The 141,876-nt window shown below is 45.6% G+C and overlaps 10 protein-coding genes and 1 pseudogene across 19 annotated transcripts; 3 read left to right on the forward strand and 8 right to left on the reverse strand.

Annotated features, from left to right (window-relative positions):
• Positions 1-10,520: 10,520 nt before the first annotated feature.
• LOC117861728 (probable methyltransferase At1g29790) lies at positions 10,521-12,510 on the forward strand. The gene has a single exon (XM_034745275.2). The coding sequence runs from the start codon at positions 11,022-11,024 to the stop codon at positions 12,381-12,383; it is 1,362 nt and encodes a 453-aa protein (XP_034601166.1). The 5' UTR covers positions 10,521-11,021; the 3' UTR covers positions 12,384-12,510.
• Positions 12,511-13,983: 1,473 nt separating this feature from the next.
• LOC117859799 (ent-kaurenoic acid oxidase) lies at positions 13,984-18,081 on the reverse strand. The gene is made up of 7 exons (XM_034742979.2): positions 17,666-18,081; positions 15,186-15,942; positions 14,990-15,079; positions 14,765-14,843; positions 14,586-14,692; positions 14,341-14,462; positions 13,984-14,205 (listed from the first exon to the last, which is right to left on the reverse strand). Exons 1-7 carry the CDS (start codon positions 17,941-17,943, stop codon positions 14,103-14,105), a joined length of 1,536 nt encoding a protein of 511 aa, XP_034598870.1. The 5' UTR covers positions 17,944-18,081; the 3' UTR covers positions 13,984-14,102.
• A 7,825-nt stretch (positions 18,082-25,906) lies between these two features.
• On the reverse strand, positions 25,907-33,578 carry LOC117860882 (probable methyltransferase At1g29790). 8 transcript variants are annotated; one of them, XM_034744301.2, is made up of 5 exons: positions 29,782-33,578; positions 29,529-29,696; positions 29,266-29,387; positions 29,049-29,151; positions 25,907-27,774 (listed from the first exon to the last, which is right to left on the reverse strand). In XM_034744301.2, exon 1 carries the CDS (start codon positions 32,275-32,277, stop codon positions 30,808-30,810), a length of 1,470 nt encoding a protein of 489 aa, XP_034600192.1. In that variant the 5' UTR covers positions 32,278-33,578; the 3' UTR covers positions 25,907-27,774; positions 29,049-29,151; positions 29,266-29,387; positions 29,529-29,696; positions 29,782-30,807. The 8 variants fall into 8 exon arrangements, with proteins under 8 accessions (XP_034600192.1, XP_034600193.1, XP_034600190.1 ...); XM_034744302.2 differs by lacking the exon at positions 29,049-29,151 and having other exon boundaries at positions 25,907-27,281; positions 27,725-27,774; positions 29,205-29,387; XM_034744299.2 differs by having other exon boundaries at positions 25,907-27,281; positions 27,725-27,774; positions 29,049-29,387.
• Positions 33,579-33,731: 153 nt separating this feature from the next.
• LOC117859736 (E3 ubiquitin-protein ligase CHIP) lies at positions 33,732-38,440 on the reverse strand. Of its 2 annotated transcripts, none has more exons than XM_034742920.2 (8): positions 38,177-38,440; positions 36,890-36,957; positions 36,722-36,785; positions 35,248-35,319; positions 34,568-34,701; positions 34,354-34,483; positions 34,170-34,280; positions 33,732-34,088 (listed from the first exon to the last, which is right to left on the reverse strand). In XM_034742920.2, exons 1-8 carry the CDS (start codon positions 38,297-38,299, stop codon positions 33,963-33,965), a joined length of 828 nt encoding a protein of 275 aa, XP_034598811.1. In that variant the 5' UTR covers positions 38,300-38,440; the 3' UTR covers positions 33,732-33,962. The 2 variants fall into 2 exon arrangements, with proteins under 2 accessions (XP_034598811.1, XP_034598810.1); XM_034742919.2 differs by having other exon boundaries at positions 36,886-36,957; positions 38,177-38,313.
• Positions 38,441-39,360: 920 nt separating this feature from the next.
• On the forward strand, positions 39,361-47,119 carry LOC117860428 (uncharacterized). The gene is made up of 16 exons (XM_034743716.2): positions 39,361-39,714; positions 40,099-40,232; positions 40,392-40,449; positions 40,547-41,035; positions 41,829-41,963; positions 42,052-42,177; positions 42,733-42,777; positions 42,931-43,020; positions 43,096-43,235; positions 43,322-43,445; positions 43,687-43,761; positions 44,292-44,669; positions 44,747-44,839; positions 45,593-45,749; positions 46,228-46,467; positions 46,769-47,119. The coding sequence occupies exons 1-15, from the start codon at positions 39,481-39,483 to the stop codon at positions 46,452-46,454; spliced, it is 2,505 nt and encodes an 834-aa protein (XP_034599607.1). The 5' UTR covers positions 39,361-39,480; the 3' UTR covers positions 46,455-46,467; positions 46,769-47,119.
• Positions 47,120-47,741: 622 nt separating this feature from the next.
• Positions 47,742-50,725, reverse strand: LOC117860429 (fructokinase-2). The gene is made up of 4 exons (XM_034743717.2): positions 50,410-50,725; positions 48,435-48,980; positions 48,215-48,331; positions 47,742-48,109 (listed from the first exon to the last, which is right to left on the reverse strand). The coding sequence occupies exons 1-4, from the start codon at positions 50,620-50,622 to the stop codon at positions 47,978-47,980; spliced, it is 1,008 nt and encodes a 335-aa protein (XP_034599608.1). The 5' UTR covers positions 50,623-50,725; the 3' UTR covers positions 47,742-47,977.
• A 13,747-nt stretch (positions 50,726-64,472) lies between these two features.
• LOC117860185 (peroxidase 47) lies at positions 64,473-65,923 on the reverse strand. The gene is made up of 2 exons (XM_034743438.2): positions 65,619-65,923; positions 64,473-65,533 (listed from the first exon to the last, which is right to left on the reverse strand). The coding sequence occupies exons 1-2, from the start codon at positions 65,838-65,840 to the stop codon at positions 64,796-64,798; spliced, it is 960 nt and encodes a 319-aa protein (XP_034599329.1). The 5' UTR covers positions 65,841-65,923; the 3' UTR covers positions 64,473-64,795.
• Positions 65,924-70,182: 4,259 nt separating this feature from the next.
• Positions 70,183-75,048, reverse strand: LOC117860391 (GDSL esterase/lipase At1g71691). Its single transcript, XM_034743666.2, has 5 exons — positions 74,622-75,048; positions 71,298-71,422; positions 70,975-71,214; positions 70,593-70,842; positions 70,183-70,496 (listed from the first exon to the last, which is right to left on the reverse strand). The coding sequence occupies exons 1-5, from the start codon at positions 74,890-74,892 to the stop codon at positions 70,276-70,278; spliced, it is 1,107 nt and encodes a 368-aa protein (XP_034599557.2). The 5' UTR covers positions 74,893-75,048; the 3' UTR covers positions 70,183-70,275.
• Positions 75,049-75,940: 892 nt separating this feature from the next.
• Positions 75,941-79,476, reverse strand: LOC117861729 (uncharacterized; annotated as a pseudogene).
• On the reverse strand, positions 79,104-81,017 carry LOC117859575 (agmatine coumaroyltransferase-2). The gene has a single exon (XM_034742705.2). It carries the CDS (start codon positions 80,864-80,866, stop codon positions 79,481-79,483), a length of 1,386 nt encoding a protein of 461 aa, XP_034598596.1. The 5' UTR covers positions 80,867-81,017; the 3' UTR covers positions 79,104-79,480.
• A 4,328-nt stretch (positions 81,018-85,345) lies between these two features.
• LOC117859906 (uncharacterized) lies at positions 85,346-89,919 on the forward strand. Of its 2 annotated transcripts, none has more exons than XM_034743099.2 (5): positions 85,346-85,575; positions 87,357-88,086; positions 88,528-88,599; positions 88,726-88,872; positions 89,491-89,919. In XM_034743099.2, the coding sequence occupies exons 2-5, from the start codon at positions 87,370-87,372 to the stop codon at positions 89,626-89,628; spliced, it is 1,074 nt and encodes a 357-aa protein (XP_034598990.1). In that variant the 5' UTR covers positions 85,346-85,575; positions 87,357-87,369; the 3' UTR covers positions 89,629-89,919. The 2 variants fall into 2 exon arrangements, with proteins under 2 accessions (XP_034598990.1, XP_034598992.1); XM_034743101.2 differs by lacking the exon at positions 85,346-85,575 and adding an exon at positions 86,666-87,068.
• The last annotated feature ends 51,957 nt before the right edge of the window (positions 89,920-141,876 follow it).

Genomic DNA, 141,876 nt, shown 5'->3' on the forward strand with positions numbered 1-141,876 from the left:
AAAAATGTTTCTACTGTTTGAGCGTGTAGCTAGAAGGAAGCCAGCTAGCTCAATCGACTGCACATCGGCGGAGTGGGACAGTGGCTGTGTTGCATGTGTGAGATAGATTCTCGTAGCAATTTTCCTGCTCATGAGTAGCATCATACAGAAGCACCAAATTCACATATTTATCTTGAAAAATCTCTCATAAAGGAAACATATTTTCAGTCCCAAAAAGATCATCTTCTTCACTGTTCATCTTTAAAAGGCCCTCCATATGCATTTCACAAGTTATTACAGGTGAAAATTCAAACCGTTTCACTCAAATGTTGTGTCTTTGTATCTTGTGGTACCGAAAAAAATTCAATAAATGTCAAAGAAATCTGACAAATATATACAAATACGATAGGTGCAGCAAAATTAAATAACTAATCGAGAGTAAATAGCAAAGTTTTGTATATTAAAAAAATTCTATGCCAATAAAGAGGTGCACTCGACCGGTGCAAGTTGTCCTCTTGTATATTCACGCGTGCATGTAAGCTATATTGGAATTTGGTCTGCAGGTAAGTACGTGTCTTGGCCTCGTGCTAGCTCCTCCTTTTATGCTTCAGCCGGCCGGCCGGCGTCCGACGACTCAAATCATCTCATGCTGGCCCAATTAATCCTTCAGCTGTTCCTGTCTACCTCAATAGATTTACACTTCTTGAAAAAACTAAACCTAGATGTGCACTAATAAGCAGTCCTTCTGATTTGATTGATCGCCCCCAGCTATGATCTTCTCCATGAATTATGTATGGGTGCGTACGTGATATATACGAGAGATTTTACGGTGCTTAGAAATCTTAAGAGCTGTCTATCTCCAGATCGGATGGTTAAAAAGTAGAAGGAACCTATTACCTAGCATTGGTGGGTCAGGAACTATTTGTAAAAAATAGAGCAAAGGGTACATCTGTATTTTCATGACTCCCAGCGCCGTCGCATCACCCCCGGCGGACACGCTTACGCGTTCACGCTGCCCAGCCGACGCATCCCACCGGCCCACTCCGCATGCGATTCGCTCCTCCTCCTCCTCCTCCTCCAACCCTAGGATCTTGCGGAGCGTGAGCAGGTCTCGGATGCAGCGCGCGAACGACGTCGAGGCGGAGCCGCCGCCGTCGGAGGAGGCCTCGGCGGCGGCGTCGAGGCCGGCGTTGCCAAGGACAGCGTACATGGTGCCTCGAGAGTCGGCGAGGAGGCTGCAGTCATTATAATTCTAATTCTACCAAATAACCAGACATTGACTTGTATAATCAGCAGTCTCTTAGATCGATTAAAAAAAAAGCAGTCTCTTAGATACTCTACAAGGGATGTATAAGTGAAAATGGTTTAATTTAACTGGATATGCGTACAATCATTCCGAACAATTTTTAATAATGAGTGGCCAACAGTTTTGATGCTTCCCACTATTTTTCCTTGAATGACCGACAGTTTTTCTAGTGTAATTTGCTTCTTTCCTAACAGTTTTATCAAATCACCCACAATGTAATCCCCCACAAACTCATTTTTCACGGTTATGGTATCTAGTTATTCAAATGTACTAAAAACCGTTGGCCATTTGTAAAGACACTGTTGGAAAAAGTAGTATTCTTGTAGTGCTCGCAAGAGTTTTTATTTTTGTAGGAGGGCAATTAAGAGTTGTAAGGGATGTAATCCCCATCTATCCCCTCTAATCCTCTCCGATTTCCACCAAACTAACAAATGTCCTTGAAGGGAAGAAATTCTTCGCTCTGGGAAGAAATTCTTTTTGCAAGCAAACATGAGAGTATTGTTCCAATAACAATATTAAGCACATACAGAAAATAATCTTTACTCCTGGAACAGCATCAAGACCCGCACCATTTCAAATACTAGGTGAAATTAATTGAGGAGCTAGCATTTGACCATATTTTTGAAAATTTCAACACTTCACATTTTTGCCCGATATGTACACCCTTATATATCTACACACACACACATGCAGTAGTTAGGGTTTGGGTATGCATAATTTTGCCTGTTTATGGACACAAGTCGGCATTTATACCTAGGATGTCCTTGTGGGGAAGTCTTGCCATGCATGCCGGTAATTTAAGGCATGTGCCGCTGTTTGCTCCAGCTAGTGCACCGTAGCACAATTAACAAGAGTACAACACCTGTCAGTGTGTAGTAGCAGTGTCCTTGCGAGGGTTTTGGGGGAGGTTAGAACATCTCCATAATCTCTGTTGTACGAGCATGCATCACTGTGATCAGTCAAGGGATACCCGTGACTTGTACTCATGCGCATCTGTTTGTCGGTCTGTGCGGCTGCATCCGTTGTGCATCGGCAAGGGAAGAATTTCAGTAGCATATGTGCAACTGTGTGCAAAAAAATGCTGTCTAGCTAGAGAGATGAATATCAACTTACTATATCATGAGTCGGACGTATACTTTTCGAATAGATAGAGATTGCAAAAGCCTATTGCTACACAAAGTTTGGTACAACCCCACCCCAGGGGCTTTTTGATAATGCTCATCAGCCATGAGCTGATACAGTGCGTCCATCCATATCGATTTTCCATTCGCGCACTCTCACAATGCAAATGCGATCTTACAATTCGATCGATATAAAGTTCCTTAGGTAGCTAAAGGATCATCCCTTGATGTCGGAATAAGGAATTGTCGTTATTCATGCAATCCTGGATGGGTAGTTTTCAAAGCACATGCATCTTAACATGATCATGAGATCGATGAATAGTTCCGTCGTCACTAGTTGGATCTTTTTTTTCAACCCCCTCACTTTTTTCTCAATTGTCGTATCAATATATAATTCCCCACACTAAGAGGTGTAAAGGAGTAGTAAAAATAATGGAAGGTAAACGGAGTGCGCCTAGATTAGGAATGTATGTTGACATCCTATATATGTTGACTATTGCAGTCCAATCAGATGTCTAGAAACGTATGTAAATGACAACTGGACAAGAAAAAGGAAGAAGAACAGGAAGCCCCTCATTCTAATTAAATAGATGCATGAATGATCATCTCTTGAACTATATATTCATGTACAATTCTACGGTCTTCCAATTATTGATAGGGACTACATTCTTGTTTAGTTTTACGCCAAACATGGGTCTAAATGAAAGACAGTTCTTCTATAAACTTTTGGAGGATTCCCTACCTTACATCAGGCTTCCTGAAAGAACCAATAATCATGAACATCTTTTCATTATAAGAGCTTCCCTTTAACCTACCAGCTATAGGCTCTTTATTTGTCTCTCTTTGTCAAGCTAACATTTTCTTTTGACTTATTAATACCTTGTGCTAGCACATAGATTATGTCATCTAAGATTAATAAAACCATGAGACAAAAATGTTTCCTTCCCAACAGTCAGACCGTTTCCAAAATATGTTGGCATCAAAGCTAAAGTCAAGTAATGTAGTATAATATGTTCGATCTCAACAACGATACTATCATAGGGTATATATGTAGCTGTGGTATCTTTCATACTACTTATGTATTCACCTTAAAGTTGTTCTTTGTTACAGCTATATGAAGGCTAGATGCATGCATTCTTTTTTTTAAGTAATAGGTCTTCATAACTGTACTTTCTTAAAACAGGGGGAATATATATAGCTGATTTGCAAGCATATAAAGTTGCAAAATTAAAAAAAAATCAGTTCACCACAGGAAAATAGCACATAACCCGCATTGTTGATCGAGCAAGTTGCATACGAATCACAAGCTAGATCGAAAGCATTAATGGATGATAAATTCTTGTTCCTTCTTCCACATGATGCACCTTTCAAATTGAATTCGTCAAGCGGACTCCATACGGCAAGAACAGTCGCCACTCGGTTATGATATGCTAGGAAACACGTATGCGAAAAAAATAAATGGGTGGCGTAGATTTACTAGATCTCTATAGATTGTTTAGCAAATATCTAGAAAAAAATTTGATCCTTGGAAATTTAATTGATTTGTTTGACAAACCATAAATGTGTATGAAAAGTTCAATGAATGTGCCAATACTTTGACTGATTGAATAAGATGGCATAGTTATCTTCATTTACCTGAGATTGATCGACATTAGTTACCTAGCAATTGCACCGTAAAATCGATCTGTGGATAACTGTTAGCCTTACTTGGTTATCTTCTCTCTCTTTTTTTTACAAAATTGTGGGGATCAATTCAAGAAAATAACCAGAAATGATATGATCATGACAAAAATATATAGGAGGTAGCATGTATGGACCAGATTTAGCAATTCTTTATCTGCAGATAATTTTATATGTACTTGTCATCAGAAATATGTTGTCATCTTTGATGTTTCGTAATTCATAATTGTATGTGTGTAAAAAGAAGCAATTAGCTAAGAAAAGTGTACTACTCCTACAACACTTGATAATTGCAGCTTAATTGTACGCAAGGAAAGTGTGCAGTCATGCATGAGCAGTTTCTCCATTTGATGTGTACAAGTATCAAACTACGTTCGCGCCTAACTTTGTTTTCTGCACATCTTCCAGCTTCCACCACTGCACCGCACCATGATTCCAGCTCTTACTAGCTTGGAAAAGCATCATCTGCAATACCTGCAGAAAATTAAAGAGACGTGGCATTGTGTTGCGTTCTTCTTTTTACATGCCAGATTGCAGCATGAAATGAAGAAGCCATGCACCAGAGGTCGCCGACGATGGAATACACAGGAGCAGCGGCTGGCCGGCCGATCAGTCGGTGGGGGCAATTTAGTGAGTTCGGTGACCGGGTCCCACATGCAAAGCAAGCATAGGAGGGAGACGCCTGCTTGCTTTTAATGCGGCACCGCATGGCGCATGGAAGAACCAAGCAGGGATGCCCTAGCGATCAGGAAGGCTGTTCCTATTGGTCCCCCATTGATGGATCGTCCCCAGTCTCATCGCGCATCCATCTCTCACTGTCACCTCTTCTTCTTCCTTTTTTTCTCAGTTCTTCTCCCATCCGCTGGAGGTTGATCCAGTCTAAGCGTGGTCTTAGCAGCTTGTTAGGACCTGGCCAGCCAATTGACCTTGTACTGTATTACCTTGTGAATAAATTTCACCTTTTGTAAGTTCCAGATGTTACGAGTCGTAGGAGCCAAATAAAAGAGAGCAACCGTACCGTAGTCAACAGAGAGATTTGAAGAAAACAGCTAGCCTCCACCCGTACCCAGCAGTAGTAGAAGCTAGCTAGCAATGAGCTAGAATATGAGAACGATCCACTAGAGAACAGGTACAGTGCTGCTTCAGTTGTGCATGGCACATGGTTAGTTTAGCGTGCATGTAAAGATCAAATGAAATGGTGCACTGAATTTGTGCGTCCCATGCATGAGGAAGAGACTCTGACATATATTCCGTAGCTTCGTATAGAAGAAAATCGAGGAAGAGCACTCTCATTTGGTGGTACAGTTGCTCAGTAGATGGAAGAGACGGCAACATATTTAAAAAAAAGCATCTTGATGCTAAATAACTGTGGTAACTCCTAGTCCAAATTATGGCACAATCGATTTAGAGTAAAACACGACATATAAGAATGGACATATATCAATTCTAGTAAGCCAACTACATTATTGTCTGAAACTATTAAGTACTATAACCATTCTAGTGCGTTGGATGGGCTGGCCACAGAATAAGCTATTCTATGGCCGACCATAGAGTATACTCCACACACACACATATTCAGGAGGAGACTTGGATTATATTCAGGGTTCTGTTAGGCTGTTGGGATAACCACACTACGACAGCTTGTCACTGATAGTGGAAGGACATTAATTTCAACAAGCACCAAAATCAGCCTAAGATTGTCGCAACATAATCAAAGAAGGAAACATATGCATCATAGAGATAATCACAACAACAACACATGCATTGACCATAAGACACCAATTTCAACGTAGAAACCCCAAAATCGCGGTAAAACCCACAGGACCAAGCAGCCACCCAAATATCCAGATAGCACTACAAGGTCATATACATCAATACTTTACCATCTTAGACAACAACATAAATATTTGGGGGCAAACAATCGATTAAAGGCAACAGTATTGCGGATCTGAAGCCTCACGCGACCCTGAGAACGGATCTTTCTAACTTTCTTCCAAGATCTTATCCCCAATCACCTTCTTCTCCCTATCTTCTCCCTCCTTCTCTCCATTTCAAGGGGATTTTTCCTTCTCTTGAACCCAATTACAACGTATGTCAAAGTTGTTGTGGGGATGCTCATTAGAAACTCAATACGTAAGATTTCTTAATATGGGCTGCAACTCACTTGCAAATCTGGGGGGCAGGGGGGCTAGAGGGAGGCTGGGGTGGTGCTCGGTGAGTGGGTGTGGCGTGGGGCCAAAAAAAAGAGGTAAAGAAAAAATACTATCTGATGGATTCGATGGTTGGGGATCATATTGACTGTATCCGATTATTTTTCTCAACCAAGGAAGATATGTGCTTCACTAAAAAGTTAACACATTGTGAGTTGGACTATTGGAGTAGGTTTTTCGATGAGGCTGTGTAGAGCCCACTCGAGTAGTATTTTTTGCCTAATTCACACTCGAATTTATAGCCATCCATACATTCGATCCAATGGTGCAGATTTATCCCCTTCCTCAACACTATCCTCTCCAAGGCACACGTGTGTAGCTCGCCTACCGCCACCGAGCAACTTCCCTACACCTTCCTCGACACCGGAGACGACTCTGGTGGTGAGCCCCAGCCCCCCTCCATTGATCGTGGTATCACATTTTCCGGCTTTAGTAAGCTTCTAAGTTCGTTCCCCATTGAAAACCCTAACCTCTGAGCTCACCAAACCTCTTTAGAGATAAATAAGATGAGTTGAGTAGCATGAAGAGAAAATTCGGATGTCAGGGACACCAAAATGCTCGGCCGGGTATGAGATTTAGCTTTTCACCTTTTCGTTCGATCCTCCGGTCACCACCGACGACCTTGATCACGAACGAACTGGCCGCGGTCGCGACGCGCTTGACGGGCCGACCGGCCGGTCAAGCTGGTGATCGCTGGAGAGTCCATCAAGTGTGGCGGTCCAGTTGGTGCACGCGCCGCCGCTGCCACGCGTGCCTAGCTAGCTCGCCTCGTTTACTAGCTCCGTCATTTTCTTTTTTACTCTGCATGCGCGGCCTGCAGCAGCTGCCGCCGTCCGCTTAGAGCAGGCCCACATACGCCAAGCACGTCAGCACTGCTGCTGACATGGTAGAGAGAGGGTCGGAGAGTGAAGGGGGCGCTACATCCGTCGATCAGCGCAACGAGTTCCGATGCAGGTCATGGGTCCCGTGCGTGTGCATGCAAGGATGGTTGTGAGAGAGATGACCGGTGGGTGGGATTGGTGGTGGGCCAGGGAAAGATTAAAAAATTTAATGCGATGTACCAAGAAACAAGTTGTTGTATACATGCTTGTCTAAATGTGTCAATTCTTAGAGATAAGTGCTTGTCTCTTTTATTGGTCTTGCTCTTATTTGCATTGCGTGCTGTCAACCTACGTGTACGACCTTGCTAGCAAATAGCAATGCTTTGAATAGTATATACTACTGTTATACGATCCCCATATGAACAATGCGCGTGTGTCGACTGCAGGGAATCCAACACTAAAGGAGATGTTTGGTTCGTGAAGATGTAACGTAATCAATTTACAGGCGTTAAGCGATACCGTTACGTATGTTTGTTTCAACCTCCTCTGTAATTTAATTACCCGTAATCAGATATCGGCCCAATTACAGTCCCATTACGTCCCTCCCTACCCGGTATCGCATTGCGATACCGCTCCCCGATGCCGCCCCTTTCTTTTCCCATTATATTGTCCCTCTCTTTTCCCCAGATGCTGCTCCTCCGCCCGTGCGTTGCCCTTGCTACTCCTCCGCACGAGCAGCTTCGTTGGCGACCACACGCACCATGGTGAGCCCTTGCTCCTTCCCCCTCTCACTCCCTCTCTTCCTCGTCCACATACCCAGAGAAGTTTCTCTCATAACCCTAACCCTAGCCTCGGTTCTTTTTCAAAGGCTGTAGAAAGATCCGAGGGAAAGGAAGCACAGGGACGGGAGGAGGAGCTCATCCGCCATCCGTTTTACTGACAGGAAGATCAACGTGCACCACAAATACTCCTCCCTTGGTGAGTTTTGCCTATCTTCCTCCTCAAGTAAGATATCCTCCTCTTTCTTCGATGACTCTGAATTCCCCTTATTTGATCTAGTTTTGTGTCGATCGATTTCTTGAATCAATGTATTGTTGATGATGTGGTTGATAACTCGAGATGGATCTATGGATTGTATGTTCTTTACAATTAATTCTGATTTTTTTGCTTCTGTTCATGAATACAGTGTGCAGTTAATCACTTCTTGTCCTTGACTTGAATCAGATTCCTAATTTTGCATCACTGCTCCAATTATAGATGTTAATTTGCAATCTAGTACAACTGAACTCGTATACTTGTGTGTCAAGATACTTCATAATAGAGGAATAGATCTTTGTTGGTAAATTAGATGTTAGGTTGTTCTTTTTTCTTTTTTCTCGTCGGAGCAGATATGACAAAAGCTGAGCTGGCGGTGGACGTCAAGTCAACGGAAGGTGCCGAGTCGAAAGAGGCAGCGGGATTGAAATCTGTCGGCATGGTCCCGAAGCGAAGCTGGATCGGGTTGGCGAGGTAGTCCTTCATGCTCTCATGGAAGACAACGTCGGGGCGGGATGCCATCGAGCCCACTAGGGAGGATCCCACAATCACCCCTACATGGCGCGCCAACTGTCAGACTTATAAGCCCGGCAGTCCACCAGGGGGTTACCCAAGTGGTTGATTTGTAGGTGGAGGTGATTGTGAAACCAAGAACTCGAAGGTGATCGCGAGAATACAAGGGACACAAGGGTTTTAAACAAGTTCGGACCTTCGGAGAGTAATACCCTACGTCCTGTATGCTTGGTGGCTTGTATTGCTTGAGAATTTCTATGTCCTCGGGAGGCGCCCCCGGCCGCCTTATATAGGCTGACAACCTAGGGTTACATGTCGGTTTGAATCTAATCTACTTGGTTGTTACATGGAAGGCAATTTGAGTCAGATTACAATACTACAATATTTGGGCTGATTTGAATCGCCCGGACGAGCCTACTTGTCAGATCTGGCCAGTATCCTGGTCGGTGGGGACCCATAGGGTACCCATATCCCTCATGATTAAACTAAACATGCTTGATATGGTCAGCTGAGAGCCACTGGTAGTACCATAGTATGCTTTGTTTTCGTATTGTGAGTGAAATCGGGATAACGGTAGCTCCCCATTGGTTAATGTAAGGATAGCTCATGCATCTTTGTTTGACCGAATTAAAGCAAGTTACATTCTCTCTCAGCACTCGGCACTTCAATAAAAATAGATAACATTGCAGACACATGTTTCCTATAGTATTACTCGTAATAGTTTCTCCTAGCCCTGGCTAAATAGGCACGAGATATGATTAGTGATGTCAGCAAAACAGTTTGCCATGGTGAGATTCTGTTTAACTTATTGAAGGTCAATGGTGTTACTCGGTTCGGCACAAAGATAATCGCTATTTTCCAAAAAAAACAATCCTTAAGCCTAGACAAATATTCAGTGCATGCTTTGCATTCAAGAGCTGATCCTACAGCAATGTCATTCACAATTCTTTAGCTGATGCTTCTCAGAGAAGTAGTAAAGAACTATGATATCTGTTCCCATGACCAGTTGCTTAGTGATATGTTTAGTGATATGTGTCACTTTGCTATCTTGTTTCGGATGTTTATTTACTACCATAATTCAGATGCTTGTTCTTTCACAAGAATTCAGTCAAGATTACAGTTATATCATTCCAATATATTCTAATATATGTAGTTGTATGTTTGCAATTTAAGGATGCTAATCTTGGGCAGAAATATTCAATCAACTAATGATAATGGAAGTACATCTTGTTGAACATTGTTGATGAATCGATATACCATTATTTTCAGAAAAAAATAACACCTCGTACCTTAACTTGTCACCATTTTTGTAGATGAGAGAAGAAGATAGAAGGTGGAACTAGATCGGTAATCAAGCGACAACGAATCTAAAGTTCAAAAGGGTGCTGATTATACTTGCTGTCTTCCGTTTGAAGTGTCTCATTTTACCTATGTCTCCTTGGTTAGCTGATCATGCTTGCTGTCTTCCGTTTGAAGTGTCTCATTTTACCTGTCTCCTTGGTTAGCTTTCAGTCTATGTTGAATACCTTTTTACATCATGAGGCTGCAAATTTGCATTAGTTAAACCTCCTTGTATTATATGCTACAGCATATAGAGATATGCTAGTTGCTATGTCTGGTCTCATGAATAGTTGTTAAATTTGAAAATTATCTTCCAATACATGAGTTGCAAACCAAATAGTTGTAACGGTATCTAATACCATTACATTGTCCAAACAAACAAATCCTGTAAACAGCGATCCCACCTCAAATGCTCCCGTGATTCATTTACAGTCGCGTTACGTTACCAGTGCGGCAACTAAACACCTGGCAAAACTTCTATAAAAAAAACAACTTCTCCTCGACGAGGCCTACCGGCCTGCGGGGCGCTGGGTTTTTTCTACCCGGAAATCCACACTTGTGTACGAAAGGCCCACTCCACTACTGTCCGGCCGACGAGCCCATCATTGACTTCGCGGGGCGCCGGGCTGCCGCGCGCTGCGTAGGTAGAGTAGCAGCAGTTGCCGCAAGACCACCATCCCTAGCCTCCCACATGTTGGGCTGGGCCGTCCGTGCGCTGCTCGGCCTCGCCACGTCCAGCAGCGCCGCCGATCACTCCATCACTGACTGCTGAGGTCGTCGTGCACTTTGCGTGCAAGCACTCGCATCTCGGAGCCCAAGGCAGCACAGACCTCCAAAGCCGGAGTGCAATCTACTCCAGCTATCCCTTTTCCGCGTCGTAAGCTAGCCGCCGTAGCTTCCTACGATCCGGACGAAGAAGCCACACACGGCTTCACGCCGCCTCCATTCTAGCTGCATTGTCTGGTGATCTCTGGTCCAGAGCAGCAGCGCGTCGGCGAGCGAAAGGGATCGTACCATGGAGGCCGCCGACCTCCTCGACGGGAACGGGAAGAACAAGCCGCCGCCGCAGCCCAGGCGGCGGCGGTGGTACTGCAGCACGACGGCGGTCACGCTGCTCATGTTCCTGCTCACCAACACCGTCTCCATCGTCGTCTCCTCGGGCGCCGGCCCCTCCCTCCTCCGCCGCTACAAGCCCTCCACCATCCGCCTCTGGGACGGCTCTGCCGCGCTCCTCGCCGACCTCAACGCCACGCAGGCCGACCTCGCCGCCAGCCGCGCCGAGCTCGCGGGACTCTACGCCCGCGTCGGCACCGCCAACGAGCTCCTCCGCACCCTGCTCGACGCCATGGCCGCGCGGGACGCCGCGGACATCGTCGCCATCGCCGGCGGATGGAAGCGAGAGCCCTCCGGCGAGCTGAAGCTGGCCGTCGGACCACATAACACGTCCATGACCGCCGGACACGGCCGGAACGCCACCGGCGAGGCGGCGACGGCGGTGTTCCCGGCTCTGGGCCACGGGTGCGTCCGCGTCCAGGACGACCTCGAGCGATACATGAACTACACTCCCGGTGGGGAGTGCCCGTCCGACGAGGCGCTGGCGCACCGGCTGATGCGCAGCGGTTGCGAGCCCCTAACGCGGCGCCGGTGCCGCGCGCCGTCGCCCAAGGGGTACCGGCAACCGTCGCCGCTGCCGACGAGCCTCTGGGTCACGCCACCGGACACCAGCGTGCTCTGGGACGCGTACTACCCGTGCAAGAACTACTCGTGCCTGGCGAGCTCCCGCGGCGTCGACCTCCGCCGCGTCGGCCGGGAGAAGGCCCGGTGGGCGCGCGACGACGGCGCGCTGTCCTACTCCATCGCCACCGTGCTCGCGACCCGCCCCAACGGCACGGTGCGCGTCGGCCTCGACCTCGCCGGCGGCAGGTCCTCCTACTCCCCCGGCACGTTCGCGGCGCGGATGCTGGATCACGGGGTCACCGTGGTGACCGCGGCCGTGAGCGCCGCCGCGCCGCTCAACAGCTTCGTCGCGTCGCGGGGGCTCGTCTCCGTGCACGTCACCGCCGCGCACCGGCTGCCCTTCTTCGACCGCACGCTCGACATCGTGCACGCGGCGGCGGGTGGCCTCGGCGACGGCGGCGGATCGAGGGTCCCCGCCGACGTGATGCTGGAGTTCGCGCTGTTCGACGTGTACAGGGTGCTGAGGCCCGGGGGCCTGTTCTGGCTCGACCACTTCCCCTGCCCCGGGGCGCAGCTCAACGCGACGGTGGCGCCAATGCTTGGTCGCGTCGGGTTCAAGAAGCTCCGGTGGAACACCGGCCGGGGGAAGGAGAAGGACCAGTGGTACGTCTCGGCGCTGTTGGAGAAGCCCATGGCATAAGAAAATTGTGGGTTTTTTTCTCATAGGAAACTAGTGGTTGTAATAATCCTGTAATGTTCTTCTTGCTTGATTCCTGCTTGTCTCTCTGGCATTTTGCACGATATCATATTGTTCTGCTTTCACTTCACATTTTTAATTTTTTTTTTCATTTTCTCTCCCAATAGTTTGGTGATCTTATCAAGGAAGATAGCAATTTTTTAGAGCATTTCTCCTTCTCCCAAAGGCTATCGGCCCAAGGCCTTAAAGGAAAATCGCAAACGGTTCAAGCCCATTAATAATTTTCCCGTTGCTAGTTTGGCCCACAAACTAACTGAAGGAACGGCCCATCAAAAGGCCCAAACAGCTCGGCGCACTCCGTTGTTCGTCTCCGCTCCGATTCACGACCGCCGCAGCCTCCGCCGCCGCACGCCACCATCAGACACCGCAGCCACCACCGGCGGCCGCACCATTTGACACCCAGCTCGCGAAGGCGAACCATAAGCCCTAGCCGTCCCCCTCCCGCCCGGATGACCCCGAGCCGCGGCGGCGCGGAATGGAGGTGCCCCGGAGAAGCTCGACGCCCTCGCGGGCTGGTTCGCGCAGTCCCTCTCCCTCGACGCCGCCACTCGCCGCGCCGCTGAGCAGATCCTCTGCTCCGCGGAGTCCTCCCCGGGCTTAGCGCTCGCGCTCCTCGGCCTCGCCGCCTCCCTGCGGCACGACCTCCAGGCCCGTATTTTTATAATGGGTGCTCGGAAGTGATTGCTGTGGCTGAGCTGCAGCTGAGGCTGCGGCAGAAAGCCTGAAGCGACTACAGTGCTGCTGCAAGCCTGCAGCTGCTTGTAGCAGCAGCTACAGCTGCTAAGCTGCATCCAATTTTTTGACATGGAGTATCAGCTGATCAACTGGCTGTGAAGCAACTGGTGCTTGAGCTACAGCCGAGCAGCTGGACTGTGCAGCTGCAGCTGCAGCTGCTGGTGAAACAGTCTCATTTCCTCGCAAAGGAACACCCCACGGATCTAAACTAAAAACCTCTCGCTGGACCCTCCTCTTGACCGGCAAGGTTGCAAAGCCTCAACTTTGAAGAACTGATGTGCTGCTTGCAAAGAAGGGCTGCCCCCATCAAAAATTCCCTTTGTTGCTAGTAAGTAAAATCCTTTTCTTTGGGCTTTCCTTACTTTTTTTATATGATTTATTCACCAATCAGCGAAGCTCTTTTCATTCCTTATTGGAACTATGCTAGCGTTGGTAAGAATGTGCTGCACCGTTTCTTCCTCTTGATCCATTGATATATTGTTGGGGAAATTAGAAAACTGTCAAAACTCCTCTCATGTCCCTTGTCTAGTATCATTGATTCATTGTAGCATTTGTTAGATGCCAATTGATTCTGATCTCTCTCAAGTGAGGGTAGGGTCCCACGTGTCATTGGGACAATCATAGTATTTTCACAAAGCATAGTTCCTTTTCCTCTTGAAAATTTGGTCCTAACCTTTGATTTTGCATTTTGGCTCCTGCATCCTACGTAGTTTCTTTTAAAATAAAATTTCAGGTGGGGATGGTGATTAAGAAGAGCAGCGAAACAGCTAGCCGAGCAACAACATACAGGGGCAGAGAGGCACATTGCTGAAGCACAGAACATGTCATGTAACACTTCATTTCTTGCTTGTTTTATTTTTTGCACAGATCGCCGACAATAGTTTGGCCCTTTTTCGACCCCAGCAACTAGCTATGCTTCATCAGAATTCAGTACTCGTCTGAAACTCTGGTGATCTTGGCCAAGCAGTTGTCCACCGGCCTGGGGTGGGGCAGGTACCTCACCCGGCAGCTGGGGTTCGTCCTCGTCAGCCTGCCAAAGCAAAGCCCAACAAATCATTTAAGAGAAACATGCATTATTCAGATAAGGTGTCATATGAACAAAGCCAAAAAAAAAACACCTGTAGTTTCTTCATCTAAACGGTAAACCCTGAATGAAAGAAGTTACCTGTAACCGAGGAGGAAATGGTGGAGGAAGACGGAGATCTCCAGCTTGGCGAGATCGTTGCCGGGGCAGAGCCTTGCGCCGAGGCCGAAGGGGAGGAATGTGCCGGCTCTCGGCGAGTGGCCCTGAAAGGAAACAAGAGTATGAAGATTGTTTGAGCTTCATCAGGCCATGATCTGATTGGTGATGCTTCTAGGATCGATTTATTCAGAATGGCAACAGTGTCTCTGTTGCTGCTGGTACAGTACCTCCCATCTTGAAGGGTTGAACTTCTTGGGGTCAGGGTACACTTGAGGGTCCATGTGCACGCTCCGGTACCACAGCTGAACCTTCCAGCCCTTGGGGATCAGGTACCCTGTTAGAAAAATGCACACGGTGTTTCAGTGGATTCCAGATACAAAAATGTGAGGCTAATTCTGAAACTCACCGTTCACAAAGACATCTTTGGTCGCCTGACGGAAGGACACGAACGAGATGTTGACGAACCGCAGCGTCTCGTCGATCACCTTCAGATACATAGGAGTTCATCAGTACAGTATAATGTTGCTGGTTGGTTGCATTGTACTGTCAAAGAATGGAATCTGGTGCGCTCAAAGTCACTGCTGCGTGAGCTGAATATAATGCATTTAATTTGCTACAAAGAAAACGTTACCTGTGAGAGGTACCCCATCTTCCTGAAGTCCCTCAGCGTCAGCCCCTGCTGCGTCGGTGGAATGCTCCTCATGATCGCCTCCTGCTCTGCCTGGAAGAAAAGAAGCCGCATCAACCAAACTGATCTCCAAATAATGTCGTCTGAGCTGAAAAGATTCAACCTTTTTCAGCACGATTATAAATCCAGTACGGCATACCTTGGCCTTTGCAAAGATGTCGGGATTCTCCTGCAGGAACACGGTGGCCCACATGGTGATGTGGCCGGAGGACTCGTGGCCGGCGTTGAGGTACATGATGAGGATGTCGATGATCTCGTCGTCGTCCAGCCTCCGCCCGTGCTCGTCCTCCACCTCGATCAGCCGGTCCATCATGTCCACGCTGCTGGACCGCGTGAACCCCTTGGCCGTCGCCGCCCGCCTCTCGTCCAGCACGCCCTGCAGCACGGAGACCAGCCTCCGGCGAGCCCCCAGCGCCCGCCGGTACGCGAACCCGGGCAGGTTGATGGCCATGGCGCGCATCCCGTAGTTGAGGTCCGTGTAGCTCCGCTCCAGCGCGTGCATGGTGGCGTCGTCGGCGCCGCCCAGGAAGATCTGCACGATGATCTTGAACGTCATCCGGCGGAGCTCCGTCAGGAACTCGACCTCACCGCCGTCGGCGCACTCGCCGGACCACGCGCGCAGGGACGACGTCACGGTGCGGTCGATGAAGGGAAGGTACGCGGTGAGCGCGTCGAAGCCGTTGATGGGCGCGGCGGTGAGCTTGCGCAGGCGGCGGTGCTCGTCGTAGGGCATGGCCACGAACGACTTGGGCCCGATGAGCGCCACCGTGGCCTTGGGCCACCCGGTGACGAAGCCGTCGTCGTCCATGAGCACCTGCTTGCACGCCTCCGGCGTCGTCACCAGGATCGTCGGGCTGCTGAACATGAAAGCTCGGTACACGCCAGTGCGGCCAAACCTGCATGCCAAATTGCCAAAAATCAGGAGTCAGGGCAACTGATGAGCTCTCGTCAGAGTACTGATCAAAGATCAACACCAGACTCCAGAATGATCGAACTTGCGAACATGCATTCTGAAACAGGTCATGTCCTAGATGCAAACATTTTGCACAGAAAATCATACTTGGATGCTCACCATTCATTAGCATTGCACAAAACATGAGGTTATGAGTGAATTGCAAGAGCTAGCAGAGCCAGGAACTCGTTTTCTTTGTTACAGGAATTTCTCAAAAATTGGTTGAATTCAAATTTTTGTACTGGAAATTTCAATCCCTGGGGAAAAGGGGGGGGGGGGGGGGGGGGGGGCGCACACACCCCCTGGTGATTTGTAAATCAGCAGGCAGAATATATTAAGTCTTGTCGAGATGCATTCCACATAATGCCTTCATTTCTGTAGTGTTTCAGCCTTTCAGGGCAAAAGACAACATACAGATTGCGGCAAAGCTCTGAAGAAGAATATTTGCATTTTTAACACAGATACTACCCAAAGAGAGCCGCAGCACATATTCGCGCATGAATTAAATAGTGCTCAGCAAATCACCATCAGTTGAAACTCAACAGATCACCTGAGTATTCATATCATTTATGAAATCACTTTGGACGGACCGACGCCCGTCGACGACAATGAAGAATCGACAGAGACAAATTTGGATGGCACCAAACCAAACACCTGTCTTACTAGCAAAGACGATTCCTACACTACAGCATATGGATCAAACAACAGATTAAAACTTTTCTTTTACAGGGAAAAGGATAGATAGGATAAGCAAAGCAGCTGCCTTTTTGACAGCATATGGATGGGGAATCAGGGACGCGATGGGGTAGGTGCCAAGCAGGGCATATCAATCACCCGGTGTTTTGTTATCAGCAGAGCAGAGGGCATTAGCATTTATCGACGAAGGTTTTGGCCATTGCCAAAGATGGAATCTGCTCTGAATGCAGGCATGGGAGAGTGGTGGAGGTGTTGGAAATGGAAATCAATCAGTCAGACATCTCCTTTTGGGCAGTGGGGGCAGCGCCAGCAAGCATTCCCTAGCTCCTCCTCCATGCATCTGATCAGATCAGATCAGACGAGCCATCACTGACTGACTGGATGACTGTGCATGTTTCTGAACTTACGGCAGCAGCCTGACAGAATCGTTGAAAGTGATTCACTGACTGCTGGAGGTGATATGCAGGCGTGCGTAGCAGTAGGATATCGTGGCGTCATCAGGGCGCACAGAGAACTGAAGACAGAAACAGGTTGGAGAAAATAAAAAGGAGAGAGATGATGATCTTGAAGCCACACTTTGTGTGTACGTGTGCCTGTTTGAGGTCCAGGGGACAGGTTGAAGAGTCATCCCTCCTGTTGTTTGTGCTTGCAGGTGATGGATGTCTTTTGGTGCATACCTAAAAGCATCCATTTGATTGCACTACTACAGTAGACTTGTAGAGAGAGGGAGAGAGACAGATATTGCAAGGACAAGAACATTTCGTTCATGCCCCAACACCAACAGGAATTGATGTACAATGTTGTTCTTGGCGGCCAAACCAAACCGCAACAATCTCGCAGTAATTCGTCAGGAGTAGAGTGTGGATAGCAACTCCTGTCTGAAGAGGAATAGAGGATGGCTTTGGCATTGGCGAGAGAGAGAAAGAGAGGGAGGGAGGGAGAGGGCGGTTACTGGAATGGAGGAAACTGACCGTCGGATGAAGGAGGCGACGAAGGCGTCGGGCTTGCCGGACTTGAAGGCGCGGAGGAAGGCCCACATGGCGCCGACGACGGGCCAGCCCATCTCCCCCGGCGGCAGCCGCGCCCGCCTCGCCGCGCCCAGCGCCGCCTCCCTGTACCACCCGTGGAGCCTCCGCGCCCCGGCGTCGAGGAGGAAGAAGAGGAGCAACGCGCCGACGACGGCCGCCACCACCGGCGCCCACCACATCGCCGGTGGGCTCGCCACGCCATCGCCCACACCCACGGCCATCTCCGGCACGGTTCCCGTGCGGCGCCGCTCGCGCAAGCAACGCAAACTCTGGGAGCGCACACCGTCGAGGCGGAAGCGACGAGAGAACTCACAAGGATGGCGAAGAGGCCGGAGTGAAACCGTCGCTGGGTCCGCGTGCCGCTCGCTCTCTATAAACCCATGAACCGTAGTAGTAGGGGCTGTGCGGGCCCACAGGTACACGTCGGCGCACGGTGGACCAGGCACACGCATGGCTTGTGTACACAAGCTCTCGCTCGGAGCACAACAATATCTTATCATTAAATCCTCAAAAATAAGAGAAAATATTAGACTTTTTCTTAGAAGAAAAGGTTACATTTTGTTAGAGAAGTTAAATTCTGTTGAGCAATGTGATCCAAATCTAGAGTACAAATACAGCTCTTGGTACATTGTTCTTGGAGTTTCATGAGGTGCATACACCGTGCTGTTTAATTTTTATCACAAAAAATGTTTGTACTTTGTATTGGCCGGCCGGATTGCTTGTAGTGTAATGAGGCCGGTTTTGGTTTCTTCTCTCAACAAATAGGGCTGCATTACACGCCAGGTGTTGCCAAACACACGCACGCGCGTGCTTCCTTGTTGGTTTTCTAGTCGTCATGCTTTAAAATTTCTCACACGCGGCGGTGCCTTCTGGCACGTGTGCAGTGTGCCACCGTCGTGCATGGACAAATGTTGGCAGGCAGTTACTCAAAAACTTTGTAGGGAGATAAGAGGGGCTCTTCAGTGAAGCAGCAAAGAACCTTTCGGGAGTGATCATCTTCAAGCATGTAAAGAGAGATCAAAACCCGGTAGCACACGTGTACATGTAGCTCATAACAGAAGCATAAGTTGGTAGACTAGTCTTACTATTTTATTACTAATTATAAATCCATTTTGGAACCTCCATGCTAATCCTCGATGTGCAAGGAAAAAAACAGAAAATCTCCAAAATTCTTAAAAAAAAGTAAAATATCTGACCACCGAGACTCCTTCATAGTTGATAATAATCCATTAGATATACTTTCCTCAAAATCACTCAGCTTTACCTAATGGATAGTAACTAAAGTAACACATGTATATAAATTATCAATAATAACACAACTTAAATCTACATTTAAATGACCTTATCTATCATTATTAAAAATAAGCTAAAGTAATCTCGCAAATATGCATCTAAATTAGTCGTAAGAAATTGTAAACACCGCATGCTTTTAAGTTATACACTCTTGTAATTATTAATATGCAAAAGACCGACTCAAACATGCATGATTGTGTCACCACGAACCACATAATTAAAAATACATATTTAATTATATAGTATATGCGTGGTTGAAATTAAATTGGGAAGCCAAATATAGCTCATGGTAAGGTTTCAACAAAACACATATCCAAAACACACATGGCTACACTTAGGTGTGGCAAAAAGTGAAAAATCTTACTATTACTAATTGGAGGCTCCTTTTAAAGCCTCCAGGTGAAGCCACCTAGAATTCCTAGGTGGACACTCTAGAAAAAGAGAGAAATCCTAGAAATTCTCACAAAAAAGCAAAACATCTGATCATTAATCGATAGATTCAAATCATCATAGCCATTAAATCTATTATGTTTTCTAAAAAATTACCCACCTATGCCATTATGAAAATAGCCTAAAGCAACCCCCCTAAATCTATATATAAATTACCCACCTCTGCTATTATATAAAATAAACTAAAGTAACCCCCTAATCTTCATCAAAATTACCCACTTACGCCATTATAAACAATATTTAAAATAACCCCCTAATTTGCAACCAAATTGCCCACCGCTATTACTTAAAAATTTAAAGTAACCTGTTAAATTTGCATCTATATTACCCACACATGCCATTATTAAAAATAACATGATAACCCTACATTTGAATCAAATAACCTTAATTAAAATATACAGCAATATATGATTCTAAATCGTCTATATCTTGCACTATTGGTATATGATATTATAATTAAGTTCTATACACATGATGTGTTACCATTTATAAAGATATAGAGGAAGTGATGAGAATATAGATTTTTATATTAAAATTGTATCACAAACTTAGGGTTCATTAAACAAATTCAAGGTATGAAATTCAAGCACATACCTGTGATGCAAAGTGAAAAGTTAAAGATTATAAATGTGAATGAAAATATTATAGAGTAATTACTAACTAAAATCTATCACAATTGGATGAAGATAATAAGTATATATCTATTATGTTTGAATATTTAACAAACGAGAGGTAGCTTATGGTAATAATTTTTTAGCAATGTAGTCCTATTTTTTTTCCATTGGAGACTCCGCATTAGTTCCATGAGACAAGCTAGAAAAAAAAGAGACAAATTCTCATAAAAATCAAAAATATCAAACACCAATCATGTAAACTCTAATAATCATAGCCATTGATCTATTATATTTTCTAAAAAGTTACCCACCACTATCATTGTGAAAATATTCAAAAATGAGCTCTAAACCTATATCTAAATTACCGAGCTCAGCTATTATAAAAAATAATCTAAATTAATCCCATAATCTTCATCCAATTTACTAATACATAATAAAGCATAACTTAAAATATCATTCTAAAATTTTATCTATATTACCCATGTAAGTTGTTATTAAAAATAACCTAAATTAAACATCTAAATCTTAATATAATTATCTTCACGTGCATCATACATAAATGTCAAAAATAAACTAATATATGATTCTAAATTACCTATTTATATCATTATTAATATAAAAATACTAAGTTCAAGTATATACACATGATGAGTGTCACCATTTAGACCATTTATACATGTACGTGAGGAATCGATGAAAAATATTGATTTGTATGCTAAACATAATGTATGGAGGATTGGAGGTGCGATACAAAATGGAAAAAGTATGAATATGGATGAAAAAGTGCATAGAGTAATTATTAATTAAAAATCAATCACAATTGGACAAAGGTAGGTACATATCTATATAAGTATTATGTTGATGTATTGAAAAAAAATAAGAGAGTAGTAGGCAATAAATTTTGATTATTATCTAGGAGTTTAATTTCTAAATAATTTTCAAATACAATAGCTTCTAAAAATATTAGCCCGTGCGGGAGCACGGTTGATGGACTAGTACTATTAACGAGAATTAAAGTCTATCACAAAAGTAAAGACGAGCATTGTGATAGAAAATAAATAAATGAGGTAGAGTGAAAAATAAGTAAATTTGATTAATTGTGGGATCAAAATTTATGAAAAGGATTACAGTACTTTTGGACGTATGGAACCGAGATCGATCGGTTCTAAGGAAGGAATCGTAAAAAAAACAAATAAGAACCCAGCTAGGTTTTATTTTTTTGAGCGAAGTCAGGGAAGTCCTACCTATTTTTTATAATTTTTTTATTTCAAACTCGTTTAATTCGTTCTCACGGGGAGTCAAATCTGGACCTGCTAGATGCTACTCAAGTGCTCAACCACTGGACCAGAGATTTTATACATTTGGTGAATGTCACCAAGAAAATAACCATGTAGAAAATGCTTTGCTAAATTGACTAGCTTGGCGACGAGGACAGGGGAGGAATCGTAGTACGAAGATACAGGTGATGATGGATCCGTGGTGAAAAAGTAGCTTGTTGGTTTTCGACCTTTTGAGAAACATCAAGGTACATATATTGTATCGATCAGTGAGTAGCTAGCTAGGAATGACACGGGCGGATCGATGAGATAACTTTTAGGGTACAACAGTGATGCGATGCGACGACGATCGTATCGAGCTCGGGGTACATGACCATAGCCTCGATATGGTACGTGTGTGTCGCCACACACATGTACACTTCGTGATCATATTCATACGTGTTCAAGTAACGAGAGTGACATGCCTTTATCTTACACGTCGGTGGCGGCCACTGATGATAAAGTCTGTGAGCAGCGGTACGTGCATCATGTGCATGGCTTCAGCTGGGATTCGATGAAATGTACTTGATTTAGGATAAAACATTTCCTTTTTCTCTGAAAGGTAGAGCATATATATAAAAGAATAAAAGATTTAGAATTAGGAGCGTACGTTAGTTTTTTCTAGATTTTTACTATTCTTCTCAAAACCACTTTTTGATTACTAGCTAGCTAGTATCTTGTACGAATTTGTAGTGTTTATGGATTTTGCAATTGTAAATTTTTCATATGTTGCCACTGAATGCTACCGCAATGTTCTTCTAATGTCCAGCTAGCCTATAAATTAAATAATCCTGGGTTTGCCACAGCTCGTCTTCACATAAGTAGATTATGCTAGCAGAATGGCAGACGAGCATTTGCATTCAGCCACGTACTTGCCGCTGAAAAGTCTGGTTCTTTAGACTTGATTGAAATGAAATGGCTGCAAAAGGGGGAAAAAAGGTCCTGCAGCGTGTCGACTGAGTTTATTCAGTCACATCTTGCAGTGCAGATGCCGTGCATGCAGCCACCCTAAGCATTTTTAATCTTTGGCGCTAGTACGGTGGGAATCTGATCACCGCTTGCTTGCATTTGTCTCTCCGTTTCTAAACCGTACGGCAGATTTTAAGCTAAAAGTATGTATGGTAACAATGAATTTAATTAGATTCGTTGTAGTTTACTTTACTAGACGTTAATCTCTTTTTTATTAGATGTTAATCTCTTTTTTATTAGATGTTAATCTCTTCTCTATAAATTTGGTTACCGAACAATTTTAACTTAGCAGGATATACATTGAAAATCATTTATATTCCAAGACAAATGTAGTACATCATTATGGCCGTCGTCCATGCCTCTGCGATGTGCATGAATGTGCCCCAGCACAAAGGGATCCATGATGCTGAGAGGCTGATCGAGAACAAGCTTTATTAAGAGTTTGTAGAAATAAAGATGTGAATGATGGCGACTGTGAACCGGGTCAGAAGATGTATCTTTCGAGAGATATGGGAGAGGCTAAGCTAGCTTCTCTCCACTCCTTTGGGTGTGCTTGCATTGGGGCCGGATTGCCATGCCTCGACCCCTACCCTGTCCCCCTCCATCTCATCCCAGCCCAAATGGGGAGTGGCACCATCCTCGAATGTGACAGGAAGCATCCATCACAACCCTACCAGCAAACTGACCACCGACTCGTTGACAACCAAAACAAATAGCACTAGCACAATGCTAGCATCTCCTTACATTCATGAGTCATGACATTGCATTCTGGGCTTGTGGCTGTATTTAACCAAGGATAAATCCAAACATGTCTTCAATTCTTGGAATTAATGTCCTAGGAAAGAATACCCATTATTTGCAAGAAACAAATTTTAAAGGGAGAAGAATCCAACAATTTTAGAGAGTGCTAGTGGCCTAGGGACCGAGCAGCAGCATGCTGCTTTTTGGATAGAATAACAGGCAGCAGCAGCCACGCATGCCGGCATGGGGCCTGATCAACTGATAATGCCCTATTGATCAAGAAAGAATAAGCTAGCTGCAAGCTGATGGACTCTCGATCCCTAAGGGTTTGTTTGGTTGCATGCACCATATACCATATGATGTATGTATGAATGATATTGAATGGTGAGGTTCAACTAATGTGCTTGTACCATATGGCTCACTCTTATTAGTAGAATAATGTATTAGGTGGGATGACTTCATCCTAGATGGGATGGTATAATTAAAAAAAAGAATCATTATTATTTTGCACCATTCCATACATAAACCATACAGCCAAACAAACATACTTAGTGTCGCAGTAGGTCCATGGCCCCGATGGCTATAGGGACGGCTCGAGCAAGAGTCGTGATCAGCCCAAGACAAAATCGCGCAGCAAATCTCTAGCCAAGGCCACACGCTTCACACTGCCTTTTTCTGGTAACGTCGTCATTAGGCATTAGCTTTTGTTGCTGCGCACCCCGATCCCATCGAGAGGCTGGTTCTGTGTGCACGTTCCTAGCTCCTAGGCAACAAAAGAAGCTTAGTGTGATGCAAGGGGACGACGGAGAGGATGATAGCTTCGCTGCTGGACCCCACCACCGCCACGGCGGTTGAGCCGTCACGAGCTCACGACGTACGACGCCGCCTGGTGCTGACTTCCAGTTGCTCGGAAATTCTCAGCTCTGGGCCGCCGCCGACCGCCGTCGTGGTTGGCCGGCCGGCAGGAAGAAAGCAGACCGGCCGGCAGAGCTATCACCAACACCTTGGCACCTTGTCGAAATGGGAGGTCGTACCAAAGGCAATGGCGATGGAGAAGGGAGATGTTACCTGTCTCTAAAAGTGAGTTCGGCTCATTTAGCGCTCTGCTCATTAGTTTCTATCTAGGGGCCGGCAGATGGTATCTCTCTCTCCCCCTCTCTAGAAAAAGAAAGTCTCTAGGAAAAGAAAAGTGGAGAAGATACGCTACAAAAAGATAAAATCCTAGAAGTAAACTCTAGGTGTAAACATCAACCGCCATTCTAGGTGTAAACATCAACCGCCATTGTGGATATAAGGACCCTATTTATTTGAGATTATAATCCATTAGATTATTAGATTATGTGTAAAGGGTAGTATAATAAAAGATCATATTGGGACCACATTGGGATTGCAAATAATCTGAAATAAGCTAGTGGTCTGGCTTATATACTCCCTCCGTCCCACAAAGACTGTTCGTTTAGAAAATTTTAGACAAGATAGTAGCAATGTTAAAAGTCCAAAGTACCCCTAATAACTCTTCTTAATCGGATGGATTAACGAGTAGAATTAATTATACATATACGCTTGCAATAATTGTCGGACCTATTAGCCTTCCTTGTTTAGCGAGTTTGGCTCGAGCATCGATAGTGGGAGTAAATGATCGATTCGTTTATTGAACCAGAAGGTATTATGAGGACCTTTGTTGGATGGTCTGAAAGTTATATAAACACTCTTTGTGGAACAAGTTTTGGAAGCTAAACGAACAGTGTCTTTCGGGATGGAGGGAGTAATCTAGAAGGCAAACAAATAGGCCCTTTCTAAATTAACCACCTTTATTTTCCGTTATAAAAATATAACCCTCGAAATATGGATCTAGAATGCCTATCTCTCTACCGCTAATGAATGGTAATCTCAAGCAACCCCCAACACTTTGCCATTGTGAAAGTCTCAAACGCATCCGTCTCCAAAGCTAACTTCAGATTCACCCAGATTCAGACTGATTCAGCATGAAGAGCCCCTTGACAGTACTGCAACTTCCCGGCTACTGCTATCATCACATCACCCTGCGAATCTCTGATGGCATGGCCCAAAGCTCCCTCACCAGTCACCGCTACTCTTCTTGTGAAAAGCTCCATCAGTATTGGTTTTCAGGACATCTACCGGTGGGCGCCTCCAACAATATCCTTTTGTCTCTGCGATCTGACAGACATTTGTTGGCCTTCTCCTATTTTTCAGAAATTCGTCAGTGTACTTCCACCATGCATTGCCACATACTACTGCTGTATGCAGGAGAAGGAGCAGAGGATTGGTGGCGACTCCAATCCCTTTCCTTCTAGATCAATTTCCTCCCAGATCTTCAGTACCCATTTACGTCTTGTTTGGATCCGTCCAACTAGCTAAACTTCAGAAACTTTTTAAAATTTAGCTAGGGGTATTTGGATCTACCAACTAAATGATAGTTAAAGAGCTATTTGTCTATTCTAGCCCCTCCCAATTTAGAAACTTTTCCCAAGGAAGGTGGGGTAATTTGGTTTTAACAGTTTAGCTAAGTTTAACCGGCTAAACTTTAGCTGAGTCCTGTTTAGATCCATAGCAGCTAAATGTAGCCAGCTAAAATTTAGCTGGTGGATCCAAATAGAGCCTTACACTTGAAAAAAATGACATTGTTATTTAACGCATGTTTTATTTTTAAAAAAATTACCGTGCGTTGCTACGGGCAGTAAAATATTTCAGTGCAATATGAAGAGCATAGGAAATATGGTGTTGATCTACTTAACGTGTTGTTTAAGGCTCATTGAAATCCACAAGCATCAACATTGGCGTAATAGTGATAAACCAAGCATAAACATAGTATACAAAAATAGTTAATTCAAGTAAAATTATAATCCAACACCATGTCTCAGTTCAAGTTTAACACAACACTTGAAACTGAATATACATTTGCTCTTTGCCTTATGTCCAACTATAGTAACGATTCAAGCTCACTGAACCAAACGGCCTGAACAGACCCTAGATAAACAACCAGTCCTGAAAATACCAGGACAGTACCTTCCCCAAAGCCCAGTCAGCAGAATCAAAGTAAGCTCTTTCATGGTCCTCATATGAAACTTTAAACATAGGTAAGAGGACATGGACATTAGAGACAAAAATAAATTAACTTCTCTTGTTATGGTGAATGCATACCATCTCTTTCATTGTGATCAAAAGCTTCTACTTTCTCATCAGATGTAACAGAAATCTGACATAAATCTACTTTCTCAGGACAAATACGGAATTCAGACATAAATCTTGATATGATGAACAATATCAGTGTATAGGATACATACAGATCACTACATCCAAATAATAGACTATTTATGACTTAGATAGGACCAAAGTTATAATTCTGATATGAATAGCTTAAACTCCTCACTAAATATTTGACTACTCTTCCACCTGGAGCTTAACAGTAAAGACCGCGGTAATAGTGAAAATGGTGCAAAGTATGAGGCTTATGAAATATGGTGCTCCTTCCAACCTACATGAGTCATTCTAATTCTAAATTCACCCCATAGTTAAAGTTGAGTGACATATATTACCCAAAACATGCATACCAACGGACCTGCTTTGCTCCAAAAAAAAGAAGGAAAAACAGATGTCAAAGAAAAGGAAAAAAAGAAAAAAAATGACCATATTTGGATGAGAGCGGGTGTCAGTGTCCAAAAGTCATAAGCATATGAAGGGAACATGAAGTGGTGGAAATAGTCAATTCATAAAGAAAAAGATTTGGCATACCACTGAATTAGTATAAGTAAGAAATTATAGCAGCTGTTCCTGTAAGCACCATTCAGCTAGACACATGTTTCTGTATCAGAAAAAACTTAATACTTTTAACAGCTTTTTTATCACCATTGTGATCACTCACACATTTGGCAAGCCATTCATTTAGCGATTTCACTATCCTGCCTATCAAGAACAGGTGTATTTACAAAAAAGTAACTGCTGTGTCAAACAGATTCGGGATGTTCTACACCACCAGTTACTGCATACAAACAGTCAATACTGCAATTCAAAATTCCCATATATAACAACTAAATTCTATGCTACAACTCTATAGAGTTCACAATTCAGTTCTGTAATGAGGAGAAGCCAGATTAGTCTGACCCTGTCAAATTCTGAAAGATCCAAAACCCACCAATGCTAAGCATGCTGATCACCCTACAAAATGGCCACACATGTCAAACACTAAAATAAGATATATAGCTTTGGTTATCACTGACCACATCTTGACCATTCCATAGGCACAATGAAATGGAAATAGTAAGATCAATTGAGAAAGTTTGCATTCTACTATGTACAACCTAACTAAAAAGCCAACACGGCAAACAAAGAATCACCCATGCAAACGGCACCCGAGCTAATACAGTTGTTTGCTGTACTTTCAGTTTATGAGCTGAAAACTAATCTAATGGACTACCACAATTTGGCAAGCTTTCAGTCTATGAGCAGCAAGAAATATATATAGCTCAATTGAAAGAACAATCGCTAAGCCAACAATCAGCAAAGAGCTCACAATCATATCTTAGCACTCTTGTCGTGCCATTCGGCCATATGCATTTTAATACATGTGGAAGCCAATTTCACAAACAAGTAGTAAGTACCTCTGAAAAACAATATGCTCATACTTTGCATTGTAGCTTATGTCATCACACTGCATGAAGTAATCAGATAAAGCCATCAGTTTATCATACATTCATACAAGGGATCAATATTGCAACACAAGATGAAAACAAAATATTCATGACAATGTAGCACAGCTGGTTTGGAATATGTGCCCACCACGTTTTGTAAAAAAGACATCTAGAATTAAATATAGGCTCATAAGGAAATTTAACCCTTGTTCCCTAAAATCATCAGGGCGATTTCCCCTCCCTGCGCCTGAGTTATCAGCCGGCCCTTTATCCCTAAAATCTCTGAAGTCCCCTTCTTAATTACGGAGATAATGGAAAAGGGATAAAGGATAATATATTTGCCTTTGTATTGATGAGATAATGGGAAAGGGATCAAAGCATTGTCATCTCATACGTTCCCTGTTTTTTTGGGAACTTACAGCATTTGCAATATGAAGCTGTAATACACTAGGATAGTAGGATAAAATGTGATGCTTCACCATATAATTCAGAAGATAGTAAAATATTGTCCAATGATAAAGTAGGCCTCATGTAGTGTACGATAAAACATCAGGGTATTTTTATCAAGCTAATATTCCCTACCAGAATACAACCCACCTTCTCAGCTCCATGCCGATTGAATTGGACAGAGATCTAATCAGGCTTCTAAGATCTTATGACAATCGGGACCAATAAATTTCTTATCAACTAAAAATTATATTAGAAACCAAATCAAAAGGCTTAGAATACAAATGCTTGCCACTTGCAGGAAGATCAGAAGAATCATTTTGTTTTTCCATTCTAACAAACTTTACTTCATTGTGTATATGTAACCTAATGCTATTGAAGAGAGTAGCAGCATCTTACTGCGGCAAGTAACTCATGACCGATTAGGGAAAATAGGTTAACAACATAAAGTGTGGTTCATATGATGGGACATTATTAATCTGATTAGTACAGTTGAAGTGAGAAGGAAATACTGATATAAGCTGCAATAAGCAAGCTTACCTTGCTTTTGTGTGACAGAACGTTAACCTAATAATCTCTCACTTAAAATAAATTAAAATGCCAAATAGTACACAAATAATAGAATGGGTTTTACAATTCCAAAGCACAAACTAATCTTACAATTATTCAGGAAAAGGATCAATAAGAAACAGCCTAGTGCAGGAAGCAAGAGATAAATTGGTCTTGCAATAAAGAGGAAAGAAACCAACACACCCATGTGGTGAACATAATAATATAAAATATAAAAAGAAAATGCAGTATAGTTAAGAGGATGTAGAAATGCCTAGAAGAATTTGTTTGAACTTACCATTGTCCATGAAATGAGGCAGTATGTGCAGTCCACTATTCATGTAAAAAAGTTTATGCGCTGAACAACCCTTCAGGTCAAAGGCGAACCAGATTTTGTGCCCCTAATTCGAGTAAGCAAAATGATAAAACAAGAAGGAAAGCATCAAATTTTCACCTGGAGCAGTGGAGCACGTAGTCTCCAACCATTCTTTAAAACTCTCCTCCATTCTGCTCACCTCCTTAAAATCTATAAATTGAGGGATGAGTTCCTTGGCCTCCGATCCATATTCTTCAGGAGCATGCAAATCCCACTCTCTTCCTCACGGCTTTTTAATAGAGCGGAATGCAGTTTGGCCACCTACATGAAGGGGATTTAGACCAGCGGCTGCTCAGTTCCAAATCGTGCGAAGAACAAGATCTAAAATCCATGTGGAGTAACTGTAGCAGTGGTGGGACGGCTTCGCGATGGTTGCATCAGTGGTGGCGCGGCGGCCCTTACCAGCGCGGCGACGTTTCACGCAAGGTGATGACCAAGGCACCAGATGTCGTCGGCGCTCTCCTGGCCCTCCCCTTGCAGGATGGTACCTTGGCCTGCACGAGCGTAGGCAAGCGCAGGTGCGGCGGTCGCCCTCACGCCCGTCCTCCGTGCCGGACTGGAGGAAATCGGCTGCAGACGAATGCGGGGGAGGTGCGGCGGATCAGTTAAGCATCATGTGAATTTCAAGACAGGAATTTTGATGGGTGAGGAGCACCTCGATGGGGATGGATGGGCGACTAGATTGGGGCGCCACCCCTCCCACTGTACAGGATCCGCCGCCGGGATGGATCGGGGGGCACCGCCTCTCGCTGTCGAAGCGCCGCCACTCTTGACGGCGGCGGCGGCGCAGGTGTTGCGGCGGCGGTCGGTGTGGCAAAATCCTGAACGACGGCATCGGTGTTGCGGCGGCAGTGGTGTCGGTGTTGCGGCGACGGCGGCGGCGGTGCTAGAGGATCTCACGGCGGCGGCGGCGGCGGTGTTTTGCAATGGAGGCCGATGGAGATGCAGGACGGGGAACCCTGGACGGCGGCGGCGGCGTTGCTGCGATGGGGAGGGAAACTGGACCAGGGAGTTGGAGGCGGAGAGAGTTGGCGGAGGGAGGGCGATTGATCGTAGGGCCAGTGCTGCGTCGGGGTCTCGTCGGGCCGAGGGACGGCTCGAAGCCAACCCCGAGGATCGACGGCGGAACGCGGCGGGCGCGGACGCGGGCGCGTTTGCAGGCAACGGAGGGCCGCTAATCGATCGAGGCGGACCGAATTTTTACTCGGTTTTGTTTTTTTAGCTGTAGAGATTTAACACATGTTTGTCAACAACACAAGCAGGCAAGCAGCATATCTCTCGCACTCGCTCACTGTCACAGTGGACCCACACACACACACACACACACACACCCTTACAGATGGGCCACGGCCAGCAGCCCAGCACATCACACGCGCTCATGTCTTGGTTTATGGGCTGAAACTTAATTAGTAGGAGATGTCGTCGTGGGCTGCAACTTTACGGGCTCGTCCAACTTCCTAGGCCCACAATAGCCAACCACGAATCCACGATCCACTTGAAGGTAAATTGTTCCTCTCAAAAAACAAAAAACTTGAAGGTAAATTGTTTAGTTGTGACACATGGAAATCAAGCTGCAGCTTATAATTAATTACTCCGTAACTGCGAGTTGTGAAATCCTTCCATGGCCGTTGTTCTTGGTGGTGATCTGAGCCTGAGCTCCGTCCGGCGGCCGTCAAGCACGTCACCTCCTGGGCTTCCGGAGCAGCGCGGAGATGTACCACTCGTCCATCTCGACGCCCCGGTCGAGCTTCCGCCCGGCGTTCCACCGGAGCTTCTCGAACCCGATCCGCTCAAACATGGGCACGTACGTGGCGTCCAGCTGCGCCCCCAGGCCGAAGAAGTGGTCGAGCCAGAACACGCCGCCGGGCCGGAGCACCCGGAACACGTCGAAGAGCGCGAGCTCCAGCACCGCGTCGGGGATCCAGCCGCTGAGCACGTGCATCGAGTGCACCAGGTCCAGCGCCCCGTCCGGGAACGGCAGCCGCGCCGCCACGCTCAGGTGCATCGCCACCAGCCCCCGCGACGCGATGAAGCCGCAGAACGGCCCGTCGAAGTTCATCGACGTCGTCACCACCGTCACGCCGCGCTCACGCATCCGCGCCGCGAAGGTGCCCGTCCCGCCGCCGATGTCCAGCCCGATCCGCGCCGTGCCTTTTGGAAACGTGGCGAGCACGCCGTCGATGGTGTAGTCGAGCGAGTTCTTCTCCCGGTCGTCGTCGTCGTCGTTGTTGCCGGCGCGGCGCATCCAGCGGTCCTTCTCCCGGCCGCGGAGGTCGAAGCAGTCCTTGCAGTCGTAGCTGCCGCCCTTGGCCTTCCCGCGGTTCACGAGGCAGGAGTAGTTCTTGCAGGTGTACGCGTCCCAGACGACGCTGGTGTCGGGCGGGATCGCCCACAGGCTCGCCGGCAGCGGCGCCGGCTCCACGTACCCGGCGGGGGTGCGCGGCCGGCACCGGCGGCGCGGCAGCGGCTCGCACCCCTTGAGCATCAGCCGCTGCGCGAACGCCTCGTCGGAGGGGCACTCCCCGCCGGCGGTGTAGTTCATGTACCGCTCCAGGTCGCCGCGGTGCCGGTGGCACGCCTGCCCCACCGCCGGGAACATCACCTCACCGCCGGCGCCGGGCCGCCTGTGCGGGCCGACCGCCCACCGAAGCTCACCACCGGCGGGGAGGTCCCGCTCCCGCCGCCACAGCCCGCCGTTGGCCGCCGCCGCCTGCCGCTGCTCCTCCCGGGCGGCCTCCATGTCGCGCTTGGCGGCCGAGCCGCCGCCCAGGATGGCCTCGAGCTGCTTGTTGGCCGCGGTCAGGCGGTTCGACAGGTCCACCACCTCGGCGTGGCTGGCCGCGAGCGCCAGGCCGGTGACGTTGAGCTCGCGGAGCAGCTTGGACGAGCCCCACGCGTGGACGGCCGCCGGGTAGCGCCTGCCGACGTGGGCGTGGAGCGCCGCGCCGGCGCCGGAGAAGACGAGGATGGACGCCGCGTTCGTCAGGAACAGGAGCACCACCACGGCCCTCGACCTCCTCTGCTGCTGCTGCTGATGATGCTGGTCTGGTCTGGGCTTCTTGCCAATGTCGTAGTCCATGCTCCCCATGATGCAACAGCAGCAATGTATGAACCCTTTTTTTGCTGGATACGGCGACAAGTTTGATGCCATGGCGCGTGGTGTTTATAGATGTGTGGATTTGGCAAGTGTAGGTGACGACCAAGGGAGGAACAATTGGAGGAGAGGTTTCCAGACTTGCGGCCTGTTCGGCTGGACTTATAAGCCAGCTGAAAAGTTGAAACGTCTAATTTATTGTGAGAGAAAAATATTGTTTGGATGCTTGAGGAGTGAACAAAGCAGAGATGGTGCCTGCGGCCCTGTGGGTGTGTATTCATTTGCAACATGGAGTGGTGGTCAACACGTACACCTTGCCATCTCGGCACGCCTCGCAGCACTCTGTTGTGATGTGTGAGGGTAGGACTGAAGATGACAGGCCACGGTGGTGCCACGATGGTTTGCTTCGCCATGAAAATGAAGAGCCTGTGTGCATCATACACACCAAGCTAGTCAAACTCTTGGAAGAGCTCGAAGCAATTGCAGAGCCCTCCTTTGTCCCCTGCCTGCTTTCGAGCGAGGGAAGGCACGGGCCACCGGGGGGCCAGCTGCAGGTATATTCCCAACCCAATTTAGCACTCGTTACAAAAAAAAAAAAAAGGTCTACAAGAACTGAAGATGCAGTCAGCAACTCGGAACCATATGCATTTGTTATCAACATTGTGCATCAGAGGAATCTTGACCTGGCAAAGCTAGCCAGCCATATCACAAGCCTAAGCTCATGCCTATCAGCTCACCCTAAAACCTCTGATAATAAAAAGCAGAAAGAGCAAGACAAAACAATACAACAATTCCCTCCTTGTTTACTTCCCTCCAAACTCCCAACTTTGACACTATGTAAAAAGAAGATTCCCCATCACATTAAACTTGCGGTACATGCATGGAATACTAAATGTAGACGAAATCAAAAACTAATTGCACAATTTTGTGTACTTTGCGAGGCGAATCTTTTGAGCCTAATTAGTCAATATTTGGACAATAATTCACAAATACAAACGAAACGTTATAGTGTCGCATTTATGGCAAAATGCCAATTTTGCAACTCCCAACTTGGGAAGTAAACAAGGCCTCCGTAGGTTTAATCCAACGACATTATAGCAACAGGATCATTTTGATGTAAGACTGCAAAAAGTGCCCATGAGGCCTGCAATCTAAGGTACAGCCTACAGCGACTGCTGCATGTCCCTGTTGCAGTAACCTGTGGACTGTCGCACTCAGTCTAAACACACTTGCAGAGCTATGTATGATTCACTATGACATTGACAAATGAAAATCAAAGTCATGCATTCGCTTGCGACGGGGATTGCTTGGGAACCCCCCTACTGCAAGCAGCACCTTTTAGCAAATGGCTCACAACCTTCAACTATCATGATTCCTACCTAAGAAAGTAATCCACCTATCATGCCTATAGATCAATAAACCAATATAGTTCCAATCACAATTTCCCCCCTCCCTCTAGGCTCTTCGCAGGCAAGCCATTCTAAATCTGGTAAGAGCACAGCAGTGAGGAATTCAGATAGCCAGCTTCACTGGCATTGTCTATTGTTGAAAATTCATATTATAACAACCATCTCATATGTACAGACAGATCGACTGGAGAAGGGGAATCTGTACACATCCATCCCAGGTTAAAACTTCTCCCCCAACAGTAAAAAGAATTTCCACCAACTGTCAAAGACGAAAATAGCCAAAACCCCTATTGCTAATATTACCTCCAACCTTGTATGTAAACAGTAAAGCAATCATCTTATCTTGTAAGCCCAACCATGCTCGCTCAAAAATGCATGTACAGCTTCCTTGATGGCAAGATTCGGAACTAGCTGGTGTGGTTCAAGCGCCTCACGGGTCAAAGGGTCAAACTTCCCCACCTACAAATTAGGAGAGTTCATAATTTTGACACATAAAACACTAGTGTACTGTGAGAAATTGTTGATGTTCGTGTCAGTTACCGTTTGAAGATGGTCAAGAAGTACAGCCCTCTCATAAGTAACTCCACTTGGGGTGATCACTGGGTCTCTGAAGGTATCAAGTGTAATTTTGCAGCAGAGATGATCAGGAACCTGAAAATAAATAAATTGAATGATTAGACCAGTCAAGGCAACCAAGTAAACGTCATCTCAGGCAGGTTAGTACTTCTGCTGGAGTATCAGCCTTTGCAGCTTTCTTGAAAACTTCCTCTAGCTCATTTAGCTGTTCTTCAGGTTCATCTGCAGCTGGATTACCAAGGCTATTGTAATTCCTAAGAGCTTGTTTGCATTCTACCCTGTAAAACGATGAACAGATACATTAGGGTACTAGAGTACACCCCTGTGATACTAATTGAACAACACAGAAAATCTTCACTTACTTCAGCTTCTGCAATTGAAAGGCTCGCTCTCTTGATAAGCCTTCCCATTCGATGTATTTTGCTTTAGAAAGCTCTTGCCAAATCTCTTCAACCATGTAGCTTGCAGGATGTGCACCCCTTCCTAGCTCCAAGGACTAGTTTTGAAAATGTTTGGTTCATCAGTAAAAACAGAATAAAGAGAATTTGAATTCTAACTGAAATAACATAATCATCTGAAGAAAACTGGATTAAATGAGACATTCATAATTATGGTTTTCCTGTTCCTGTAGTTGTTGCACTAATTCTTGATTCTGGTTAAGATCAGAGTTTTCATCTTTATCAGATCAAGAGAACTAGGACAGGGCATCTTGATATTAATATTTTGTTAAGAATGGTTTGCCAATCCTGTGCTTATACGACTTATATTGTACATGACAGGATGGAACAGGAACAAAAGCCAGCACGTTCCCCACAAAAAAAAGAAGGAATAAAGGCCAGCTTAAGGCGAAGTTGGACCATGACCCCACAAGTAGAACAATATTTTATTTATACGTAGTTGAGGTAACTGAGGGAGGTCATCAACTTAGTAAAGGAATAGAAGTGGTCAGCTTAAGATTAATGATTGGTAAAAATGGATTGTGCTAGTAAATGAGCAAAATAATACAAGCACACCCTAGGGCAGGAGGGAGTGAGAGAGATACCTTCTCCAGTGCTTTTATTCCTTCAGACAATCTTTGGCTGTTGACAAGTGCTAGGCCCAGCATGTAATGTCCCTGCCAACAAAGTAAATAAGTTATCATCTAAAGAAAAGAGACTAGGAGATGAGTATAAATATGATGTTTTCCTCATCCATTAAAAAAAACAACTACAGTGAGTGCTTAATGTGAGTGTGTTCCCCTGACTTTAGTTACCCCCACAGTGCCACCGCAACGTCAACAGTGAATTAAAGACCAATGTCAAAATGGTTACACACAGTGAGTTCAGTACTCAGATTGACCGAAGTTAACAGACAAGTAACAAACATATTCTATAGTGTTTGACTTCGCTTCTGTTCCTTCTCTTAACTCCAGAATAGTGGATCCCAAGACTTAGGGGGTGTTTGGATACCCCATACTAAAGTTTAGCACCCGTCACATCGGATGTTTGGATGCTAATTAGAAGTATTAAATATAGGCTAATTACAAAACTAATTGCACAAATGGAGTCTAATTCACGAGACGAATCTATTAAGCCTAATTAGTCCATGATTTGACAATGGGGTGCTACACTAACCATTTGCTAATGATGGATTAATTAGGCTTAATAGATTCGTCTCGCGAATTAGCATAGGGTTTTGCAATTAATTTTATAATTAGCTCATGTTTAGTCCTTCTAATTAGCATCCGAATATCTGATGTGACACTGCTAAAGTTTAGCACCTAGTATCCAAACACCCCCTTAATTACAAACATATCTTACATGCTCTATTGCAAATCAAAGTGTATATGTTTGAAGCATATCTTACTGACTCATAGAGCAAGTCAGGATCATTCTGCTAAAGTCAGAATTCTAGCCCCCATTTTTTGCAACAACTTCAAAAAATAACAAAGGACTTTCTACCTATTGGAAAATCAGACTTATGGAAAATTCAATTCAAGTGGAACGAGGCAAACAGAAACAAGCTCAGCAACTGGATTAATCTAGTACACCCTGTTTGCAAGCGGACCTTCCATCTGAGAGACAACAACAGGTGCCTCAGCTTGTTCATGTGGAATCAAGTCCAGTTTCACGTTGTGCTAAGCCACATAATCCAGCTGGCAAGTACAATCTTCCCAATTCTATTAAAGTAATTTCATTGGCTCTGAAGTAGAGACATTTAGATATCTTTAGGCATAGAGTGTGTCAAGAAGTGGAAGTAAACAGATCCTTTTTAAAAAGCAGCTCATCTCCACAGTACCAAATGAAGCCTAACTCAACTAGCATGTTGATGTGTGCAGAAGGTGAAATACTAACATGAATACTAAATCTGTTACATATTTGGTCAAGAAAAAAAAGTGATGGGGAATGAAATGTGTTTCCAAATGAGAAAACGATGTCCTTATAATGCACAGTACATTTCTCAATAATCAGCATGCCCACATAGTCAGCACTGAACAAAACACACAAAAAATAGTTAAAGACAGATCAAGTCATCACCTTAACAGATTGGCTGTCAAGCTGGATAGCCGTTCTACAGTCTTCCTCAACCTTGGCCCACTCACTGGCAAATTCAATAGGAACACAGTATGGTGTAAACACTTTGATTGCACATTAAAATTGATAAGTAAAATGCAACAACCAAAAAGGACTAGCAATTTTACAGACTTCCGCTTCTTATAGCAAAGTGCCCGGTTGGTCCAATATACTGCAACATTTGGGCAGAGAGTGATGGCCTGTCAACCAAAATAGACAATGAAGTTAGCAAAGGACGTGCAAGATATAAAGAGATTTAACTAGAACTGCCATCATTTTTACTAACATATAGTTTATCATAGATTCATACACGCTTTCACTACAACTGCCATCATTTTAAAAAGGCCAAACAAGTGGGACTATCAAGGTGGACAGGTAAGCTTTAGTCTTGGGTCCCGTTTGACACAGCTCTAGCTCTTAGCTCCAAGTCAGATTTAGAGTTTATAAACTAAAATAAAGTAGTATACAAATCTATTTCTGTCGGAATTGAATCAAAAGGATTCACATAAACAGTCCCAATGTAGCCCCAGCTCCAGTTCCATGAGAACTTGGACATAGGAATACCCAGCTCCAAGCTGGAGCTGTGCCAAACAGTCCTTTACTTGAATGGCTAAAACCAAATCATTCAATGTTCCGTTCATTAATATAAAATTAATATTTAATAATCCTGTGATTCACAAGCATAACAATTCTAGAGGCTTCTGATGTTTGTACAACCTGGTATATGATTGGAACATTTTCCTGCCCACTCTCCATCAATTCTTTCACTCCCCAACCAATTTCCATGACTAGCACTAGATGTCTAGCAAATTACAAATACAAGCAACAGCCCATTAGCATTGTATAGCCCCACAAGGCCACAATACCTTGAAAGGTAAAATGCTTTTCAACTTGCATTGTGCTGCAGAGACTCTTGACTAGATAGCAGACATCTAGTATGTTTTAAATAAATGGACTACTCCAGATAGCAAGAAGCAATACGTGTAATCAGTAATCAAACCGCTCAACTGCCCAGTGCAAACAAGCTTACAACAATTGGTTAACTCGAAACTAGTACCACAAGATATCACGTTAACCATCCTGACCAGCAATGTCAACACCACAAATCAACTTATCTAGCCATGGTTACTAGTAGTACTGGAAGCAATTTCAGAGAATTTAGTAAAAAATCAGACAATTCAGCAAACATCCAGAGAATTTATCAGCGTCACGTTACAAACGCACAGCAGGCCTTCGCGGAATGCACTAGCATCACTGTCTCACTGATACATCGCTGCACAGCGCATCGATTGAACAGGAGAAAACAAAAACCGACGCCTAACAAATGGAAACGGCAAGCGTAACCGGCGAATCAGGCGGCACAATCCGGCGCCGGAAAGCTCGCCCCGGCGGTAGCGGGTCGCGGCGGGCCACGCTTACCCCTGTGTAGGCGTCGATGGCGGCGCTGAGGCGTTCCTTCCTGAATAAGGCGTTGCCCTCCTGCTTGAGCCGGTCCGCCTGCCGCTGCGACTCCGCCCCGCTGTCCGCCGGCGCCGGCGCCATCTCCGGCGGCCCGCACTCGCCTCGCGCTCGTGAGAGGAAGGGGGTGGGCGGGGAGGAGGCGCGATTTGCTCGTGTGGGATCGTGGCGTGCGCCTGGCGGCTTCGTTTTTTGGTGGGGAGTGGTGGAATGGAAGGGAAGAACAATTGCAAGGGACCCGAGGCGAGGGAGGCGAGGGCCGGGTGGGTGGGGGGACGCGGGGATGGGTGATTTTTTGCGATGGGGTCCCTGGATTTGACTATGTGAGGGCTTAATAGCGAAAAGTAAATAAGAGACGTGTACGTGCTGAGAGTCTGAGACGTATGGTAAGTGGTTGAAGGGCTTGATCACAAAAACCATCCATAGCATGCAATTCAATTTGACTACTATCTAGAAATATACAAGTTTCTACATGGAATTCACAGCTTATAGATGATGAAACCAACAAGAAAGACAAGTGAGATGACATAAAAGGATTTTGATGTGAAGTGTACAGGTAGCTTGTAAGCTTGTATCATGTATTGATGCGTGCAATTATCTTTTACTTATTTGTCAAAAGTTTAACCCCAATATACTAAAATTGCATACTCGTTGTTCGCAATTTGAAATAGTCATATTTCATAGAGTCATCATGTGTGGAAGTCTATTAGATTGATATTTTACCACTGTTGCTTTGCTATATTTATTGATCATATTTCTTTAATTATAATAAACATCACATCACTTGTTATCTTGCATCATTTGCTTAGTTGCTTTGATCAGAGGATCCAATTGTTTGCTCTATTATTTTTATCCATCCTCAATTCCTTATTGTACAGGTTACAAAGGGATTGTCACTACAATTCAAATGATGCATTCACCTCATTCATGTTAAAATAGCCTACCAGTTTAGTTAATTTTGACAAAGAAGATGTAAAGATATATGTATCCTTTCAAGAACATTTAAATTAAACCACCCTTTATGTAACTATATTTTTGTAACAGTAACTACAGTTTTGATACCGACATGCTGTAATTCAAATCGCAATTCCAAATAAACCAGCCATATCAAATTCCACGAAGCACAAGGTGCTTTCGGGACAAAACACAATCTGTGAATCGCCAATTCGCCATTGCCCGCAAGGCCGCAACGCATAGGGGAGAACGGAATCGACCCCTCTCCAGTCTCCACCCGAGCTTGCACAGCAGCGCACGCGGGGAGAGACATGGCGACGGAAGAGGAGGTGCCGGAGGCGGAGGCGGCGGCGGCGGTGGCGCCCGCGCCAGCTGGTGGAGGCGGGGACGACGCGGAGATGCCCGACGCCGCCGCGCCCTCGGGCTCCGACTCGGACTCGTCGGACTCCGACGACGAGGGGGCGGGCGGCGTCGACGAGCTCCGCATCCAGGCCCTAGAGCGGACACTCCAGGAGCAGCCTCTCGACTACGAGACCCACGTGCAGGTACCCTTCGCGCTCCCCATTCCCCCGCTGCCACGGCTCGCTAGGGTTTTGAGTGGGTTTAGTCGTGGTGTTGGTTCGCGCATTTGATGGAAGCTAGTACACTACTAGGGTTGGAATTAGTGCGTGCCTTTACGCATTTGATCCCTTTTGTTAGGCTAGATATGCTCATTAGGCTGTCAATTTTGGTGCGTGTCAGCTGCAATGCAGAAATGGATTGTTATTTTTTTCAACAGGTTTATTACTTCGGTCCTAGAGTAATTGGGGTTGCTTCCTCATGTAGATAGTAGTCATTCTTATGCTGCCTTAGATGGGTGGTCACTGTTATTTGACAGACTTCCCATACTATTTGGTATTAGCCTGAATGTTTTGCGTCTGTTGTTGCAGTATATCCAGTGTTTGAGGAAGTCAGGCAACATTGAGAAGCTTCGCGCGGCAAGGGAAGAGATGAACAAGTACTTCCCTCTTACCCCGAAGATGTGGCAGGAGTGGGCGAAGGATGAAATCTCACTGAGCATGAGGTTTGTGATTGTTTTCTCCTTCTTATGCCTTCCTGAATTTATTCGTGTCATGTGCTGCCTTCCTGAAGTATTCACGTCGTGCAGTCTGCACTTCAGATTCATGGAAAACTGAGTTTCATTCTGTGGTTTTGTTTGTCTGTCTTGGTTGTTTTGTCACAGTGAGGAATCTTTCGCTGATATTGAAAAGCTATATGAGCGTGGGGTGCAAGAATACCTGGTATGTTGAATTGTTCTTATGATATTGTATTTAAACTATTGAGCTTGAGCATCTGGTTGTGGAGTGCTAACTTACTGTGGTGATCATTACACTGCAGTCCATTAAGTTATGGCGGGATTACCTTGACTATGTCGAAGAGCATGATCCATCAGTGTCTCAATGTACAACGTCTGGCCTCTCCAAGATGAGAGATTTGTTCGAGCGAGCCATCACTGCAGGGGGGCTGCATGTTACTGAGGGCAGCAAACTGTGGGCAGCTTATAGAGAATACGAGATGGCAATTTTGATCACCATCAGTGATGACAATGATGAGGAAAGGGCAAAGCAAGTTCAGCGTATACGCATGCTATTCCACCGCCAGTTATCTGTTCCTTTGGCTGAGATGGAATCTACACTTTCTGAGTATAAGATCTGGGAAGCCGAGCAAGGGAATGAAAATGATCCAGGTTCCAATTTTGATGGTGTCCCCTCAAATGTCGTATCTGCTTACAAAAAGGCCAATGATATGTACAATGAAAGGAAGCAATATGAGGATCAACTAAGCAATGCAGGCGCATCTGAAGCTGACAAACTGCAGGAGTTTCTGGTATGCTTAACATAATTTATGACCTTACAATGCTGAACTTAAATCTTGTTTAAATTCATCCTTCTAGGGCTAGGCTTGTACTATTTACTTGAGAATTGAGATGCACTCCTATTATTGTGTCAACGTTTAGGATATTTTTCATATTAGGCCTATCTGTGACTCTGAGCTGCTCTCCTGCTTCAAGTTTGTGGTGAAAATTTACATCTTTGTTGAAAAGCTCTTTGTTTGATTTCTCTCTTTTTTTACACAATTTCTCTCCTTTTGGTTGGTTTAACTGAAAGTTATAGAATTACAGTTCCATTTGATGACCTTGCCAGAAAAAAAACATTTTGTTCGTCAGTTCTGTCCTTTGAATTCCTGTTTCTGTATTCCAGCATTTTTATCTGTGGCTCTGCTCAGTTAGTACTCCGTAACTTTTAAAGGAAAATCTTACTCCCTCTGTTTGAAAATGTAGGTCGTTTTGGCTTTTCTTGATACATAGATATTGCTATGCACCTAAATATAGTGTTATGTCTAGATACATAGCAGAAAAGCCAAAATGACCTACATTTTGGAACAGAGGGAGTATTTGGAAACCAAAACAGAATCTATATGTTCCCGTTATATTCTGTATATCACAATGTGAGTTCATAGGTTGTTTGCCACCTTTCAGTCTTCCCAAGCTTATGTTTCATGTGATGCTTATTCTTTCTTTTCCAACAAAAGGGGTGCCATCTCACCATATCCATTACCTTTTACTGACAATATTCTTGTTCTTTGCTAACTCAATGTCACTTATTTGTATATGAAACAGAAATATCTCAAATTTGAAGAATCGTCTGGTGACCCTGCTCGTGTTCAAGTTCTGTACGAACGAGCTGTTTCAGAGCTGCCTGTTTCAACCGATGTATGGATAGGATACACGAGCTACCTGGATAGAACCTTGAAGGTCCTTTTAGAAACTTGTTTGGCAATACATGTCGATTCAATCGTGATATTCTCTCTTTAATATCAAGAGATGCCTTTTTTCTCTGCAGGTGCCTTCTGTACTAAGAAGTGTTTATCACAGAGCCACAAGAAACTGTACATGGGTTGGTGAGCTATGGGTCCATTATCTCTTGTCTTTGGAGCGGGTTCGTGCTTCTGAAGAAGAACTACGCAATGTAAGTTTCTTACTTCTCTCTTTTGACATGTAGTTGGAGATTTTGCATATTAGATTCTGTAGATCTTCTATGTATGCGAAGTAGATGGCAATGTTAGGTCTGGCACCATGGTTCCTTAAGATAAGCTGATTATAATCCTGTATAGTTTCTGTTCACCTTCTTAGCAGCTAACTGCACGGCATGGTGGCACATGCAACAGTATGAATTGTATGTAGTTAAATATTTGCATGTTTATTAGCTAGCTGTAGATGTGTGTTACTGTTATGTATTGGAAGTCCTGTTATACGTTGACGGAGAGCATAATGTCATTGATATAATTCTCTTCTCATTCGACTATCTACTATCTGTTTCAAAATATCCTAAAGCATCCTGGTAAGCAGCCAACTGAGCACATTCTGATAAAACTGAATATCATGAGTGTCTAATGTGTCCACTGCATTTCTTTTTGCCATTTGCCTTACTTTTTTGGTAGTTTTGGAAGATTGTTATTAAGCTTCGCCTGTTTCTTTTATGTATATTGGGAGCTAAAGATATATATGTGCTTGTACATTTCAGGTATTTGAACGGGCAGTACAGTGTTCTTTTCCAACCATACAAGAGGTTAGAATGAATCATGTTGTTTTAGTTTGGTTACTTTCTGGGTAAAAACCAGAGCATCCATTTTAAGAATTTTTTCTGGTCAATTCTTGTTAACTGTTCTGGTGGGATGCAGATTCTCATTTAGTTTTTATTTGGATGGCTGAACTGCTGCAGTATCTCAATATTTATCTCACTCGAGTTCATAGTCTAAGACGGAGGATTTCAGATGGGTTGGATTTCCAGCTGATCAGGCAGACATTCAAGGTACATCTTCTCTATCACCTCACCATTTACGTGCATTTTCTTAATTTTACTATAATTAATGGGATATAATATCAGAATGCTGCAGAATTTCTCTCACCTCAACTGGGAACCAAGGAGTTACTGCACTTGAATGCTTATTGGGCCAAATTAGAGCGCAGTCTTGGCAAAGATCTTTCTGCAGCTCGTGTCGTTTGGGAAAACGCTATCAAAAAAAGGTTTAGTTTTTTGCTTTATGCAAATTCATAAATGTTTCTTTTTACTGGCTACGTGCGGACCCTTAAATCTGTCACTATTTTTCCAGTGGCTCTGTTTTGGAAGTTTGGCAGCAGTACATTTCAATGGAGGTAGAAATGGGACATATACATGAGGCGAGATCGCTTTATAAGCGCTGTTATAGCAAAAGATTTGCTGGGTCTGGATCAGAGGTAAGCTCTTCTCAAACAAGCATCCGAACATCTCTTTCTTCCTGCTATCATGACCTGCAAAGTTGCAAACTTGCTGATGTACTCTTGTTGCTGCCTGTGAGCCAGAGTCTTAAATACTAGCTTAATCAGTTAATTGCCTCAGTTTATTTTTGTGAATACCATCATTGTTAGTATTTTGATATGATAAATCTCATGAATACTGATGATTTAATTTTCAACGTTATGATCTTAAACTTACTAGGACATATGTCATGCATGGATAAGATTTGAAGAGGAGCATGGCACCTTGGATGATTATGACCTTGCTGTAAAAAAGGTATGCTGCTGGCTGCTAGATGTTTTTCTATTTCACCTGTTCATTAGGCTTTCTGCTGAGTGTGAATTGGAATTATTTTTTCTGGGGAACAAAAAAATTGGTTTGACGTCCACTTCTTGCTCCTTCAGCATTATCTTTGTGTATGTGAGTGAATGCTCCTTCAGTTGGTCATACTCCATAAAAAAGAGCAACTGATAATATCTGCCAAACCAATCTATTCATTAATAACCAAGAGTATACCATAAGTTTCTGAAGATTCCTGGTTACTTCTACATAAAGTTGATAACTCATGAAAGCTTTTGACATTGTTCGTATTTTAATGTGATTAAATCCTCTGTGCAATCATCAGATGTTGACGCCTTGCGTGTTATTTAATATTTCAGGGGTTAAAGTGTTAGACATGCTGAGTTGATATCTATTCAACTGTATACGGTGTTTCTATCTGAACTGTATGAGCTAGGTGATAGCATGGGTTCCCGATTTATCATATTAACTACAGTTTTGAACTTGTTCTCCTCCCATTTGACCAGGTCACCCCTCGGCTAAAGGAGCTTATGGTGTTCAAGTCTCAAGAGGAGGCTAAAGTCGAGGCTTACTCTATGCTCAATGATAATTCTAATGCAGATGACTCTTCTCAGAAAAGAAAAGCAAGTAAAATGACCAATAAACAGCAGCCCCCTGCTAAGAAAAGGAAAGAGAATCCACCAAAAAGTGTCAAGTCATCAGACGACCAAGAAAAGACCCAAAGTGGACATAGTGGTGCTGTTACTGCTGTAGAGGTTGGAGAGGCATCCACAGAAATGAAAGTGGACAGCAACTGCCGAACAGGGAATACAGGTTCAAATGAACCAAAACCATCCTTCTACAATGACAAGTGCACAGTATTTGTCTCAAATATAGACTTGAAGGTATGTCATTTTTCATTTTTTTTGATGCATGTAGCTCCTGAAATTTAATTAACCAACTCGTTACCCTCTCTCTGTAGGCAACTGAGGATGACCTTCGCCGGTTCTTCTCTGACATTGGTGGTGCCACAGCAATAAGATTGCTGAAGGACAAATTCACCAAAAAGTCAAGGGTATGTGTTACACTTATTCTTATAATAATGTTTTTGTCTCTTGGGTTCCATAGTGTAAATAATAGCTTGTTTGTTGAATTCTGTACATAGCATCATTACACTATAAAATAAGGCATTAGTAGATTATGCTTGCTCCTGGATTAGTTCACTAGATGTTCTTGTAGTTTTTATTTCTTAGGCTGAAACTACAATGTTAGGTTGAAGAGGCACGCATGACATCTCAAAGTGCATATTTGAATGCACGTGACGCCACACTCTGCCCAAAAACTACTCCTATGACCTATCCTTCTCCAGCTTCATGATTCCCCACTACTACAATGTCCAGCCTCCTGACGAGCCACCCAGGCAGAGCCCCTTTCCTGCCAATGATGAGTAAGGCATGGGGCTGTGCTCACTAAGAAATACACTAGATGCTCCAGTAGTTCCTTGATACAAAGTGCAAACTGAGTTTGCCACTAAGTATACGTGTATTCATGGAAATTAGTGACTCTAGTGGACTTTTATGTTTTCGCTATTTTGGCACTGTATTTCCCAAACGTTTGATACTATTGGAGTGTTAGGAAGAAATGTTTTTCTTCAAATAGTCGTCGGGCTCAGAACATATGCAAACTAAAGTGCCATCATCCTGTTGCTTTTGGCATTATGCAAATTGGTATTATGTTCAGAGAATATTTGTCTCTGTGTTTTAAGATAATTACTACAGAATTTGGATTTCATTTTTCATTGATTTGTTTTTCCTTAATATTTTTGCAGGGGTTGGCCTATGTGGACTTTTCAGACAACAAGCATCTTGAGGCAGCCCTTCAGAAAAACAAGCATAGGTTGCTTGGAAAGAAAGTGAGTATCGCTCGATCAGATCCAAGCAGGAGTAAGAAGAGCCGTGAGGCAGGTCCTTCCTCCAAAGGCTACGGTATGTTCTTTGACCAGTTGACGACATTTTCTTTTTGACTGTTGTCCTATTTGAAAATTGCATCAACAGATCAACCTAAAGCTATACCGATAAGGGCAAGAATTTTAGAACCCCATATTGCACTTGGATAGTGGAGACTGGCACTCGCTTATTATCACATTCAACACCTGGTCTTTTCTGTTTTGGACCAAAACTAGTTTATAAGATTTTGGGTGGAAACCACGAGTCAAGTGGAATCTTGGAAGCTACACTGTAAAGTATATGCTGAAGTTTTGAAAAAAAAACTCAAAAAACAAAAGTCAACCACACAGTTTCAGATTAAACTGCACACATGCTTTTTTTTAGTAGATCTTCTGTACATGTGCATAAGACTAGAACTAGAGATCTGCATCACTTTTGCATGTTAATCGTGACTGATGTTATGGGGTACATCTACATAGCACCTATCTGATTTTTGCAAATTATCTTCTTTCTGCAGATAACTTGCCTCAGAGTGGTGATGATGGTGCAAAAGCACCTGGATCCAGTAGACCAGAAAAAGAAGTACCCAAAGGTGATGTGAAAATCACAGGGAAGAACACTGCTTTTGCACCACGATCTGTGGTTAAACCTCTTGGGTGGACTACCAAGGATGAGAAGCCAGATGGTGGTGCAGGAGAGTTGAAATCAAACGAGGAGTTCAGAAATCTGTTGCTTAAGAAGTGATGTTAGTAGGCAGGTTAGTACTTTATCATCTTTACAGTAGATGTCCAAGCTAGTGTCTGTACAACCACCACCCCACGCACATATTTCTGGGCCCGCGATGTATGTTTCAGCGCTTAGCTCTTGTTGCCTGCTTTAGGCTTTGAAGAAACTTTATACAGGATCCTGCAATTCTGTTTGTTTCCTCAGCTGCAAATTTTAAGTACCTGGCACATGACAATATTTTAGTACTATGTTTCAAACATCCGCAACCCGCCACTGTATATCACTGATTTTTGTTGGATGAGTCAACTCATAGCTGCTTGCAATGTGTGCAGGCGCGTGGATCTCCATGCCCCATCCAGCTTGATCTGTTTAGATTTCCAGTGGTTTCATGATTATGTTAGACCGACTTCTACCACTTCAACTAGGAAATCGAGGACAATGAGCACCTTGGAAATTCAGAATCATTGGCCAGGAGCAATGGATATGAAATCGAGGACAATTAGCATCTTGGAATTGAGAATCATGGCCATGAGCCATGGATATTTCTGTTAATCGAGGGAGGTTATATGCCATGTAGAAACTAGTCCTTTGCAGGGAATTATGTGCGGTTGCGTCCGAGCAGAAAAACCCCGACCATGTAAAGCAAAAACAGCGATCTTAAGATATTACGTTTGTTTTTAGTATTTTTGGTAGAATGTTCAAACTTACTGTCTCTCTGGCTGCTAAAAATGTTTAAACTCGTATTCCCTTCGTTTTAAAATGTAGGTCGTTTTGACTTTTCTAAGTGCATAGATTATGCTAGGTACCTAAGTAAAATCTATTTATCTAGAAAACTCAAAACGACATACATTTTGGAATGAAGTGAGTAACTATTTATTTAGTGTTAGGCATTATCTTTTCAGCTCAGCAGTCCAACAGAGCTTTGCCTGCATCTTGATAGAACTGAAACTGATTGCCGAAGAGTAAGGGAACTTATTGGCTAAAATAGTCAAAGGTGGCCGGTGAAAGTTACATTTTGTTGTTGATTTTGGCAAAAAAAAATTAACATAAATAAGGCTTTTTAGAACAGGCGTGCTCTAAAGTAAAACCATGCGCGTTTTGAGATCCTGAAAAAAGCTGCTTGCTGGTACGAAGAGTTTGTAAAGAAATCAGATTGAGATATTTGCACACTGATGTTGGTGAATATAAGACATTAACACAATTATTTCCATCTGAAGACGTTCCTTGAAACTCAGATAAATTTCAACGAAAGCCATCACATCACAGCAGCCTTCCCAATCACATGACACCATTGAGATCAAATGATTATACGCTAAAAAATTATCCACCACGCATGCCAACTTTTATTAATGCCCCGGGCGAAAACCATGTTCTTCTCTCACACCGCACACACCACACTGAGCTAAATTAACCCACACGAGAACACCAGCCATCTAAGAATTAAGAAGAGCAGCTAACAATCTCCTAATGATATCGAATTCAAATGATGACGTCGAGGGGCGACGAAGGCGGCGCGGTGGAGGCCGCGGCGGCGCTGGCGTCTAGTTGCCCTTGGCGATGAGCTCATGGGCGGCCGCGACGGTGGGCAGCGCCGGGATGGCGCCCTTCTGGGTGGTGCAGATGGCGCCGCAGGCGTTGGAGAACTTGAGCGCCTCGCGGAGCTTCTCCTCGTTCTGAAAGGAAGGATTAACACCAACGACATGATTAGTAAAGACACTTGATTAAACAGAGAGATGCTACTAATCTTGTTACGCAGATCAATCGATGAGGAATCATACGTGGAAGATGGAGTCGTCCTTGGCGACGTTGACGAGGAGAGAGCCGACGAAGGCATCACCGGCGCCGGTGGTGTCAATGGTGTTCACCTTGTAGCCGGGAACGCTGCCCTTGAAGTCCTGCAATGAGACACAGCGACCATGTTAATTTCTTGCAAGAATTAACCTTCGTACCAAATTGGACGACAGTGCAAGTTAAAAACACACACAAAAAAAATCGAACCTTGGTGAAGTATCTGCACCCCTTGTCGCCGTCGGTGACGATGAGGAGCTTGAGGCCATCGAACCAGAGCGAGAGCACGTTCTTCTCGTCGTTGGCATCACCCTGTGTGAGGAAGGCGACCTCATCATCGCTGACCTTGATGAAATCAGCCTCCTTCCAGATGCTGAGGATGCCGGCTCTTGCGGCCTCCTCGGACGGCCAGAGCGGGAGGCGGACGTTGGGGTCGTAGGAGCAGAGGATGCCGGCGGCCTTGGCGGCGCGCATGGCGGCCATGTGCGCGGAGCGGCACGGCTCGGAGATGAGCGAGATGGAGCCGTAGTGGAAGATCTTGGCGCGGCGGATGAGGTCCAGGTTGAGCTCGGCCTCGGTGAGCAGCATGTCGGCGCTGGGGTTGCGGTAGAACATGAACTCGCGCTCGCCGTTCTTCTTGAGGGTAACGAAGGCCAGCGCCGTGCGCGCGTGCTGGTCGAACAGGCAGCCCTCCGAGTTGACGCCGTTCTGCTTCAGGATGTTCACCAGCATGTGCCCGAACTCGTCGTCGCCGAACTGCAGCCATGGAACAGAGCAGGGGATCAGCAAATGCAGCTTCAGGTTGAGTTCAAATGATTTTTTTTTGTTAAACTGGGATACTAATTAGTTGCCTTTCTTAATTGCAGACGGCATGTCCATATCGGAGCAGTTGTATACACAGTAGTAATGCTTAATCTTAAAGCAATTAACAAATGAAACGAATGAGAAGATGGTTTTGCAGTGCTTAAACAATTGCAGATTGAGTAAGAAAAAGCATCATGTGACGGTGAGGGCTAACTAATGGAACGTTGTTGCTATATGGCAGGCTGGGTGTTCTTGGATGATCCAGACGGCAAGGCGACCCCAACCGCCACTAACCGACGGGTCGGTGTCAGATCCGAGTCAGCCGGGCCCCGCGGGGCACTGAAACACATCGTAACCCCAGAGGTCAATAACGTAACAAGATTTGTACAATAAAAATAACGTAACCGGGCGTGACCCCAAAGGCCAGAGCACAGGTTGCGACCCCTACGCCACACAGGTAGCTGAGGTGAGCTCAGTGAGGCCCAAAACCACTTTCAACGGCGCGCAGCAAACACGTGATGGGCCCCACGTGCCGCTACAGAAAATCTTACCACTAGATTACCTTTTTGCAAATTGTTAGCATATAATTCCAACATATAAAAATGCCACTAGCACCAACCAAATTGATGGACGCTACAATTCAATTGCTAGCACTACTATTTTTTCTTGTTTTCCTTAAAAAGGAGGACAAAACAAAACACATGGTATAATACGTCAAAAATTTGAATAATGTACAGCAGTAAAGTAAAGCGAGCCGGCGGAAGTAAGCGGCGGAAAATAGCAAAAGGGCGTGAGGTCACGCGGCGACAAGAACAAACAAGTCGCTTGTCGCGCGCCACCCGCTCCATGGAAAGCAAAACAAAACACAGACCCCTCCAAGACCCCAGCTGCAGCTGCACTATAGTGGCGTCCGTCAAATGATGCGCAGGCAGCTGCAAAGATTTTCCTAACCACAAATAGGATGGACAAGAATAATCATGCGCTTCAAAGTGGCATCACATCGTGTCATCCATCACCAGAAGGAAAAAAAAAACGTACTACAACGATCGTGACGCATCTGCAAGCAATTGCCAGTCAACGCCCGCCCCGCCCCGGCACACGGCGATCAGTCCAGGACGCACTGCCGCGGCGGTCGCCGGATCTCGCGGATCCAGATCCCGCTCCCCGCGCGGATCGTGAGATCACCCACCCACCCACCAGATCAGCCGCATCTGAGCAAGCTGCTGACCAACCAAACCGAAACCCCGGGCCGCCGGATCCAGGCGCGAGCACGAGGCCGGCCGGCCGGCCGGCGGATCCGTACGGACAATCCGGTGGAAGTAATGCGAACGAATTGGCAACAGCAGATGATACGGATGACGGGAATGAGTAGTATTGTTACCTTGCCAAGGAAAGCGGATGCGCCGCCGAGCTTGGAGACGGCGCAAGCGACGTTGGCGGGTGCGCCGCCGGGAGCCTTGACGAACCCTCCCGACTCGGCGAGCGAGAGCCCCGCGACGTCGGGGACGAAGTCGATGAGCATCTCGCCGAAGGACACCACGAGGTTCGCCGACGACGCGGCGGCGGCGGCGGCTCCATCTCCCAGCGGGGCCATTGATGGCTGCACGAACGGAACGAACGAAGGCGACGAAACGAGCTGGACGGAGAGAAAGCGAGAGGCTTGCTGTTTGCTTGTTGTGGAGGACGGAGGAGGGGAGGCCCTTGGCTGAGTTTATAAAGGGGAGGAGGAGCCTGTTGGCTTGGGAGAGGGATTAGGATTAGGATTAGTGGTTATTAACAGCGATTATTATCCGATCCGGTTATTCGAGCCCGCCTGGTTCTGCTCTGCTTACACGTCGGACAACAAACTGCACTCGGAGCTGGATCGCACAAAGAGCCAGACGTGTGGGGCCGTGGTTGGCCGCGGACCCACCGCGCCGGGGCGGGCGCGGTCGGTACGTTTGAATCTGCTGGGTCGGTGGGCCCGCGTGCCGGTGCGGGCGAGTTGGATTTGGATCAGGCTACAGCAGCAGCCAGCACCCAGCAGGCCTTCGCAGCAGTCTCGCGGAGGCCGGACGCTTGATTTCTCTCGTCGTCCGGTGCAGTAGCGTGGGGCCACCTGTCGGTGGGCGCGACCGATCTGCCTGATCGGGTCTCGACTACGCTCCCAAACCGCACGGCCGCGAGTTTGCGATCCTCCCTCCTTCCCCTCACCCTAATCCTATCCTATCTGCACGCGGTAATTATCTCCGGCTCCAAGTAGGGTAGTAGCTATCTACCCGCGCGTTAGGATTTACATTTACCTACCCGGCTATTATTCTTGCGGTGTAAGGTCATTCTCAGTGGGAATTTCAGTGCGTAGTACGGGTTGTTTTGTTGTTCACAGCTAGTAGCTAGCTAGCTATTCGTATGCTGTTGCTGCTGCTGCTGCTGCATCGAGATCTGGGCTGAGCTGGCGCTGGCGGTGCCGTCGTCTTTGTTTGAGTCCGCAGCAAGCAAAGTGCCTCTGGCCTCTGCTCTGCAATCTGGTGTGGTGGTTTGGACCAAACCATCAATCAATACCGTCGGCTCCTGCTGTTAGTTGCACTGGTAGTGTTTGTTTAAGGGGTGTGTGGATACACCCTAGTACCCATCACATCGGATGTTTGATAATAATTAGGAGTATTAAATATAGTCTAATTATAAAACTAATTGCATATATGAAGTTTAATTCGCGAGACGAATCTATTAAGCCTAATTAGTTCATGATTTGACAATGTAGTGCTACAGTAACCATTTGCTAATGATGGATTAATTAGACTTAATAGATTCGTCTCGCGAATTAGTATAAAGGTTCTGCAGTTAGTTTTATAATTAGCTCATGTTTAGTCCTCCTAATTAGCGTTCGAACATCCGATACGATCCTTCTAAAATTTAACACATTATATCCAAACACCACCTTATTCATTCCCAAACCAAATCAGATTCAGATCTCATCCGATCGCACCGGCAACAACGAACGACATGATGGGCCAACGTACCAGCGCGAGCTGCACCGCCTCTATCTCTGCATTGCAATCCATCTGCCCACAAACTTATTATCCAAGAAAAACGTGCAGATAAAGACTTTTCCTCTCTCTCTTTTTTGGCAACGAAAGATATACCGTAATCTATTAATAATTAATAAATGTGAACTGAATAGCCTTCTTTTTTTGGGTGCGTAAATAAATAAATAAATCTCCACGTTAATTAACATATCGTGAGGAAGTGAGGTTTTGCGCAGACAATATTCGATCTCCACGTACGAGTAACGTGCACGAGCGTGCGTTCCTGGATTCCCGAATGGGGTTCCATACTTCCATTTCGATCGAGTTGGGTGTCAGCGAGGTGCGCGATAACAGTTTTCTTTTTTTTAAAAAAAGGAGTTGGTGCTTGTCAATTCCATCACGAGGAGGCGTAATGTTTGTGTGCGCCTTTTCCCCATCATGCATCCATAAGTCCATAACACCCGGAGCCTAAAGCACCCGCACAATAGGCGATCAAAATTACACGAGGGTCACATATTTTTGGCGACTTTGGGCATAAAAAAAGCACTACGCAGGTGCGGCAGCGGATGTGGCACGCACGCCACAAACTGGGCTGATGTTCGGCGCCGAGCGCTAGACCTTGAGCGTGTGGGTCAACCAAACACGGGGGAAAATTTTTTATTTTTATATTTTTTTAATAATTTTGCAAAAATAAATAGTCGAACCAAAAATTTGCAAAAATGAACCTATGCCGCCGGACCAAACGACGGTAGGGTTCCTTTCGCCGGACCAAATGGCGGTAGGGTTCCTTTCGCCGGTTAAAACGACGGAAGGGTGCCGGCTAGCACGTGCAGGCGTGTTTCGCCGGCTGAAACAGCGGTATGGGCCTTTCCGCTGTTTCCTACGGCGGTAGGCGGCCTACCACCATTTCAGGTGGGGGTAAGTGCTTACAGCCGGTTGGGGATGTTATAGCCGATTGAAATGGCTACAAGTACCTTTAGCTATTTCAACCGGCTATAACTCCATTTTAATTATTTTTCCTTCATTTGTTATGACATTTATGAATCTAAATTATATACTTCCATTGCAATATGTAACTTCATAATTTGAGGCTATACCTCCATTTCAAATATTGTTCCTTTAATTTTTTATGATATTTTTGGAAGTAAAATATGTAAATTCGTAATTTGAGAGAGGTAGAGTGATTGAACGAAATAATTGAAAATGATTTAACTCCCGGCCTAGATAAAGTAGTCTGCGGATGACCACACATCGTACGCTATACAATCGTACATATGAAAGCGTGCATCGACGTAAAAAAATAAAAGAGGTCCTACACACTAAATACGTCCTCACTTGAAACGAGGCTCACCGCGACCACGACCACGCCTCGTTGCCCGCTACGCAGCTCTGGTCTAGAACTGGTCGTACGTCAAGGGCTCCCGTGGGGCAACGTCATGAGGCGGACGTCCTGCTACAGCCGCAGGTGGTGTCGCGAAGTCCTGGGTCGCGCCCTATGTAGGAGCCTCCGGGGCGTCACACAACTGCGAAGCATCGATCACGTCAGGCTCGGGTCTCAACATTTCGTCCACCAAGTATGGACACTGGACCTCTGTCCCTCCTCCTTGAGGGAGTCCTCTGAAACCCTCCACGATCTACAAACCCTGTCATGCAACCAAGGAAATGGTATTGTTAGTTTCGTTGCGTATTTAAAATAGAATAGAATATATGTATTCATCACGTAACATAGTGGCGTAGCTCTGTACCTGGTGCAGCAGAAGAGGGCCCTGCTCCACTATAAGCTTCGTACATATGCGGGGGTGTGTTAAGAAATTATTAGTTAGTAAGGTTAATGTAGCGCCCGCAGAAATCACCAACTAAAACCGCCCGTTAAAAACGGCCTTTAAAATCTTTTTACCGCTGAGCTCCCGGAAATCAGAAACCTCCCCGGCGATTTCGCCGTCCCAGTACCCTTGCCAACCCCCACCTATCTTTTTCCGTGCCCGTAAATCTCGCCGCGTGCCGTTGTCAGACGCCGTGCGCGTGCCCCGACCGCGTGCCGCGAACGCCGCCGGTCTCTCCCTTTTCCTTCTCTTTTTCCCCTTTTCTTTTCTCCTTTTTTCTTTCTCCTTCTTCTTTCTTTCTCTCTTTCTTCTTTCTTCTTCCTTCCTCCTTCTCTCTCCTCCCCTTTCTTCCTCCTGGCACCCGGCACCACCATTCCCTGGCGCCACACCTCCTGGCCGGCCAACACCATTTACTCCGGCGCCCCATCCCCTTGCGCCATACCGCCCCGTCGCCCGGACCCGCGCCGCCCGCCTGGGGTCCCGCCGGACACCTCCCGCCGGTCACCTCCGCCGGTCACCTCGGCCCCGGCCCTGCCGGCGCGCCTGGCGCCACTCCGCCTGGCCGCCTTGGCCCGCGCCCGGGGGCACGTGCCGCCGCCCGGCGCTAGCTCCCCGGCCGGCCTCCCCGGCCCCTACCCCGCCGTACGCCGCCGCCACTCCGCCCGGCGCCTGGCGCCACGCCGCGCTCCGACCCCGCACGTCGCCGCCGGCGCCCTCCTCGCCGCCTATAAAAAGCCGCCCGGCCTCCCCACTCTCCACCCACCAGCACCACCACTCCCCATCTTCCCTGCCTCCGCCACCCGAGTCGCCGCCGCCGCCGTCGAAACCCACCACCGGCCGCACCCCCCTCCCTACCCAAATCCCCGAGGTGAGTAGCAAAATGGGGCCTCCCCGGACCCCTCCACCATCTTCCGCCGCCTCCCCTCGCCGCCGGCGACCCTAGGCCGCCGCCCCTAGGCCCGGCCGTGACCCCCCCCCCCCTCTCCCCTTCTCTGTGTACTGTGCGCACCAGAGGAAGAAGAAAACCAATTTCCGATCTAACCCCCTGAAATCCACTATTCGCAAATAAGTCCTCCCACCACTCTCATAAAGCTATTCGCGGATAAGCCCCTCCACCTCCAAAATTATTTACAAATAGGTCCCTGGTTTAGTACAAATCAGTCCTAAGCCTCCGTTTAAGCCCCTAATTCACGTTTAACCCGTCATTTCATGCGCCAAACTTCCTCCAATTAATCCCGAATTTCACCACGTCATCCTCTGGAATACTTTCGCCGATCTATATCCAAATTTCCCAGAAATAATCCTTCTACCTATTTTCCGTTCGCATTTCCTGTTCGGAGCTCACGGTTAAAAACCGTTTTCTCTTTTATTTATTTGTGTGTCTGTTTGCGTGTGCCGTAGATCGCGAATTGCCCGAGGAGGAGCCCGAGGAGGAGTTTGACCGCGAGCCCGAGCCCGAGGACCAGTACCGCGAGCCGGAACTCCCGGAAGGCTTTGAAGACGGCAAGTCCAATCTCACCCTTTGATGCATACTTAATACCTAGTTTTTCAAACACAACCTATTGGCCTGTTTTACAAAATGCATATTATTTTATTGCAAGACATGGTTGGATAGCCACCCCTTGATTGTTATGAACATTCCTTGTTGTCCTATGCTTGTCTCTAAATATGACTCGCTCTGTTTAGATGATAACCACTGCTAGAACGCTTAGGAAATTGTTACTCAACTGCAATCATTATTACAATGGCGTATTCGGAAAATAAATGTGTGTGTCCAAGTAAGAGAAATGGCTTTTGGGTTCGGGAAAAGGGATGTGTAGACGGGATGGATGGGTGTTCCTTGTGTAGGATGCCCGGTTGTTGTGCTCGTACCTTGGTGGTTGAGCAATGTCGGGAGATATCCATCTTGTCATGATTAAGGACCGAGTTGATGTGTCATCTTGCCTAATTCCACTATCGTGCAACCACTCGACCGTTGTATGGGCAACGGCTTAGCATAAATCCCGCTAGTTGAACTGTTAGTCCTCAGGGGTGCTGGTGAGCAACGGGAACCAATGGAAAGGGAATAAGATCTTGGTGACTTAGGTCCTGGTTACGGTCTCATGGACGAGTCGTGAACCCCTTGGGTGTCTCCGTGAGGGCTAGCCAGCCTCAGCTAAGGTGGGTAATGGCTTTGTTAGGATCCGTACCGTCACTAAGGTGGTCGTGCTACGGTACCCTACTTGTGGGAAAAGTGCACACCCTCTGCAGAGTTAAAACCTATCCGGGTAGCCGTGTCCACGGCATTGGACGAGTTATGGCTTGGTCACATAACTAGCAATTGGGCAAGACTGTCAGGTGTGTGTGTGTGTGGGGGGGGATTTTGGAAGAGTCCGGCAGTTGTGCCGTGCGCTATGACGGACGGGGAGTCCGATAGCGATAAAAACTTGGATCCTTTGTGTAGGATCAACCCCACTCAATGTTTCGGTTAGTAAAGGAAAACTTTACAAAAACCCTTTTTAAAAACGATCCCCTGCATGTGTTAAAACTTAGCTTTTCCGCAAACAAACTCTAGCCTATCCTTGTTGTACTTGTGCATAAACTTGCTTGTATCCCCTCCGTGGATGGGGTTGGACTTGTTGAGTACGTTAGTACTCACCCTTGCTTCATTACTACAGAGGAAGACCCCGATTTCGTCGCAAAGGACCTCGAGTAGAGGTTGTGTCCGCACCCGACGCTGCCTGTGGTGTTGTCCTGCCCAAGATGCTGCTGCTGCCGTGTAGTCCCGAGTGCTGTCTTTTGGCAGTCGCTTGGTTAGCCGCCGTTATTTATTTACTGTTTATCGCTGCGTGGCTTTCACGCCCACTCCCTCGGGAGTTGTACGGTAACTGAATTATCTGTCGAATAAATGTGTTATCAGCCTCCTGGGACTGATATTTGTATCACATTTAGTCTCTACTTATGTGGGGACGCTTTAGTTAATTGGACAACATTTTGTCAATGGTGTATGACAAAATAACGTTCACTTACCTGTCGGGGTCAGGTACCGCGGAACAATGGACGGGCTGGAGGGGACATACCAAAACGGCGGTGGTACCGGTGTGGCCTAGGACCGCCCGGCCGCTGGTGCATGTGCCTGTGGTGCGGTACAGGGGTCGGGGAACGACGGACGAACGGATGGCTGAGAGGACGTACCGGCCTGGTGGGTAGGAGGTGGAGAGGACGAATGAGGGTAGGCAGCCCGTGGTAGAAGCACGATGTCCCTGCGATCGCCACAGCAGCTGACGGTCCTCAGGAACCTATTGTGGGCGCCTAAGGCCCTCTTGTACGGTGTCTCGTGCTGATGATTAGTCAGCTGCTGAAAGTGCTCGATGCCGTACATCAGCTCAGTGGCTACCTCTGCAATAACGTCGTACTTTTGGGAAGAGGACAGGGTTGAAGTTAGCCACACCACATGATGCAAGTTGAGTAACAAAAATGATGAAGAAGCTTACCGCGATATCGAAGTTGACATCCCTCGAGCGTGGGTATGTCTGCATGATAGGTGCGGTCTCCATCGATGGCTGACTCGGAACGTACGTGACCCGCGTCCTGGTCCTTGGCAAGAACCACCGAAGGTATGCTGCGAATGCATCGTCGTCGTGCGCACGGTCCTCCTGCACCACCTCATCTAAAGCGGTCGTCGACATCTTGACCCACTGAACCATCCTCGGAGCCCACTAGACCCTCAGCCCACCACCACCACCACCACCCTGACGGGTAGCCCTAACATAACCATCGTGCAGCGGGTTAGATAAATGAAAAATCTTTATTGCAAGGAGAATGAAAGGGTGGGATATACCTGTGAACGGCGGTCGGGACTGCTGATGTAACAGGAAGTCAGGACTGCTGGTATATGCCCCTCCAAGTTCTCTCTTGCTCTTGGTAAATACTTGCAGAAATATGAAAATCCACTCAAATCTACCTCTTCTAGACCATATCTAACCTCCCCCAGACCATAGAAGACTTGGAAATATAAACTATCCGACATGCCTGCCAACATACACGAAACGAGCAGTCCAAGTTACTCTCAATAACTTAAATCAGTTAACTATACGACACCTTCATTTCAATAAACGGTGAAATCATTTAATTCTATCATCCACACTAACAACTATTTAAGAGTAAACCAACCTTACGAACTAAATTTATCATAGGCATCTACCCGGGACAATATACGCGACAAGCACAAAGGTTCTTACTAAATCTAATAATTCTAACTACCCCTATAATAACTACATTGTCAATACCTAACCAAAATATAACCGTAGCAATGCAAATAATATTCATCTAAATTTAATATACATAAATCAACAAACTAAATTTAATGTAAACTAAATACCTAAGCTAAATCCACTATACTAACTAAGCTATATTTTTTTATGTCTAAAATCCGCTAGATTTTTTCTAAGTTTCAGATCTACTACACTAACTACTAGATCTATATACTACTACATCTATCAACTACACTATCTACATTAACTAACCTACGAGATTTTAAAAAATACTTGAAATGAAGCGACGACCGAAACTTCAATCTTCCCCTTCCCCTCCCTCCTCCTCCTCCTCCTCCTCCTCCCTCCCTCCCTCCTTCTCCTCTCCTCTCTTCTCCCTCAGTCTCTCGCTAGCTTCCTCGCTCGGTTTGGCTCCCTCGCTCGGTCTGGCGCTGGTGCATGGCGCGCGGGCGCGCGCCCTATTTATAACAGGAGGTCCCGCTGGCTCATTTGGCGGCAAGGGATGCCTCCCACCGTTTGAACTAGCGGGGCGCCCTTACCGCCAGATGAAACGGCGAAACTTCCTCAAAGAAAAACCTTGGAATTCAAGAACGATTCAAATCTGTGGGTGGCCCGCTGGATAGGGGGCAGTAAGGACTTACCGCCATTTCACCCGGCGCTAAGACCCCTTACCGCCGTTTCACCCGGCGCTAAGACCCCTTACCGCTGTTTCAACCAGCGTTAAGTAGTTACCGCCATTTGGTCCGGCGGTATAGGTCCATTTTTACAAAATTTTGATTCAACTATTTATTTCTACAAAATCATATAAAAATAAAAATAAAAAAAATACAACACTAGGGATCCTATCTAGCTTCCGCTAGATAGATAAGAGTAGTAAGGCTCATTAGGCTCATAACAGAAGATTAACTCAACAATTTATTAACAGATTAGATTCAATATTTTTTTAAAACTTAAATCAACATCTACAAAGATTAGATTCAACATTTTATAAAACATTGATCAACATTTTGAAGAAAAATATCATGTTCAACATTTCTTGCAACCTAGTTCAACATATTGAAAAACTGCTGCTTCTTCATCAGCAGTGGGAGCATCGGCGGTGGCGTGCGGGGAGGGGCGGTGGGGGCGCAGCCGCTTGGGCGGGATGGGCAGCAGCGACGGCGACCGCTAGTAGACGCTAGGCAACGGGGGCACGCGGAGGTCACGCCAAGCGGCAGCGCACGTGGGGGTGACGTGCAGCTAGTGAAGGCGGCAGCGGCGGGGCATGCAGAGAGCAAGGTGATGGCGACGGACGCACGTGGCAGGGTGTGCGGAGAAGGAGCGTCAGCGACGGCAGTGCGTGGCACGTGTGGCGAGCAGGCATGGTATGAGCGGGTCGGTGATGGCAGCTTGACCGGGAAAGAGATTTAGGGGGCGTTTAGATATCAGGGGCTAAACTTTATCCTTGTCACATCGGATGTTTGGATGCTAATTAGGAGAACTAAACATGAGCTAATTACAAAACTAATAGTAGAACCCCTATGCTAAATCACGAGACGAATCTATTAAGCATAATTAATCTATCATTAGCAAATGGTTACTGTAGCACCACATTGTCAAATCATAGACTAATTAGGCTTAATAGATTCATCTCGCGATTTAACCTAGGATTATGCAATTAGTTTTGTAATTAGCCTATGTTTAATACTTCTAATTAGTATCAAACATCCGATGTGACACAGATTAAAGATTAGCCCTTGTCTCCCAAACACCTCGGAAGAGGTAGGCGCATCCGACGAATGAGAGTGGAAATACGAATGGGCTTCCGGAAACTGTATAAGATCCCTAACCAAACACACCTACGATGTCCTCGATTTCGATACTATCTTTTGCTTAATTTTGTGGTCCACGTAGCAATAACTCACTAGGCCCAGCCCAATTTGGAACCTCTTGGACCTTTTGTCATCGGGCCGGGCACCTTCCTGACACGCCCCTAGGTCAAGTCAGTCATTTACTTCGCACACTCTGCAAGCCCATATCTCTCAAAGGAAAATTCCTGGGCCCACGTCACCTTTGCTACCTTCGTTGACCAATAGCTACCTAGTTTCTCCGAGATTTCACGAATTTGGACCTTGAACGTACTCCATTCTTATTTAAAGACGTATACCACATATCAAGATTTAAACCTTACAATCTTTAATTGATAATTTAACTATCGATTTTTAGATTTATAATAAGGTTGAATTCGTACTCAAATATATTCGACAATGGCTATAAGTTTATAACCATAGTGCTATAGTGATGGTAGACTATTGGGATAACATGTTTATCAACAATGAAGCTCTAAAATAGTTTATAAGTCTACTTGTATATGCATGCATGCAAGGGGATATGTGTTGAGCCCATATATGTTCGACTTTGTGCATGCTTTTAGTATTAAAAAATTCTTCCAGGTTTCACCTAAAACAGTACACATTTTAGTTCATAACAAGATTTTTTTCTAGCGGAAATCCTTGATTCTTCAGTTATTATTTGTTACAATACATAATATACTACACCATCCTATTATTTACTTTCAGATTAGTTTTTTACCGTGATGCATGGCCACCTCTATATCATATCCAGTGCCATGCATCCTTGTTTTACTTTCACACACGCTAATAAGCTATGCATATACCTTGATGCATGGTCCGACCAATTTCAGTGGGTTTTATTCAAAGGTAGTCCCAAGCTCTTCCACCTATGATGCGGTAAAGTGGTGGTAGACTAGTAGGATAACATGTTCGTTGACAGTGAAGCACTTGGATAGCTTATAGGTTTAGTATGCGCATGCAAATGGAGTATTTGTTGCGACGAGCCTATAAGTGCCGTGTGAGTCTTTCTAAAACTGCAGATAACCCTCCCTATTATTTGGATATTCTCAATCCGGTCCAAACCCTTCACTTTTGCACTTGTAACCCTGAACCTTGTCTTTTCTCGAAGACTATTTCCTGTGTCTTGAGAACTTGTCTACCTACCTCTTCACATATATGATCAATTACATATGAACCTTGAATCAATCGGCTTGCATTGTTTTTATTTCAATGTGATGCAAATTTATTCATATCCGGGAATAAATGATGCGGCTCAAATCATGTTATCATCGGAATATTATGTTATGTTTATTGGATAAGGCGAGTGTGAGGATTTTTTCCATTTGGACACGATTTGAACCTCGACGGTGGCGCCTTCCATTTCTGGTTGGTGCTTTCAAGCACTGGATGTGAATGGCTGCCTCTGGTAGTTGTGTGCAAAGTGGGGCTGATGGAATGGAATTTATAAGCAATGCAAGTGTCGTAGTCCTTACAAAGAGAACAAGTACTACAGCCTCCAGGAGCGCAATAAAATGCATCAATATTTAATTTTATGTACTGCACGTAAACTGGTAAAAAGATTTACGAATCTCAGGAAGGATGGAACCAACTTTAGCAAAGCAGTCGAAATGGAGTAGATTAGACCTGAGCAAATGAATCCCAGTCCAGTCCGGCCCGGGCCGAGCCCACCAGGCTAAGCTCAGCCCGATCTCCATAGGGCTGGGCGTGGTGCTGATTTTTTGCCAAATAATGGACGGCCTCAGTCTAGCATGATTATTTATTTCAATTATTATTACACGTAAAAATAGTGGGCGGCTTGACTAGAGCCCAAGCCGAAAATTGTGGCCCGATGCCTCTCGTGGGCGGGCATGTGCGTGATTTTTCAGTCTGAAACAAACTGGATTTGGATTTTGTCTCAGTTAAAATTAGCACATATGGCCAAACCGGGCTGAGCGGGTTGATTAAACAGATTAGACTGGTTTGGGTAAATTTTGTAAAAAAAAAATACAAATTGGACTTCGGCATTGCATAGATTCCGTCGAGATAATCAAAATGCATTTTGTAGAATGTCGAACAATTTGGAGTGAGGGAGTTATGACTTTGCAAAGATCTTCTATCCGAAATTGCGAAGCATTTAATTGATAAAGAGGATATGTAGATCCGGTTCCTATTATTTGAAAGTCGGCTATTAAAAATTCAGCTAATATTAATGTTGGTGATGAATTAATAACTGATCCTTGTACAAATACGGCAACAATGGTATTATTTGTTAAGATCCAATTATATTCAGCTATCTCAAACGGAGAATGTTTTGATACAAAATCCTCAAGTATGAGTATTGAAGCAGTATCTAGTTATTCCATGCTCGGGGCCAACCTGCCTTTGGGAGACAGAGCCATCTTTTTTATTTTTTATCCTTTTTTGAAAGATTCTCACAAATACGCCCCTGGCGGAACCATTTCAAAATTTGGACCCTTAGTTTGGCGCCATCCACGCTGGCGCCAAGCTTACACGTCTCGGCGCTAGCCATCCTAGCGCCAAGGTCCATACGCAGCTGCTGACGCGGATGCCGATGTGGCGGGGGCTTGGCGCCGTACATCTTGGCGCCGAGCAATTTACCCATACCTCTTCCCATTTCGAACGAAACCAAGTATAATTATTCCAAGGAGTGTGCAACAAACTATGCTGCGGTTCAACTGGTTAGGACATGGGCTTCTTATCTCAGAGACATCCGCGTCAACAGCTGCGCATGGACCTTGGCGCTAGGATGGCTGGTGCCGAGACGTGTAAGCTTGGCACTAGCGTGGATGGCGCCAAGCTAAGGGTCCAGATTTTCAAATGGTTCCGCCAGAAGCGTATTTGTGAGAATCTTTCAAAAAAAGGTAAAAAAAAAAGAGACAGAGGGCCAGAGGGGATGGATGTCCTTGATTTCGATACAGTGTCTTTTGCTTAATTTTGTGGCCCACATAGCAATAGGCCCACTCACCAAGCCCAGCCCAATTTGGAACCTCTTGGACCTGTCCTCTGGCGGTCGGGCCAGGCGCCTTCCCCCCTGCTGGAAAGAAGACGACCTTGTTGCGTCTTGAAGGTCTAGGCAAGGATGATGCATATATAATCACTAGGCTTTATAGCTTAAGTTTTGCATAAAAGTAGAAATAATATTACTAACAAGAACGTTATTTTACGAATTCCGAATGATTGAAAAATTGAACACAATTTCCGGGATCATTAAGCTATCTATTTAGTAGACAAGAACGTGCCCATATAGTATTTTTAACACTAACAGAAACATTACCCATCAGTAAGGAGAAAGCATGCGAATATCTTATATGAACCGATTGATTTCAGCCAGCCCATGGTTTTATTGAAAGATATTTTTAGGCTCTGCCACAACTGCATGTGCCATGGTGGTAATAGACTAGTAGGATAACATAATATAACATGTTCCTTGACAATAAATCATTAAGATAGTTTATAAGTCTACCAGTACATGCGTGAAAGGGGATATGTGTTGAGACTATATGTGTTCAAGTTTATGTATATGTTTTTTAGGTTTAAAGAAATTCTTCCAGATTTCACCTAAAACACGTCGTAATTCATAAGAAGATATTTTTAAAAAAATTTGCAAGCATAAATCCTTAACTATTCACTTATTATCTGTTATTACAATACATAATATACTACACCATTCCATTATTTGCTTTCAACTTCTTAGTTTTTACCTTGATGCATGGGCACCTGTACCATAACCATAACCAGTGCCATGCATACTTGTTTTACTTTTACACAAGCTATGCACCTTGATGCATGGTCCGACCGATTTTAGTGGGTTTTATTCAAAGGTATCCTTATGCTCTTCCACGCATGATGCGTCAAAGTGGTGGTAGAATAGTAGGATAACATATTCCTGTGAAGTACTTGGATAGTTTATAGGTTTAGCATGCGCATGCAAATGGAGTACGATGTTGCTACAAGCTTAGGAGTATGAGTGTAGTGTGAGTTTGTGCGTGCTTTTAGGTTGATTTTTTTTCCTTTTAGGCTTCACCTAATAAAACACATAATAAGAAGATATTTTATAAATATTTTTGCAAGCTAAAATCTTGATTTTTTCAGTTTTTATTTGTTAAAGTACATATAATATAATAAACCATTCCCCTATTTGCTTTCAGCTTTTTAGTTTCTACATTGATGCATGTATGGGCACCTGTATCATAACCAGTGCCATGCATGCTTGTTTTACTTTTACACAAGCTATGCATATACCTTGAATCCTTGATGCATGATCCGAATGATTTCAGTGGGTTTTGTTCAAAAGTATCCCTAGGCTCTTCCAATGCATGATGCACCAAAGTGGTGGTAGACTAGTAGGATAACAGCATGTTTCTCGACAGTGAAGCACTTGGATAGCTTATAGGTTTAGTATGCGCATGCAAAAGGATCGGAGTACGTGTGTAGAGTGAGTTTGTGCGTGCTTTTAGGTTGATTTTTCTTTCTTTCAGGTTTTCACCTGAAACACACAATAAGAAGATAATTTATATGCAAGCTGAAATCCTTGTTTCTTCGGCTATTATTTGTCGTTACAGTACATAATACACTACACCATCCCATTTTTATTTGCTTTAAGCTTCTTTCTTAGTTTCTACCACATGATGCATGGGCACCTGCATCATACACCAGTGCCATGCATGCTTGTTTTTTACTTTTACGAGCCATGCATATACCACACATACATATATATAAGAACTTACATGATATATTTCACACACACTTGCTGAGAAACAGGGGCAAGCACACTCACACAGGATCGATCGACAACATATAGCTGCATCATACTTGGGAATTAGGATGATCGGATTAGGAGTTGACGACCCTGCAGGTGTGCCTGATCTCGCCGTCGTCGCCTTCCTTGAGGTTGATCTGCCCCATCTTGAGCATCCCCTGCTGGAACGCGTAGAAGAAGTAGTCCGGGTTCATGGCGAACATGCTGACCATCTCCTTGGTCTCGGGCGACTCGAACAGCGTCTGGTCGGAGCTCAGGAGCCCCCGCTTCGAGGTGAGCTCCCGGTAGTAGACGGCGTCGAAGCGCGTGCTGGTCCGGTCGAACGGCGCCTTGCCGGAGTCGCCGCCCTTGCAGACGGAGCCCAGCGACGAGGCCAGCGTCGCGTCCAGCGTCTCCGTCTCGTCCTTGATCCGGTTCTTGAAGTTGGCGCAGTGCGCGATGCCCAGCGTGTGGCCGCCGGAGAGCGCCACCATGTCGTGGACATCGAGGCCGACCTTGTCGAAGATTTGGATGAGCACCGTGACGTTCTTGATCGGCGGCGGCAGCGTCAGGAAGGTGTCGGAGGCGACGGAGCGGGAGCCGTCGCGGCGGCCCAGGGGCACGCCGTAGTAGGGCCCGCGCGCCATGAACACAGCGTCGCGGGCGGCGAGCGCCAGGACGTCGGCGCAGGAGACGACGCCGGGGCACTGCTCCTCCAGGGCCTCCTTGATGCTGTCGATCACCTCGAAGCCGCGCAGGCTCTTGTTCGCCGGCGCGTCCTTCTCCGCCGTGTTGTCGTCCGTCGAGTCCAGTAGCACCGACGCGTCGCAGCCCTGCACGTACGTGTCAGTGTCAGTGTGCGTGCGTGTGGTCAAGTGCATGAAGGAGAAGAGAGGATCGATCGTAACAATCCACCACCTGCACGAAGCAGTCGTGGAAGTGGAGCCTGAGGATGCTGCCGGCGAGGGTGGGGTCCTTCATGAGAGCCTGGCCGACGACGTTGCGGACGATGTACTCCGCGTACGGGCAGCTCATGCCGTAGTAGTCCATGCTGAGCTCGGCGGCGCCGTGCCCGGCGAGGATGGCGGCCACCTGCACGAGGATCAGGAGCCTGACAAAGCTCTTCATCTGGGCGCCCATCTTCAGCTAGGTGTTTCACCTCGATCAATCGAGCGACCAGAGGAAGAAGAAGATGAGTGAGTGAGCACTTGCTGCTTGGGGAGTGCACCGGGAGCAGCTATTTATAACGCGCCAATGCAGCAGGACTGCCGACTGCTTGAATTGTATATTTCTGTATTTTTGAATCGTATACGCAACGTGGTGTATACACCCACGCACGCACAAATATAATCTAACATGTACTGGTGTGTGTCAACTGTCAAGTAGTGCTATAGTGCAGTACATGGATGAATCCAAAAGGCCGGTCGGCACAGACATGCATGGCCACTAGCTAGGAGATCCATGATCTTGCCAAGAATGGCCTACTTCTTCTTCGTGGAGTCAAAAAGAACTGCAGATCACTCGCCACCAGTCGCCACTCGCCACTTCGCCACCACCACAGTGCCCTATAGCAAGCGTCATGCAACTGAAACATTCTTAATTTTCTTTTCTTCACGGGGGAAACCCATTCGCCACGCTGCCAGATCGAGTGCCAGGCAGTCAGGACACGAGATGAACAATTGCATGCCGTCCCAGATATTAACGGTGATGCGTCTATATGCATCAATGCATGCGTGCCAAACCCTGGGACAATACAAAATTATCTGAACTTTTTTTTTTTGCTAGAACATGGCGCGTAAAATTATCTGAACTTTTTGCCTGAACACGGTGCGTGGGAATGCGTGATTGGGTTGCTGTCAGGAGTCCTGACGAGATGGATCGTTGTGGGCGGGCCGGCCGGCGCATCTGCGGCTGATCGATCTCCATGAGCCCATGATCGACCACCCTCCTGCCGTCGCCATCGGTAGCCTGAGTGGGTCACTCTCCATTCCCCTTTCCTCCTTTCCAAACGAAAGCACACGCACGCCGCCATGACAGTTCAGTACCAGTCAGATACGTATATCTGAATACCTGCAGTGCCTGGCGGCTACCACGTACGTCTAGTGCAGGTGCCATGAATGGGAGAAGAAGGGTGTAGCGAAGACGGCGACAAGCCGCCCTGCCAATGGCGGCACCGAGTGACACACCACCATGAGCTCGATCGGAGTTGACATGGCCTCGTGTTCACCGCACGCGCGTGCTTCCAGTTCCTGAACCTGCGCCTGCGTCACGCAGCATTGCTCCGATTTGTATATACGTTTAATTCCTACAAGACTACAGCACCAGAGAGAGATCGAGCTGCAGTGGAGCAAGATAAGCTGAAGGGGCGTGCGTTCCAGTCCACAAGCTCTCTGCAAATGGTGGTTCGGTCACTAGAGAGATGATGGAGAAGATCGTTAGCGCTAGTGAGGCGATTGGTACATGCTGACACTGAAAATCTGCAACTTGTGAGCTATCCTCCGTTGTTGATTGATTGGTTTGACTGTAAGTAAGGGGGTGTTTGGATACGAGGTGTTAAACTTTAACAGTGTCACATCGGATGTTTGGATGCTAATTAGAAGAACTAAATATGAGCTAATTATAAAACTAATTGCAGAATCTTGTGCTAATTCGCGAGATGAATCTATTGAGCCTAATTAATCCATCATTAGCAAATGGTTACTGTAGCACCACATTGTCAAATCATGGACTAATTAGGCTTAATAGATTCGTCTCGCGAATTACACTCCATCTATGCAATTAGTTTTATAATTAGCCTATGTTTAATACTCTTAATTAGCATCCAAACATCCGATGTGACGGGTGTTAAACTTTTAACACTTGGTTGCCAAACAGGCTAGCTATGGATATACTATATCTTACTGCTCTCGTGCAGAATGGCATGGGTATATCTTTAGTATAATTCGTCTTGCAATCATGATGCTTCGTTGACTTTTGTAAGGCTTTAATTTTTGTTCAGAGCATATAAGAATTTTCTCTGTAATTGGGGAATTGAGCTGTAGTTCAGGTAGACCAAAATGTGTTGTAATCTGAACTCTGAAGAATCCTTTTGATAAACCAACAGCATATAGTACAAATAAACACAATAATCTGGTATACACACAAGGCATAGATTGAAGTAACACAATACCCTGTAGATGCTCTGTGGTCGTTGCAGCAAAAAAAAAAAAGCTGTATAATTCACCTAACATATATAGTTTCTTTCTTGGTCGGCTCTTGTGTTTTATTTTTTTGGCTCTAGTGATGGCTCATGCTGCGCATGTATGTGTATGCTCCAGCATCGATGCATGATTTAAGATCTAGATCGCACTCCATGATTAGCATCAGCATATCCATCTATTGGACTAGCAATTAAGCGCTGCTAGACCGTTTATCGAGTAGTTCATAGGCGTGTTCTGCCAAATTTGCTATCAGAGTACGTACTTATCTTAAGGCATAGCACGAGTAATGAGATCGATGGAGGCAATAGTGGCGAGTGGCGTATTGTGTTGCCGCGTTTTGCACTGCTTCGAATGCTCTATCGAGGTTCATAATTGGGAGCTGGGCGGCTAGTTGAAGACGTCGTTCTGCACTCTGCGCGTTTCTTGCCCTCTGCCGAATCTTTTGCCTTTCAGTTTCTTCAACGACGTTGGCAGATAATTTATCTTGTGAGACATCATTTGAGTGACGCTCTCTTTGGGGGGGTTCTTGGTTGATGTTGTTCACATTCTTCCCTGTTTGTGATTAAAGCGAAGAGTTCTCTTTCTGAAGTATAGCTGCCAAAGCTTGAGGTGATGACTTCTGTGGAGCCATTTTCTTCATAGATTGGTGACAAGGGTGTTCCCTCTTGGTATGGTAGGATCTCAAGGTTGGCGATGAGCCATGACTCGTCATCCTAGTCATGAAAGGATGGCTTCATGCTCGGCCAGTAGACGAATCTGCCTTGGGGTGTTGAAGTAATCACCAGGCCTTACTACGGACTTGATAAAAGAATTTCTTCGATAGAATCCGGGTAGAAGTCAAGGTTGTGGTCTTCAATCGTCTTCAATCTGGATTGTGACTTGGATAGAGTTGCTTGATAAACTAAAACCGCGTTTCAGGGGCCAAACGGGAATTGACTCGGAGTTTGATTCGGTCCGCACGATGGCTTGTTTGCCTGCTCATGGGAGCCAGTCCGAGTTGCTGTAGAATCCAAGTTGTACTCAGCTCGTTGTTTGTTAGATTGAAAATTTTGCTGAATTTCTCAACGAAATCCTCCGTTGCTTGTTGACGAAGGGTGATGTCGAGTTGCTTCTTTTCCGGGGCCTCTGCAATGTAGCGGTGGAAACTTCCAGCGCCGTCGGCGATGCAGACCTAGGAGCTAAAGACGAACATCGTGCCGGCTTCGAACGCGATCGTAGGCTTAATGATGATTTGAGCCATCGAACTCTCAAGGGGAATTTTGGCAACTTTCCTTACCTAGCACGCTAGCTGTCGGTGTTTGAACCCGGCAACCTACCAAGGGAGTACCCGAGGTAGAGTTTTGGTTAGTGGGTGTCGCCAAAATTAGGAGCTCGATGGTGTATGTGGGCACGCGATTTAGATAGGTTCGGACCGTTAGATCGCATAATACCCTACGTCATGTATGTTGTTTGCTTGTATTTGGATTGAATTTGTCTAAGGGGGTCCCTGCCCGCCCTTATATATTGGGGGAGCAGGGTTACAGGGTAGTTGTTTTACAAGAGTACTATCGAATTCGACTATCGATTACTACTCCAACTAAGGAAGAGTAGTTTCCTTATCCTCGACTAGTCCCCTAAACTTCCATGTAGACCACGCCACCCTGTACCGTAGTCTGCATGTCTTGATATGTCTCGATGTACTTCTCCACATGTGGATACGTACGAACCTTCTGGTGGGTCATGGATATATGCCCGACAAGCTTCCCTGACGTTTTTTACAGCATGATATGATATGGACATTGAGATGAATAGCACAACAACATTAAAGGTGTAACAAGTAAAGTAGAACACTACTCTGATGATGTGGAAATCTTTGCATGAAACCATGAAGATGTGGACATCAACATCTCAGAGTCAATGCAGCTTCCTCTTCTTCGAGTACATGGTTACCGTTTTGTACATATACCATCCCTTATAATCTAATACCATAATTATGCACTACAACCCATCTGAACTAAAAAGGACACAGCTAGTGTTGGGAGTAGCTCAACTTATACGTATGAGGGAATGCTCGCCCATTGGACTAGTGTTTTGCGCGGGGGCGGGGGGTTGCTCTCCATGTTGGGCCGGCTTGTGTAAAGCAACCCTATTAGGCCTGGGAGCCGGTGCACTTGTGTTTAGTGAGACCGGAGCCGGACGCTCAGGAACAGAGGTCCAAAGGCGCGTGTTGCGCGGTGCCGTTGCGCCAGCAGCTAGTACGTAGTACATGTGTTCAACATCGACTATAGGTACGGTTCACATCATGCGCATGGAGATGGCCTCCAGATTTTATTGGTACGATTATATGTACGGTTCACAACTAATATAAGCGCGGAATCAAGTTCTGATCATCTTGATCAGAGCCTGGCGAGCTGCCCAACGTTGATGGGCGCCATCACGTCGGCGCCGCCGTGGAACGCCTCCCTGGCGATCATGACGTTCACCGCCGCCGTCGGGTGGTAGGCGTCCCAGAACAAGTAGCGCTCCCTGTCCGCGCACGGCGGCATGAACGGCAGGCACGTGATCTGCCCGCCGTTCCTCCCGATGCCGCAGCATCCCCTGTCAACCACGCTGAACCCTGCAGATCGATGTCGATCGCCATGAATCCATGATCGGCCAGTGATCTGGTGCAAGAAGAAGAAGGAGACGAGCTGGCGGATGAGTGCTTGATTACCGAAGGCGGCCGGGTTGGCGAGGATGGCCTTGAAGATACGGAAGTTGTCGAGGTACGTGAACCGGGCTCCGGGGAGGTCGGCATTGAGGCCGTCGAGCATCGCCCTAACGTTGGCGTTGAACGGCAGCACGAGGCCGTCCACCTCTGGCGAGCACCGGCCGGCGAGGCTCTGCGCCAGCACCGTCGGGATGCAACCCATCGAACCCACGCCGGCCACCACGAACTTCCTGGCTCCGGCCTTGTACAGCCTCTGCATGCACCACCCGTGCACACGCGTGTCATCATCATCAATTTGCAGCAGTGCGAGAGCGACGACACGTGGTGACAACAATGGCAACGACGGCGATCGCCGCCGGCGGGGGATTATGTTGCGCATGCTTACGGTGAGCTGGGAGGCGAACTGGCGGGCGAGGAGTCCGGCGAACTGGTGCGGGTCGTAGCGGCGCCTGGTGTCGTAGTTGGGCGCCAGGTAGTTGTTGAGGTAGTCGTTGCTCCCCATACCCACGAACAGGATGGACCGCGCCACCCTGTCCGCCGCCGCCGCATCGCCGGCCGCGGCGGCGATCTGCGCCACCGTCGACTCGAAGTTCCGGATCTGCTGGTTGAACGGGATCCGTCCGGCCTGCGTACGTCGCAATTTGCAGATAAAATTAAAGCTTGATTAGTCAGTTATGGACACGTACAACATGCACGGCTGGTGCTTACGAAGTTGCCGCCGCTGTCGTCGAGGATGCCGGCGGCGGCGGAGGCGTAGTTGGCGCCCTGCAGGACTTCCTGGACGGACGACGTTTGCGAGTAGGGCGGCACCAGGGGAAGCCCAAGCAGCTCAGCTGCAAACAGCGTTGTTCAGATTACTTGGATTCAGCGTTGTTCAGCATGGCCTTGTCTCTCAGTTAAGAGCAACGAACTCTCTGTGCTACTACAATACTATTTTTTTACCCCATGTGCATAGAGTTCAGTGGTACAATCTGGTAGTCACGCATTCAACTACTCAACAGATGTCGGACCATTACAAAATTGAAGTCAAGCAGAAGATGCCATTCGATTCAGTGCTCTGTCAAGATAGTTAATGAAAGTGGCCTGAATTTAGATAGCTCCCTGTCAAGATACTGTACTCCCTCCCTCCGTATAGAAAAAGGAAGACGTTCTAGAACTTCTGCTCCTTTGCGTAAAAGATGTCGTCGAGTACTTGAATGCATGATTTGGGACGGCTTTGCCCCCGCCACTTCGCACGTCGTGTCGCCCGTGTATCGCTCATTTAATCACCGCATCAGCCTCGCTTTGCATGCCGCGCCGCCCGCTCGCCTCCCTTCGTTCTCAACCGCTCGTCTATCCTGGACTGGCCGCTTCCTCGCCAACGCTTCCTCGCCGACGCTGCGCTTGCTACTTCCTCGCCTACGCCATGCTCGCCGCTTCCTCGCCGACGCCGCGCTCGCCGCTTCCTCGCTCCATGGATGCAGCGGCGGACTCTATGACATCGGAGGAGTTAGCGTTGGCAGACTCATGGAGATAATGATGGAGGATGACCTCTAGCAGGAACCCACGATCGTTGCTGGCGCCATGGAGATGACTTCGGAGTCCTTCGTGCCATACTCCTTGCTGCCGAAGTCCAAGCCTTCTCTCTTTGTTCACTGCGGCACGACCCACGATGACAACGACGATGAAGGCTGCCGCCTAGCTCGCCGCCTCGCTAGCAGGTGTGCCTGTTGCGGTCTTGTTCACCGTGACTACGATCTCGCAGCAAGGATAATGGATAATATGGAAAAATTTGATTGCGAGATCTATATTCCTGATGTCAAGAAGCTTTAAATGGATGGCTACACCATACTTGTGCCTGAGAACGTTTTGAAGAAGTTGGAGGAAGATGAAGCAAGATGCAAAGAAAAAATTTACTCATGAGTAAATTTTTTCTGAGTAAATTTTTTCTTTGCATCTTGCTTCATCTTCCTCCAACTTCTTCAAAACGTTCTCAGGCACAAGTATGGTGTAGCCATCCATTTAAAGCTTCAAGTATGATGTAGCCATCCATTTGAAGCTTCTTGAAAACGTTATCAGGCACAAGTATGATGTAGCCATCCATTTGAAGCTACAAGTATGATGTAGCCATCCATTTGAAGCTTCTTGACATCAGGAATATAGATCTCGCAATCAAATTTTTCCATGTCATCCATTATCCTTACTGCGAGATCGTAGTCGCGGTGAACAAGACCGCAACGGGCACACCTGCTAGCGAGGCGGCGAGCTAGGCGGCAGCCTTCATCGTCATTGTCATCGTGGGTCGTGCCGCAGCGAACATAGAGAGAAAGCTTGGACTCCGGTAGCAAGGAGTATGGCACGAAGGACTCCGAAGTCATCTCCATGGTGCTAGCAACGATCGTGGGTTCCTGCTCGAGGTCATCCTCTGTCGTTATGTCCATGGAGTACGCCGGCGCAACTCCTCCAACGTCACAAAGTCCGCCGCTGCATCCATGGAGCGACGAAGCGGCGAGCGTGGCTTTGAGGAAGCAGCGAGCGCAGCGTCGGCGAGGAAGCGCTGGCGAGAAAGCGGCCAGGCCAGGATAGACGAGCGGTTGAGGACGAAGGGAGGTGAGCGGGCGGCGCAGCATGCGAAGCGAGGCTGCGCTATTATTAGTACGCGGTGATTAAATGAGCGATAAACGGGCGACGCGGCGTACGAAGCGGCAGGGGCAAAGCCGTCCCAAATCACGCATGCAAGCGCTCGGCGACATCCTTTACGCAAACAAGCAAAGTCCCAGAACGCCTTCCTTTTCATATACGGAGGGAGTAGTTAATTCAGACTTCTGTATCTGTTAATTCAATGCTCTGTGGCTGATCAACTGATCATATGGGATAAGAGGTACTCCCGCCTTACTATAGCTAGGAAGAATTACATGTAACTGTGATAACTGTGAGCCTAGCTTGTGTAATTATTTTATTATATTTGGATTCTTCTTCTTTTTAATATAACAGACAGCTCTCCTTCGTTTCAAAAAGACGTTTCAAAAAGAATTACACGTAACAACCTTGGCTACAGGCTTAGTTTTGATCCCTCAACTAAGAAACCGTTTAACTATAAAAGTTCACCTCTCAAGACTTCAACTCAGAGTGGTCTTGGTGACAGGACGTTGACGTGGCCAACGGCTAAACTGTTACTTGAAATTTAAAATTTAGAAATAGCTAAAATATTTTAGAAAAATCTCACCTGTGCCGAGGAGTATTTTTGAGCTAAATAATTTTTCTAAGTAAAATAAAGTATAACAGAAACAAACTGAAGTATTAAACATCAATTAGTTTAATTTCATACCGAACTGATTTATTAGGTTCTAATTAAACAATCCTATGTGCAACTAAACTTTCCCAGAATTGTTTAAAGTCAAGTACAAATTTAGAAAATTGGGGATGTCTTTGAAAATTAGTATAGGGCTTTGGAAATTTATAGAAAAGACACGCCAGATGACGGCAGATACATACATGAGTATTGAGCTAAAATAAAATGTTCTCAAGGGAATTAAATTTCAATAAACACGTGAAAATGGATGAGTTATACTTTTTTAAAAAGGGACAATTTATACATCATTTCCAATGTATAAAATACATTTAGGCTATAGAAGCTCCATAGCGCAAAGTTTTAAAGCCATTTCAAAATTTTAAAAATGCAAAAATTATTTTAGCACTGACCATATCATTGCATCAGCGCCACTTCACCTAAAAAAAGGCTTAAAATTCTAGGTAAGGCTAAAAAGCGAACCATGTTACACTAGTTTAGAGTGGAAAACTAACGGTTTCATTGTCGTTGAGGGTTAAAAATAATTCCTGGAAAAGAAAAAGAATGTAAAGGTTAATTTCTTGGCGGTTTTTCCCGTTGCAGAAAAGTAAGCACATTTTCTTAAAATAGCCATTAGCAATATCAAGGAGAAAAGTGCACTTTGTGTATGAGGCTGAGCTAGCTCTCAAGCCCTGAAGAAAAGTGCTCTCTGAGCTCTGAAGGGATAAAAACCCCAAAGAGAACACATGCACGCACGTACGTACCGAGCTCGTCGACGATGGTGTATCCGTTGGAGAATCGGCCGGTGGGGCCGGCGGTGAAGTCGATGCCGTAGGGGAAGTAGTTGGCCTTGGCGAGCGAGGCGAGGTTGTTGTTGTTGCCGCTGTCGATGAGGGAGTCCCCGAACACGAATAGCGCCGGCGCCGCCGCCGCCCTCGGGCTCTGCTCTCCTCCTCCGCTCGCAGCCGCGAGCACGGCGCCGAAGAGCATCAGCCACCACAGCCAGAGGCCGCCGCTGGCCATCGTCGCCTGCATCGGCGCTGAATCGAAGCTGCTGTTGGTGCAGTGCACTGTGCTGGCGCAGAGGCTACACTGAGGAGCTGAGCTACTGAGACTCTGGGCCGGTGCACAAGCAATGCAAGGTGAGTGAAAGCCAAGGAGATGGAGGAAGCTGAGCAAGGTAATAATGGCCATGGGGGTGTATGGACCATATGGTCGGTCGGCTGTGAGTACGTGTCGATCGTGGTGGTGACGCAGTCATGAGGGGTGAATAAATGGTGGCGCCACCTGCATGCCACCCGTGCACCGGCCGCTCATGCCACGTCGGCGTCGTCGGCGTGCGACAGGGCGGCCATGCGCGGCGCCGGCCGGAAATCAGGGATGCTCGTGCAGCAGTAATTAACTTGAAGAAGCACATGCAGTTGCACATACAGTTAGTCACAGGCTCGAAAGGAAGTGTACTGGCAGGCTACTATTACGCCGATTGTCCTCAGCACGCGCGTCTCCATTTGGGGCCCAGATGGCGGCAGCGCCGGCGAGCATGGCCGCATGGGCGTCTGCCGGTCGGTTTCCATGGCAGGCAGGCTGCTGCGGTTGCACAGGATCAGGCGCACGTCAGGGGGAGTAAAGAGGCGCACGTCCAACAGGAACTGGGGCCAAGGATATGGTAAACAAGATGAACATGCATTTCTTCAGCAAGTCCTGGGCCAAAAACTCATGATTTACTTCATGTAGATTATTGGGTACAAATATGAGATAAAAGCAGGACAATAGTCAGTAAGTGACGAGACAATCAGAATAAAGACTTAAAATTTCGGTATTACTATCGTTATTCTTTCATGTGTAAGCGAATACCTCCTGTTGGATTCAAGAGGGTTACAACAGTATACAGCCCCAAGAGGATTACATGCGTATCGCCAACAATTTCAAGTTTCTTATAGAACCTATCTATCATGTATCCTTGACCTTTTGATGTCTACAGGCAAAATCTGAACCGTCAACGTAAACTGGGCCATAATGGACTAATGGTCACACTAAAAGAATGGTGATGAATCTGCATTGCAAAATGAGACTGCTGTTCAACTCATACTGTATGGTCACTGGAATCCAGTAGCCTGTCTCCTTCCAAAGGCATGTTAGATGACATCTCCATGTTTTGCTTGGCTGACATCTTGTTCCACTCGTTCTCAACTCGGAAGAACACCCATTGCCACCGTCTCAGTATTTCCAGTGCTGCTATGGTGAACACTGTCAGGTAGTTGTGCCGAAGATGCTCTGAGAGCTTGTATGTCCATGTGCATCGCAGAACCAAATTGCTGCCTAACACCCAGTAGAACACCTGTAGAACATGTATAGAAGGACCGATGACCAAGTGTCCAGGGAGTTATGTGAAAGCAAAAAATATGTTTTCAACGCATGTGTATACCCAGTTCTGCCCATAAAGAAGATTAGTCCATGTGCTTGGGTTTCTGAACATGAAAATCCTGGTTAGGATGCTGCAGGGACAGTAAAGCTCATGCTGAATGAATAGCAAAGAGATCATGTAAAGGCGCCACACCTCAAATCCCAATCTCGCTTTATATCCCAGTAGAAGGAATACGGTGAATTTATAACACTAGAGATAAGCCAGAGGGGCCGGTAAAAGCTAAAACACTGCTCAGGAAATACGTGATACTTGAGAGCCGAAAGGAAACTGACTGGAACTGCTGTTGAGTACTTGAGGGCTGGATTTGGGATTAAAAAATGGCGAGTCATGTAACTTACCTGCAAAATAAATTAACAATCAAAGTAGATGCATGATGAGTAAATACCATTCAAGAGACATGTCTTCTCCTTTGTATCCTTGTACTGTGGGAGGCATTGGAAGGAACGGCACAAGTAGGGGAGCACGAGAACAAGAGGAATAGCTATGGAGTGACTGCCACAAATAGAATCTGCTTCAAACCAAGCAATAGTCGCAACCTGCAAAATATTGAAATGGGAAACATTGTAGAAGAATGAGATCCGTTCTCACAATAATCTACAAACTGAGGAGAATATCTACATAGAAAATATCACATTCAAGAAACCAACCTGGCGATCGATTCACCATGCGACAAACTGAGCGCTCCAGATCTGAGAACACCTGTTATGAGGTGAAGCAAATAAAAATGGCAGAAACAACATAGATTAAATACTTATGACTCCAGATCTTGCTTTCTACTCCCTAAGATTAAAAAACAGTATAAATGTGTTCAGGTAGTTCGAAGATAATGTTTGTCCTCCATAAATTTATTAGGCTATGCCAAGATGAGAAACAGAGAATCGTGTGTTAACGACAGTCTGCACCATCCAGCTATCTCAGGAATTAAGTTAATTTGGAAAAAAAAAGACTGTCTGCAACCTATTCTCGATAGACTAGCACATACCTTTGACATGAATGTAAAAATATCGGCCAAAAAGAAGTCAGGGAATGTAATTGCCTGCACACAGGGGGACCATATAAGACCATATCATACTGTATATAGCAAATGTGCTTTGATCCTGTTACCCTCCACAGCAGACCATATCATACTGTATATAGCATAGGAAAAGGTCAATCCTATTGTAACCATTACTTATAAAATGCAACTTACTTGTAAAGGCAGTATTATACGCCACACTGTCCTCAGAAAGTAAAAGCGTGATGATATGTAAAACATATCAAAACGAGAAAAGAGGATCAGAAGAAGGATATAGCATACAAGATAACCTACAGAGAGGCAGAACGATAGTGTCTATTAGTTCACCTTTTCATATTTGAAACGGATGCATGAGTGAGGAATATAGATCAAGATATTCTTGCTTTATTTCAAAATAAATATATAATATGGAGCCATAATTATGTACTTCAGTATTGTGCATGCAATATTAGAGATGTGCCTTAGGCCTGGTTTGGTTACTTTTACTTATTTTTAGCACCCGTCACATCGAATGTTTAGATACTAATTAGGAGTATTAAATGTAGACTATTTACAAAATCCATTACATAAGTGGAGGCTAAACGGCGAGACGAAAGCCTCCACTTATGTAATGGATTTTGTAAATAGTCTACATTTAATACTCCTAATTAGTATCTAAACATTCGATGTGTCACGTGCTTAAAAATAAGCAAGGGAACCAAACGCCCCCTTACAATGGAAGCTACTACCATAGATGTAAAGTAAATACAGTAAAAGTAAAAGTAATTAATACTCGAAACTAGTGTTCAGATATTCTATTACTACGAGATATAGCTTATGAATTGACACTTGTGTTTGGATCCTTGAGCTAAAGTTTAGTTGTAGTCACATCAAATCTTCGAAGGCTAATTAGGAGGACTAAACTTGAGTTAATTATAAAACAAATTACACAAATGGAGGTTAATTCACAAGACGAATCTATTAAGACTAATTAATTCATGATTAGCACATGTTTACTGTAGCATCACATTGTCAAATCATGGACTAATTAGGCTTAATAGATTCGCCTCGCGAATTAGCCTCCATCTGTGCAATTGGTTTTGTAATTAGTCTATGTTTAATACTTCTAATTAGTATCTAAACATTCGATGCGATAGTGGGAACCAAACGGGGAGGAGATTTTTTTTTATCTTCATTGCTATGAATGTGTCAACAATATACTGATAGGCTATACTGAATTTATCCTTACATTCATGATTGTTCTTATGAAATGCTAGTATGGCGGAAGCACTACCGCAAACATAGGCAAAGATAAGCAATAATGCAAAAGGTCTCGTGACCTCAAACAAACAATAAAGGGTAAAGAATTGAATAAATTACTAATAAATGGGCTAGATATTACACTGGTTGAGAGGCTGCAAGAGACACTTCTCCATGTGAGTAAAGATATAGGTAAGCTGTCATGCTTTGTAGGAACAATTAAAGTCAGCCAAGTACCACACTGTCATTGGGAAAACAAAATATACTCCCTCCGTTCTTAAATATACGACACTGTTGACTTTTTTCATTTATTTGACTATTCGTCTTTTCTACAAATATTTTTGCAAATAGATAAACCTACAAGTTAAATTTAAAGATATTTGATAATAGACATAATGATACACATTTTATTTTAGTTAACTAACTCGTTTAATAGATATTGGTAGTTAAAGTTGGAGTAAAAAGTCAACGGCGTTATATATTGAGGGAGTACGAGAGTTACTGTAGCAGAAGAATCTGAACAGTAGTACGCAGGGTTACAGAAGAATAAAAGAACACTGATAAACGTAGAAACAACAAATGCAACTTGCACAAGAAATCTTGGTACAAGAGAATCAGGTTGGAAAGAAGACTGCTCATCTAACAGATTCGGAACATGCAACAAGCACAAGACATACTCAAATAGAATTACCCCAGTGAATCATGTTCATTGAGAAACAACACTGGAAACCATATATAGCATAGGAAAGCAAGATAAACAAGCTTTTTTCATGATGCGAAATGAGACTATAAACTTCGGAAACATGCACACACCAGATGTCTCCACTTTGCATCTCCCAGCGTGCACACTCCACGTCTCTACCTACACACTGGTTGGCTACGTGCGCGCAATCATGCAAATGACATGACATGCTAATAAACATGCAGAGCCAGAGGCCATCGTTTTACTGAAGAACTACTCCGGGTTCCCCCGGCGAGAAGCAACAGCCCTTGAAGGTCTCCATGGCTCGTCTGTAGAGGGACACGTGGGCTTCCACGCTCCCGTCCCCCAGCGGGGACGGCGACAGGATGTAGACGACGCCCTCTGCCGGATAGTACCCGGGCGTGAAGAAGAACTGCCGGCCGCCGCCGAAGTCCACGTCGTAGAACGGGACCCGCAGCAGGCAGTACACCGCGACGTCCGGGCCCAGCACCATGGCCTCCGGGTCCGCCGACGCCGGCACGAGCCCTTCCTCTTCCACGGCGCCCGAGCTCGCGAAGTCGATGAACGACCGGAAGTAGGCGTCGTCGACGCGGGCGACCTCGCCGCGGATGAGCTCCGCGGCGCGGCCGAGGGGTCCCGCCACAAGCTCCCGTGCCGTGGTGGCTGGGTGCGCCCACAGCACGGCGTTGCCCGTGTACCCCTCCGGCACCCGCATCCGCGCCCGCCCGTTCACGGCGAGGTGCAGCGTCGTGGCCCGGCCGCCGTCGAGGCCCCGCACCGCAGTCACGCACCGCCAGAGGTGCGCCGCCAGGCACTGCGTCGTGCTGTAGGGGCGGCCGGGCGCGCCCGCGGTGGCGGACGCCTGGGACTTGAGCTCCGAGAGGAACTCGCGGCTGAAGCGCACCAGCTGTACCACCACCTCATCGTCGTCGTCGTCGTCTCCGGCGCCGGCGCCGCCGTCGCCGCCGCGCATGCGCGCGTTCTTCTTATCCTCGCGTGGTTTCTTGAACTCGGCGCCGCGGTGCTCGAACTCGACCCGCGGCGGGTCGCGGGGCACGAAGAAGGACGTCCGGTCGTGCACCGGGACGGGGTCGATGGCGACGCCGCGGGTGGCCTGGCCCCACGCGACGAGGAACCGGCTGATGGCGAAGCCATCACCGACGGCGTGGTGCATGGCGTGGCCGATGACGAGGGACCCGCACGCGAACCGCGTGACCTGGACCAGCATCAGCTCCTCCCCGGCGCCGCCGGCGCTCGGGTGGAAGCGCCGGACCTCGGGCGTGGGCTGCAGCAGCGGCATGGCGCTCTCGAGCGTGGCGCCGTCGGCCGCCGACGCCTCGACGAACCGGACGCCCGCGTCGTTGAGCAGGATCCCGCGGCGGCCGGTGGCGGGGTCCGCGCAGAGCCGGCCGGCCCACTCGCGGTACTCGGCCAGCGCCCTGGCGAGCCCCGCCTCGAGGGCGGCGGTGGTTGGGGACGGCGGGTGGAAGGCGTGGATGCCGAACATGTAGTCGTCGAAGCTGATCAGATCGAACACGGTGAGCGGGACAACGGTGGCGGCGGCCGGAGCGTCGCCGCCGTCGTAGTCGGGCTTGACGGCCTTGGACGACTGCACGGTGATCTTCATGTGGAAAGCGTGCACGCCGCTGTTGAAAAGCTAGAAGCACAAAAATAAAGACTTCCTCAGTTGCTCGTATCCTCCTAGGTAGGCTCCGGTCGAGCTACTTATAACTGTCAACAATGTTGGGATGCGTGCACGGACGACGGCGGAGGTGCGAATTGTTGACCCGATCGTGCATCCATGAGTTTCCACCCCTTCATGTGATGCCAGAGGTGTGCCATTGCCAAAAACTCTCACTGCAAAGACTGTCGGAGAGCATTTTTCTCGTTAGGGGCTTATCAGGCAAAAACAATCTTGGAAGCACAGTCGAAAAGGAAACACACAGGCAATGCAAGATCTCGGTCTGAAAATACAACTGGTGCAAAAAAAAAAGTAGGAGGCTTATCATAGGACAAAACAGATCCTACTTCGACGGACTGACTGTGTATTTTTGGTGGAACATATAAAAAGAACGAAATAGAACAACGTTCAATCAGGAAAGCAAACCTTTTGAGGATGTGGCATTCCTCGTTAAGGAAGAAGTCGGGTAATATTAGTGGGCAACATAGCAAAACAACCAAGATCGAGATCAGGAAGTGTAGTGGTTTTGCTTTCGTTTCTTTTATTTCTCAATCAATAGGGGGATGACGGTTGCTGTTTCTATCTTGTTTTCTTCTCTTTTCTCTTTTTTCCAGTTATCATTTGCTTAGTTGCCCCCGCTGTAATAAAATTTCGACAAATCTTTGGCCGTCCGTTAAAAAAACAGGAAAACATAAACAATCTTCGAAAAAAAAAGAGAGAAAAATACACGTACGTATGGCTGCCGATGTACATCATGAAGCCGCCATTGCTGAGCTGCTGACTTCGAGGGTGTTGGTGTACACGAAGCCGCTGTTAACGTTGCCGCAAAACCAGCCAGCCACAGTACGCGTCGAAGTCGTGGCTGGCGGGCTGACCTGTACCAAGCTAGGGATGACGACATATCCTCGAGACCTCGAAGCATGCTAGTTTTTGGACTTTGGATGTGTCTGCAAGCGCCGGCGTGTATAGCCATTAGCATGCGCAGAGAGTTAGGCGGCCGCCGTGTGCGGGCGGCGTAGCAGTCCACGGTGCCATCGTCACTCGTCAGTTTTGCCTTTTCTTCTGTTCGAGGAGAAGATATACCTGCATCATATCGTTTGTAATTCTTGGGAGGTAATTCTTCTGATCTTCAATCGTGATTCGTGAATATATGCTACGCAAGTTGGCGGGGTTGGGTTCTGAATCGTTGTTCTTCCAAGACGGTGCAAATTCACGTGGTAAGTGGATTTTGTGAGCATAAGGCAGCTGCCCACCCTATGACGCGGCACACTTTTAGCCATCGGATCGGTACCGAAAGGCTAAGATTGAGCCACATCTGACGATTCGGTACCGATCTGATGGCCGAAAGTGCGAATGGGTAGTTGCTCCTATGTTCACAAAGTATTTAACCAATTTACGTGTATGGTCTCCAATTGAAGTGTGATTACAACTTCAAGCTATTCTTTACCTATGGTATGGTGAAGGCGCACGCTTTATTTTGCTTGCCCAAACAATCAATTGCTTGGGACCAAGATAGCAACCGGAGTGGATCAATCTAACCGAGAAACGAAGAACAAGGAATGCAACTGTTGCAGGTGGGTCTAGAGAAATCAGTATCCAAAGAAACTAGTCCAACAAGGAGCAAATGCAGCATTCTCTTGGCACAACATCTCCCCACTGTAGGCAAAGATTATATCCCGGGCGCTTCTCCCCCCTCTTAATTCAATTTAATCTTGATTGTTCTTCGATTCATTCATGATTCAACGCTGCATTCTCGGTTATGGACCACACTATTATAAGAATTCAGTTTTCAGTTGTTTGAACAAGGTGGAGATATCGCAGCTAATTCCTTGGATCATATAAAAGATTCAAGGTAAGCTTGACTGATGGTGGGCCTTTCGTTTCCACCCAATGCAAAATCAAGCCCACGGGTCTGTTCAGCCCCATGGCAAAACCCTTTTGCTGAGCGATATAAATTGGTTTCGATCTAGGCAACCTACGGCAAGTGGGCCTTCGGAATTCTCCTCCTTTGTGGACTGTGTCATATTGAAAATTCGGCCTCGAATTGACTTTTTTTAGATCTCGGCCTCGAATTGATGACTGTTCTAACTTCTATCCCATTTGATACCTAGTTGGGCTTGAAACAGTTTCCTCCGGGGCCCAGCCAAGCCCATCAAATTCGTACAGAATTAAGGCTCGTCTTTGCCTTTCCAAAAGCTGATTATACTGAATGAATGGCGTTATGGCACGATTTTGGTAAAAGGCTGTATATCTTTCGGATGAACAATCGTTTTATAGGATGACGAAATAAAAAAACATTTTATTTCAGTAAAAAGGTCGTTGGGTGCTGCCAGTCGTTGCAGCCCAAAATGGCTCAGGAAAAGAGCTGAGGCGCTGGCACACGTGCGAGACTGCAACCTACAAAAATTAGAGCACAATTTTCGCCTAAAAACATTTGGAGCACAATTGCACAAAAAACACATATGAAACCAGAGGAGGAAGGAAGCGGTAAAACCCGGAAGTGCAGGGCCGCACCGCAGGGGATGAACCAAAAACCACCACAATCACTGTAGATTTCATTAGTTTGATTTTTTTTACTTACAGTGAACTCAAAAACAGTTTATTAAGGAGCATGTTCCCAAGTCCAATTTGCTAACTGCCTTCTGATTCCATATTCTGGTAACATCACCATCAGTTGTCAGTGCATCACCCTCTAAAACCGATGTGACCATCTGCATAGTTTTGAGTTAGTGGACATGCGTAAATACAAAACATGGAGAAACTCTGGGAGGGTCCAAATGGAAGCCAGAGAGAAACATCGCGGAGACGGCCACATCCTTATATAAGCCAACTCGTTGACCGGAAGTACGTATGCAGTAGTGGTAGGGGTGTAGTGTTTTGTTAATTTGGCCGTCCTAGTTTGAATGAAGATCATTTTGGTATTAAGAAACCGTAACGTATGGATTGAGTATGGGTCCCTCTTGACCGTGTGGCCCTCCACTCTTTGACGGAGTAAACATGCCGCTGTACCACATACGTTTAGAGAGAAGCCCAAAATGGCCATAATTTGATTTTCAAGCAATTGAAATGGTCATATTAGGGATTTTTTCTTCCTAATATAGCAAATTTAGATTTTTGAAAGTTTACTTTCAAAAGTCTTCCGATGTCGATTTTGACCTTCTTAGCATAATGTATTGACTTGCTATAAAATCGGCATCATCTTGAATGCACTTTGAATATGAATACCAAACCTGCTTATTATGCTATGCACCTTTTCTTCGGATACGCGGAGTACTTTGGCGAAGCTGTTTAATCTGAACATAGTGAATAGATTGAATCGTTGGGGAGCAAGCGGATTTGCAACGAGAATTTTGTTGTCTTAACACGTTCATCTCAGCCGCCCTGTGGGGCATATGGAAACAGAGGAATTTTTGCTCTGTTTCTCAAAATGGAGCGTATCACAGCTTACATACTGCTTGGCCCGTTGGCCGCGCAAGGCACTTGGAGAAGATGGTCGGATACTAATTCAGATGGTACGTACGTTTCAGTGAGTACGAATACGGATTCGAATATTCTCAAATGTGAATACAAAATAGATAGTTCACATTCAAATATTATTTAATGTGAGTGATAACAATTAGCAAGTATCCATTTATTTTAACAATTTGGAAGAATGAAATTACCATGAAATCTACAAGGTATAACATATTTAGACCAATAGACCAAGAGAACCGCACAAAAATAATGTATTTAATTTAATATAAATAATTGAAAGTATATTAAATAAAAATATAAAGTATTTTTACAATAATAAAATAAATTATCTCCAAATAATTCACAACAATAAATATATTTATCAATGTCTACATTCATTTCATATACAAATCCGATTTTGGATATAGAGATAGACGTAGATATGGATTTGGATAGTTCCGGTTATACAAGAGTAAATTGGCGATCTGACATGTAGTTGGGACCGGCGTTTAAGTGGCTGCGGATATGGTGCGCGTTGATGACCTTACCCTTGAGGTGCGAATAACGTTGGCAATTTGAAATAAAGGCAGCGGCGGAATTCCCTATCGTTTTTTTTCTTTAAATGGGTCGCTGAATTCTGATCAAATAGGAGAATGCCAGCCATGATTCATTGCCTTGACCATACGGATGAAGATCATATAATTAGTAAAATATTTGTATTTATACATAAAAGACACTATCGGATGCTTAGATATCCTAGAGAAATCCAAAAAAAGAAATTAGACGAAATGCGGGGAGGTATGCGTGCCACTCGCACATCACTACCGCTCCTCCCCTGTTTTCACATGACGTGGCCGCAACGCCGCCTGTGCCCTCGAACCACTACGACGACCACGGCCGCGGTGGGGCCGAGGGCCCCGCTCCCCCAACCTTTTTATTCGGCCCCACCTGTCAGCGGGCGTCCCTAGGTGCTCAGTCAGCACCCAGCGCCGCCGCCGCCGCCGCCGAGCACGCCTCTGCCCTTGGCTTATTTGGCTTCTTCCTTCCCTCTGATGGCGGCCAACTACGGGAAGGCGCCCCTCTCCCTCTCTCTCGTCTCGCTCTTCTAAATTGGGTTGGGTTGGCTCGCCTCTCTCTCCTCACCGAGGACGCAGGAGGGAGGGAGAGCGAGAAGGGAGGCAGGCCCCGCCGCGACGGAGAAGGTTCGGATATTTCCCTCCCTCCTTTTCCGCTCCTACTCTCTCGAGTTCCTCGGCGAGTGCCTGTCGCTGGAGATCGACGATGTACGGTCGTGCGGGCGGGCACTGTTCTCTCTCTAGCTGCCGATCATTCCCTCCCTCGCGCTGAATTTGCCTCGCCGAACCCGTCAGCCCATCCATCTGTGCTCGTTTCGGAGGGAGGGGTCGGGAGCCGATTGATTGATAAGATGGTGGGTTTCAAGGAGGGCCAATGCGGATGCCTCTATCTGTCGTATACCAATTGGACTTGGCGAAGCGGCCAAATCGGCTTCGGCCTCCGCGCGCGTGTTCTCATATTCCCTTGATTAGTTGAACGACGAGGAGTTTCCTTTGTTTTCTGCGATCGGTTCGTGTCGATCGACGGGAACGGAATTGTTTGGTTGCCCTCTTCTCCTTGTTCCTGTCGAGCGGGCGATTCCTGGAGGATTGCTTGACGCCAAAACAGCGGCGGGCATTTCGATCGATCAGTCCTTTTTTTTCCCTCGCCATCGCCTCTTTATTATCTCTTTGGTTTCGTTTTTTCCCGTCCCAGCCGGCCACATAAATTGTTTGTCGCCTGGCAATAGCAATCGCTATAGGAGGCGACGGCCGATCCTCCGTGTTTCCTTGGATGCGGGAATAACAGGTGATCATTTCTATTGATGCCTTGGAATTCCCTGGATATTGTCGGATGAATAATTCCAGAATTATGGGGGTTATTCGTTTAATCTCCATTAATTTCCTGTTGCAAACACCCTTTGGCCCTCCTTGGAACCTAGGATCTCCCTGCTTTTCTTCTATTCTTTAATTTAACCTTTACATAATCCTGCATTTCTCTATTAGTTTATTATTATTATTGGTCTCTGGCAGTGCCGAGATATAAGGTATCATATATCTTTTGGGAATCTGGATACATCAACTACTTTACGGATCACGTCTCAATCGTTGATCCACAGTGGCTTGGCGTGCTGGTGGGGGTATAAGTGGATTCACCTTTCAGCAAAAGGCAATAGTGTCAGCTAGAAAGGGCAGGAGGGGAACCAGGCTACCAGTAACTTTATTTCTGGTGGTTTTTCATCCTCTCATAAGCTTTACGGTTGTAGGAAGCACCTCAGTACCTAATTCACATGTAGAGTTTTCATAGGATATACCTAACTGAAGATAGTTTATGACAATGGAGTTGATTAGGCTAGATTGCCCAATTGTATGCGTGTAGACGTCAACGTCATTCTGGTTGTGCTGGTTCAGTTTTGTCAGTATGCTATTCTTGCAAGCTAAATTCAGCAAGTACTGGTCAATGGTTGCTAGCTTGTATGTTTCATCTCCTATATATGTGACCCCTGACCTCTGCTCTTTGATACCTTGGTTCCGATGAGGGAAATACCTTGTTTCATCTAGTCATTTATTCTTCCTGCTAATGCTGGCAAGTTTTGGACACAAAAGTAGCACTGGTCAGATACTTCTGAGTTCCGAATTATGTAGGTTTTGGAATATCCCTTTACCATCCTGGTTGGTTATACATCATTTGCACATCTTATGTGTGCCTATTAGGTTCAGACTCAAATTGTTCACGAACTTATTTCACATGAACAGGCAAGGTGCTTGATTTCAGTATGCTGATAGTGTGTGTAGTCTCAATGTGCCATTCTCTTGTCCCCTGTAATTAATTTGTTTAAAACATTTTTGTGTCATCAATTAAATTGAATTATGACCTTGCTGACTTGAAATGTTCAACTTTCACTAATTCAATCTGCCTCTTATTTCAGTTGAATATCTGATATGGATGAAGCAATGGGAAGGCGAACAGTCAGTGGCCTTCTTGTCACCAGAGGAGGCTCAATTCTTCTCTTCAGGGAGGAAAGCCCGCGCCACAAGTCCACTGCATGTTGTACACGCCTTGGATGCAGCAGTAAGCTTTTCCCGAGCAAAGACAGGAAGATGCGCAAGACATCGAAGGAGACAACAACTTCTCAGATATCACAAGAGTTGAGGAAATCCAACAGGATGTCCCCTCAAGGAAGTATTTCTTATGATAGAAGCTCCTGCAGGAATGCAACAAGTACTTTTGATGAGACTGACAGCAGACCAAGAAGAAAAGAAAATGCCGGACGTGATCTACTAGCCCGATTAAAAGAAAGGGTCAATTCATCAAGGAAGCACTCATTGAGTGGAGGTAGTAGTCCTTGCCTATCATCACAACATACATCCAACTCTGGCTCCACAAGCAGTAGCCGATCAATTTCAAGATCGATATGTCGGCAAGCTTCGAGAATGAGAAAGGATGAAGCTGTTAGGACCCATAGAGCCAGAGATAGCAGTGGAAGAACTAGGGAAGATGTGCTGACAAGAAACTCCAACCAAGATCCTTCAGGCAGGTTTCTTTCTCGAAGCTTGCTCAGACACAGGAGTGGACTTCGGAGAGGTCCAATATCTTCATTGGAGGACAGTTTGGATAGTTCCAATGACTGGCGTTTTGATATGGATGAAAGTGAAGAGGTACATCTTCTTATACATATCACCATAAACATTGTTAATTATCCACCCGTTTCAGATATAACTGCATCAGAAATGCAGCCGTTCTGCATTTACTCAAATGATTAGCAGGGGCCGCATGTGTGGTGGTGTGGTGTCTAGTAACCTAATGTACTCTTTGCTCAAATTTTGACTTTAATGGTATGCAACTACTACACTGTCCATCAGTAAATTTCGTCATTACTGTTTCAAAGACCCCTCTGCCATTTTCATACACTCAACCTGTCTGTATAGGAAATATTTCGGACTATTCTGATTGAAGTGATCCCTTGAGTTAGTACCTTGGTTGTCAGTGTTGTCTTTTAATCTTTCATTGAGTAATGTGAATGTGACGATGGCAGAGGCAACTCGTATTGCCAGTAATGTTGTCAGTGTGTTCTTAGGAAATGACATTACGCCTTGCAGGTTGAAGATTACTATGTCTTCAATGATCGGCATAGGGGAATGAGAATGGACATTGATGACATGTCTTATGAGGTACATCTATTCTTCAGCCTGACACTGTTTTACTGAAGCCCATCCATATTTATGTTATAAAAAAAATTCTCAAACATATTTTGTTTGGAATGCTGGCATTATGAACATGAATATGCTATGCTATAGGAATTGCTTGCTCTTGGGGAGAGAATCGGTACTGTAAGCACCGGCCTTTCAGATGGTGCACTTTCTGAGTGTTTGAAGAGAAGTTTCTATGTGCCCACAGATTCAACAAGCCATGAGGATGGTGATCTCAAATGCATCATATGTCAGGTACGTTCATATATTGTTATGGTATGATCTAATTACTCTCCACGTTCCTTACTGTAACCATTTGTTCAAAAATACATCTTAACTATTTTCATACTAAGTTCTATACTCCTAGCATTGATTGATAGATATAAATTATCAAAGTACAATGTTAATGTACTATCTAAGTAGCATTAGGTGCCTTGGAGCCTATTCAGGTCTTACCCATTTGGATTTCAGAAAGAATCACTCTAGTTGGGCATTCATAATGATAATAATAAAGTGAAAACACAATTGAGCACAGGATAAGTTTTCAGTGAGTGAAATTATCTTTATGTTCTACTGGCATACAATGAAGACTATCAGGCTACCAACTGGCAGCTTTCTATCGGTTTACCACCAGCTACAGAAACAAAAAGGATTCCTTTTTTTTTAGAAAAAAGTTTATTTTTGCATGATATCAAGAAAGTACTAAGGATCACCTTACCAAAATTAGGAGTGAAAACCAGCTACCATGAGGTAGCCTGCTGCAGCTTGTTATTGTTACCAAAATTCCTTGAGCACAGCATACTTCGGGTTTACAAGAGACACATTCTACATAAGTGGTGTCTTATTTTTGTTCCTTTTGATGTCATTTTCCAGGAGGAGTACTTTTCTGGTGTGGAGGTGGCCAAGATGGCATGCAAGCACTATTATCATGTCACTTGCATCCAACAGTGGCTTCGGCAAAAGAACTGGTGCCCAATCTGTAAATCGGTCGCTTCTGCTGTCAGCACATAGTGTTTTGTTCAGAAACAAAGAAACATATAGATTTATTATATTGGCATAGGACTACACTACATTTTTGTTTTAGACTACACTGCATTTTTGTTTTAGAATGAATTATTCATTTCAATCCCAAACTGCACTTCATCTCATTCAATTCACACCCCACAGCCAAAGCAAGCTAAATGAAGCAGGGAAATTATTCTCAGTTTTGATACTGAAGAACTGAAGTCTGTTGAACTCGGTTTTTTTCCATCTTGTATAGAAACAAGAACGCTTCACTATCAGTGCAATTTCTGTCAGCCATTTTGCATGTTTTATTATGGCTTCTATGATGATTTTTCTTCTTAATGTTAATTTGCAAATGCGGAGTACATATTTCTTTCTTTTAGAAAAAAATAACTAAATAGTTAGTATTTGAACCATAAGGCCATTCATATTGAGCAGTTTCATCTTGCCGTTTCCAAAAGTGTCGCATCATCTAGAGATGTTTGAGTTGACGACTGAAACAAGGCCTCCAATGCACAATTTCATTTCGTGGTTTGATAGGGTAGCCATACCAGGTGCATGGGAATGGATGCAATCACTGAATCACATAAGATGAAACTCTATCTCCTAATGTCTCTAAATGTCCGTTTCATTTGGTTTCATATGGTTTCATACTCTAGAAAACAGTGCACACCCAGTTTTATTCTGGATGATGATGGTTTCATACTCTAGAAAACAGTGCACACCCAGTTTTATTCTGAATGATGAGTGTAGGATCTAGCAGGTGAATAAGTGGGTTCAACTAAATTTCACAACACCAAATAAATTTAATTAGCAACACAAAAGAAATCCTAATTCTACTTTCCTTCTAACTAGGTGAGGGTTTGTAACTTAGGGTGACAAGATACAATTCAATCTTTAAGAATGTAATTGCTCAAAGTAAATTGCAACAATGAAATTGAGGTAAAGAAATAACCGAAAGCAAAAGATGAATTTACATTCACCTTAAACTTACCTTACATGTGGGACCCGGTTGCGGTAAAGACTTCTCATTCAATCGGTAACAGGTTTGACACATGGGAGGAGCACGTTTTCCTTTTTATTTACCACCCTATTTATGAGCTTAAATTTACATGTGGGACCCTGATTGGTTTCTGACATTTTCGTGGACCTTATATCGTCAAAAAACCACCATGTAATAGTGAGTGACGTTTCTTTTTAGCTTAGGTGACAACTTTTATGACGTTCTGTAACTTTATCACTAAATTTGATTGGATGTAAAATTTTATGACGTTTTCAGCTAGAAACGTCATAAATCTATTATCACATGTAGTGAATGCTAAACCGGATTATTAGCAATCTTCATAGCACTTTCATTATCACATAAGAGAGGAACTTCCTTGAATTCCACACCTTGAGCACAACAACTACCCGTTTTGGCGGTGGAAAGAGCCGCCACTGGATGTGCTCTTTCTATCAACCTTGCAACCGTATAATCGGAATCTGAATAACCAATTAATTCAAATTGAGCACTATTTGGATACCAAAGACCAATATTTGGAGAAAACTTCAAATATCTTAAGATACACTTAACACTAGTCAAATGACATTCTTTAGCTGCAGCTTGAAATCTTGCACACATGCACACACAAAACACGATATTGGGCCTAGACGCGGAAAGATAGAGAAAGCTATCAATCATGAACCTATAGAGTTTTAAGTCTACTAGTTTACCTCCCTCATCAAGATCACAATGCCCATTTGTAGCCGTTGGCATCTTGATTGGTTTTGCATCTTCCCTGCCAAATTTCTTCAATAAATCCTTCACAAATTCAGATTGGCAAACAAATGTGCCTTCCCTCAATTGCTTGATTTGAAGACGAAGAAAGAAGCTCAATTCACCAATGATAGATATTTCAAATTCTCTAGACATCATGTCACCAAATTCCTCACAAAAGGTTTATTAGTAGACCCAAAAATGATATCATCAACATAAATTTGATAAATGAAGAGATCTTTGCTTATCTTCTTAGCAAACAATGTAGTGTTAACTTTCCCAATTTTGAATCCCTTAGAAACGAGAAAGTCTCCAAGTCTCTCATACCATGCTTGAGGGGCTTGCTTTAGGCCATAGAGAGCTCTTATACACATGATTAGGCTTCTTAGGATCTTCAAAATTGGGAGGTTGTTCAACATACACCAGTTCACTAATTCTACCATTCAAGAAAGCACATTTAATATTCATTTGATATAGTTTTATGTTATGTGAGCATGCATAAGCTAACAACATTCTTATAGCTTCTAATCTAGCAACGGGAGCAAAAGTTTCACCAAAATCCAAACATTCAACTTGAGCATAGACTTGTGCAACAAATCTTACGATGTTTCTCACAACAATAACATCTTCATTTTGCTTATTGACCGATACCAAGATTAGGGATATCCTAAGCCATCGGCAAGCCTAAAACAAAGAAGGGATTAGAAGGCGAGGCTGATTGGGCTGAGCGAGAGGTTGCCACCATCGCCCGAGGCCAAGGCCCAGGAATCAAGGAAGATAAGCCATTAGACCGGCCAAGGGGCCACGCAAGGGTCTAGGCATAATGATGGGTCAGGCCTATCATGTAGCTAGACTTGCTCGATGTGACAACTACAGCCAAGCCCGCGTGGGCCAAGGTGAGGAAAACACAGGGCGATCAGTCGGGCGCACCGGCATCCGTGCCTTGAAGGGTGAGACAACCACCCCAGGACAAAGGCTCCCAGTTGGGAATGGCATTGTGGCTCTGTTCCGGATCAGTGCTTGGTCAGGGGCGCTCGATTCGCCATCATGACGGTATCAGGTGAAGTGACCGGGGCAGACGCTGCCCCCCAGATGCGGATAGAGGCCAGGTTCAGCGACCGAGGCAACCGGGAGAGTGGGCTCTGGATGAAGATTTTGACGGATATGAAGCGTAAAAGTAGCCCCGACTGAGGGATGGGCCTCGTGGCTGCTGATCAGAGGAAAGCGCTTGACTGAATGAACTTCCTACAACGACTTACTGTGTAACCCTCCCCATGAGTCGTGTATATAAGGGCATCGGGGGACGAGAAAGGGATTGGACCCCAGTAGAACACACTCACATACGCACACACCGTTAGTAACCTCCTAATACAAACTTGAGCTCTCGAGCTCAGGAATAAAGAACTCGCATCATGAACTGGACGTGGGGCTAATTGCCTGAACCAGTATAAATCTCCTGCGTCTCGCAAGCTAACACATTCGAGGATTCACGCGGCAAATCTTCACTAGTTGACGCTACTAAACGTCGACTGTTGGCACGCCAGGTAGGGGCCTGTTGCGTGATCATCATCCTTCTTCGGATGGCTTTCCCCCTCACCCACGACGGCTGCACCTTCGTCCCTGGGAGCAGCACCACTTTGGGAGCTTGGACTTCATCGCCATTGCCATGGGCGACCTCCAGCTCATCACGCCGCCCGCGCAGGGACAGGTGCTACGCTTCGTAGCCTCAGCTTTGTCACCAATGCAAATGGCGACCTAGAGCTTGGTGACCCATTGACCCCGCGCATCGTTGACGAGAACGCCATGGCTGATGACGCCCTCCTCGACACCGAAGCAGACGTGATCTCTTGTCGCAACAACGGCTACCTTGGGCCGAACCCACACCAGGAGGAGATTGAGACCATGCTCTACATGCTGGTGAACATCTGCTCCCAGCTGACGGCGGGAGGCTCGGAGCAGGCGGAGGAACGTAACCACGAGTCTGCGATCGGCTTCCCCGTCGGATTGAAGAACATAGGCTAGGCGTACTCGCGGAAGCTGCGAGAAGCCATCATCCATGTTCCACGCATCCCCATCTTTGTCGGCATGATGGACTATGCCCCAGCGTCCGTCCATGACCTCCTCAACAACAACGCTAGCGACGGTTTGAGTTCAGAACCGGGGCCCTACGGTAGTGAGCACCCGTCATGGGAGTGTAACATGGCGGACCTCACGAACACCCCCATCATCGAGGAAGCCACCACACACACCCAACCTGATCAGCAAACGGTGGAGCAACGTGAGGCCTACGCTCAAGAATGGGTGGAGTGCCTGAAAGCACGACGTGCGGAACTTGAAGCGGAGCGGCAGCAGCTGGAACGGGAAGAAGCATAGCTGGAACCCCAGCGATGGCATGGGCCCGTGCTGGGCAGGTCCACCACGAGATCGTTCAGGGAGCCGAGGACATGCCCCGCTTCACACAGGCAAATCAGAACGTGGCCGCCGTAGTCATGATCCTCCGCTCCATTCCTGAACTGGCCGACCTAGCGGCCAGGCAGATCCATCGCAACCTGCGGGTGCTCTTGGAGGCAGCAGCCATGCAACGGCCAAAAGCTCCCACACAAGATGACATGAAGCATCAGGAAGCAGGTGGAGCTCTGCTAGCTTCCGGGATGACGAGGCCTCTACCGGTCAGGCACCTCTCGATGCCCGGGAAGAGCAACCATGCCCCGGCTTCAAGCCATCAACCCCGGCTGCGTCAATAGTTGACCGAATGGGCAAGAAGAGGGACGCGTGCGACACAATCAACGCCTGACAAAGCGCCACCAAGGAGCTCGAGGTCGCCCAGAAGGAGAAAGGATGCCGTGCGACTGGCGAGCTCAGAGCCCTAGCTCCAATGGGCCTGAGCCTCGAGCCTTCAAACGGAGAATCCACAACGCGCCTTTCCCCCGCACTTCTAACCACCGACGCATGTCGCCAAATACACTGGGGATACTAATCTTGGGGTATGGCTCGAGGATTACCGACTGGCTTGTCAGGTGGGAGGGGCTGAAGATGAATACTTCATCATCCAGTACCTCCCTCTTTGTCTAGCAGACTCCCCCAGGGCCTAGCTCGAGTACCTACCCCACGGCCGAAGGACTGAGCCAACTTGAAGGACATCTTCATCAGCAACTTCCAGGGCACATACACTCGCCCCGGGAACTCGTGGGACTTGAAAAGTTGTAGGCAGAAGTTGGGCGAAACCCTCCAAGACTACATCCGACGATTCTCGAAACAATGCATCTCCAGCACAACCTACCAGTCCCTAGTGCTCAAGCTGGATGCTCAAAGCCATGAACCACCAAGGAGTTGTTGGACATCACCACCAACTGCGCCTCAGGGGAGGAAGCCGTGGACGCGGTGTTCGAGTGTAGCAAAGGGAAGGTGAAAAGAGAGGAGGACGAGGTTATGACTTCCCACGGGCGCATGAAGAAGAAGAACAAGCCGCGACGAGAAGGCGAGCTTGTCGCAGCGGCGGAACGGTCGGAGAAGAGGGGCGGGAAGCCCCCAACTGACCACTTCGAGAAGATGCTCGAGGGATCGTGCCCTAACCATGCGTTCCCGGCCTAGCGGTAGAACTGGAGAGAAAATTAGGGGGAGGGGGGCAGACAAACATTCGCCGGTTCAATAATTTGGTAATTTACCCCAATTATTCAAGCATACAATAGCTAGCCATGACTATAGTAGTTAATTATGCAACGACAATACACAAAAGCAAAGTTTGCAAAAGTGATCAATATATCTCACTCATTTCAATTTCACTGCACGTTTCTTCACCATATTGAAATCATCAATAATCGAATCTGTCGTGACCTTCATTGCAATCTCTCTCTCTCTCAATATAGAGTACCAAGTAATTTCTTAAAAATCCATCTTCCATTTTGTTTCGTAGCCTAGTCTTATTAAGTAACATTGCAGAAAATGCGCGCTCTGTAGTTGCAGTTGGAACTGGTAAAGTAAGAACAAGGCAAATCATTTATGGTTAAGAAACTAAGTACCAATAATATAAAATAAGAACGTATCTGTCAATCAAATGATAATCATCCACTTTTTTAGTTTCTACAGTCGATGACAAAGATCAGCTACACTTGTCAAATTTTGAAACTTTGGATTGGTAGGTACATCAAGCTCATAGTGACATAGTTGACATCTCAAATTAGCTATGTCTTGTCCTAAAAAGTCAGCAGGATAGAACTTTGAAGATAGAGTGCACAGTTTATCAATGTTGAATGAACTGAATGAATCACTTGGATCCAAAGATGTACACAAAATGAGAAGCTCTGTTGCTTGTTCACTGAATCTGCTATTCAACTCTTGTGCTTGTTGATCTATTGCAACAGTAAAGATATCATATCTATAGTGATGCTCAACTGTAGTCTCATTGGATGCCCGAGATCTAATGAAATTCGCATATAAGCCTTTCATATCTGGAACAACAATCCCTTGTTTCATACAAAAATATGTCACATCACTAATAAGCTTGCTCCAACCTTGATCTCTTAACTCCTGAATCAATATTTTTGTGGTAGCTACACCATCCATAGCATTCACAATATCCTGTGACTTGTGCTGCAACTTTTTGCAAAGGAGGTCTGTGTTCCCATGATTTGTTTCATAACATGCAAAATGAATACAAAGTGAAATGTCATCATCAATGTAACAGCACCAGCAGCCTTCCCTCTAACTGAAGACTTAGTCCCTGGACCTTTTGTATTAGCAATATCCTTGAGCACTAAATATGTAGGTTAGTACAACCTTAAAAGGCTGCGAACAGAGTCATAATGGGAGCTCCACCTAGTATCACCTGCCCTCTTCAAAGTTCCAATTTGGTTAGCTCCCTTCCAGTTTCAAGCTCACCAAGATCAATAAGATTTTCCATTTCGGCTACTTGATGGGCATGCAGGTCATGATTTCTCTTACTAGAAGACACAAAATTGTTGACAACAAAACTAAGATGATCAAAAAAATTAGAAACCTCTGGCACTTCCTTAAATTAGCAATAAGAGCTAATTGTAATTGATGAGCCAAACAATGGACATAATACGCATAAGGACACTCTGCAACAAATTTTGCTTGTAGCCCATTCCACTCTCCACGCATGTTACTAGCGCCATCATACCCTTGTCCCCGAATATTTTGGACATCCAATTTGTGGCTAGATAACAAAGAGCATAACTCTTTTTGAGTGTTGTAGATGATGTATCATGAACATGAGCAATATCAAGAAAGCGTTCTCAAATGAAACCCTCTTTATCAACAAAATGAACAAGTGTCATTTGTTCTCTAGATGATTCATCTCTAGATTCATCAACAATCAAGCAAAATTTTGCATCACCAATCTCATCACGAATTAACTTTTGGGTTTTAGAAGCCATAATATCAAGGATTTCTTTCTGAATTAGTGGTGAGGTATACTTTGCATTACCTGGAGCATTACCCGGAACAACTGACTTGACTTCATCATCATATTCAGCTAGAAGTTTTACCATCTTAAGAAAATTGCCTTGGTTCTTTGAATCCTTAGATTCATCATGTCCACGAAAGGTGCAAGCTTGGAATGCTAACCACCGGACAGTGTCAATTGTTACTCTTAGTCAAAGCCTATTCCGCTTGACATCTTCAGTTGATCGCTTCACCACCACCCTTTTAAGCTGCCCAGCAGGTTGACTCTTCAAATTATTATAGCATGTAACATTCTAACTATGAGCAGGCTTACTATCTTGTCCCATGTGAGATAAGAATGCACAGTTCTTTCCTTTCACTTTTTTCCAAAGAATTGAAACCCTTCACTATAAACACATCTGATCCTGCCTTTCCAGTGGGTTTCTTAGAAAATAAATAGCAAGGAAAGCAAAATGCCGCATCTTTTGCAGGTGAGTATTCTAACCAAGGAAAGTCTTGGAACCAATGAGATTGAAAGCAACGTGGATGAGACTCGGGACCAGAATATGGGTACTTATCCTTGATAAACTGGAATGGGCTATGCATGATATATATTCTGCGAGCTTGATCTTGTTCATCAATAGGATATTTCCAAATTTGACAACGTAAACCAGGATCACATTCTACAATCAGAACACTAGAATCTGAATTTAATCTCTGAACTTTGGGTGGAGTAGGAGCTGGAGCTTCTTCTAATTCAATTTCATCTAACTGAGGATTTTGATCAACCATGTCATTATCATCTTGCTCTTGCCCTTCCACAGATGCCTTCTGGTAGTAAGAAAATAGTGTCTTCCTTTAAGATTTTGCCTTTGTTTCCTACAAGAATTTTGTCTAATTTCATCAGAAAATCATATGCTATTATGAGACAAGAAATAAAATTGGAAATAGTTTGGGGATGCCTGTCTGCCCGCCGTCGTTGTTGCCCACCATTGCGGGCTCGCGGTCACGCCGACGGCCCCGGTCACCACTCACCAGTCACCTGCTTGGCTTTGGCTGCTTGCCGTCGCCCGTCGCATCGCCGTCGGGCGTCGGCCTCGCGCCCTCAACGTCGGCGTCACTGCGTAGGTGTGGGCGAACAGATTGAAACGAAACGTCGTGACTCACGAGCGTCAGGGCGAGGCTGCTGTAACCTGATTAGTGATTAGCGGCTGATTACGTGCGTTCTATTTGTGTTGGACTGTTGGCCTTTGTGGCTTGTTGGACTGTTGCCTGTTGGCCTTCGTGCAAGCTGCGCCCTGGGGCATGCTGACTGCTGTGCGTTGGCCTTTGGGCTGGGTGCTGGGCTGACAAACATACAGGGGTATTAGTAATTTTTTTGTTGGGTGCTGGGCTGACAAACGAGAAAGGGATTGGACCCCACTAAAGCACACCCACATGTGCACGTACCATTTGTAATCCCCTACTATAAACTTAAGCTCTCAAGCCCGGGTTTAAAGAACTCGCATCACAAACTGAACGTAGGGCGAATTGCTTGAACCAGCTTAAATCTCCCGCATCTCACAAGCTAACCCATCCGAGGATTCACGTGGTAAATCTTCACTAGTTGACGCTACTAAATGTCGACACTTATTCCAGAAGACCCATTTTGTACCAATAACATTGTAATTTTTGGGCCTTTCAACTAATTCCAAAACTTGATTTCGGGTAAAATTATTCAATTTTTCATGCATAGCATTCATCCAATATAGATCTTGTAGTGCTTCATCTACACGATTAGGTTCAGGAGAAGATAGAAAACAATAATGTTCACAAAAACAAGCAACACAAGATTGTGTTTGAACAACCTTACTATAATGTCATCCACAATTTGATCAATGTGGTGATCATTGGCAACACCATGATGAATTCTTAGTTGAACAACCGACTCTTGAGTTGATATAGATGGTGGAGTAGTATATATAAGCCAATTGATCACTTTCTTGAGAAGCATCATCATTGCTTGCTTCACCAATTTCTTGATCTTGATCATTAGTAGTGGAAGTAGATGGGTTCACTCTATAGAAATAGATGGACCATCATCCTCATCTTCTTCCCTTGGTTTGATATCACCAATATATATAGTCTTGATTGCCTGGCTCAAACCTTCACTTCTCACATCATCCAAATTTTCTTTCTCTTCTTAAGAACCATTGGTTTCATCAAATTCAACATCATAGGATTCCTCAACAAACTCTTTTGACTTGTTGTATACTCTATAAGCCTTGCTACATGATGAATACCCAAGAAGAAATCTTTCATCACACTCAAGTCAAAAAATGCTCAGGTCTTCTCTCAGGGCACCCATCTCTGATTCTTGTTCAGAAATCTTTTGCCAAAGTGGTGCCCCCCTGTTTCTCAGTCTCAAGATGAGCGTGGATTTGTTCTACCTGCAGTACAATACCAACCCTGGACCTTTTCTTTGAGGGTGGATGAATGCCAACAACCTCCCAAAATGTCCTAGCTTAGACAACTTTAGAAACTGTTCAGCAACAGTCTTTGCTTGGCTGTCTTCAGGATGGGCGACGATTTGTTCCATCCGAGCCTAATAAAAGAAAGCAAAAGAGAAGGTCTCACAAAAGTACTCGTAAATGTTTCAAGTGTCATTGTTGCAAAAAAGAATGCAAAGGAAATAAGGACTTACAATGGCAGCCTTTACAGGAGCGGTGAAGCCATTTTTGGTGCAATGGAAGTTTTTGAAAAAAATATATGGCAGTTGGCTCTCCTTCAACATGCTTCTCCCTCAAATATGATGTGAAAATAGGCATAAACAATTAACTTCGAACAAGGAGCATGAGCAGGTACATCAAAGTACCTAGTACAAGCATGATTTGTTTAGTTGCCTACCACAAGATGTACCTATGCAACGTAGCTTCTATAACTTTTGTGATGAGGAAATCTAATTTTCCAACGATTCCTTTGGTTTTTACTACACTTCTCTTGTACAATGTACACTTGTTGGCGCTAGAAATCACTGATCGAATTCCCAGCGTCGGACACACGACCCGGGAGAATCTGCTTAACTCCTGTTCGGGTGATCGCCCTGGTGCAGTTCGCGCGGCGTGCCAGCCAATCTGACCTGTTGATTGGCAAGGAAATAAACGTGTCAGTTCCCAGAGGTTGCGATCGGCTAAGATTTCGATCTTGAGAAAGCTTATCAGCGAATCGGCCGATTTGCAATAATAAGGAAATTGGCTATGATGCAACCGATTACCAGGCAACGTTTATGAAGAAAACTACTAGAGTAATCTAAACAATGCTACAGTAGCAACACTAGGAACAGATCTAATCGGCTGTGCATGAAATAGGTAGATTAAACAGCAAAGTACAAGAAAAGCCGAAAGTATCGATTCCTAGCTGGATAACTGGTGATAAAACTAGAACAACAGGTAAAACCTAGAATTCTAGTAAGTATCGATAACTGGTGAATAAATCTAAATGAAACGACAGCGATGCGCCCGAAGTTAAAGCTTAGAAATTACTCGATAAACGGAACTTACAAGATCGGCCGGAGGTCAAGTTGATGCAGCCCCACCAACCCGTACGAACTCGTGAAAAAGGAGAAAAAGTGTTGGCGAAGTCGCCTGCTTGAAAGTAAGTACGAGGAAAAATTAGTTTGTTGTATTGAGTTGATTATGATTACAGATCTACAAGGGTGGCTATTTATAGCCCCGTACAAATGACTTCTTATCCGACTAGAACTCTATCCCTAAGTTTAAACAGAAAATGAATATTTACAAGTACGATTCGTACTATTTTCACGCCTTCATGGGCTGACCTCTTCTTCATCTTCATAATCTTTTTTAAGCCCACATCGGCCCAACTATTCCAACTTCTTAATCGGCCGATCACCACTTTGGCAAGGGGGCAACCGATCAGGACCCATACGTCGAGGGCTCAGACTCATCCCGACCCTGGGGACTAAGGTCGGACGAGGCGGAGATCCTCCCTTGGAGGGTCGGGCGCGTCCGATCCCAAACCCCAGGGGTCGGGCGAGGCGGAGATCCTCCCTTGGAGGGTCGGGCGCATCCGATCCCAAACCCCAGGGGTCGGGCGAGGCGGAGATCCTCCCTTGGAGGGTCGGGCACGTCCGATCCCAAGCCTTAGGGGTCGGGCGAGGCGGACATCCTCCCTTGGAGGGTCGGGCGTGTCCGATCCCAAACCTCAGGGGTCGGGCGAGGCGGAACTCCAAGGATCAATCGGCCGATCCTCGACTGTAGCATCAATTGGCCGATCCTTGACTGTAGCACCAATCGGCCGATTCCCAATCATCGCCCTTGTATCTCGCCACATCTTCCAATCTCTTCTTCTCATAACGCCAATTTTACTCATGTCAAAATCTGGCGTCAACACATGCCCCCCCAGTTTCGGAGTAAAACATAGTCTTTACTTCGAAATTCTTTTCAACTCCCCATCCGAAACAGACGCCATGAAAATATCCTTCCGTTTCGTAGTCTCCAACATTATGATTGCAATCTTTTTGAAACGGGCGCCCACGACAACCACTACTCCCGAAAAACTCGAAACGCCGGCGCGGTAAAAATTCCACTTTTACCCCTTCTCAGACCTTCTTTAAATATCAGCACATCCCGTACTCCTTACGAACTCACGTCCTTCTTCTTCAGCGCACAGGCTTTCTTCCCCCTTCAACACTTTCCTCAATCCTCCAATTCTCCAGCACCTCCTTCCCTTCGCATTCCCTCCTACTTTTCCAATGGCGGCACCTTCAGGCACCTCACAAACGTGCGAAGCTCCAGAAATGGCGCCTTCGGCGGAGATTCCAGTAGCGACAGCGGCGGCTCCATTGACGGAAGAAGGAGCTCCATCGGCGAAAGCTGAAGCTTCATCCGAGATCCCGTTGGTAGCTTCATCATCTGCAGTTGCACCGGTGACTCCGCCGATCACGAGGAGCTTCATCCCGGAGGTCATTACCGAAACTTTCCTTTATTAGTAATGCATTTACCTTAGATCTATTTCTTACCCTCGCACCCCCTTTTCTTTTTTAGGCGGTTAGGCATCGCATCACCATTCGTCTTACAGAAACCTCGGTCTTATCTGCCTTGGGCCCATGGGAAACCCAGATCCAACCGACCTAATCAACTTGGAAACCCATAGGATCCCCTTCAAACAATCAACTATGGACCTAGATCACTGGTCGGGTACCTTTAGGTCTTGGCCGAACGAAACTCCTGGTTGGAGGGAATGGTACCAGCGGATAGCCGCCTCCAAGAAGGTCCAATGGGACGAGCTCAAAATTGGCCAATGCATCGATCTATCTTTGTCCCAGATGGAACGGAATGAGCTGTTAGTGATGGCAGCTTCTTACTTCTAGTCCAACGCTCTCAACGCATTCCTGTTTGGACATGGACCCATGACCCCCACATTGGCCAATGTAGTCTTGCTGACCGGCCTGGACATTTCTTCCCCAGACACCCCTTTCCGCCTTATAGCCGCAACATCACATCGGCTGGACACAAGGGGAATCAGCGGGTGGAAAGGTTTCATCAAATGCAACAAAAGGGCCGGATCTGTCGAGAACAGAGAGTACACGGCCTTCCTGATGATGTGGCTAGAGAAGCACTTCTTCTATGGGAGAGCAGCTGGTCCATCTACCAATACCCAAGCTTTGGCCGAAGCATTATCGATGGGGACTTCTGTTCCTCTTGGAAAACACTTACTGGGAGCCACCTACCACATGCTTCACCAAATCGGCATCAAGTTATCCCAAGGGGAGCCGATTGGAAACCCAGGTGGACCCTGGTGGTTCATTAACCTATGGCTGAACTTGTACATGAGCGAGATCTCTCAGCAGCGAGTGGAACGCATGACATTCCCCAGCGTCGAATCAGCAGAGAATCTCACTGTCCACCGCCGTTGTATGTCTTTCGGCGAAGCGGCATCGGCCTTCTCTGGCTGCTCGTACTCTGCTGCCACGGTGGCCGAATACTTCCGGTGTTTTTATATCGGCTTCAATGAAGACGCAACTGTCTGGTTTCCTTACCGGAGAGATGACCCAATCTTTGAACTCCCTTCCTACTTTGACTCAACCACCGGCCGATTCGATGAGGATCTCACAGATGAACTAATTAAACCGGGGATCTTACCGGCCAACTTCTTCTCAGGAAAGGATGCCCCTACATATGAATTCTACAACCCCTCTGTTGCAGCACGGCAATTCGGCATGGGTCAACTGCCGATTCAGGCATACTTCGTCGGCCGAGCAAAGTTCAGAGATGAACTCACCAAGGGTCTTGACTACAGTCGGCTACGAGATCGGATACCAGACTCCAGTACCATAGATTTGAATGACTGGATAGTAGCCCCCTTTGCTGTCCAACCATTCAAGCTATGGTGGGCCGAATGGAAACAGTACCTATTCTGCGCCTCTGCATCGACATACTGCAATCTCCTGGATCCAGCCAACATCGATCCGAACGCCGAGGTATTTTTTCCCCTAACCGATTTTCATTCCTTTATTAATACGGTTAAATATGCACACTAACATCTTGCTGTTCTTTCAGTCTGAAAACCGCGTTCCCCCAACACACAGTCAGAGTGGCCGGCTGATAGAGGACCATCACCCATACACCATCTTCCCCCTTATCGGCTATGATGCCCCTTCCATGGATGTGATTGCCGGCCGATCGAAGCAGGCGCAGAAAAGGGTTACCAAGAAGACCAGTCGCCGAGTACGAGCTCGTATAGAACCGGCCGACCCTCCTATGATCACATCGGCAGAAACCTCAGCCGCATTACCCCTTCCAGCTGCTGGAGAAATAGATACTCAAGTCGTCATGCAAGCTAGGGCGGTCGCTGCATCATTACTGGTGGAGGCCATGAAGGTAAACTTGTTGTCTGACCCTACCGATTGCCATCTCTATATTAACTCATCTTATTTTAGACTGCACAGATCACTCCTGTGGACTCACAGCAATCGGCAACAACCCAATCGGTCGTCAACACGCCCACGCTTCCATCTGCCGAGGTAGATTACCCTTCAACCGATTTTTCTAGTATTTGGATAATATTCTTATTCAATCTTTTGTCACAGGTTACCGGTACACTTAGCGCCCCACCTAGCTAGCCAATGGTCATCTTTCGGGAAGCTGGCCCGAGCAAAGCACTAATCATGGTGGAGTCTTCTACTTCTGACGAACCGATGGTACCGGCCCCTGAATCGAGGATAACGGCCTCTCAAGCGCAGTTTGAAGAAATCCGTTTCAAGGAGGTAAGATACTTCTCACCCTCACTCGGCCGATTTGCTATCACCATCGGCTGATTTGTCCTTCTTCTTGGCTTATTATTTTCCAGGAACAGGATACCCCTAACAACAGCCTTTTCTCATTTGCGGTCGCACTCTTCGATGACGAGGAAGTCGCCTCTCGCCAGGTCACCTTGAGCTCTATCCCTGATGATGTCCGTGCCAAATTCGCAAGCATCCGATCCCTTCTTCAAGAGGACATCAGCTGATTGGTAGAAGATGCCTCGCCGATTCGGCAACTTTTTGGTGACGTGAGCGGGCGAGTACAAGAAGAAGCGGAAGAGGCCTTGGCGCCGGCCGCATATATCTAGTCGATGAGGATTCCGGTCTTTAGGGCTCTGCGCCATATGGCCGATCGCGCCAAGCTGACCAAGACTCGTGAAGAAGAAGACACGTATAAGCGTCAAGCTCAAGAGGTGCATCAACGGATTCACTTTCTGGAAGACTCTCGCCCGGGGATCGTCGGCATGATAGATCGCCTCAAGCGCCGAAGGGTAGAGCTTGCCAAGGAGATGGAGCAGGTGACCAAAGCAATAGAAGCCGAAGAGAAGAGGCTTCAAGAACTCCCTTCCGTTATTGCCGATTTGAAACGGGAGAAGCAGCACCTGGCTCACGAAGCCCTCAGACTCCACCGCCACATGTCAGAAGTCCTTGGATTGGTAGAGGATGACCAACGGGTCCTGGGCTCTGCCGATCAGATCCGGCGCCGAGCGGTCGCAGCTATCGATGCCCTTCTGGGTGACCTGTAAAAGTACTAGCAGTTCTTGTACAAACATTTAATGCCCCCTTTGACCGTCCTTCGCGGCGCCCCCTTTATTTATTACCTTTTTCACTTCAGATGGGACGCGTCTTACCAAACATTCATGCCTTCCTTTCTTATAAACGCCAGCCTAGGTCCCTGTTCCGAGACCACCTGTCTAGCTCGGCTTCATCTTCCCAACCTGTTTTCGTCGGTGCATCTTTCAGTCATGTCTTCTTCATCTTCTACCTCTTCTGTTAATCAGGTAAAAGATTTGCCTTCATTCTCTTTCTTAGTTTGACTCCTCTGAAGGAAGTCACCTTTTCGGCGACTATACGTATATTGTTGTTCTCCGCAGTCGCGGCGTCTTAGCCCTGAACTCGAACGAGCCATCGGACTCGTGCATTCCGACGAACCGCTGTCGCAAGAAGACAAGGACTTAATCAGGGCTCATCGCGACGAACTTCAAGAGCATGTCCCTGCTGACGTCCGCCGAATCTGGGATTTTCTGGACGGCAACGACCACCGGCGACCTCAAGCCGTCTGAAGTCATCCGCTTCCCCATCAAATCGTCTTTGAAGATGCAGCAGCAGGAACATCACGCCTGGCCATGGACCGGAGTCACCCTCTCCCCCGTCAAGTCGAAGCGGAGGCTTCGATGAAAGAGATAGAAGAAGAGTACATCCGTCTTCTGATAGCACTAGGTCAGGCTGAGAGAGAGCGTAAGAAAAAGCGTGATTAATTATTTTTTGTTCTAAGGGCGACTTGTACCTTGTCGGCCGTGTAACCCACCGTCCGTACCGAATGAAATATATCGGCCGATTTGGACGATTACGTGTTTTCTCTAGACGAATCCTTTTGTATCGGCTGTGTGTTGTTCATCGTGGTCGATCCTTATGCTCTGACCCATATACTAGGGTAGTACCTTTTCAAGTATCTTCCGTTCAGAGCCCTAGTAAACTCTTCTTCTTCGATTGTTTCCAGAATATAAGCGTTTCCTGGAGCACATCTGCCGAGTTTATACGGCCCTTCCCATGTGGGGGACCACTTACCGAATTTAGGATCTTTCGACCCAATCGGCAACACTAACTTCCAAACTAGGTCCCCCGGAGAGAATTGTTTGACTTTGACCTTCTTATCATACCACCTGGCTACTTTCTTCTTGTTTTCTTCGATGCTTATCAAAGCTCTCAATCGTTGGCCAGCCAAGTCATCAAGTTCCCTTTTCATGAGTGAGGAGTAGTCGTCGGCCGTCAACTGGTCCTGGAGCGAAGTGCGTCTCGACCCCGCCCTCAATTCCCATGGTAGTACTGCATCGTGACCGTACACCAACTGATAAGGGGACAACTTGGTGGCCCCATGGCAAGCCATCCTGTATGCCCATAGGGCTTCAGTCAGACATAGATGCTACTTTTTCGGCTGCTCCTCTATCTTTCTCTTGATTAACTTTATTATCCCTTTGTTGGAGGATTCGGCCTAACCGTTAGCTTGGGCATAATACGGAGAGGAGTTTAACAATTTGATTCCCATATCGGCCGTGAACTCCTCGAATTCTCCTGACGTAAACATCGTCCCTTGATCGGTTGTGATAGTCTGGGGAATACCGAAGCGGTAGACGATATGGTCCCTTACGAAGTCAACCATGGCAGCCGATGTTACGGTCCTTAACGAAATTGCCTCCACCCATTTGGTGAAATAATCGGTGGCCACCAGAATGAACTTGTGCCCTTTGCTTGACGGAGGATAAATTTGGCCGATGAGGTCTATTCCCCAACCTCTGAACGACCATGGTTTGATAATGGGATTCATGGCCGATGCGAGCGCACGCTGGACATTCCCGTATTTCTGACAATCCTGGCATCCTTTATAATATTTGAAGCAATCTTCGAGGATCGTCGGCCAGTAATACCCATTATTCCTAATCATCCATTTCATCTTATGTGCCGATTGGTGGGCTCCACACACCCCTTCATGGATTTCTCTCATCAGAGTCTTAGCCTCCTCCGTTCCCAGACACTTGAGTAGGACGCCATCGATTGTTCGGTAGAACAAGTCGTCTTCCAGCAACACATATTTGGTAGCATGGAAACATACTCGCCGATCCACTTTCTTAGATGGATCTTTCAGGTAATCGACAATCTCTTTTCGCCAGTCATCGGCCGCGAGCTCTAGAGCCATAGCGCCTTGAATCGGCCGATACCCAGATGCGTGTTGGGCAAGCTTGTTGGCATCCTCGTTGTGATTCCTTGGGATGTGCTCAATAACTGCCGATTTGAATTCTTTCAGAAGTTGGAGGCAATCTTCGTAAGAAATCCTCAACACATCGTCCTTGCATTTGGACTTCCCTGTTAATTGATCCATGATAAGCATGGAATCTCCAAAAACTTCGACAGAATCGGCCTTGACTTCTCTTAGCAATTGTAATCCCTTCAGTACAGCTCGGTACTCTGCTTGATTGTTAGTGGCGGATGCTTCTATCGGCAGAGAGAAATCATAGCTTGCCCCCCGAGGCGATATGAGGACGATGCTGATTCCTGATCCGGCCCCACATGACGATCCATCAAAGTATAAGGTCCAAGGTACCGATTCCACGAAGGTAGTCTCTGGTCCGCAGTGTTGGGCAACGAAATCGGCCATGACCTGACCCTTAACGGCCTTTGCCGATTCATATCGAAGGTCAAACTCTGACAGAGCCAAGATCCATTTTCCGATTCGTCCCTTCAAAATCGGCAGTGACAGCATGTATTTTACCACGTCGTCTTTGCATACGACCACACATTCTGCTGATAGCAAATAGTGCCTGAGTTTGGTACATGAGAAGTAAAGGCATAGGCACGACCGCTCCACTGGAGGATACCTTGTTTCGGCGTCCAGAAGTCTTCTACTGACATAATAAATTACCCGTTCCTTTCCCTCGAACTCCTGGACCAGAGCCGACTCAATAGCTCGTTCATCGGCTGATAAATATAGTTTAAATGGCTTACCAGTTTGAGGAGGGACCAATACTGGTGGTGAGACCAAGTACTGCTTGATATCTTCCAATGCCTTGCGTTGCTCTTCCCCCCATATGAATTCCTGGTCGGGCTTCAACTTTAATAATGGTGTGAAGGCTTGGATTCACCCAGACAGATTAGATATGAATCTTCTGATGAAATTCACCTTGCCGATTAGAGATTGCAGCTCAGTTTTATTCTGCGGGGCCATGACTTTGTTGATGGCCGCTATGGTCTTCCGATTGATCTCTATTCCCCGTTCGTGCACCATGAATCCTAAGAATTGTCCGGCGGATACGCCGAAGGCGCACTTGTTCGGGTTCATCTTTAGCCCATGTTTCTTAGTGCATTCCAATACTTGTCGTAAATCGGCCAGATGCTCTTGGTGTCCTTTTGACTTGACTACGACGTCGTCAATGTAGATTTCTACTAGTATGCCGATAAGTTTGTGAAATATGTAGTTCATGGCTCTCTGATACGTAGCGCCGGCGTTTTTCAAGTCGAAAGTCATTACCACCCACTCGAATAAACCAAGGTGACCTGGGCATCTGAAGGCCGTTTTGGGTATGTCTTCTTCGGCCATAACTATCTGATTGTACCCAGCATTTCCATCCATGAAACTAATAACCTTGTGTCCCGCAGCGGCATCTATCAGCACATCGGCCGTCGGCATGGGGTATCCGTCCATTGGTGTGGCCTGATTGAGGTTCCTGAAATCGACGCATACGCGTAGCTTTCCGTTCTTCTTGTATACTGGTACAATGTTGGAGATCCATTCGGCATAACGGCATTGCCAAATAAATTTTGCTTCGATTAGCCGCGTTATTTCAGCTTTTATGTCTGGCAGGATTTTAGGATTGCACCGCCGTGTAGGCTGTTGATACGGCTGATACCCTAGCTTTATGGGTAACCGATGCTCAACAATAGATCGGTCTAATCCGGGCATCTCATGATACTCCCAAGCAAAGCAATCCTTAAATTCTCTTAACAAACTTGTCAGTTTACATTTGTATTCCGGATCTAAATTTGCACTAATATATGTCGGCCTTGGTTTGGTGCCATCACCTAAGTCTATCATTTCTAATGAATCGGCCGACGTGAACCCATGTCCCAGCTTCCCATCTTCTCGGGCGAACTAATCCATTTAATCTGAGTCTTCGGAGCCGACTGCTCGGATCGGCTGTAGGCCAAAATCGGACACCTTCAAAAAGTCAGTATCCCATACTCTCCCGGATATGCACTTGACGGTTTCGCAGCTCCACTGCTGCGTGTCGGCTGCCGCGATGCTGTATGCGGAATCGGCGATGACCACCTCGATGTTGTCGCCAACCCATTGTACGAGACATTGATGCATTGTAGATGGGATACAACAATTTGCATGTATCCAGTCTCGGCCGAGTAGCATGTTGTAGGACCCCTTGCCATTAATAATAAAGAAAGTAGTAGGAAGGGTCTTACTGCCGATGGTGAGGTCAACACAGAGAGCGCCGCGAGCGGGGGATACATTGCCCTCGAAGTCCTTGAGCATCATATCTGTCTTGGTCAGGTCATCATCGCTCTTCCCAAGCTTCCGGAACACGGCATATGGTATGATGTTGACTGCAGCCCCTCCGTCTACCAGTAATCTGATGAGGGGTCGGCTGTTGACATGCCCTTTAAGAAACAACGCTTTCAGGTGTTGCCGTTTGTCGTCTTCGGGCTTTTCGAATGTGGCTGTCATTGGCTCCAAAGCCAATTGCGCCATCTGCTCTTCCATTGCCGACATGTCCTGTCGGTCAGCAGGAGTCATGAACTCCATCGGCGGTATGAAAACCATACCGATGTCGGCTGCCGATTCGTCGCCTCCTCGGTCGTTTCTTTTGGGGCGCCATACCCGAGATCTGCCTTTCTTCTCGTCCGTCGTGTACTGTTGTTCTTCCTCCTGCTGTTCCCACTGGCGGAGATGTTGGATTCTTCATTTTTGAGACTTGGTCAATCCATCGGGGCACCACCTGGGGTTCACTGGTTTGGTTCGTGGTCTGGCATGTTCCCATTCCGGTCCGCGTCCTAAAGGGTTCTCGTCTGATACCCGAGCATCGGCCATCTCCTCAAGTCGACTGTGGACGCTGACCCTATTTTCTGGCTGGTCATGTCGATCAAATCTGCCCCCCGGCCCATCATTGCGCCTGCCTTCCGACCGGTCATATCGGTCACTTCTGCCCCCCCCCAGCCGATCACGTACTGGAGGGCGCCGGTCGTCTTGGTCGCGCCAGTTCCTGCTGATCGGCTCTGGTCTCCCATCTCTGGAACGAGACCTGCTGAACGGCCGATTGTTACGATATGGGCCGTTGCACTCTGGGCAATTATCGGCCGAAGGCAACCTGAGGTTGCTTTCTCAACAGTGGATGAAGAACGGGCATCGCCAGTGATCTTCATGTCGCCGCATTGCTTCTTCCCGGGATCTTGAGCGTTCATGTTGCCGCTGATATTTGTTGAGCAGGAATTGGGAAGTAATGCGTGGTTCTCCTGGTCCATCGTCATCGTCCTCCATCCGCCGTTTCCCCTTGACGTCTTCAGGTACCGCTTGATTTCTGGGGTCTACGGCGCCGCTCTTTTTAGCCGATTCGGATGTCAGCACCTTGGTTTGGAGCGAATTCTTTCCCGTGTCAACCATGTTGGTGGGGAAGGGGTGCTGGTCGATCTTCATCGGCTTGGCTTGCTTTGTTGGCACTTCAAATTTGAGTCTGCCCTACTTAATGGCCGTCTGTATCTGCCGCCAGAAGATTTTGCACTCATTAGTGTCATGGGAGGTAGCGTTGTGCCACTTGCAATATTTCATCTTCTTCAGCTGTTCGGCAGAAGGAATCGTATGGTATGGTGAGAGCTTGATCTGTCCTTCCTAGAGGAGGAGGTTGAAGATTTTATCGGCCTTTGATGTGTCAAATCCGAACGTCTCCAGCTCCTTCTTGCCGAACGGGCATGATATCGGCTTCTTCCCTTTAACCCATTCTGCAAGACCGATTTCTGCATCTTCTTCAGTCTCAACCTCTTCTAAGTATGCCACCTTCTTCTGGAAGTTCCTTCGTGGATCAAAAGAGTGCACCTCTTCACCAGACAATCGGTGGACGATTTGGCTCAAGCTCTCAAACTCCCGTGAGGCGTATTTTTCTTTGATGTGAGGTAGGAGACCTTGGAAGGCTATATCAGCCAACTGTGCATCAGTCAGGGCCAAGGAGTAGCACTTATTTCTGATTTCCCTGAATCTCTACACATATGAGGATATCGGCTCGTCGCTTCTTTGCCTGAGGCTGGTCAAATCGGACAGCTTCATCTTATGTACCCCGGCGTAAAAGTATTTATGAAATTGCCTTTCCAGATCGGCCCATGTAATTATCGAGTTGGGTGGTAAGGTTGTGAACCACTGGAAGGCCGACCCAGACAAGGATGACGAGAAAAGTCGCACCCGTAGAGCATCCTGGGCTGCTGCATCTCCGCATTGGATGATGAATCTGTTCACGTGTTCTACGGTTGAGGTGTCGTCCAGCCCCGAAAACTTGGTGAAATCAGGAACTTTATACCGATGGGGAAACGGCAGTAAGTCGTATGTAGACGGGTACAGTGTCCTGTAGGTGTAGGTCTGCGCCTTCGGCTTCAAGCCGAATTGTTCCTGAATCACCTCTGCTATACGTGCCGACCAGTCCGGCTGTTGCTGGTAAACCATCGGCTGAGGGACTGGTACATGCTGGTATATTGGCGGCGGGATGGCTTGATGCTGAGTGAAAGCATGTGGCATTTGATGTGTCATAGCCGGCTGCGTATTCAGGGTCGGCTGTTTGAATGAGCCGCTCGTTTTATCATATAGTACGAGCTCTGCTACTTTGCTCATCTCTGGTGCGACAGGCTGGTACGGCGGCATGGTTGGTCGAGTGGCCACCTGGAAAGACGCCTGGAATTGGGGGCTTCCATGGTTGGCCGATTGATCCTGGACGACCGTTGCTGATGGTGCCCCCCAAGGCGCTGGATTAACCGGAGGAAATTGCGCAGAGGACAACTGAATGGGACGTGGCTGGAGGTGTTGCGTGCCATTAAACCCCATAGGGATCGATGATGAGGAAGTGCCAGAACCCCCAACTGGAAATTGGATCGGCTGAGAAGCCGAATAAGGTATATTCTTGTTCGAAGCCGTAATCGGCGGAGCATATGCCGGCCCCTGGTACCCTTGAGATACACCGCTAGCCAAGGAGCTGATGACGGCATTGTACACCGTATTAGAAAGCACCTGGGATTGATCGATGAAAGCTTGATAGACGGATTGCTAGACCATCTCGGACATCTTGTCCGAGTCCTCGGTGATGGTGATCTGGCGGGGAGTTGGAAACGGAGCCTTTTTGATAGTCTCCCCGCTCCTGGTGCGACTGAAGGACTGCAGACATGTCTTCCAGTAGTATGCCGTCTGCTTCTCTAGTTCTTCCTTCTGGTCGTCCCTGAGATCTGCCTCTGTCACTTTGATGACGTTGTCTTCGGAGACTTCAGCAGCTTTTGACATGGTGGCAGTTGTATTTGTCCCACCGGGCGTGCCAAAAGTGTGTTGGCGCTAGAAATCACTGATCGAATTCCCAGCATCGGACACACAACCTGGGAGAATTTGCTTAACTCCTGTTCGGGTGATCGCCCTAGTGCGGTTCGCGCGGCGTGCCAGCCAATCTGACCTGTTGATTGGCAAGGAAATAAACGTGTCAGTTCCTAGAGGTTGCGATCGGCTAAGATTCCGATCTTGAGAAAGCTTATCAGCGAATTGGCCGATCTGCAATAATAAGGAAATCGGCTATGATGCAACCGATTACCAGGCAACGTTTATGAAGAAAACTACTAGAGTAATCTAAACAACGCAACAGTAGCAACACTAGGAACAGATCTAATCGGCTGTGCATGAAATAGGTAGATTAAACAGCAAAGTACAAGAAAAGCCGAAAGTATCGATTCCTAGCTGGATAACTGGTGATAAAACTAGAACAACAGGTAAAACCTAGAATTCTAGTAAGTATCGATAACTGGTGAATAAATCTAAACGAAACGACAGCGATGCGCCCGAAGTTAAAGCTTAGAAATTACTCGATAAACGGAACTTACAAGATCGGCCGGAGGTCAAGTTGATGCAGCCCCACCAACCCGTACGAACTCGTGAAAAAGGAGAAAAAGTGTTGGCGAAGTCGCCTGCTTGAAAGTAAGTACGAGGAAAAAGTAGTTTGTTGTATTGAGTTGATTATGATTACAGATCTACAAGGGTGGCTATTTATAGCCCCGTATAAATGACTTCTTATCCGACTAGAACTCTATCCCTAAGTTTAAACAGAAAATGAATATTTACAAGTACGATTCGTACTATTTTCACGCGCTTCATGGGCTGACCTCTTCTTCATCTTCATAATCTTTTTAAGCCCACATCGGCCCAACTATTCCAACTTCTTAATCGGCCGATCACCACTTTGGCAAGGGGGCAACCGATCAGGACCCATACGTCGAGGGCTCAGACTCATCCCGACCCTGGGGAATAAGGTCGGACGAGGCGGAGATCCTCCCTTGGAGGGTCGGGCGCGTCCGATCCCAAACCCCAGGGGTCGGGCGAGGCGGAGATCCTCCCTTGGAGGGTCGGGCGCGTCCGATCCCAAGTCTCAGGGGTCGGGCGAGGCGGAAATCCTCCCTTGGAGGGTCGGGCGTGTCCGATCCCAAACCTCAGGGGTCGGGCGAGGCGGAACTCCAAGGATCAATCGGCCGATCCTCGACTGTAGCATCAATTGGCCGATCCTTGACTGTAGCACCAATCGGCCGATTCCCAATCATCACCCTTGTATCTCGCCGCATCTTCCAATCTCTTCTTCTCATAACGCCGATTTTACTCGTGTCAAAATCTGGCGTCAACAACACTCATGTAAGATACATGAATAAGATGAACAGATTATGACACGCAAATGTGCTAGTGGCAAGTTGAAGTTCTATCATACTTTTTGAGCTGGGTTAACCACAGCTTAACCAGTTCTTTCCATTCGAAGTGAGTCATAGTGTCCATAGGAGATTTGGTTGCGACTTCATTTGCTAGTACATCATTGAAGTACTTTTTCTTAAGCTTGTACCTCCCCTGTCTCTGTCCAAACTTCACCATGTAAGAGCGTACCTCTATGATAGGTGGACTGGTGGTGTCATTATCAAATTGGACCTATTAAACACAGGATGTAGGGCAGGCAGGGACCCCCCTCAAACAGAATGACTCTAGTTCATCCAAGATCAATACAAACCAACATACAGGATGTAGGGTATTACGCGATCTAGCGGCCCGAACCTGTCTAAATCGTGTTCCTTGCGTCACCATTGATTCCTTGATTCTCGACGATCCTTACCGCACAAAAGACCACCTAGGGTACCCCCTAGGCGGTTGCCGGTCTAAAACACCGACAGCTGGCGCGCCAGGTAGGGGAACTCGTCGAGTTTCTCAGCGCGAACTCAATGGCAACGATCATCATCAGGCCCGTCTTCACCATCGAAGCGGGCGCCACCTTCGTTTTTGGATCCTGGCTCTGCATCGCCGATGGCGCTGGTTCGTTCCGGCACCAGATCATCAATGCCCAGGAGAAGATTTCCAAGTCGACAACTTCGAGTTCGACTACGTGTCGGACTCGACTTCAGTTCGGACTAGTCGGTCCCAGTCACTTCCTAAGCCGGCTTCGACTCCAAAACGGTTTTCGCACGGACTCCGCAACGCAGCCGAAGTCCACCAAGGTTTTCTTACTTGAATTCAAATCGAACTATGGCACGACAAAGATGACGACTCCGACTCAGTTTATTCACCAGAGATACCATTATCTGGTCCAGCCCAAGGATTGGTAATAACTTCAACGTCACAAGGTAGATTCGTACATTGGCAAGGTTTGAGACCATCTCTTCTTGCCCGCGACTACGACTCGCGCCTTGTCGCTCATATAAACAACCTCCCATATCAAGAGGGTGTCCCACTCACTTCCAATCGCGAGGAAAGTTCCACAGAGATTGCAAAATCAAGCTCCGGAAGCTACTACCCAGACAGGGAAGTCCTTGTTATTACTCAAAATAACAGCCCGGGTACTAGCCAGACCAGAACCCCCAGGCGATTAGCACAACTCGACAACATCTCAGAAGACGAGTCTACAGCTGACGCCCCACAAAATGAAACCTCCGATCAAAGGAACCAAAGAAGGATGCGCAACGCTACTCGGGACGAGCGACGGCAGTCGATGGCTACAAATATTTCCATCACAAACCTTGAAAGAGCTTTCGACGTAGTTCAGGCTCAAGAGCACAATACTCCACTTGCAGCAATCGCTTCTATCAATCTTTTAACAACGTTGATGCCTCAAGACAGGGACAACGAAGCCACAGCTCAGCTCGTGCAACGCGGCAATGGACTAATCGCACAACTTGCGGAGCAAGCCTACAAGCTACTTGACAAAGAATCACCAATTCCATCTATTCCTCGCATCACAGCTCACCAAGAAGGCAGCAGAGGTGCTGCAGCCAACAACAATGATGCTCCAAGAAACGACAATGAAGTCGTCAACTAGCCTCGGCAACATAGCCAAGCCCAAGCAAACACAAGACCCCAACACGCCATAAGGATGTTGGAGAGGCCAGCTGCACCAACTCGGTAAAAAGTATTCACCCTACTCGGAAGAACCATGAAGTGTCAAACTTCAGTGACCTACGAGAAATCCTCAATAGTCGGCGCGAGCGAGAAGTCGACAACTACAACTACTTTCCTACTTTCACAAATTGGGTAATGAAGACAAGACTACCTGATAAGTTCAAGCCAACAGGAATCACCAAGTATGATGGCAAGCAAGACCCTATTCAATGGTTATGATGCTACTCCTTAGCAGTTCAGGCAGCTGGAGGCAATAATGACACCAAAGTCATCCACTTCCCCATATGCATGGAACCCACACCATTGACGTGGCTAGAGTCACTCAAACCCAAGTCTATTGACTCTTGGGCAGATTTGACAAAAGCTTTCACCAACAACTATGCCGGCTCCATGGTTACACCAGGCAACAAGATTGACTTAAGCCAAATTAACCAAAAAGAAGGCGAAACCTTTCGCGACTATTTGCGACGGTTCTTCGAAAAGAAGGCAACCATAGTTGACATTTCAGAAACAAACGTCATCGAGTGCTTCCAGAATGGACTCTATGATCGATGAACATACCAAGACTTCGGTCGACGACAACCAGCTAATGTCAAAGACCTTAAAGTTATGGTGCAATAGTGGGCAGATGAAGAAGACAAAGAGCGAGAACGGTTCGGCTCCCATCGTAACCGTGGACGCGACAACAAAAACAACAATGACCAGGATAGAACTCGACACAATGATACTCGAAACAACTTCTCGAGTAATCACAATCGCAAAAGGAAGCCCGACAACACTGTTGCTGCCATGACCAACTCTGGGAAAAAGGGATCCCGCAAAAATGACGAAGGGCCAACCTTCACCGAACTACTCAAAAAGCAGTGCCCATGGCACCCGACTAGCAAATACTCAGCAATAGACTGCTACAGCATGCGCCGAGTAATGCAAGATTTACCCGCACCACCACCCCCTGAAGAGTACACCAAGAAAAAGGATAAGGGCAAGAACAAAGTCCACAACGACGAGGAAGAAGAAGGCGACTTCCAGACCGCCTCCAAGACAGTCAACATCATCTTTGGCGGAATCCTGGGCACCGCGTCCAAGTGAGCCAACAAACTCGTACTCAGGGAGATCATGGCCATCGAACCAATAGATCCAACACCGCTAAAGTGGTCAGAGGTGCCCATATCCTTCAGCAGAAAGGACCAATGGACCCAAGTTCTCTGAACCAGGCCGGTTCCCCCTAGAACTCGATCCCGTTGTGGCAGGCTCAAAGCTAACCAAAGTATTCATCAATGGTGGAAGTGGACTCAACGTCATTTTCGCCAAAACATTGAGGAAGATGTGCCTCGACGTTACAGAAATGCTTAATCCAACAGATTCACCCTTCTACGGCATCGTACTTGGAAACGCAGCTATACTGTAACACCCGCAAAATCACCAACTTAAATCACCCATTAAAAATTCCTTTCAAAATCTTTTTATCGTTGAGCTCCCGAAAATCCAAACTCTTTCCGGCACCCAAGCCGACAACCATCATGTTATCCTCGCACGTAATTTTCGCCGCGTGCCGGTCGACAGACCGCCGCGCGTGCCCCGACCGCATGCCGCAATCGCCGCCGGTTCTCCTTTCTTTTTCTCTTTTTTCCCCAGCTCTTTTCTTTTTCTTTCTCTTTCTCTCTCTCTCTCTCTCTCTCTCTCTCTCTCTCTTTCTCTCTTTCTTCTTCCTTCTTCTTCCTCCTTCCTTCTTCTCTCACCTCCTCCTTTCTTCTTCCTGGCGCACGCTACCCCGGCGCCATTACTCCTCCTGGCGCCCAACCTCCTGGCGCCATACCCTTGGCCGCCTACCCTCCCCCGGACCCGCACGCCCCGGGCCCCGTGCCTACGCCCCGGCGCCGGCCCCCGCCTGGTCCGGCCCCGCCGGCCCGGCGCACTCGGCACGTCGCCCGCCGGCCCCTCTCCGCGCCTGCCTCCCACGCCGCCCGCCACTGGCCCCTACCTTCCCGCTCCCAACCCCTCCGGCACCGCCCGCCGCACGCCACCGGTGCTAGTGCTGCCGAGTCCACAGTGCAGGCCATTACCCGGCCCCTACCACCGGCCAACCTTCCCCTCGCCGGCCTATAAAAGGGGCAACGCCCCAGCTCTCCCCATCCTCCACCACCAGCGCCGCCTAAGCCCTTGCCTCCCTCACGCCAAGCCGCCGCCGCCGCCGCCGCCTGTGCACCACCGCCCGTGCGCCTGATGGCCGCCCCTTCTCCACCTCTAAATCCTCATGGTAATAGGCAAAATGGAGCCCCTCCACTTCCTCCACCCCCTCCGCCCACGGCTCGGCGCCGGTGAGCCTGGCTGGCCGGCCACCGCCGGCCACCTCCCCCACTCTCCCTCTCTCCAAGTTCCTGGAGGAAGAAGAGATAAGATTTCCCATAATTCCGATCTAACCCTCACCTTTCCCCAAATTCCAAATAAGTCCTAAATAGGAATCCGCGCTCGTCAGTTTCCTTCGGGCTAACCACGATATCTTCGCTTGGAAACTAGCTGACATGCCAGGTGTGCCCAAGGAACTGATCGAGCACTCTCTTAATGTTGATCCCAAAGCCACTCCAAAACGGCAGCGACTTCGCAGATTCGCTCAAGACAGACGAGAAGCAATCAAAAAAGAGCTAGCTAAGCTACTCGCCGCAGGGTTCATCAAAAAAGTCTTTCACTTTGACTTGCTCGCCAACCCCGTGCTCGTTCGTAAGAAAAACAACGAGTGGAGAATGTGCGTCGACTACACCGACCTCAACAAGCACTGTCCAAAAGATCCTTTCGGACTACCCATGATCGATCAAGTGGTTGACTCCACCGCTGGGTGTGCTTTACTATGCTTTCTCGACTACTACTCCGGCTATCATCAGATGAGCCTCGAGGAAGAAGATCAGGCCAAAACAGCTTTCATCACACCTTTCGGAGCTTTCTGCTACAAAACAATGTCCTTCGGATTAAAGAATGCCGGAGTAACGTATCAACGAGCTATACAGATGTGCTTCGAAAAGCAGCTTCACCGCAATGTCGAAGCTTATGTCGATGACGTAGTCGTCAAAACAAGAAACCAGGAGGAACTCATTACCGATCTGGAGGAAACTTTCTCTAGTCTACGAGATTTTCGGTGGAAACTCAATCCTACTAAGTGCGTCTTCGGAGTACCTTCTAGCAAGTTACTCGGGCTCATCATTAGCCATCGCGGCATTGAGGCCAACCCGGAAAAAATATCTACCATCACAAACATGCACGCACCAGCTAGAATCAAGGATGTGCAGAAACTCACAAGCTGCATGGCTGCTCTCAATCGGTTCATCTCGAGACTTGGAGAATGGGGAGTACCCTTTTTTAAGCTTCTCAAACGCCAGGACAAGTTCAAATGGACAGAAGAGGATGACAAGGCACTAACGCAACTAAAAGATTTTCTGTCAAAGCCTCTTGTACTCACTGCTCCATCTCCAAATGAGGACTTGCTCCTATACATATCAGCTACTACTCATGTCATCAGCACGGCAATAGTAGTCGAACGATCTGAACCGGGCCACGCTTACAAAGTCCAACGATCTATGTACTTCGTCAGCGAAGTACTCTCGGACTCCAAAACTTGGTACTCACTGATACAAAAACTCTTATACGCAATCCTGCTCACCTCCTGGAAACTGCGCCATTATTTCCAAGAGCACAACATCACAGTCATCTCTGACTTCCCGCTCGGCAAAATTCTCCATAACAGAGATGCCATGGGTAGAATCTCCAAATGGGCAGTTGAACTCGGAGCTCTAACCTTGGACTTCAAGCCAAGGACAGCTATCAAGTCCCAAGCTTTGGTCGACTTCGTGGCTAAATAGACTCAAAATCAAGTACCAACACCAGTCGAGCGGCCAGAGCACTGGGTGATGTATTTCGACGGATCCCTCAAACTTGAAGGAGCAGGTGCAGGCGTACTCCTTATCTCCCCAAAGGGAGACCAGCTCAAATACGTACTGCAAATCTTCTAGGAGGTATCAAACAACGAAGCCGAGTATGAAGCACTGCTACACGGCCTTCGTCTTGCAATCTCCCTCGGCATCAAAAGACTACTGGTGTACGGCGACTCACTAGTCGTTATAAACCAAGTCAATGACGAATGGGACCAAAACAAGGATAATATGGATGCTTACTGCAAAGAAGTTCACAAATTGGAAAACAAGTTCTCAGGCTTGGAGTTTCATCACATCATCCGCGACAACAACGTAGCCACTGACGTCTTATCAAAAATGGGCTCAACTCGTGCAGAGGTTCCAGTAGGAATTTTCGTACACGAACTGCACAAGCCGTCCATACCTGAACAAGTTACACCGCTAGTGGTCCAGACTACTGACACCACTCGAGAAATCATGATGATAGAAGTCGACTGGAGGACACCCTTCGTCGACTACATCAAAGATCACAAGCTACCATTCGACAAAAATCAGGCTGAACAAATCTCCCGGCGAGTAAAAAATTACGTTCTAGTCGAAGACAAGCTCTACAGGAAAAGTGCATCCTCAGGGGTACTCATGAAGTGCGTTACCCGTGAAGACGACCAAGAAATATTAGAAGAAATTCACAAAGAAATCTGTGGCAACCACGCATCTTCGCGAACAATAGTTGTCAAGGCTTTTAGAGCAGGCTTCTACTGGCCAATGGCTCTGGCCGACGCTAAACAACTAGTTCGGAAGTACAAAGGTTGTCAATTCTTTACCAAACAGCAGCATGTACCAGCCTACAAGCTAGTCACAATACCTCCAATATGGCCGTTCGCCTGCTGGGGGCTCGACATGATAGGGTCATTACCAACTGCGCCAGGAGGATTCAAACGAGTACTCATGGCAATCGACAAATTCACCAAGTGGATCGAGGTCAAACCAGTTACTTGCCCCAAGGCAGACCGAGTCCTCGACTTCTTGGACGAAATTTTACACCGCTACCGTTTTCCCAACAGGATCATCACGGACCTAGGGTCAAACTTCAACAATCACAACTTTGGGAATATTGCGAGAATAGCGGAATCGACGTTCGTTATGTCTCGGTCGCTCACCCGCGAGCCAATGGACAAGTCGAGCGTGCCAATGGCATGATACTCGATGCCCTCAAGAAAAGACTACACGACGTCAGCAACACCAAAGGCGGCAAATGGCTCAAGGAGTTACCCAATGCTCTGTGGGGACTACGAACCCAACCATGCAAGACTACTGGGCTTTCACCCTATTTCCTCATGTATGGCTCAGAAGCCATATTACCCACCGACATCATGTGGAAATGACCCTCAATTGAACAATACGATGACGAACTGGCAGAAGAAACAAGGCGAACAGATTTAGACAGTCTAGAAGAAGCAAGATGCGCAGCGCTAGTGCAATCTGCCAGGTACCTTGAAGGGTTAAGGCGTTACCACGACCGCAACGTCAAGGAGCGATCTTTCAACTTAGGCGATATGGTCCTCAAGCGAATCCAAGATACGATAGGGTTGCATAAACTCAACTCACCCTAGGAGGGTCCTTACATTGTATCAAAGATTACGGGGCCCGGATCTTACACACTGCAAGAGCTTTCAGGAGAACAAATATCAAACTCTTGGAATATAGAACACCTTTGTCGCTACTACCCGTAGCAGCACCCGAGTAATTGCATCAAAGCAAAACTCATGTCAACTACTCGAGCCAACAGCTCGACTACCAACTACACGATATACTACTCTTGACTCAAGACTATCAACTCAACAAGCATTACTGCCCTGGTACAAAGTTTCAGTGGTGAAGTAATTCTTTACTCAGGACCGAAGATACATCAGCAAGTTACATATGAGCAAGTGTACTCAAAATACAAAAGGACTACAAGCAACTGCCTACTGGCGGGCTGCATTTAAGCCTCAGGCTTTTACAATATCACAAGGCCACTCAGGTCCGCCGACTACAATGGGGAGGGCCTACACGCAAGGAAGCTGCGCAAAACGCAGCCATATCTAGGTCCTCTACCCAAGGAAACATCAGGAACTTCTGCACCACCGTTGCCTTGACAGCGGCAATGATGAATCCCACGCGCCGTGACAAGAGGGAACCAAGGCTGCTCTTTTGCTAGCCTTGCCAAGCCAACCCACTCTACGGCCACACCACCACCTCTAAGAGAGCGGGATAAAGACCGCGGCACTCGTCACCTATCACTCGCGAGTTCCAGCGCGTACTCCACTGGATCACGAGCTGCAAGATGAGGCGTGTGATGAAACCTCCTACGAGGATTCTTCTAGCATCGCGGCTATCCTTACGAGCGCTGGAGTCTGTGGAGGGAAGGTGGTCTCAATCTACGAGGAATCTTCTAGCACTGGTGTGCTCTCTGAAGGCTCTCTACACTCAAACAACAGCAACCGAAGGCAATCCATTGCTACTCAAAAACTTGATTTGGGTTGACCTCCAGGGGGATCTATTTATAGCCAAGCGCTACAACTACCACACACCCAGGAGTTACTATGTGCCCGTGATCAATAAGTCTGACGACCTCTGACTCTGCCCACGTGAAAGCATTTATGCTACAAAGGACAAAAGAGTACAGTACACCCATGCATCCCCAAAAAGCAGAGTACTCGACAGCATCACGACTACTCGACACTCAGAACTACTTGATTTCCTCAGGGCCTTGGAGAAGGCCGACCCTCTACTTAAGGGTCGGGCGATACGAAGCCTTGCGACAAGGGGTCGGGCGCATCCGACCCTGGGCCAAGGGTTGAGCGAGGCAGAGTTCCATCCTCGAAGGGTCGGGCGCATCCGACCCTGGGACCAAAGGTCGGGCAAGGCGGAGTTCCTCCCTCAAAGGGTCGGGCTTAGCTAACCCTGAGACCTTAGGTCGGGTGAGGCGGAGTAAACTACTCTTCGCACACATCAAAGACAACTACTTCAAGCAACAAAAGAGCAAGCATTCATTTCTCAAAGTATCGTTCAAGGTACTTGAAAAAACTAAAAGAGTACATAAAAGTTCAAGGCTCCTCTGGAGCGACAAATTCAGACATCTTGGACGCGATTGGCTCCGCCTCCTCGAGGTACTGCGCATATGCTTCTTCTGTGCAGTTACGAGCCACGCCGTCACCAGCCACCGACAAATCTGCCCTCGGGTAGTATGACTTCACCATAGCAAGGACTTGTTTGCAAACATCCTTGCAGAGACCTGCCACTTTACCCGGGGCAGCCTTCAATCGCTCAACTAGCGATTGGGGTCCTGCGTCCTCTTCCACGGGGGCAATGGTGTTCACCAGATCTTGAGCTGCCACAGACAACTCTTGGAGTTCACCCTGAAGTCTTCCTATGGTCTGGACATGATCTCTGCATGCCACCAAGGCCATAGCAAGCATCACCCCATTCTGAATCTTCCTGTCGTGCTGATACTCGCAAGCAGCTTGTGCTTCTGTCAGCGCAGCCCGAAGACGTTTAGCTTCATCCGCTACTCGGTCGTGCGCGTTTCTCCAGTCAAGGAGTTGGCTACTTGCAGCAGCCTCTTGCCTCTTGAGCTCTGAATACACGGCCAAGTTCAAACAACAACTGACTACAGTCGGACATACTCGAAAGATGCAAAGTATTCACCTTGATACTTCTTATTCAAGGACTTGTAGCGGCTCTCCAACTTCTGCTGCAAGACTTCGTGATATGATCGCTCCACAGCAAAGGATTTTGCTCCAGCCTCATGAACCCTCAAGGCTTCTATAAGTCGGGCACACTCCTGCTCCAATTGATGGCTTCATTCCTGACGGGCCCGAGTGTGCAAAACAATGCGATCAGTCACAGGCCTTAACATTACTCAATCTGTGCGACAAAGCAAACAAAACACACCTGGAAGCTCCGAAACACATCGACATCTCTCTGGAACTCTGACTCAGACGGAAGGCTAGGTACTGGACTTTGAGTACTCTTCGCAAGATGAGGAGTTGCACCCAAAGCAGTACCTAACAAGATTGTCATCAGTCACCTAAATGCTATGACTACAAAACCAAGACTACAGATACATACCTGGAGCAGTTGATACTTTGGATTTCTCTACATCCACTACAGTCAGAGCTCCGCCAGTAGATGTCGAGAAAGAAGCATTTCTAGAACCCGAAGCAGCGGAGGGAACCTCCACCAAACGAATCACTTCTTGAAGCATAGACATGGTAGCTCCAAGGCGACCAGCGTCAACTTTGGGTATTTCCTCGACAATAAAATCCTCCAAGGGAGTAGATAAAGTAGTCGGGGGATACGACTCTATTCCTGTCTCCACAGGGATAGTTTTCTCCGCATCCCTACATCAAAGCACAGTCATTATATGACTTCAAGACAACTTAAAGATATACACCAAGGATAAACAAACTCACCGAGTTGAGCATGGCGGAAACCGCACACATTTCTTCTTGGCAACATGTGGCCGAGTACTCGGCACCACAGGAGCAGCTACTGGCGCCGTCTTCTCGCCAAGACCTGGGAAACACAGAGTCAAGACCACAATACAATTCAGACTAATACAGCTAGTCGCGAAAGAAAGCTTACCACTGGCAATTACATTGGACAACAAAGAGCCAGTAACAACTACTGGCGACACTTTCTTCGCTAGGATTGCCTGGTCAGCAACCGGTAGAGCGGCAGCCGATGGAGCCTGTGCAGTCAGCTCGGGAGCTACTTCAGCATCCGCTAGTGGCACCTCCTCTGGCACCTTCTCAACAGACGCAATACCGACGCCCGGGTTGGTCATGACTACTTCTCCACAAGCAGCCTCATCATCAACAAGTGTTGCATTGACAACCTTTTGAACACGACAAAGTAATCACAAGATTGCAAGATCAAGTCTATCAGCTACAATTGAGTACACGGCTACATACCTTGGCACCATGAGACTTCTCAGGAGTTGAAGCAGACTTAGCCGCAGACATTTTGCGGACTACTCTGCGTTTTTTCACAGGAGGAGAGGGCTCGTCCTCTGACTCCTCAACAACAGTTTCTTCTTCTTCTGACTGTGCCAAGTAGCCAGCAAGAACTCGGGACTACAAAAAAAACAAGTCGATATTTAAAACAAGTATCACAAAGGTCAAAAGTACAAGTCAAGTGCAAGAACATACCACTTCTGGCTCATACCAGGCATCATACTACCGAAGAGCTGCAGGGATTACTGGTACTCCCTGGTAGTTCCTGAAGAACTTGGCCAGCAGTGCCTCCACGTCATCCTCAGATATATCCTCATCGGACATACGTGATGGATCCTTAAAACCTGTGTACTCACTCCCCGAGTGAGTCCGTTTCTGAAGTGGCTGAACTCTTCTCTTCAGAGAATTGGCCACCACGTTAATCCCGGTGAGACCAAGTGCTTTCAACTCGGTAATCTGCTGCAGCAAATGGTCAAGCTCTGGGGTGTCTTCAGGTTTGCTCACCCAGTTCTCTGCATGCTTCGGCACGTGACCAGTAACCACCGGCAAGCGAGGATCATGGTTCCCAATATAGAACCACCTTTTCTTCCACTCCCCATGGGAGTCAGTCAAATTGTACTCAATATACGCACCCGAGTTCCTGAGTTGGAACCCGGTGCCTCCAAAGATCTCCATCCTAAGTGCACTAGGCTGAGGTTTACAGCGAAACAACTTCCTAAATAGCTCAAGGCTCGGAGGAACTCCCAAGTAAACTTCGCAGAGGTGTACGAAAATTGACATATGCAGTACACCATTGGGGTTCAAGTGAACAAGTTGAAGCTTATAGTACTCGAGGATACCTCTGAAGAAGTCGGAGGTAGGCACGGCCAACCCTCTCTATACGAAGTGTGCAAGCATCACCGTCTCATTGGGGTGTTGCTCAAACTGCCACGCATTCGCAAAAGCAGGGCGCCACTCGAGTACCTCCTTCGTCTGCAGAAGCTTGGCGTCGACTAGCGCCTGCACGGCCTCCTCCTTCATCACCGAATGCTGCCACGTTGCTCCAGGCGGTGGCGGCGCAGTCTGGTTCATTGGCCCCACCTTGGGCGCCGGCAACACCAGTTCCTTCCCCTTCTTGGACTTCACCTTGCCTGCCGCTGGAGCCTTGCCTTGGATCTTCTCGGGTTTCTTGCCCATCTTCTTGGTGCGCATCCACCGATTTCAACCTCAGCAAAATGCACTCACTCTCGGATCTCTCTCAAAGAGCAGCAATGGTGGCGGTGGCACTTGGCAATCATGATGACGGAGGAAAACAGGAATGGAAAAGTGGGGGAAGAAGAGAAACAGATCTGCTACAGTTGGGCATAAACCTAACCGAAAGGGGGCCCTCCAGTTATATCTCCGCCACCTCCGGATTCTACGCGTCAGTTATGCAACGGATGGATTTTAAGTAGATTAATTGCCTTAAACACCCAACGGCTACTCTTTTTTCAACGGGTTGTTGACCACTTCAATGACAAAAATCGTCTAAGTGCTCGGGGGCTGCGGGTACCATACCCGATGGTCAGAATTTTCTTTTTCAGATTTCCGAGGGTAAAATAGTTAAAAAGCAGAATTGACCCTAAGCCTGACTCTTCGACTCAACCTAAGGCTCGGGAGCTACTCCAAATGGAGTGCGATTGACATCGCACTACCATATAAAAACTCTCGGGACAGAAGCAACTCAAAGGAACAAGAAGAGTACCTTCCAGCCACACGACAGTACTTGAGAACTTCAGACACTCCAACCTCTACGACAAAACTACTCGGATAGTGCCGACAGTACTCGAGACTGTGGTGCATGACTACAAAGTACTCGGGGGCTTGTCGGGCATGCATCTCAGGCCCACGAGTAGACCTTGGACGGCCCACTAAGGGACGTACTCGGGTATGATCAGGACAAGGGATAGGCGTATCCCACTCGGACTAGTTAAGTACGTGTATGGAAAACTACTCGGGCCACACCGAGTAGAACTCTGTAGTAGTACTCGACTAGGACTTAGACTTGTAACCCTGCCCTCCCGTGCATATAAGGGCCGGCAGGGACCCCCCCCCTCAAACAGAACGACTCTAGTTCATCCAAGATCAATACAAACCAGCATACAGGACGTAGGGTATTACGCGATCTAGTGGCCCGAACCTGTCTAAATCGTGTTCCTTGCATCACCATTGATTCCTTGATTCTCGAAGATCCTTACTGCACAAAAGACCACCTAGGGTACCTCCTAGGCGGGTTGCCAGTCTAAAACACCGACAAGTCCTTCAGGATATGGATTGGAAGCTTGTTGGCTAATCCTCTAATTATCCTATCCAGATCTCTACCCAACCATTTTGGTTCCTATGGCACCTGGACTCTTCTAGAAGGGTGTGCATCACCTAACAATAGTGTCACGGTCATATAGATGGTGTGTGTTAATAATCATTTGGTTGCCAATGGTGATGTTCTAAATTTTTGGTTTGAGAAAAAGAAATAAAACGACTTGCCTTTGTCAGTTGTCATGTTGATGATGTCCTCAATGTGTGTGGTTATTGCTTGGCTTAGGGCTGGCAATCCTTGTGAATATGAAGTCGTCCCATCCAAAACATGCTCAGCTGAAGCCAATTCCTTTGCATTGTTCCTTGTCAATCTAGGAGTCATATTGTTGGTGGCATCAGGTGCCCTAATTCTCTTAGGCAACCCTCTTCCCCCACTAACAGGTATGCTTTCACTTATCTGATTGGACAAATTGTGTAAACAATGATAATGAGAACTAATCGTGCATAACTGATACAAGAAACTTGCTAGCCAACAACAACAGATTCGGGCTGTTCCTATGATGGGTCATACGTAGGATTTGAATCTTCACGCCCTCTTTCATTGGTATTCTTTATTTGATATTTTTCAACCCTGGAAAGTATGATTGAGAGCTGTGTGATGCCAAGGGAAGACAAAATGCCCTGGTTCTAAGATACTTATAGCCCTCATCTTCTCGTACGGTTGGAGCTCCGGTTCTATATCTTTAGAAAATAAAGAAATTAATGTAAAATTGTCCAATCTTGTACAAGCGCAAAGGACAAACTACTATAAATGAAACAACTATTATAAAAGAAACAAACTACTGTAAATCATAAAGGTAGAGCGCACCAAAATAAGATCCAGGAGTTCCTACCTAACCTTGTACGAGCCCAAAGGACAAACTACTAAAAGAAACAAACTAGTGTATACATGAGAACTGCCAGATACGCAAACAAACAAGCAAGTAAAAGCAATAATAAAACCAAACAAGGAAATTCATTAATCGCATCGTCAAGAACGCTTAATTGGGGAGTGAAACAATGTACCTGGTTGTTGACGTTTCCTTGGTACGACCTTCCTGCCTGGTGCCATTCCGTTGCCGCTTGTCCTTTAGAGGCAGATTGTGGATGACGGTGAGGTTTAAGAATTGGGATGGTGGCTAGAGGCAGATTGTGGATGACGGTGAGGTTTAAGATTTGGGATGGCGGCCAGAAGGTGAAGATTTGGGATAGGAATTGAAGGGGAATTGATGGCGGAAAGTTTTTGGATGCAGAAGAATTTTCTTTTTGGGAGGGGGGGGGGGGGAAGAGAGGGACGGGGGGTGATATTTGGACAATTGTGCGGATGGCACCGTTACAAAACCAATATGCCCTTTACTATAGTGGTCGATGAAACCGGGTGCTTTAGGAAAGGCGGGAGGAAATAGACATTTCTCAGCTGTCACACGGCTTAGCATTAGCGTCCAAATATTTGAATAGTGTGCCGGAAAGATTTTACTAAGGCTGGTCCACGACAACTAATGGCAACTAAAAGATTTTCTATCTATACTATAAAGAGGGAGAGAATTGAAAACAATTTTCACCAAGATTTAGATCCCCTACCTTTCACATAAGGTCCACCTGCAAGAATTGGGAGTGTGAGGAAAGAGCCTCCGTACAAAAAAAATCGATCGATAGAAAATGATTCCGCCGAATCACGCCTATTATTTTCCCCATGCCAGCAGCTACCCGCCCGCCGTACTCGCGCCTGTATCGCCCACCGATCACGTCGCCCATCTCCCTCAATCCACCCCTCCTTTCCTTCCTCACTTGGATGCCGCCACCTCCACTGCATAAATTCACGCGCCTCCCACCTCGCCGACTCCGCCCGCTCTCCTCCGCCGCCATCAGCGCGCTCCAGGCCTCCCTCCTCCTTCACCCGTCCTCTCCTGTTGCTGCCCGTTTGACGCTTGAGCTCGAGCAACGGTGAGAGAGCCCAGGCTCAGGCGGCGGTGGAGGAGGACCCTGAGCTCAGGTTTGCGCCCCCTCCTCTCCTGCGGCTGCTTGTTCCAGGCTCACAGTTTGGCGGCGATGAGGTAGCCTCGCGGCCATGGCGGGGGTGAAGCAGCCTGGCTGCTGTTGCCTACTAGCACTCCTTGCTGCCATCTTGGCCACTACCCTGCTCCTGTTCTCTCTGGCAGTGGCGGCGGTTGAGAAAGGGTCGAACAGGTCATTGCTGCTCGAGCAGTCGAGGCAGTGGGCAACGGGGAAGGATGACGCAAAGATTTTGGCCGAGATCGAAGCTCACGGCGGGGGAGGAGAGCAGGGTCGAGCCCAGGTAGGTGCGACCTGTGTGATCGCACATGGCCTCCAAATTCGGGGGGGCCACCAGAGCAGGGCACAGGAGACTGCAGATCTATAGTCCATTAGTCCATCAGGCCATAGCACGGGCACACGGCAAGTCTATCCATTCGCTGATCCGCCGATCCACATTCCAGTTCCACGGGTGACGGGTCACGGGACTCCAGGCCAGGGCGGGCAACGTGAAATCAATCGGCTGGGACGGCGGGACTCCAGGCAGGCATCAGGTTCAGGCTAGGGCATCGGCTCCAGGCGTCACCGCCAGGTTGGTCACTGTCGGGCGTCGGCTCACCGCAACCCACGTCAGGCACTCAGGCGTAGATTGTTTTTCACCGGCCAATTGCTTTTCGCTCGTCTTTGCTTGTCAGCCAATTGCTTTGTGAATTGTGATCGATCGAGTCTCCAGGTATACTAATAATCTAGTCCAGTTAATTTTCAATATTTTAAATTTTTAATCAATGTTGATGGGTGATGACTAATATAATATTGATCCATCTAGGTGTTCAATTATCTTTATTCTGGTTCTGGATTATCTAGTGTTCCAAGATTCTAGTCATATCTTCTACAAATCGGTCTAGAAAGTATGAATCTGGTTACCAAAAGCGTAAGAAAAAACAAAAAATAGAGAATTTAACTCAATCTCAAAAGGGGGCTATGGATAAATTTGTTAGAAAAGAGTCACAAGTGTCCACCGATAATCAGTCACCTGGTCAGGGATAGGAAACTGCACTTGATAATAATGATGACAATGATCCTAGAGATGGTCAGATAGAGTTAGAAAATATTGTTGGGGTCGATAAAGTTCTTATCAATAACACAAATATTGAAATGGATAACAATGCTGATAACATTAGGGCCACTAGTACCGGTGTTAACTTGAACACTTCACCAATTGCGGATGTTGATGATTCCTTTCAGTTTGATACATTTGATCCTAGATATTGGGATTCCCTTGATGATAAACAAATTGATATTTTAGCACAGAAGGGCCCTAGAAGAGATTTATCAATTCAGAAAGATACTAAGGATAGATATTTTAGAAGGTTTTCTGCACTATTCTATACAAGAATTTTATCAAATGGAGAGCATTGTGATAGGGATTGGCTTGTCTATTCTAAGGAACTCGATAGGGTCTTTTGCTTTGGTTGTAAATTATTTACAAAAGGCCATCGAAAAGGTTAGTTGCCAAATGAGCAGTTTAATGATTGGAGACATCTTGCTAATAGACTTACAGAGCATGAGACAAGTGCAGATCATGTATCGAGTATGACAACTTGGTATGAGTTGCGTAGTAGATTGCAAAAGGATCAAACTATTGATAAAGCCGCTCAACGACAACTCGAGAAAGAAAAGGAGCATTGGAGAAAAGTTTTATTTAGAATTGTTTGCATTGTTAAATTTCTTGCCAAGCATAATCTAGCTTTTCGTGGGACTAATAGCAAACTCTATGAAGATAGCAATGGGAATTTCTTGGGATTGGTAGAGATGTTGGCTGAATTTGACCCAATTATTCAAGAACATATTCGTTGTATTACAAGTGAGGAAACTCAAGCTCATTATCTTAATTTTAAGATTCAAAATGAGTTGATACACTTGCTTGCTTCTGCTATTAAGTTTGAAATTATTAAGAAAATATAGACTGCAAAGTACTTCTCTGTCATACTTGATTGTACTCCTGATGCAAGCCACCAAGAACAAATGTCTTTAATTATAAGATATGTTGACTCATCTTCAAGTGATGTTCGCATAGAAGAATCTTTTCTAGGATTTTTGGATGTCAACGATACAACTGGGCAAGGACTTTTTGATGTGCTAGAGAATGAACTAAAGCTCCTTGGTCTTGATATAGATGATGTGAGAGGACAAGGTTATGACAATGGGTCAAATATGAAAGGAAAACATAAAGGGGTAAAAAAAGAAACTTTTGGATGTAAATCTTCATGCTTTCTATTCTGCTTGCGGTTGCCATAGCCTTAATTTAACACTTTGTGATATGGCTAAGACTTGTAGTAAAGCTAAGGACTTCTTTGGAATCATCCAGCGCATCTATACAACTTTTGCTAATTCTACTAAGAAATGGCAGATTCTGAAAGATAACATATCAAGATTGACTCTCAAATTAGTATCAGCTACACGTTGGGAAAGTCGTGTTGAAAGTGTTAAAGCTATTAGATTTCAGTGCACAAAAATTCAAGAGGCTCTACTTCACGTACCCAATATTGTTGTATTGATATTTGATAATGATGTACTTATTTTGGCTATCTCCAACTATAACACATATTTTCTTCCTTTCAATTTTAGGTATTTGATGTTGATAATGATCCAAAAACAAGCAGTGAGGCTAAGGGCTTGGCAAACAATGAACTTGGAGAGTATGAATTTATAGTGGCAATAGTCATTTGGTATGAGGTATTATATGCCGTTAATTTAGTAAGCAAACACTTGCAAGCAAAGGATATTCTTATTGATGTTGCTATTGAGAAAGTGGAAGGGCTGATTTCTTTCTTCAAGGATTATAGGGAAACTGGTTTCTTAGAAACATTAGAGATTGCCAAAGGAATTGCACTTGAGATGGATATTGGTACAACGTTTCGTAAAAGAAGAGAAATTAAAAGAAAGAGACATTTTGATGAGAACCTAGATGACACAAATGCTGCTACATAGTCTGCAGATGACCTATTTAGAATCAACTATTTTGTACCTGTTGTTGATCAAGCAATTTCCTCACTTACAACAAGATTTGAACAATACCAGAGTTACCAAAAAAAATTTTGGTTTCTTATTTACCTCTGAAACATTACAGTCATTGGATGACACAAGTTTGAAATCTTCTTGTGATAATCTTGGGGCTGTCCTTACAAAAGACGGAAAATCTGATGTTGATGCCAATGATTTGTATGTGGAGTTGAAGTTTCTTCAAGATTTCATTCCTAAAGAAAGTATGGGTCCTGTTGAAATTCTAAAGTTCCTAAAGTGGCATGACTGTTTTCCCAATGCAAGTATTGCATATAGAGTTCTGTTGACCATTCCTATGACCGTTGCATCGGCAGAGCGAAGCTTTTCTAAATTGAAACTATTGAAGTCATATTTGCGTTTGACAATAACACAATAAAGACTTAATGATTTGACCACAATAGCACTTGAGAGTGAAGTGCTGGAGAAGATTGATTATGAGCATATCATTGAAGATTTCATTTCAAGGAACACTAAAAGAATGAAGCACTTCAAGTAAAGATTATGAAAGCAAGAGTCGAATAGTATAGTTTTTGATAAATCTTATTGTGATATATATCATATATCTTATTTATAGTCCTATTTTTTAGAGAGGTAGGCCTCATTTTATAGTTTGGCACAGGGTCTTGATTTTTGCCGGCTCGGCCCTGGAGGAGAGGAGTCGGTGGCGCGGGACTAGCGGCGCGAGTTCGATTCACTGGATGGCATGCGGCGATTGTTACGGCCCGGGAGTTCGGGGTTCCTCATTAGCTGAGTGATTTCCCTGATTTTAGCCTGAAATATTTATAATTTGGGTGAACTTCTTATTAGAAATTTCTATTCATGCTTATTCTTTTGCTTTTTCATTGAAGTGGCACAAATTGGTCTGGGAATTAGACTCCATATTCGCTGGTCCAGGGAACTCTGACCCGCAGAAGTTGAGAGTTGAGGAATGGGAGAGGTTACCAGCGGATGAGTTACTCAAGCGGCAGATGGAGATTAAGATCAGAAGATTGGCAGATTGCTTCAGAGATCATGGACACTGCTTAATTTTAGAGTTACTCAAGTTGCAGGATTAGCATCCACCACGAGGCTGTGCACCTGGTCCATCATAACTCTTTGAATTTACTCTATTGAATGCAGGGTATTTCCTGAAATTGCAAGAATTATGGCACCAGATTGGCCGTCAATGGACACAAAAGGCAATGTTGTGTTGCCAATTAAGTTGCCTGGTGATGTTTCTAACATGCATTCTGTACCATCTGTCGTATCTGGTTTATGACTGTATTATGAACTTTACTGTATTTTCTACCACTCGAGTTGCCATGTTTTTCCTGTTTCCCTCCTAGATCTTTATTTTTATTTACCATCTATATATTCAGAAATATATTTGATATTGATCACTACAGAGTAGCTAGGGAGTAGACTTGTTAGTACGTAATGCATATGTTTCATGGCAACAATTATGTTTCATGGCAACTAATCGTCATATGCAATTGTGCTACTATTAATTTTCTCTTTCCTTGGACAGGATGTGTGTGCGCCACACGTACATCTATGCTGCTTGAGCTTCATTTTCTTTGGATAAAGTTTTCTTTTATATCGACACCAACATTCAATTCTACATGTTTGCATGAATAAATAATTTCATTTTGTAAAAGCTCAATTCAACTTGTATTGAACAATTTCTCTTCTATGTAATTGAATTTCAGTGTTTTCATGGTCTCAAAGGTAGAACATGATCTTGAAAATGGAAGCATGGATCCTGCAACATTCAGTGACAGTGAGGAGAGTACTAGGTTTACTAGATTTTCTATATATGTAAAATTCCTATTCAGGAGGTGTTTTGAAAACACGTGCCGTCTCTACTATTTTTTAATAATATAGTTATGCATACTCATAATTATTTTTGCCTCTCTGCAGTCCATCTGTGGTTATAGCCGCCATCCTGATCATCGTGTCAAGCATGAACCCAAGAAGCTTGCAAAGTTCTTTGATGATTGGTCTGACAGTGGAGTTTCGTTTTCCGAATGTCAACTGGTAAGTTGAACTCAATCTGTGTATCTACTTATGTTGAATGCAACACATCAAGTGATCATTAATGTTAGGAAATCATCTGTATGCAATGTTGCCACAAAGAAATTCTATATGTCGGCACCCAGGACAATGAAAACTCTATTCATTTTGTTCGAATCTTCCCATCTACACTTGAGTAATTTTTACCACAAGACTATGAAAAATAATTTTATTTGAGTGTTCAGTGCCAATGTTTAGAAATGATAGCTCAGATTTCAGTATTGGACAAAATACCATCAGGTGCAGGGAGCTTCTGTTGATTCATTTGCTTCCATCCTGAAGATGTTTGACAAAATGCCACAATTAACTAAATAGTGAAGAGGGTGCACTGAGGTTGGAGGCCCATCACTAATAATACTAAATGTTTGTGCTTACTTATGTTGATATAAATTGTGGAAAGGCATGCTAGGAAATAAGAACATTATTTTTCATTTTTTTTCTTTTGTTCAACAGGGTAAAACATGAGAAAACTGAGGCTACCTTACATTTCAGATGTCACATCATCATCCTGGTGTTCGTGGTCGATTCACCAGGTGAGAATCATATATATCCATTCTCCCATTTCTGGCCAATTCACCAGGAAAGAGGACCAATAATATTTAACTGCTCTGCTCCTCTCTAGAACTATGAATCAAATGTTGTGGTTTTCCAATACACTTTTCCATTCTTTTGTTTTCCATTCTCAGATAATATATTTATTTTGCAGGTCAGATAATATATTTATTTACAAACATATTTCTTCCCACGTGTGCTTTCCCTAAAATTATTTTGGATTTTACTTTTTCAAATAAATAAAGCTTCATGAAAATAGAATGCTCATTAAGGTATACACTCTTTGCTTTCCATTAAGAAATTTTTCGTGTTATTGCTATCCTGTCTCATTTATCCTTGCGAGTTATCCAGCCTCGTTTATTTACTGTAGTGATATACATTTGCGTGTCTCGTTTATAGAAGGGAATACATTTTGGATAGATTTTGTACACTGCCAAAATATTGATGCTAATCTATCCGCAAGTCTCAAGTATGTAATTTTCACGTAACAGTGTGGTAGTCCTTGTTTGCCTATTATTTTCTCTAAGAAATTCCTTGGCTGATCTTTTGATGAATGATTAATTGAATCAATTAGTGTTCCGGTCAGCTACTAGCAAGGTAGCTCATATGTTGCCTCGGTGATACGCTACTATTTCTTCCTAGCATGTTAATCCCTTTGCTTGGTCATGTTGTGTTGGCCAACAGGGTAAATGAATTTCTTGAGCCGTCTGCACTTCTCTTTGTTTTCATCTTTTCGGATATAAATTCATGAGCATGCCTCTTTGTTTTTTAGATGTTGCAGATGGGCAGGATGTGGTTGTAAATATGGGACATGAAAGAGTAGGAGGCAATGCAGCTGCAGATCTAGGTAAGAACTTGTATTGTCGGTTTTAGTACTGAATTTTGTATCAACAACTCTTTGTTTCTTTAGATGTGGTTGCAAATAATTGAGATTAGTAAATTGATGGGTTCATTGTTCGGTTTTATATTCTAAAGAACTGTACAGTTTTTGGTTTAGCTCATTTCCCAGTTGTTGTACTCGGTTCATAATTTGTAGCTCACTTTTTAGTTTCAGTTCAGCGATAGGTTCAATTCCAGGACTAGGGTCAGTTTCAGCCTTTTGCTTTCAGTTGTTGACAGGTCTTGAATTCAGAAGCATTCACAAGCTGTACACCTTCAGAAGTCCTGACTCTTTGAAAGTTCAGAAGTCTTTGCATGTTACTTGATGTAAAAAATAAATAAAAGTTGTTTTACATGACCTGTAAATTTAGAAGAAATATGCATGTTACTTTATGCAAAAAATTCAGAAAGTTTATAACTCTTTTGAATGTTTTACTTGACATGAAAATTCAGAAGTCAGTACTTGCTGCCAAAAAATTCAGAAAGTGTAGAAAAGTTCAATCAATACTTGCTTCCCTTTACTTCCATGCCGACTTCTACATGCAGGCATGTGAGTGGTTGGTGTTCCAGAATAGAAAACATTAGGTCATTAATGAGAAGAAATGAAAGTTATACCAAAATAATAACTAGATAAAACACATGACCCTGGCAGCCAGTAAGACTAAGGGCATAACTGAAGTTAATTTTGACCCTTTTTGCAGTAGATTGCTCCACCAGCTGATTAATGATGCGAAATATTTCTTGAGAAGAAAGAAAAGTACATTAAATTAAAGAAAAGTACATTAAATTAGGTCAATTTGGTATAATTTCCTGATGGGAAAAAGTGGGTCCTGGTGATTACATAGTGTGAACTCTTTGAAAATTCTTAGTGGTTTATTGTTCAGATGCTATAGCTTTGTCAATGTCGTATGATTATTCTTGGGTTGACAATTTTGTTAGATAGAGCTTGTGATTTCTAATGTGAGAATTGGGATAGCAGAAACATAAATAGTCTATGCTATAATGATGTAGTGTGATTCCAATGTTATTGTAATCATAGGACATATGAAACCAAATTGTTAATATACTATATTGATGCTATACTATACCTCATGTTGGAATGCAAATGAGCGTGAGAAAACAGAAAGCAGTCTCATGGTCATTTGGAACGCTGAAGTAAGTGGACCATTCAAGACTGAACACTTATAGGATAGGAAGCGGAGTTGAGTGATGTTGATTGTTCCCAACTAAAGTAGTCTGTAGAATGACCTTGCGAGGGACATCTACAATCACCCAACTATAATATTTTCTTGCTTATCTACCAGTTCCAAGGATGACATCTGGTTATTCCTGATGCTAAAGTTAAGGGTGGTGTTCATGACTTATTCTATGTATATGAATGGGTTTTTTGTATAGATTAGAGAGCCTAGGGAACTGTAAGTAGGTTATGTGACCTGAGAAGTTTTGAGTCAACAAGCAGGGTTTTTGTCCTTTATGTACTATCATTTTTTTCTTAACTGTAGTTTCGAAGTTTCCATAGAATTGATATGGCGCTTGGGTTTAATGGAAATTGTGTGACTGCAAATGGACTCGTGAACATTCGTATTGAACTGATTATGGAATTTTGCTCGAAACAGATCATACTGGGATTTTTGGCCACAAAACGTTCATATATTTATGGGCCACATGATTGAAGCATCATTTTGATTTGTCTTGTTTAATTTGTATGCTGCAGTTGAAGACGCCAGTGATCGTGGTGGGAATGCAAGCTTCACCTGATGGAGAAGCACATGTACTTTTGTGTTCAAAACTCTTAATTTTTTTATTAATTAATTTGTCTTCACAGTTGCTCATAGATGTCCACCTGAATACATCATTTTGTTGAGCCACTTAGGTAGAATCTTTATAATTGGTACTGGTAGTTCAAATTGCTCTAATGTGGATGTTATTACGGTTTTCTAAAACAAAAGATTTACTGGCATCATTTGCTATAATCTGATGTATGCCTTTTTATTACACTAGCTGTGGCAGTTGCCATTTCCTGCTCTCTTATTAAGGTCATGACTGAATATAATTGTGGCTGTTTAACGTAGAGTAACGCCCTGTCCCTGGTGTGTTTTTCTTTTATTCTGGAATTTTCATGTCACATAAATTGTGTCTTTTCGGAAGTATACATCACCATACATTGATTGTTGTGCAAACAAAATAAACAGATGGATTGGTCGTGAGCTAGTAGGACTCAAAGCAGGTTCACAATGCAAGTTGTTCCATATGAGCTTGGTGGTAATTTGGAAGAGGTTTTTGAAGTTTATGGTGGATCAGAAATGATTGCAGTTCAGAAAGTTGATTCCTCCTCAATAATGAAATCGAACAACAATTCTTCCTCCCCCTTTCTATGGAAGCAATTCTTCCTCCCCCTTTCTATGGAAGCATATCAGGAATAAATAGAGCTCCAAGGCATAACTCAAGAACTACAAATTCAGGAAGGAACAAGAGACAAATGGTCATACATCTGGGAAATATTCTTTAGCCAAGTTTTACAAATTCCCTTTTCAAAACATCCACCCCCCTGAACCTTTCCTATGGATCTGGAAGTCAAGGTGTTCCAACAAGTTAAGGGTTTTCTGCTAGCTTCTTTTCATAGACAGATTGAACACAAGAAACATCTTGAAAAGGAAGAATCATAGGATTGAAGGAAATAACTACAATTGTGTTTTATGTCAGGCAAATACAGAAGAAACTGCCTTTCACCTTTTCTTTGGTTACACCTTTAGTAAACATTGCTGGCAACTTCTTAGCATTCACTGGAACACGCACCTTAATTTCTTTGACATGTTGATTTCAGCCAAAATGAACTTCCCAAAGTCCTTTTATATGGAAACGTTCATAATTAGGGCATGGAAAATTTGGAAGCAAATGAACAATCTCATCTTTGAAAGAAATCAGCCTAGCTTGCAATATTGCAAACAACATTTCATTGATGAAAGTCTACTACAAGCTCATAGACTCAATGAAGATAGAAGAGCGGCTTTCCTTAGTTGGATAGACCTCCTGTAGATTATCAGCTCTTTCCTCTAGCTTTGATCTTTTGCTTTTTTTGGTTGTGTATAGCCCTCTCCTCTCTCTCTGCTCTCTCACTGCTTTGGCAGTTTGTACAGTTTCCTTTTTAGTTCTTTTGGTTTCAATAAAATTCTACACAACGGGGGCCTCCCTCACTGTATTTACGTCAAAAAAAGAAAGTTGATTTCTTTTCAGAAATAAGGAGTTAAGGATGTAGCTGCCTCAGATTGAAAATCCGCAAAGTAGCTTACAAGATCTTCTACAGGTTTTGAAGCTAAGGATCAAAATTGATTGTGGCATATATATAATCAGTTAAATAAATTCCATACTTTCTCATTGTTGCAGTATCCCTTTTCTCACTCCATGATCTAATTTTCATAGCTTTTGTCATCTTCCAGGTTTGGCATTGCTGTGAATTTTAATATTTCAGACATATTACGTTGTGTGCAAAATATTTCGGATGTATTACACTTATGAAACTGACAATTGAATTCATGATTTTTGAAGGTGAGGTGGAACAATTGAATTGGAATGCTCTTTGCTATAGCATTACTACTGCATGTACATATTCAGAGATTTATTTGCATGAAGAATTTGGAAAACTGAGGCTCTGTTTGTACTTCTAGCAACATATAGCAAGCTTTTATATTTCTAGGAGTGCTCGACAAAACAGAGCGAGAAATCATTGTTGATAAAGCTCTATCTCCTGCATATGCTCATTTGATTATTGTTTCACGATTGATGAAAAATATGATCAAATCAACGCATTGATACTTGCTTTGTGGTTGATAGGAAACCAACTTGATCTATGATTCAGCATAACTATAATGACTTGAATTGTTTTTGTTTACAAACTGATATCAAGTGGTCTTGCAGAAGGGTAACCACTATGGCATTGCACTCATCAGTTCGCTAGGCCTTCCATAAAACTTCACATTTTTTAACTTGCACTCCAGAAGTACAAAGCTGGTATCCAATTTTTTGGGTTGGCCACTGAAATTCCATTTAGTATAAACTTCATATTACGCTTTAAATGTATCAGGCAACTGTTCTTATGTGAGCCATTTGGATGGTGAATTATTATTTCTTTCATTCTGAGCATGTGACATATGAAAAGATCACATTGTGTTGCTTCGAACTTTGATTTCCAATTTCTTTTGTTTTTCATTTATTCCTTTTCAATCTTTTCTGACTTTCTTTGTTTTCAAAGAGATGGGGAGAGCAAAGTGGTCGTAGTTTTAGCAACGGTAGAAGAATTTTGAGCTGTTGCTGTGGATTATCTGGTGGTAGCCTGAACTATTGTCTAAAAATTCTAAGGATGATATAAGATGAACAATTATTGAAGGGAGCTTTGTTCCTTTATATTTTTGTTATTGTACTTCTAAGTAATTTCTTTTTCAAAGGTACACTGTTCAAAATGTAGATCATTCACGTGCAATGCCTGTGGTTTAATAAACACCTTTGCTTTCAAGAAAATTCTTTAGCCATCGATGTTCAGAATGTAGACCAGTTGTAATGTTATTTTTGCATGTCACCATGTATAAAATTACATACTACTTGCTGATAGTGTGACATATATTGTATCATCGTGAAGTTATTATTGGAGTATAAGTGAATTGCCCACCTTTCCTCATTAGTTTAAACTTTTGATACAACTGATTGGTGCATGCAACTCAATAGCTACCCGTAGTCTGATGTACATATTTTTTAAAATATATTATTTTTCTATAAACATAAAATTATTTTTTTGGGTATAAACATAAAATTATTATTAACTAGACTTTTATAATATAAATATATTTTTACTATTTTAAAAAAAATACGTGCGTGCCGCACTGCACTTCCACTAGTTAGTGGAAAATGTCAGACAAATTATGTTGTCTAGTAGTCTATTCTAATAGACCTTTTTAATTCTTGTTACAATCAGCAGATTTTGTACCTAACGACCCAGACTGTCACGCCCCCAACTAAGGCCTAGATGAGACGGCTGCCGCGCGGTTATAAGAGTTAACTTATAACTTTGCAAGGCTAGTTTCAAACACTTGCGAGAAGTGGATCAAAAAGCATTTCTCTTTATTGATTTATAATGTTGGTACATCTTAAATTATTTGAGAGATTTTACATAGTTAAAAAAAACTTTGAAACTATATCTATAACTACGCCTAGTCGTTTCCCTTCCCGCCTAGCTGAACTTCATATTCATAAACTGCAAAAAGGACAATTAAAATAAGCGTGAGTATGATTCATACTCGGCAAACAAGTATATGATATTAACTAAATACAAAAATAAGCGGAAGCCAAAAGTATTAAACACATGTCATACCAACTCAAGAAGAAAAAAGTTCATTTTACTCCGATCACCTATTCACTTTGTCCACTTAACCCCCTAACCAAAATTTACCCCATACTATTTTAGTTGGCACAGTCTACCCCCTAATGTGTTTTTTATTTTCTATTTCTCCATGTATGAGTTGAATTTTAAGTTCAAATTTTGTGAGCAGATAAATAACGTGATGCCTTACGTTAAAAAATTATACTAAGAATTTTTCATGATTATTTCATAGGTTACGGACATTTAATACGAAATTGGTCTTAGATATGCAAAACTGTATAAAAAGTAATCATGAAAAATTTCTAAAGTACTTTTCTAATGTAAGTCATCATATTATAAGTCAACTAACAAAATTTGAAATTAAAAATCAACTTGTTCATGAAGGAAAAAAAGAAATCTAATTAGGGGGTATATTGGACTAACTGAAATCGTTCGGGGTAAAGTGAGCCTAAATTTTGTTTGGGAGGCTAAGTGGATAAAGTGGATTGTTAAGGGGAGAAAATTGGACTTTTTTCCATTTAAGAACAAAAAATAGTTAAGCAGCTGATGTCACATATGACCGCGAGCTTCCCAACTCGGGAGTCACAGGGGTGAAACTTAACTCTTTTATACTCTACAGAGGGGATACTCCGACATCACGATCGCTGCTAGAACCACGTGTCCATGCATGTTCTATAGGAGCAGAGCTCTTTCTCCCTCCTAATCGCATCTCTTGACTTTCTAATTTATGGTCACTCCTACAGATCCATCACCAAGCACTCTTTTCAAAACAAGAGCCATCCCCATTGAAGAACTCTGCCAGTCCCATTCTTGAACTGTAACCAGTACAATACAATTGCTGTCGTAGCGCCAACTTTATGACAAGATATGGGCAACATAACAATATTTTATAAATAATAATAGTTGACTGGTGCCACATATGACCGGCCATTTATTGATTTTCTGCTAGTCAAGGATTTACGAGAACTGAAAAGAAAAAAAATTAGGCAAAGGAATTCTCAAAGTTCATTGAGTTAAGGGAGGACCATTCGTGGGGGTTCGTGGAAGAGTTGGGTTCAATTTCCTTTATACGCGATGTGGCGAAAAAAACTATCCAACGAAATATGCCATGCCTGCATTAAGATTTAAAACGTGTCGTCTACTTCCTCTCTCTTTTCGAAACCCATGGGAGTACGTTAGAAAGATGTCTTCAAAAACGATAAAGCCGTATCCATGACAATGATGTCTGCCTCAGGAGGCTGTCTAATGGAGCGCATCTCCCCCCGGCTGATATCACAGTCTCTACTAG

The sequence above is a fragment of the Setaria viridis genome, chromosome 6 (genome assembly GCF_005286985.2).
Source record: "Setaria viridis chromosome 6, Setaria_viridis_v4.0, whole genome shotgun sequence".
NCBI lineage: Eukaryota > Viridiplantae > Streptophyta > Magnoliopsida > Poales > Poaceae > Setaria > Setaria viridis.

Coding starts and splice junctions, on each gene's coding strand:
- LOC117861728 (XM_034745275.2), top strand. CDS start 11,022: ATGGAGGCCGCCGACCTCCTCGACGGGAACGGGAAGAACAAGCCGCCG.
- LOC117859799 (XM_034742979.2), bottom strand. CDS start 17,943: ATGGCCGTGGGTGTGGGCGATGGCGTGGCGAGCCCACCGGCGATGTGG. Junction 14,693..14,764: donor CAAAGATGTCTTTGTGAACG/GTGAGTTTCAGA, acceptor TTTTTCTAACAG/GGTACCTGATCCCCAAGGGC. Junction 14,463..14,585: donor TCAACCCTTCAAGATGGGAG/GTACTGTACCAG, acceptor GTTTCCTTTCAG/GGCCACTCGCCGAGAGCCGG.
- LOC117860882 (XM_034744301.2), bottom strand. CDS start 32,277: ATGGCATCAAACTTGTCGCCGTATCCAGCAAAAAAAGGGTTCATACAT.
- LOC117859736 (XM_034742920.2), bottom strand. CDS start 38,299: ATGGCGCCGGCGCCGGCGGACAGCGGGGCGGAGTCGCAGCGGCAGGCG. Junction 34,702..35,247: donor GAATAAAAGCACTGGAGAAG/GTATCTCTCTCA, acceptor TTTCAAAACTAG/TCCTTGGAGCTAGGAAGGGG. Junction 34,089..34,169: donor TTCTTGACCATCTTCAAACG/GTAACTGACACG, acceptor CCTAATTTGTAG/GTGGGGAAGTTTGACCCTTT.
- LOC117860428 (XM_034743716.2), top strand. CDS start 39,481: ATGGCGACGGAAGAGGAGGTGCCGGAGGCGGAGGCGGCGGCGGCGGTG. Junction 42,778..42,930: donor CTTTTCCAACCATACAAGAG/GTTAGAATGAAT, acceptor GAACTGCTGCAG/TATCTCAATATTTATCTCAC. Junction 43,236..43,321: donor GAAAACGCTATCAAAAAAAG/GTTTAGTTTTTT, acceptor CTATTTTTCCAG/TGGCTCTGTTTTGGAAGTTT.
- LOC117860429 (XM_034743717.2), bottom strand. CDS start 50,622: ATGGCCCCGCTGGGAGATGGAGCCGCCGCCGCCGCCGCGTCGTCGGCG. Junction 48,332..48,434: donor GGTGCAGATACTTCACCAAG/GTTCGATTTTTT, acceptor GTCTCATTGCAG/GACTTCAAGGGCAGCGTTCC. Junction 48,110..48,214: donor AGGACGACTCCATCTTCCAC/GTATGATTCCTC, acceptor CCTTCCTTTCAG/AACGAGGAGAAGCTCCGCGA.
- LOC117860185 (XM_034743438.2), bottom strand. CDS start 65,840: ATGGGCGCCCAGATGAAGAGCTTTGTCAGGCTCCTGATCCTCGTGCAG. Junction 65,534..65,618: donor TCCACGACTGCTTCGTGCAG/GTGGTGGATTGT, acceptor ACGTACGTGCAG/GGCTGCGACGCGTCGGTGCT.
- LOC117860391 (XM_034743666.2), bottom strand. CDS start 74,892: ATGCAGGCGACGATGGCCAGCGGCGGCCTCTGGCTGTGGTGGCTGATG. Junction 71,215..71,297: donor ACGACAGCGGCGGCAACTTC/GTAAGCACCAGC, acceptor CGACGTACGCAG/GCCGGACGGATCCCGTTCAA. Junction 70,497..70,592: donor CGCCAACCCGGCCGCCTTCG/GTAATCAAGCAC, acceptor ATCGATCTGCAG/GGTTCAGCGTGGTTGACAGG.
- LOC117859575 (XM_034742705.2), bottom strand. CDS start 80,866: ATGAAGATCACCGTGCAGTCGTCCAAGGCCGTCAAGCCCGACTACGAC.
- LOC117859906 (XM_034743099.2), top strand. CDS start 87,370: ATGGATGAAGCAATGGGAAGGCGAACAGTCAGTGGCCTTCTTGTCACC. Junction 88,087..88,527: donor ATATGGATGAAAGTGAAGAG/GTACATCTTCTT, acceptor TACGCCTTGCAG/GTTGAAGATTACTATGTCTT. Junction 88,600..88,725: donor TTGATGACATGTCTTATGAG/GTACATCTATTC, acceptor GCTATGCTATAG/GAATTGCTTGCTCTTGGGGA.